Genomic DNA, 131,701 nt, shown 5'->3' on the forward strand with positions numbered 1-131,701 from the left:
GGGGGGTGTGGCTGCTGCTTGGCTGGGGGGTTACATAAACGCCGGTCTCTTTCTGGCCATTACAGCTACATGGGGGAGTCGTTGCTGCTGAGAGAAGCTTGGAATGTGAAGCAGAGTTGTCACAGACATTAGAGGGAACAGCCAGTCTGTGCTGGCAAGCTCCTGAGCTAAGTCTCATTTCACACCGATGGGAATTTCAGATCTGATTATCTCCTTTCTCCCTCATCCCCAAACCTGCTGCTGTGCCTAATCCCCCAACGGGCACTCTGAGAGGCTGCTCTCCAAGGCTTCAGCTCCTTGCCTATTCTGCTTGTTTGTGGCCAGGCAGAGGATTTGGGGAGCCCTGCTGGGGGCAGGGTGATTGGTCCCCCCCAGCCTACTTGAAAATCAGGCCTCGTTTCCCTCCCCTTCCCCAAACCCTCTCTGCTCCACCAGGCACTGGCAGATGATCTCTCTGCCGGGCTCAGGTTGCTTTGCAGATGGTCCTTGGTCTAAGTTTGTGCCACATCCAGTGGGGAGTTACCCAGGGGGCTCCCAGTGATGCCAGGCCAGGTGGTCAGGTGGCAGTGAGCAGGACCTTGCCAGGGCAGTGAGGATGAGGGCAGCGGAAGGTCTCTGAGGGAGCTGGGGAAGAGCAGCCCGAGGGCTGTGGTGTGCGGGGGGCTCGCCTCCTGGCCCTGCCTGTCTTCCCCCCAGCACCACCTTGTGACTCCCTCTGCCTGCTCTGCAGAGCCCCCAGGCTGGTTCCCCTCTTGCTGTGCAGGGCTGCTTGCTGCTCAGCTCCAAGCTGTGCTTGCTCCCAGCTGCTCTTTGCAGCCGGCAGAGCTGCAGTCGGAGGCCAATCCTCGCCTGCCTCCCCTGCACTGCTCCTCAGCACCTGGGAGCAGAGGCTCTCTCCTCCATTATCCCAATCTTGCTCTGCCAACCCAGTATTAAAACTGGTCGATAGGCTGAGCTTTGTGCAGAGGGTTTCTGCACTGGCAGCTCTGCTTTGGAGCAGCCCAGCTGAGCCTGCAGCTAGCGCAGGGCTGGGATCCCCGAGCAGGAGCAGGGCCCCGGGGGAGCGGTCGATGGCTGCCTGAGAACAGACCTGAGAGCACCACAGCTTCCCTCCCCTCCCTCCAGCCTTGCTCAGAGCAGCTGGGATCCAAGAGGCAAATATGCCAGCTGGGGGGTCCTCCCTTCACTGGCCATGCTTGCTCCCCAGTGCCCCAAGGGTGCTTGCAGAGGTCACTGCTAGGGGCTGGGGCAGTGCAGCAGGCAGGGTGAGAGCTGCTTGTGGAGGGAGCGAGGTGCTGGATCAGCACTGCCCTTGGACCCTGCTCCCCGGGGGGAAGTCAGAGGAAAAGGAGGCTGAGGGGAGACCTTCTGGCTCTCTGAGGGGCTGGAGCTGGGTGGGAGTTGATCTCTTCTCCCAAGGACCAAGTGACAGGATCAAAGGGGACAGCCTCAAGTTGCCCAAGGGGGGTTTACGTTGGACATCAGAAGAAACTTATTCCCTGAAAGGCTTCTCAGACACTGGCCCAGGCTGCCCGGGGGGGTGGCTGAGTCCCCATCCCTGGAGGGGTTTCCAAGAGGTGCTGAGGGCCATGGGGTAGCCCCAGCCTTGGCAGGGTTAGAGAATGGTTGGACTGGAGGATCTCACAGGGCCTTTCCCAAAGGGTTCTTTGGTTCTGTGAATGCTGCAGAAGATGCCAGCTGTGGCTGAGGATCTTGAGGAATGTAGGAGTGGTGAGCTCTGCTTCCAGGGCTTTTGTCATGCTCAGCAAAGCTTTGCTGGGCTGGTGCAGGGCTGGGGAGCAGGCTGGGGCTTCAGCAGTGCCTCTGTAAGCATTTTGGGAGAGGGCAAATGAGGAATGCTGGCAGTGGCCGGCTGGAGGTGGGGCAGGCGAGGGGGAGAGAGCTGCAGGGCAAAGCTGAGCTGTTGGGATGGTTTGGCTCTTAGTCACTGCTGTCATAACAGGGCTTGGAGCCTTCTGAGTCAAGCTGTGACTTGGAGGCTGCAGGAGATGCTTGCTGTGAGCAGGTAGGAAGCTTCTGATTGACCTGGGAGAGCAAAATCCTCTGTTGCCAGAAGAGAAGGCCTTCCCTCTTGTTTCGAGGGGGAGGGGTGAAGTGTGGTGCTTGGGTGGCTGAGCCGAGGGCCGGGGCTGCAGCAGCCCTTGTGCCGCTGCCCCGTGAGAGGCTTCCCCTTGCCCTGCCTGCCCGAGGCTGTCCCGGCAGCAGGGATCACTTCCCCGCTCACAGCTCCCCCTCTGCTCCAGCCTGCTGCCTCTTTCTGTTCCCACATTCGTCAAGAGTCTCTTGTAGGCAGTGTCCTTTCAGCACTCCCCCTCCCGCCGTTCCTCTGGGGCTTGGGGCTGCCCTCTGTGCCCACGTCCCTGCCCTCCAGCTCCTTCCACCCGGCAGGTGCCCCCCGAGCTCCACCGCTGAGGCAAACCTGATCTGCAGCTTGGGCAGGTGGAAATGCTGCTCCCTGCCCAAACGAGAAGGATGTTTTGGGGCCTCACAATTCACTGAACTCGGTTCTGAGCAGCAGGATTTAGTCCTAACGTCTGCTGTGTGGTGCTTACGTGACAGTGACTAATGCCTGGAGCCCGGCCCGGCTGGCTGGGGTGGAAAGCTGCTGTGCTGCCGTGCCCCGAGCACCGAGAGCAAAGCAGCTCTGGATGGCCCTGGCTGGTAGCACGCTGTCAATCGGCTCCTTAATGACTCTCTTAAAGAATAAAAGAGCTTCCTGGAAAGGTTTCTTAGGTCTTGTCCCTTCCTCGACTCCTTTCTTGCCTCTTCGCCCTGCCCCCAGCTCTGTGCCTTGTGCTGCCGCCCAGGTTTCTGTTCCTCCTCCCCTCGCTCTCACACCCTGTCCCTTCCCCGGCTCGATGGTCTGCCCCTCCTGCCTGCTGCTTCCCAAAGACACCACTGATTTTCCAACCCAGACTATCAATCTTTGTCCCACCCCCTCCCGAGGCACGGGGGCTTTGCAGGAGCCCATTAGCTGTTATCTCTGAAGCCACCCTCGGCAGCCTCCCTGGCACAGCAAGCCCCAGCAGCCAGGCCAGGCCCTCCACTGCCCTTTCGTTGCTAACGCTGGCACTGGGCTCTTGTGGCTCCGGATTGCCTAGCTCCCTGCCTCCACCCTTCAAAAACATCAGGAGCCTCGAAGCTCCTTGTGCTTCTGCTCAGAGGAGAGGAAATTTCCCTTCAAAAGCCCTCCTGCCCCAGAGGCTGCTGGCAGAGAGGCTGCCCACAGCCCATCCTGTGCTCCCCTCCTTGCTCTGCAGGGTCAATGCCTCCTTGCAGCTGGGCTGCTGCTGCTGCTGCTGGCTCTGAGGAGCAGCCTGGGGCAGGAGCAGAGCCTGAGGAGGGTCAAGGGGGGCCGGGGGCTGTCCTAGCCATCAGGAGGGTGAAACTCTTGGATCTGCAGTGGAGTGTGGCTGTGCTGGCAGGGAGGGGGTGGCTGCTGGAATGAGCCAGGCTGTGGAGGGAGTGTTTTGCTTTGCCCTTATCTGCTGCCTTGCACCAGTGCAGCTCCACACTGGAGGGCTGCTGGACCACTGCTCTGTTTCTGCCAAAACAAAGGCAACTTTCCCCACTGCTGCTTGCTTTTGTCTCCCTTCGTGTTTAGAAAGCACTGTAGGGAAGGGCTGTGCATGGCCAGCCCTGGGAGCCTTTGTTTGTCTGGGGGGGTGTGGGGCACTGCTCCCTTTTCTGCCTGCCTCTGCCCATGCTCGCAGAGGCTGCTGCCCCCTGCACCTCTCAGCCTGGCACACCCAGCACCTCTGGGACAAGCACACCGGCGTCTCCTGCCCCTCGCAGGCTTATTTGCCCTCGTGCTGCTTTCCTTCTGTCTGTCCTGCTCCTTGGGGGGTTCCCAGGCCGGCTGTGGCGGCTGGGCTGTGTCCACCCTGGCTCTGCAGACCCCTCCGAGCGCTCCCCGGCCGAGCCCTGGGGACGCCCGGGCGAGAGGCTGGATGCAGGCAGCCTGCAAATGCTGCCTTGTTTATGAGAGCTGCTCGGTGGTGGTGCAGACTGCAGTCTGGGGGGAGCTGGGGAAGTTGGTCTGGCATAAAGCACTGAAGCTGACAGAAGGTTGTGGGGCTGGGGCTGCAATCGATGCGGCACGGGGTGCTGAGAGCGAAGGTCAGAGTCCTGCCTCGGCTCACCCTGAGCAGCTCCCCGTGGCTGCTGCAGAGCCTGGGCACAGTGGAGAGCAGCACAGGCTCCAGCCCTTGGAGAGTGCCTGCCCCTGCCGGCTCCCTTCCAGGCCTCGCTGCCCTCTTGCAGGGCAGGGGCCGGGGGGGCTCTGTCCTTGCACGGGGACAGGCAGGTGGAATTCCTGGCACAGAGGCACTGCAAAATGGCAACCTGCAGCTGCTTGTCTGGGAGATCTCCTCTGGCCCTGGTGTGCCGCAGCTCTTGAACCCCTCTGCCTCGATGGGTCAGGTTTAGCAATTCAAAGCTCTGGCTGGTGAGGTAATTAGGAGGGATAATGCCCACTCCTTCCTCTGCACACCCTGACAGAAAAGCATCCAGGAAGGACTCCTGGACCTCGAAGATAAGCTGCCAGCTGCCACAGAGACTATCAAAGGGTGGCTCAAAGTCAAGAGCAAACAGCTGATTCTGGATGGCTGTGGGCTTTTGCTGGTGGTGACAGGAAGCCATCTTCCCTGAGCTGTTGGCTTCCTGGTTTATTTTTACCCCCTGCCCCAGCATGCCTCTCACACGGGAGCTGCCTGCCTCTCTGGGCTGTTCCTCAGCTGACCTAGAAAAGTGATTCTTTCCCCTTCTAAATTAATCAAGAAGTTGGGCTGTGTTTGCCTGCACTCAGCCTGAAACACTCCAGGCCTGTGTCGTGCTCCTGCCCCCTGCCTGGGTCTGCTTCTCTCCCCTGGAGCTGGGACGGAGCCCTGCGTGGCTCCAGGTCTCAGCCTGCTGGCAGGGCAGCTGCGGCAGCCGGAGGCCCTGGCCTGCGCTCGGGAGAGCTTTGTGGCCCCCTCGGGCCTGCTGCTGCTTTCTCTGTTACTTACTTTGTTTCAAGGGCTGGAAGTTTGTGCTGCCCGGTGCACAGTCAGTCCTGACTGCTCCCCCGGCACACTCTGCTCCTGCATCCTGACTGCAGCCCCCTCAGCCTCCCCACTGCTGCCGCAGGGAAACAATGGCCCAGTGTAAACCTGGCCCCGGGGGATTTCCCAAGGGAAGAGGGCTGCAGCCTGCAGGATAAGGAACAGTCACCAGAAAGTTTCCTGGTCAGCTGCAAGCCCTTCCTGTTGTTCAGCAGAGCCCTGCCCGCTGCTGCGGGAGGCCCCGGCCGCTGCGGGCTGCTGGGAGGGGGCTGCTGGGCTGCGCTCTCAGCACCTCCCCTGCCCACCCTTGCTCTGCAAGCTGCTGCCTGCAGGTGTGGAGCACTGCCGGGGAGGAGCTGTGAGGCTCAGCAAAGAGCTGTGCGGGAGGCAGGAGCCCGGTGGGCGGCAGGGGAAGCAGGGCCGCGGTGACCCTGCTCTGGCAGGGGGGGTTGGACCCCGGCGCTCGCTGGAGCTCCCTCCCAGCCCCTCATGTTCTGTGATTCGTGAGGCCAGCAGCACCTCTGCGTGGGGGACGATGTGGAGCTGCCCACCTGGGTGGCAGGGCCCCGCGGTCCCAGCACAGCAGGACCTCGTTTGTGGCGGGGAGGGGGCGAGGGGAGGCCGCGGGGGGCGAGGGGAGGCTGCGGGGGGCGGCCGCGGGGGGCAGGGAGCCCAGCGCGGCCCCGCCGTGCCCGGCCCCGCCCGAGTAATCCTTTCCTGTCTGTCCCGGGTTGTTTTCCATCGGCAGGGCAGAGCCTGCAGCGGGGCCACCATGCCGCTGGTGACGAGGAACATCGAGCCCAGGCACCTGTGCCGGCAGCCGCTGCCCAGCGTGCCCAGCGAGCTGGAATGCATGACCAACATCACCCTGGCAAATGTCATCCGACAGCTGGGCAGCCTGAGTGAGTGCTGCCCCTGGAGCCGCTCCTGCTCTTTATTTAGCTCCCTCCTTTACTCTCCTGTGCCTACTTCTCCCCCATCTGCCTTCCCTGGGTAATGCTAAAATGCTTTCCTGAAGAGAGCCGACGCTGGCTTCACAGCCCTGGTCCTGCTCGGAAGGGAGAGTGGGGAGGGGGCGTTGGGGGGGGATGTGCCTGTGCCTGTGTGAGAGGCTGCAGTGGAGCTGCAGATGGGGAAGGATGGAGCAGCACAGCTCAGGGTTGTAAAATGGGAGCAGGCAGGAGGTGGTGGCAGAGGCTGTGCTCGCTGAACGGAGCTGGGCTGGCTGGAGCCTGCCTGGGGGCTGCTCCCTGGTGAGAGGTAACTGAAGCACACACAGCAGCCTGCTGCTGCTGCTGGCACTGGGAGACCTCAGGTGCCCAGTGGGCGCTGGGGGGGTTGGAGCTGTGTGAGCTGTGCTGGTGCTGCCTGGCACAGCTCCCCCGTGGGCAGGGCACCTGCCTGGTGGTGGCTGGAGGGGAAGCAAGGGGCTGGGTGGTGTTGGGGAAACAAAGTTAATTGTGGTCATGGAGTCAGAGAATGGCTCAGGCTGGAACAGACCTCAGAGAGCATCTACTGCAACCCCCTGCCGTGGTGAGGGACACCTCTCAGCTAGACTTGGTTGCTTGAGGCCTCATCCAGCCTGGGGGGAGCCACAGCCTCCCTGGGCAGCCTGTGCCAGAGTCTCAGCCCCCTGGTTCTGAAGAACTTCTTCCTCAGCTCCAGTCTGACCCTGCTCTGCCTCAGGTTCAAACCATTCTCCCTTGGCCTGGCTCAGACACCTCATGACAAATCCCTCTGCAGCCTTCCTGCAGGTTCCCTTCAGGTCTGCCCAGGCTGCCTCCTCTCCCTGCTGAAATGCTCTGCATGCTGCTTAGCCACCTCTGCCCTTGAAGCCAGACTTTGATCATCAAATCAATGTATTGTTTAGCTTCTCTGTGGTGTCTGCAAGCTCTGCAAACCAAGGCCCTCATCTTCCACCAAGCCCTTCCTCCCTTTCCAAGGGCAAGTTTGGGTGCAGACCATGGCTGTGGCTGAGAGCTGGGCCTGTGTTTGCTGCCAGCTGCTGTCACATTCTGGTGGGCTGTAGAAATGTCACTGCACAGGCAAGAGCAGGCTCTCTGCTCACGTTCAGCTGGCCACCAGTGCTCATTTGTTAGGTCTTGTAGCCAAGATGGTTGTGGAGTGTGAGTGAAATCCACCTTGTGTGTGTGAAATGATGAGGAAGAAGGCAGCAAAGCTGCAAATCCCTGCTGCAGAGGAAGCTAATCCCAGGCCAAAGGCACACAGTGAGTTGCTGTGGCACAGCCCTGGTGAGAGCCTTCAGCTTTGCACCTCCTCTGCTCACCTCACATACTCCAAGCTCCTCTGCTCCTGCCTTGTTGCAGAGGGCAGCGTGCTGGAGGGCACACTGCAGCCTGGCACGGCGGTGGGCAGGGTGTCCTGGGAGCCTGGCTGGGCGATGCTGGAGGGCCCAGGGCCAGGCACCTGCAGCAGGCTGCTGCAGGGGAAGCTCAGGAGAGGTGGCTCCTGCTGACACTCAGGTGCTTGTCTGTGAGAGGGGAGCCAGGTGGGGAGGGAATGCTGAGCACCACCTCTCAGCCCCTTCCCTGGGGTCTGCAGCCCCGGTTAGACTTCACTGCTGCAGCTCCTCACACCCAGACCACCCAACTCCTGCCCCCCTTCCCTTCCTTCCTTCCTGGCTCGCCGAGCAGGGCCGGGCAGCAGGCTCAGTAGGCTGTGACAGCCCTGTCAGGTGAATAATCAGCCATGCCTGGTGCACCACAGCCTCCTTACAAGGATGCAAAGATAAATCTTGTCAAACTTGGAGGCTGCAGCGAGTTTCCCCTTGGTCAGGATCGCAGCTGGGAGCACTTGGGACGAGGCTCCTGCGCCTCTGGGTGTGCTGCGGAGGAGCCCCAGCTAAAGATGGAAAGAGTCCCTGAATCAGGGCTGCCTGTCCTCCTGCCAGCCCAGCACAAAGAGAATCCTGACTGGGAGCTGCACTTTGGCAGCCAGAGGAACTAAAGCAAAGAATGAATCTCTGCCTTACCCCATCGAGAAGCCTGCAGGGAACAGGAGGCTCTGGGAGGTGCTGGCTGCTAGCTCTGCAGGGGCAGTTGCACACAACCAGCCCTAACCTCCCAGGGCAGGACCTGGCATGGCCTGTGGCCTGAAATCTGCTGTGGTGCCTTCACCCCTCCTGCTGCATGAGGAGCAGCTGAAGGGACTGGGGTGTTCTAGTCTGGAGGAGAGGATGAGGGGAAACCTTCTGGCGCTTCACAACCTCCTGAGAGGAGGCTGGAGCCGGGTGGGGGTTGGGCTCTTCTCCCTCCTGTAGGTGATAAGACAAAAGGAAATGGCCTGGACTTGTGCCAGGGGAGGGTTAGGTTGGAGATTAGGAAAAATTTCCTTCCTGCCAGAGTGGTCAGGGCCTGGCACAGGCTGCCCAGGGAGGTGGTGGAGTCCCCATGCCTGGAGGTGTTCACTCGTGGCCATGGTTTGGTGGCCATGGTGGGGCTGGGCTGATGCTGGACTGGATGATCTCAGAGGGCTCTTCCAGCCAAACCCATGCCCTGGTTCTCCCAGACCAGTGTGTGCAATGCTCTTCAGGGATTATCTCATACCTGAAGCATCCTCCTCAGCACTGCACTCCCAGGGGCTGCTTTTCCCCTGGTGCTCGTGGCAGCTCCTGCTCAGATCCAGCAGCTCTTTCCAGTTCTCCTGGAAGCACAAACCAAACCCCAGCTTCTCTCTGTGGAACTGCTGCTGGGAGGTGTTTGTCTTGGGCTGGTGTGGAGCATGGGAAGTCCTTCCTGCAGCCTGGTTACAGCAAATGCCACTTGGCCCTGAATTCTCCAGGAGTAAAAATCCCTCCTGTGAGTTTGAGGAGAGCTCTGCCTGGGCTGGAGCCTGCATGGAATCTGCACTGTCTGGGGTGGAGGTCAGCTGAAGTTAAGGTCCAGCCTTTGCTTTCTACAAACACTTCAAGCTGGCAGTGCCCCCAGAGAGGTGGAGGAGGTTGATGTTTAACCTGGCTGCTTCCCCGTGCTCGGCAGTGCAAGGAGCAGAGCGCGGGGTGGGGGCAGGGAGCCGGGGGGGGGCTGCAGCTGGGCTGGGGGCTGCCTGCCGGAGGGGCTCCTGCTGTGACTCACTGCAGACAGCCCTGGTGGAGCTGGTTACCCTTCCCTGGATGTCAGAGCAGATCCTGAGGAGTAACAGATTCCAGAGCACGCTGCTGACCAGATGCTGCTGCTCCTCAAACCCGGAGGGCGCCCTGGGAGCAGCCCTGGCTGGGAATGCTTCCAGCGGGGGGCCCGGGGGGCTGGGGCTGCTCTCAGTGCCAGGTCTGCCCGGGTCGGGGCAGTGGTTTGGGCTCCCTGTCTGGGGCCGTGCCTGAGAGCAGGACTCATTGTGAGTTCTTGGGTTCCTTCCAGTTCTCCCCTCTCTGTGTGCCTGTGGCCACCTCTGGTTGCAGAGGGAGAGGGCAGAGCCCGGCTGGGCTGGCAGGAGGGGCAGAGCTCGGCTGGGCTGGCAGGAGGGGCAGAGCCCGGCTGGGCTGGCAGGAGGGGCAGAGCTCGGCTGGGCTGGCAGGAGGGGCAGAGCCCGGCTGGGCTGGCAGGAGGGGCAGAGCTCTGCTGGGCTTGCAGGAGGGGCAGAGCTCTGCTGGGCTGGCAGGAGGGGCAGAGCTCGGCTGGGCTGGCAGGAGGGGCAGAGCTCTGCTGGGCTTGCAGGAGGGGCAGAGCTCTGCTGGGCTGGCAGGAGGGGCAGAGCCCGGCTGGGCTGGCAGGAGGGGCAGAGCCCGGCTGGGCTGGCAGGAGGGGCAGAGCTCGGCTGGGCTGGCAGGAGGGGCAGAGCCCGGCTGGGCTGGCAGGAGGGGCAGAGCTCGGCAGGGCTTGCAGGAGGGGCAGAGCTCTGCTGGGCTGGCAGGAGGGGCAGAGCCCGGCTGGGCTGGCAGGAGGGGCAGAGCCCGGCTGGGCTGGCAGGAGGGGCAGAGCCCGGCTGGGCTGGCAGGAGGGGCAGAGCCCGGCTGGGCTTGCAGGAGGGGCAGAGCTCGGCAGGGCTTGCAGGAGGGGCAGAGCTCTGCTGGGCTGGCAGGAGGGGCAGAGCCCGGCTGGGCTGGCAGGAGGGGCAGAGCCCGGCTGGGCTGGCAGGAGGGGCAGAGCTCGGCTGGGCTGGCAGGAGGGGCAGAGCTCGGCTGGGCTGGCAGGAGGGGCAGAGCTCCTGCTCCAGGCCCCTGGGCTGCGCCGCGGCGGTGTTTGTCCGAGCAGCCCAAGCAGGCTCCCGCCTGAGGAGTTCCCGGCTGGATTTGAGTTGGAATCACCGGGAATGAGTCAATTTCTCAGACACTGCCACCTGAAGGAGCCGAAGGGTCACTGCCTGTGGCTGCGGGGACAGCTCAGGCTCCCGACCAGGGACTGGCTCTGCTCTCCGGTTCCAGAGCTTGTAAACATCTGCAGTTACCCTGGAGGCAGCCTGCTGGAGACTGCAGCCTTTGAGATTCTCCAGAGCAGCCCAGAGCTGACTGCATTTGCTTGTCTCATGAGCAGAGCAGATCTGAAAGGACCTCCAGAGCCAGCCAGCTCCAGAGCAGCACCATGCTGGCAGCCCTCTTTTGCTGCCTTGCTTTAACAATGACTTGAAAGGGGCTCAATGGCTTCTGATTGCATAGCGCTGCCTCGGGGCTGTCAGGTGTGGGTGGAACAGAGCCTTTCCCTCCTGGGTGTTCAACCCTGGCACTCTTGGTCTGTCCATTCCTCCTTTCTTCAGCAGAAGCAGCTGGGAGGCTCAGTCTGCTGCCAGCAGGGTAACTTGGCCACTCTGCCCTTGCAGGTAAATTTGCAGAGGACATCTTTGGAGGGCTGTTCACCCAGGCCAGCACCTTCGCCTCCCGGGTCAGCGTCCTGGTCGAGAGAGTCGACCGCCTGCAGGTCAAAGTCACTCAGCTGGACCCCAAAGAGGAGGAAGGTAATGGAGTGCAGCACAGACCCTCAGGGCAGGTTCTCATTTGAGTCAGAGTGGTTGGTTCCTGGCCAGGAGACAAGCCCAGCACTGTCCCTGCTGTTGGGACCTCATCCCCTGGGCTAGGAGGTGTGGACAGCACGAGCCCAGGCTGCTCCTTAGCCTCTCCCCCTGTGGAAATTCCCTCTGCAGCAGTTTGGTGGCTTGGGCCTCGGTCAGAGGGGCTCAGAAGCACATCAGCAGCTCTCAGAGGAGAGCCATGTCTGCAGCAGTGGATCTTGGCACAGCACCATTTGAGATCTGCTGGGCTTCCCAGGGGAGCTGTGGGAAAGGGAACCTGGCCTGAAGATGTGCTGAGCATGCCAAGAACTCCAACTGGAGTCAGATGTTCACTGCTTGATCCTCAGTGTCACTGGCCTGGGTCAGGCTGCTCTTCACTTGCTCTCTCCTCTTTCTTACAGTCTCCTTGCAAGGCATTAACACCAGGAAGGCCTTCAAAAGCTCCACTACTCAGGACCAGAAGCTCTTTGACAGAGATTCTCTCCCCGTGCCTGTTCTTGAAACCTACAGGACCTGCAACACTCCTCCACCCCTCAACATTCTCTCACCTTACAGGTATGGCTGCAGCACCTTCCTGGCCCCTTGTTGCCATGGGGAGGAGCAGCTCATCCTCCCAGCCTGCTGAGGAGGTCCCTTCCCATCCTGTGCTGTGTTGGAGTAGCCATTTGCTACCAGGAAGCCTCCAGGCCTGGATTCCCTGGAGCTTGGGCTGACAGATTTGGTTAACTGCTGCCACTTCTGGGCCTGCCCCGGGGCAGAGCTTGGCCAGCCCTGCAGGAAGGTGGTGGCTGTTGTGCAGATGATGCATTGCTGTTGAGCCTCTCTGCAGCCCTGTGGCTCCTCTGCAGAAAGGCTTAGCACAGCCTGCAGAGTGTGCAGCTGTAAGTGGCTGTCACCCAGGTGGCCACAGCAGGCTCCTGGAGATGCTTTCTGTGGCCTCCTCTGCCTGGTCTGAGACATCTGATGTGACCTCCTCTGGCTCTGCAGCCACTTCTCCTGAGCAGCCCTGCTCAGATTTCATCTCACAGGAGGTAGGAGTAAAGGGGGTCAGGATCCAGAGGCTGAGCCCACATCCATAAATATCTCCTGAGCAGGTAAAAGTAATTACAGATAGCTGGAGGCAGCTGGCTGCTGCCAGACGCAGCTGCACTGCAAAGCAGGAGCAGAGGCTGTGGCTCTGTGTGTGTCAGCTCGGGAGCTTCAAGGACACTGCTGCACTGATTTAGGGTTCCTGAGCTGGGGGGGGGGGGAAGCTTTTCACACCCCAAACACAGCACACAGGCAGGAGCTGAAGTGAGAGCCCTGCTGCTCCCTGGCCACGGCTCAGAGCAGCTGCAGGGTGAGGTGCTGAGTGGTGCTGAGTGTGTGAGGCCGAAGTGCTGGCAGGTGGAGAGCCAGGGGGAGTGAGGCTGTAGCTGCACTGCTGCTGGCCTGGGGGACAGAGGTGAGAGCAGCATCTGACCTTGCTGCAGACTTCAGACTGCCACCTGCTTGTGCTTTGTGTTTTCCTTCAGCTTCAAACCTGACTTGGGCCTTGCCTGTTGTTTTCTTCCTGTTCTAGGGACGATGGCAAAGAGGCTCTTAAATTCTACACAGATCCTTCATATTTCTTTGACCTTTGGAAGGAGAAAATGCTTCAGGACACCAAGGATATTATGAAGGAGAAGAGGAAGCACAGGGTGAGGGGCTGGGAGCTGTCTGCCTGCAGAGGCACCTGGGGAGGAGCAGAAGGGGGAAGTGGTAACGGATCCTGGGCTCCAAATTCAGGTTTGCTCTCTTAAACCCTTTGCAGCTTCACAGATTGCCCTGGGTTGGGAGGGACCCTGCAAGGTCATCTTGGCCAACCTCCTGCAGGCTTTCCCAGGGAGGTTAAAGCAAAGTCAAACCAGATTTGTGTTTGGTTTCTGCCTCCCCTAGAAAGAGAAGAAGGAGAACCCCAACCGGGGCAACGTCAACCCACGGAAGATCAAAACCCGCAAGGAGGAGTGGGAGAAGCTGAAAATGGGGCAGGAGTTTGTGGAGTCCAAGGACAAGCATGGCCCTGCTGGGTAAGCTGGGCCCTGGGCAGGGGGTGACTGGGGTGCAGCTCCCCCTGCTCCGTGCTCTGCTGCTCAGCTTCTGCAGAGGGAACCTGCTGCTGCTCCCAGAGCTGCCGAACACAGCAGGGAGCTGCGCAGCTCCGGCAGGGTGGCAGGAACAGCTTTGCCAGCAAGTCTGCTCTCAGCCTGCCTGGCTTGTGGGCACAGAAAGTGTTGAGAGCTTTGGCTCCCAACCTTGTGGTGATGCCCTCCCATGACAGGCAGCCTGGGTGCCTCCTGCTGCAGAGCAGGGTGGCACCTGGGTGGCACCTGGGTGCCATTGTGTGATTTGCTTCCTTCCAGCTCACAAATGGCTCTCCGCAGCCTGAGCTCGCAGCGGGGGCTGCCCCGTCCCAGTGCTCCAAGCTCCAGATCTGGCTGCAGAGCCTCTGGCTTGGGAATTCATTTAACTTCTGACACCAGGCAGGCTGGAGGCAGCCTGAGCTCCCCACAATGCCCCTGCTCAGCTGCTCTCCTCGCAGCTTCCTCTCACACAAGACAAATCTCTCTTCAAATCACACTCTCCAGCTAAAAATAACAGCTGCTTTGGGTTTGATAGGAGCAGGTTTGGTGCCTAGCAGAGGGATGGAGCAGCACAGCAGCACCAGGCTCCTGCTCCTCTCTTCTCTTGGAAGCAGCTTCATGCATTTGAATTTGTGAGGTCCAGAGCCCCCCCAGAATGGGGAGGTTGCAGCACCCCACAGTGAAGGAAGCTCATGGAAATGGTGTGAGGGTGATCCCCCCCCTGCAGTCCTGTGCCAGCTCTGGATCCTTGCTTGTCCTGGCATCGCTGTTGGCATTCTTGGGTTCTTTGTGCTTCTTCTGTAGCTTTGGGTTTGGGCATCTTGGAGCAGCTTTCTTTTCTGGCCACTGATGTGTGGGAGTCCTTCAGGTCCCATTGGTCAAAACACAACCTGCTAAAGGTCCTTTCTGTGCTGTTAATGTTAAGAAGCATTGCAGGGGTGCCCAGGGACAGGACAAGGGGCAATGGGCACAAACTGGAACCCGGCAGGTTCCACCTGAACAGGAGGAGAAACTTCTTTGGTGTGAGGCTGCTGGAGGCCTGTGAGCAGGCTGCCCAGAGAGGCTGTGGAGTCTCCTCCTCTGGAGACTTTCCAAACCCACCTGGCTGTGTTCCTGTGTGACCTGCCCTGGGTGCCCCTGCTCTGGCAGGGGCTTGGGCTGGGTGAGCTCTGAAGGTCCCTCCCAGCCCCTGGGATCCTGGGGGCTGATCCATGGCACCTGGCTGCCATCACAGCTGTTCGGTGGCTGTAGCCCTTCCAGCAGGCAAAGCTCTTGCAGGCAAAGGGGGAACTGCGCCTCAGGCACCGCCCTGCTGCGCCGGAGTGCAGCTGTGGCGCTGCTGTCCCGCAGGTACCCTCCTGCCATGGTCTATCAGAACGGCAGCATCGGCTCCAGCGAGAGCGTGGACGGGAGCTGCTACCCCCCCCCGCCGCAGGCTGACTCCATTGTGCCACCACCTCCCTCCTTCCCAGATGACAGCCTGCCTCCACCCCCGGTGGAATTTAGGTAAGCCTACAGCATCCCTTCTGTCACCCAGCAGTGGGAGGTGGTGTAAAAGGATGACAAGAGACAGGCTGGGACAGTTCAGCACAACTTCCTGCCGGGTGCTGGATGGGAAGCAGAACGCTGCTGTCTGGAGGGGAGGTGCAGCTGCAGACAGGGACCCCTGCCCCTGAAGCACTGCTCCCTAAATCCCAACCACTGCCAGCATTCCAGAGCTTAGGGACACAGTGGTCTTGGGTGGGGCAGGCCAGAAGAAATGGCTGGGAGGAAGCTCAGCCCGAGGCGTGAGGGCTGCTGGCAGCAGCAGTTAGAGCTGGGACTCTCTCTGGGCTGACACATGACCTGCAGTAGCACTGAGGTTCTGCAGCCTGCTCTGGCCTCCCAGCTAACAGCCTTCCCCCTCCCCTCTGCCTCCACAGCTATCCTGCAGACAACCAAAGAGGTTCTGGGTCCGGAGGGCCCAAGCGATCCAGCCTGGTCAGCCCCAGCCACCCTCCGCCGGCTCCCCCCATCGGCTCCCCCTCCGCAGCCAGGCCTGGCTTTGCTCCCCCTCCAGCACCGCCTCCACCACCACCACTGATGGGAAACATCCCTCCTCCACCACCTCCCGTGGGCTTCCCATCCCCAGCTACCCCCCCTCCCCCCTCCCCCCCTTCTTTCCCTCCTCACCCCGAGTTTGCTGCCCCCCCGCCGCCGCCACCCCCTCCAGCAGCCGAGTACAACAGTGTGCTGCCAGCTGTGCTGCCACAGCTGCCTGGGGGCACTGTGCCACCTCCCCCACCACCACCACCTCCCCCTGGGCCACCACCTCTGTCTTCTGGTGGCCTGGATGGTCCTCCACCTCCTCCTCCACCCTTGGACACCTCTGCCTCCAAGCCCAAGTCATCCCTGCCTGCGGTTAGCGATGCCAGGAGCGATCTGCTCTCAGCCATTCGCCAAGGTAAGCTTTGGCTTCTCTGCCAGCTTCTTCCTTGCTTCTGGAGGACCCCACAGTGTCCAAGTGTGAGCCCTTGGGAGCCACCTCGTGAGCAGTGCTGTCACTGCTTTGCTCTTGAGACCCACCCTGTGTGGTCCCTCCTTGTCTGCCCACTCTGATGGCAACCTCGGGAGGTTTTGTGCCTGCCCCTGCTCCTCAGGCCATGGCAGCGTTGGGGTTGGCATGCTCCAGCTCCGGGAGTGGATGGAAGGGCAGTGGAGGTAACCCCTCAGAGGAGCACAGAAACCATTCCCTCCCCATCCCACCTGCCCACCCAGCCTGTCTGGGCTGTCACTCAGCATCAGCATCAGCCCACGGCGTGTCCAGCGCCGGCTGGCAGCGCCCAGGCTGCCGAGCTCAGAGGCTCGCCTCCCAGGGGTGGCTGCCTGGGGGATCTCAGCCTGACCAAAGCTTTCTGCACGATGCCCTCCCTCCCCTTCTGCCCAACAGGCTTCCAGCTGCGCAAGGTGGAGGAGCAGAGGGAGCAGGAGAAGAGGGACGTTGTGGGCAACGACGTGGCCACCATCCTGTCGCGCCGCATCGCCGTGGAGTACAGCGACTCGGAGGACGACTCCTCGGAGTTCGATGAGGACGAGTGGTCGGATTAGCCAGGCTTCCACCCCCTGCTTCCCCTCCTCTCCTGCCTTAACACCTTAAAGAATCAGGTGGCCAAACCTTCCACCACTTCCTTTTTCCACCCCGTAACCAAAGATGTGCCAAGGGGGCTCAGACGACCAGCAGCAGATCTGCCCTCGGCCTCCCCCTCCGGCCTTGGCAGGACTCTGGGCGCTCCTCACGGACGCCGCGGGTGTGGGGCTGGGGGCTAGCTGGAGGGGCTGTAAGGGTCTGCTGTTGAAAAGAGAGCTCTAAGCCTCCAGGTCCTCGGTGCCAGCAGGCAGAGCACACAGCAGCCCTGCCCCCTGAGGGAGTCAAGATGGATGATGTGGTGGCGGCGCAGATGAAGGACACCTCCAGCTGCCTTGCTCCTCGCACCCGCAGCCAGCTGATCCCATGGCCCTCCCTTCCCAGTGCATACTGGGAGTGCTGCAAGAAAATGGCCTTTAAATGTCACTCCTCTGCTGCACCCCACTGGCACAGGAGCAGGTTTAGGCAGCAGTGCACAATTCCTGCCCCTTAGTATTATTTGCAGACCACGCTGCCTGGGCTGCGCCTCCTGGCCTGGGGGCTGCAGAGGGCATTGGGTGCAGTGTGGGGAGGGGCAGGGTTTGCTTCAAGAGCTGCCTTCACCTTCCCCAAATCCTCTCCCTGGGCTGCCTCACAGAAGGAGACTTGCACAAAGGGGGTGCAAAAGTTGGGGCACACAATTGCTTCCCACTTCTGGGACAGCAGAGCCATGACCCCACTGCGCTCCCTCTGTGTGCTGGAGCTCTGCTGTGCTGACTTCTGCCTGCTGGGAGAGTGCTTGAAGCAGGGCAGGGCACAAGTGCCTCAAGCGAGGAGGTGGTGTGAGGAGGGCTCCTCTGAACCCCAGGCTCTTGGGAGCTTCTCTGGCCTGTTCAGGGCAGTGCTGCAGTTGGTTTAGGAGGTGCTTTGTGCAGTGGGCTGACCACGCAGGGCCTTGAGGAGCAGAAAATGCTGGCAGGAGCTTTGCTGCCTTCCTCATGTGCCTAGGAGCACCTCGTGTGTGAGCTGAGTTGCCCATGGGTTACATCAGCCCTGCTCTACCTTGTTTCCCATCCTTTGCTCATTATCATTCATTAGTTAATTTGCAGAAGACATTTCTGCTTGTCACTCACCCTGGGAATTCCTGAGCTGCTCACTGCAGCCCTGGAGCAGCCATGGGGAGCAAGTGGTGACCTTGAACTGGCTGCCCTGGGCTTTGTGCCTGGCTTCTGTGCCCTTCCATAGGCCACAAGCACATCTGGGCAGTCTGCAAGCAAATGCCCTGCTCCAGCTGTGTGCTGGCATTTGAGCATGGCTCAGTCAGGGTCATGCCAGAAAGTGATTCCAGAGCCCTTGGGAGACCCTGGGTGCAGCAGCTGTGGAGTGGGACCAGCTGCACCTCTGCTTACAACCAACTCTGCAGCCCTTTTTGTTTTGCCTTGCCCATTGTGAGGTGTTGTGCCAGCCTGTGCCTGTTCCTTCTCCTCTGCCTTGCCTTGTTTAATGATGTTGCTGATACCTGGAGTGCCAGGCCCAGCCCCAGGCTGCCAGCTTGCTGAAAATCCTTCTTGGGTGTTGATTGATGGCTCCAGTGTGTGCCATGGAGCTCTCACGGGCTCCTTGCCTGCCTGCACATCTCTAATGCTGGGCAGGGCAGATGGTGGCTGGAGGATGGGGACGAGCTTTGCCGGGGTGCAGATCAAGCTGAGAGATTCACTGCCCTGCCACAGCATCAGACTTTGTCTGCAGATCCCCTGGATGCAAAGGGCACAGCCAGGGAGGCATCCCCACGGGCCAGGAGCATCTGAGCCGTGCCAGTCCCAGGCTGTGGAAGAGGGAGCGAACCCCTGGAGTGCCAGGCAGGCAGCGTGGGTGGAGGGACTTGGAAGTGCAAACTGATTATTGCTGCAAGCTGGGGAAGGGAGGCTGGGGAGAACCACTGCTGCTTGTTTTGCTGCTCTTCCTCTGAGCAGCATCCTCTGGCTTCCCTGGGACACAGCTTCCTGGGGAAGAGGGAGCTGGGGGCTAAGCTGTGCTGGCAGCGTGGGGCCAGGAGCTCCCCGTGCCAGACCTGGGCTCCTTTTAAACTGCCTTAGCGAGGCTGGGAGAGGAGAGCTGCAGTGGTGCTGTGTGTGAAGTGCAGCCAAGTGCCATACTGCCTGCTCCCGGGGGGCAGGGCTGTCGGGCAGGGCCCTGCGGGCAGCGGGGCCGAGCTCGCCCCACGCTCCTGCCTGTTGCACAAGGCCGCTGTGTGGGCGAGCTGGGCTGGCACGGCCACGGGTGGGGTCGGCTCCTCGGGCTGCCTCTCCAGCTCCAGAGGCGATGGGAGGGACGCTGCTTTGTCCCTGCAAGCCTGCTGGAACCACCCCCTGCTTCCAAACTCCCACCCCGAGGGGCGAATGGGAGCTCCTCGATCTTAAACAGCAGGGCTGGGCAGGTAGGGGAGGCCGTGTGGGGATTTGCCTTTGGCTTGAGCCTGGCGTGGAGATGGTCGAGGCACAGCTGGGCTAAGGCAGCCTCTGAGCAGCCTTGCAAGATCACAGAGCGCTGGGCCACCAAGTAAGCTCAGCAGGGGAAGAGGAGAGGTGCCAAAAACAACCTTTGCAAGGCAGCAGCTGCGCTGTAACTGCAGGGCTGCTGCCCCACGGAGCCCGGGGGCCTGCGCTGGGTTCCCTCTGCCGTCTTTGTCATCTCGCGTTAGCTTCCTCATGCTCTCCCTCCCTCACGCAGCTGGGCAGGCCAGCCAAAAGAGCAGGAGCCGGCATCTGGGGGCCAGCCCTGGGAGGAGCCCCCAGCTTTCCATGCCACCCCCAGCCGCTTCCCCCCTCCCGGCGGCGCAGGCTGGGGCAGGTCTCTCCTGCCTGCTCCCGGTAAGCATCGTCCTGGTGTCCTCCCCGCAGTGTTCGGCTGCTGCTCTGCCTCTCTGGCCCCCTCCCACGCCGTGCTCACAGGGGAAAAGCTTCGTCCCGACTCCCCGGGCTCCGCCTGGAGCCTCCATGCGCAGCCGGTGACCTTCACTGCCTTCTCCTCTCCTTATCAGACCCAGAGCAGCAGAGCAGATCGAGGGAAGGGGCTGCCGGAGGTCCCAGCTGGCTGGAAGCTCAGCTGAGCGGCGTCAGGGGCAGGAGCTGTTCCCGCCTGGGCGTTTGCAATCCATGAACTTGTTTGAGGTGCCTCTTCTGGAGGGAGCTGCCCTTGAGGGCTTCCAGCAGGGAGGAGCTGGCTGGGCCGGGCGTGGGGCAGCTGCAGGTTTCCTTGCTGGTGGATTTGGGGGGGGGGGCGGGGGGATGGTTTCTTCCTTTTGAAACAAAGCCTTGGAGTGGGAAGTGGATCTGATTGGTTTTATTCCTGTATTAACGCTCATTTTAATTCATTTCAGAAACTAACTCCTTTTCCTTCCTGATTCTAGACTCTCCTAGCCTTAGACGAGCTCTAACCCTCCTCAGTGCCTTATTTGCCTACACCATATAAATATATTTATAAGAGTAATTATTCCTCTCAGCTCTTCGGGGGGTTCTTGCTGAGCAGAAGAGAGGCTGGGAAGTGCCCTCCCAGGACCCCACCAGGCTGGGGTGGGATGGGAGATGTTTGATGGAAACTCTTGGAGCGGGGATTACCCCAGACCAAAGCAGTTTCAGCACTGAAACTCTACTTGGGGGGCAAAACCCCCAAACCCCAAGACCCAGACGCGACCAAGCACCGTCCTGAGCGGAACACTGTGGAGTTGTTTGGTCGCCTTGGCCCCGCAAAGCCAAACGCTGCCGGCCAGGCCCTGCTGCCCCGGGGGAAGCCGCTGCGGGGGGCGGCAGAGCCTGGGCCCTGCCGGGGCAGCGGCCGCGGTGCCTTCCCCTGCTGGCTGCCGCCTGCAGCCGGCCTTCCCTGCTGCTGTGTCTGTGTCAGGCTCAGCTCAGCAACCCCTGGGGGGAAATTCCCCATTGCAAACATTATTTTTTGTGTAATGTACATGTAAAAAGAGAAAAAAAAAGAAGACTTTTTGGGATCCTTTTGTAAAACTCGATAAAGCCTTTCTAGCCAGCTGCTGTCTGCCTCTTACTGGGGGTGGGGGCTGTGGTCCTTCCCCTGTGGAAACTTGGCTGCTCCGGCCACAGGGGCTGCTGGGGCTGCTCTGTGTCACTTCTCTGCCTGGGAGCACGGCCAGGTGCTGGCCACCCCTCCTGTCCTGCTGGGGGAGCCCAGGCTGGGTCCTGTCTGCAGAGGGGTGAGGAAAGCCAGCGGCAGCCTCCTCCAGTACCAACACAGCCACGCCAGGGTGGGTCGGGGGCCCTGGGTGGTGGTCGTCAGTGCTGCCTGTGGTGGGTGCCAGCACCATCTGGGAGGAGCTCGCAGCCTCCTGCTCGCTCCCTGCCATACAAAATGAGCCTGGGCTCCATTTTGCAGGAGCAGAACCGCCGCAGCTGGGCTGTGAGGGGGCTGCCGCTGCTCTGCTTGGCTTGGGTTGGGCTGCTTGGGTTTTTCGCCTCCATTTCAGCTGCTCAAGGTCCCTTCTGCAGTTAATCTGCCCAGCCGCCGCCGCGGTGGCTCCCGGCCCTGCTCTCAGGTGCTCTGCCGCCCGCCTGTCTGCTTTTGTCTCGCTGGTCGGTGGCGAGCAGCACAAAGCTCTGTCCCTGCTGCTTCCTCAGCCCTGCTTTTTACCACCAGCTTTGCTCTGCCAAATTCCCTTGGCTTGCAGGAGGCACCTCCGCAGCGCTCTGCCTTTCCTGGCTGACAATGGTCCCTGGCTGCAGAACCTCATTAGATTAATTGGCCTTGCCAGCTTCGGAACAAGCAAAGCCCTTTCGTCGTGCTGGGGCGCGCAGGGCAGGGGAAGGAGGGCTCTCTGGAGCTGCCATGCTCGCTGGTGCTGGGTGTCCTGGCTCCGTCGCGGGGCCGGGAGGAGCAGCTGAGCTTCCTGGCTGCCTTCTCAGGATGGGTGTGGCTGCGGCCAAGGCTAACTTGGTGCCTTCACTCTTCTGGGGCGGGGGGCACTCCAGCACACAGCCCTGTGCTTTTCGGGCGGCCAGGGCCGTTCAAAGTCATCCTGGGGCACCAGAGGTGGGGGGGGAGGGGGTAGTGCTGAGAGTGGTGCTGCTTTACAGCCCTAAATAGCAGCTGCCGCTCCCCAGCCTGGGAGCTTTGAGCTAGATGCAGGCAGGCGAAGCTCGGCGCCGGTGCTGCCGGAGCCTGAGCCCATTCTGGGGGCTGCGGCTGCCTGCGGGGGAGCTGCTGCAGCTGGGCAGAGTCTGCGGGGCTCGGCTGTGCCTGGGCGCTGGCCTTGGCCCCGGCCCCGGCTTTGATGCGTCTGTCTGTCTGTCCCCTCCGCGGGGCTCGGCACCGGATCACAGCTGGCCGAGCTCCGGCTTCACAGGACCCCCTGTCTGCAAAGACCTCTTTAATTCTCTCCTTCAAGGTGGTGTTAGCAACACCCAGAAGATGCTGCCGGCTGCCGTGGACGAGTGGGCTGCGTGTCCTTTCCACCACTGACGTCAGCTTCTCTCCCTTAATTCCCCCTCTGGGACCCGAGCGAGTGCAGGCGCTGCCAGCTCGGATCAGCGTTAACAGGCTGCTCTCCCAGTGTGTGGCACAGCTCTGCCGTGCCAATGTCACCCCCGACGCGCTGCTGCCTGCGCCAAGCAGCCAGGGCTGGTGGGAGAGCTCTCCCAGCTCCCCGGGAAGGGCCTGCTGCCAGCAGAGTCCCCGTTCCTTGCACGTAGGTGTGCTGAGATGGCAGCTCAGCCCCTCTAGAAATGGCTGACTCCTTCTTTCTCGCTCTCTGCCTTTTTTTCCCTCTCTCTTCCCCCCCCCCCCCCCCCTTTTTTCCCTCCCTTTTTTGCCTTCTCCTCCCTGCCTTTGCCGTTGCCTACGCGGCTGTGTGGGGAAGGCAATCGGCTCCCGTGCTGCGGATGGCTTTATCTGTAACTCTTCCATCTGCTCACAGCAGCTCACAAATAACCACAGGGTGCCAGAGGAATTATGTATTTGGAGCTCAAGTTTCTTCTGCAGGCTGGCAGGGCAGCAGCTCTGCGCTGGGCTCAGCCGCTCCGCAAAGGCCAGCGCCTGCCTGTGGAGGGCTTAGAGCAGCCAGTGCCGAGCTGGGGCTGCAGCCAGGGCCAAATTACTCTTCCCAGCACCATCTCCAGGCCAGGATGAGTTAGACAAAGCCCCAGCCCCAAGCCAACATCTGAGTCTCGTCCTCTGCGAGCCGCCAACGGGGAGCAGAGGGTGCTGGGTCCCTGCTCGTGGGGTCATGGTGTGAAGCCTGAAAGCCAAAAAAGGAGGTTGCAGGGTGCTGGAGACCAACCAGGTTCCCAGGCTGCTGCTTGCTGTATCCTACCCAGAGCAGCTTTTGGGCCAGGCTCTCCTTCCCTGGGAGGAGCTGGGTGATGCCTCCCAGTGCCACAGCTCCGTGGTGGCTGGGGATGGCTCTCCACAGCTGGAGACCCCCTGGGCAATGCCTCCCCCTGCCCTCGGCGTTTGCTGAACTGCTTCCGAGCGAGCAGGGCCACGTTTGCTTCATTTCCTGCCTGCTCTGCTTCCAAGGAAACAGAATCCCCCAAGCCAGGACTGAGGTTTCTCATTTAAATGGAACCCAGGCCACAGAGCAGAGCTGCTCAGCCCTCCCTGTGGCCCAGTGTTCCCAGCCTGGCTGCCTGCCATGGTGCAGGGGGTGTCGGGGCTCATGCTGGCACCCCAGGAAATGCTTGGGAGCAGAGCCCCACTCCTGGGATGTGGTGTGGGCAATGGGCAGCTCTCAGCTCTGCCTCAGGCAGGAGAGTTGGGGTCCAGGGTGCTGACAGGAGGATTTTGGGGTAGTGTTGGCCTCCCTCCATCCTCCAAGCTGGCAAAGCCTTCCCATTTTTGGCACCAGAGTGAGAGGAGGGAGAGCTCTCACCTGGCAGGGACCAGCCCTGGCTTTGCCATGGCAACTGCCAGTGCTCTTGTCCTGTGTCCCTGCTCCTGACAAGGTGGCAAAGAGCAGTATCTGGAGCCAAGCCCCACTACTGCCAGGGCCACAGCAGCTGCCCAGGGCAGAGAAGAGGACCAAAAGTTGCCTGGAACCCTGTGCCCTCAGCCCTATGCCCTTGCCACACCATGGCCAGGATTTGGAGGCAAGAGGCTGCCTGTGGCTTAAGGCATCTGCTGGAAGCCATGGGGCTGGACACAGGGTGTCTGGGGAGGGTTGAGCCTGCCAGATGTGTGGGCACAGCTGGGGCAATGGCATCCCCACTCCTTTATTCCTCTCACAGCCTCTCAGCTCATATTTTAAACCCAGATTTGGTCTTGGTCCCCCCCGAGCCTCTCCTGCACATGGCTGCTGTGGGGGTGGCTTTGGCACTCAGTGGCTTCTCAGCTGGATTTGACTATTTTTTATACCTCAGCTTTCTGCATCTTTCTCCACCCAAAAAGGGAGCAGGCTGGGCCCTGCCGGGGGCTGCTCATCTCCCCGCTCAGCACTGCCTGCTCTGAAGGCCTGGAGCAGCTGGAATGGTGCTGGATTCACTGCCAGGGAGGTGCCAGCACCAGGGCAGGGTTGGGGTCCCAGCTTCCTTCAGCCTCAGCTTTCCTCATCCATCCTGGCAGGAAGGAGCTGCACACAGGTAGGAGCCGAGGGGAAGGTTTCCCAGCTGGGAAGTGGCACATGGAGCAGCCACCACAGGGGCTGGTGGCAGTAGGACTCAGGGCTGCCAGGGGTGATGTCCTGGGGGGACCTGTGGTGGGTACCAGGGCTCCCTGAATCCCTAGCTTTGGGGGGAGGCAGACAGAGGTGGCCCCGTGGTCCAACGTGGCCGCGGTGACTTTCGATGCCAAGCTGCTGCTCTGAGCCCTATGAATGCCCCCAGATGCATGTTGGCATCTCCAGCACATCCCTCTGCCCACCCCACTGCCAGCTGTGGTGGGTGGGGAGCTCTGGGGGGGTTCAGCTGACCTAACACAGTGCTGCCTTTTCCCCACACGCTTGCAAACTACACAGTGTGTCCCCAGGGGAGCAGGAGGGACCCCAGGGAGCAGGGGATGCTGGCTGGGCTTGCCCACCATGGAGAAGCAGAGGGGCTGCACCTGCTCACTCTGAAGCCATCAGCAGGGGAAGCAGGAGGGAGAGAAAAGCTCTTCAGGACTGCTGTGTGGTGTTGCCAGAGGAACAACCAGGAACAAACTGCCTGTGGACAAAGCAGGGCTGGGAGCTAGAGGATTTCTCACTGCCGGGGGAGGTGGGGTTGGGATTTGCCTCCTGGCTGAGGGGTGGAGGGTCCTCAGCTCAGCCCCAGGGTACCACAGCTCTCTCCAAGCCCTGAGCTCTGCTCCTTTGCCCCTGGCTTGACTTCAGTGGGGACAAGAGGAGCCCCAAATTCTCCAACCCCATCCCAGCACTGAACCCAGCCCCTGGTGAGCAGGAGGTGTTGGTCTGTGGCTCCTTCAGCCTCTCCCCAGCCCTTTCTCCCCCTTTTGCCATCTCCCCTTTCCCAGTGCTCAGCTCAGCCGAGGAGCCGCAGAAAATCTTCGTTTCCTTTGCAACAAACAGCACCGACCCCGAGGGCTGCCACCATGTCCCCAAGCCCAAGGTGAAGACAAAGCCTCGGGGGACCGGCACGCACCCTGCACTGCGCAGCACCGCTGAGCTCCTGCTGCTCGTCAGCCCTGGGCTCTGCCACATCCTGGCGTCTGCGGATGCACAAATGCCTGTGAGAAACCTGCTGCTCCCTGACCGGCGTGGGCAGAGGGGCACGGGGGGCTCTCGGGGCACAGAGCTCAGCTACCGGAGGGGACGAGCTGCCCTAATTAGCTCTGGCATTGTTAACTCTGCCTGCTCCGTGCTGAGGGATGCAAACGGCGTGGCCAGCAGCGAAGGGCACCCCAGAGCCTAGCTGAGCTCTTGCAGCTCGGTGTAGGGGTCCCGACAGAGCCCCAGATCCTCCTGTGCCAGCAGGGGAGGGTCTAGAGTGCAAGCAGCTCTCTGTACCCCCACCGGGAGAAGGAGCAGGGAGCCTGTACCTTGCATCCTGCGTGGGAGAAGGATCAGGGTGCAGGCAGCTGCTTGTGATCTTGCTGGGATGGAGGCAGCCCTCTGCCAGCTGGATGAGCTATGGTGATGAGGATGATGAGGGTGAGGAGGAGGATGGCCAGGGCTGCCGTGCTGCTCCCCCGGGGCTGGCTCCTGCTAAGTGGATGTGAAGGGGGGGTTGGGGCAGTGCTGTCGCTTGGCATTTTGTACCGGGCGCAGGGAAACGCAGCAGGGAGGAGGTCCCTGCCTGGGCTCGGGGTGACGCTGTGGGGTCCTCCACCTGCTTCCCTCATCCCCAGGAGACCCCTCCCAACCCCTCCACTCCCCAGCACCAAACAGCTGCACCTCGTATCACAAATTACTTTTATTCTCTCTCCCCCGCCCCCTCTCCCCCCCCCCCCCAAGTCCTTCCCCATGGTTGTAAACAAGAAGCAGTCCCCCGCCCCTGGCCCCCCCCGCAGCACCCCACCAAGGGGTCCCCAGCCTGAGGAGCTTCTTCACATTCGTTTCCAACCCCCAATGTGCAAATCCCAGTGCAAAGAAAGGCTTTGGCAGGAGGAGCAGGGGGCACACCCGGGTGCCGTGGGGTGGAGGGGGGCAGCACCCGGGGGACCCCAAAGTTGGTGGGTTTGGGGGTGTGGAGCCTCCAGCAGCGCCTTGTGCCCGAAGGCAGCTGGCACTAGATGGCAGCAGGGCCCAGCGCCGGGGCGGCATTAAAATGATATTAAATAGTAATTAAACAATAATGAATTAATGGCTGGAGGACTGAGGGGGTAGGGAGTGAGCCCCTCCTCCTCCGGCAAGCGAGTCGTCCCCCGCCCCCTTCCCCAAATGTATTTGATATAGATTGAGCTATCTGAGGTAAATGATGAGGCACAGGAAGGGGGGGGGGGGGGGGGGGGGGGGGACCGCTGCCGGTATCGCCCCCCTCAAAACAACAAATTATCAGGAAGAGTTGTAAAGCAAATGTGAGAATCTCGAGGCCCCCCGTGCATAAATATAGATCATATTATGGGTAAAAAATAGCCTTTTCTTTCCTGTACATTCAAAAAGTGGAAAAATAGAGGAGGAGAAGGGTTGTGCCTGCAAGGATGAGGCTGGGAAGAGCTCCTGGAATCGGCTTGGTTGGAGCAGACCTTCCAGATCACCAGCCGCAGCTGCCAGGACTCGGAGAGCTCCCAGAACCTGTCGCTGGGAAGGCAAAGGGGCAAAAAGCAGCCCCCGGAGAACGCCGCAGCCCCGCTCGGTGAGTGCAAGGTGCAGAGGGGCTGGGGAAGAAGGGAGGGAGGGGGCTGGTGTCAGACGTCGCTGGGGGAGTGGGAGCGGAAGGGCAGTGTGGAGGAGAAGCAGCCGCAGCACACCGTCCAGAGCACCTTCTGGATCTCCTGGTTGCGGAAGGCGTAGATGAGAGGATTGAGCAGGGAGTTGGAGGTGGCGGGGAGCAGCGTGGCGTAGGTGTAGAGCGCGGGGGAGCTGTAGTCCCCCAGCAGGCAGCACAGGGCGAAGGGCAGCCAGCACGAGGCGAAGGTGCCCAGGATGACAGCCAGGGTGGCGATGCCCTTTCGGGTGGTGACGTAGTGGGAGCTGGCCAGGAAGTGTCTCTGGATGGCGATCTGGTGGGCGTGCCGGCACACGATCCTGCAGATCCGCGCGTAGAGCTGGAGCATCGCCGCGAACACCAGGAAGAAGGAGACGGAGAGGATGAGGAGGTGGTTCTTCGTCAGGGGCTTGACGATGCTGCAGGCGGAGGGCTCCTTCAGGCAGTTCCAGCCCATGATGGGCAGGAGCCCGTAGCAGATGGAGGCTCCCCAGGTGAGGAGCAGCATGATGTAAGTCCTGGTGACCGTCCTGGCCGAGTAGTAGGTCAGGGCGCTGCAGAGGGACAGGTAGCGGTCGATGGTGATGGCCAGCAGGCTGCTGACGCTGGCCGTGAAGGAGGTGACCAAAAGCCCCACGGTGAGCAGGCTGCCTGCCTCCGACGGCAGGAAGTAGACAAAGGCGAAGTGCAGGATCAGCCCCAGGCCGGCCAGCAGGTCGGCTGTGGCCAGGCTGCCGATCAGGAGGAACATGGGAGCCCGGAACGCCGGGCTGTAGAAGATGACCACCACCACGATGGCATTCTCGCAGGAGATGATGGTCCCAGAGACGCAGAGAACAACGTCCCAGGGGTTCAGGGCGAGAGGCTTCACCACAGAGTCCAGGTCCAAGGAGCTGTCGGTGCCGTTCCTGGCCAGGAAATGGCCTTGCTGGCCCTCGCTGGAGCTGGGGGCAGCTTCCTCCATCATGGTGGCAGAGGCTGACCTGGAAGAGCAGCTCCTTCAGCACCTACTGCCCGGGGTGGGGACCCCCCCGAGGGACGCAGCCGTGTCCCTGTGCCCAAGATGTGCCTATGCCCAGGATGTCCCTGTTGGCACTCACCTGAGCTGTCTGTTTGCCACCAGCCAGGGACAGTCCTGCCTCCCCCCAAATCAGGGGGGGCAGAGCAGGGCGGGGGGGGTCTCTGGACGTGGGAGTTTGGTTTGGATTCTTTGGCAAGCAAAGAAAAATAAATATGAAAATAAAGGGGGGGAGGGGAGGGCAGGGCACACGTGGCCATGGCCCCCCCCTCAGCCTGCCCCCTCCCCCCCCCGCTGCTGGGGTTGGTTCATGGCTGTAATTTTGGTGAACAAATCGGATAAACTGGGGGGGGGGCAGGAGGAATACGGGGGGCAGGGTTCTGGCTTGCCCCCCTCCCCCACAACCCCGAGGGACTTTGGGGACAAACTAACAGGATCCCAAGCAGCAGGTGAAGAGGGTGGCCCTAATCCCACCCACCCCCCAACCCGAGCCCGGCCCCCCAAAAGAGGGGATCCCCTTCTTTTGCATCGGGGGGGAGGGGGCACCCAAGCAGGCAGCAGAGCCCCGGGAAAAAGAGGCCCCACAGGGCTGCCCAAAGCCCCCTCCCAGTGCCCCCCGCGGCGTCTGTGTGGTACCCCCGATCCCACTGTCGGCGCCCCCCATGTCCGTGCCCCCCCCGGTGCCCGCACTCACCTGCCGGGATGCTCAGCGCGGGCTCGGTGCCCGCTGCCATGGGCGCAGCCGAGTTATAGTGACCGAGCCCGGTGAGGGGGGGATGGATGATGTGGGGGGTGCTGTGTATTGGGGGAGGGGGTGACTCACCACAGCCCCCCCCAACCAGCCCCCTTCTCCTCGCTGTGACGTCAATGGTGCGCCGGAGCCAATCAGCGCCCCGCCGGGCGCGCGCGCCGCATAGTAATCGCAGCGGGGCTGGAGCAACTCATTCATAAAACCAATTTCCCCCCCCCGGGCCCCCCTTCCCACGCCCCCAGGACCCCCCTCTGCCCAAGCCCGGGTAGCCCCACCCTGTCAGGGAGCGTTGCAGAGGACGGGGGGTGCCAGCTCCCCCCTCCCCACCCCTCGATTTCAGCGGGTTTGGGCGTGGGGTGTGGAAGGAGGGGGCGGCCCCGGGGCGGGGGGGTGTGCAGTTAGAGCGTCGGGGGAGGGGGTGTGAAGCTGGGTTGTGTGTGTGCCCCCTCTCCCGCCTCGGCACAGCCGGGGGTGCGCAGCCCCCCCACGTTTCCCCAGCGGGTCCCCGCGGACCAGGCTTCCCACGCGGGGCTGAATAATTCATCACCGGGAGAACCGGGAAGGCCCGGCCCGGGGGTGGGGGGTGGCTGGCGGGGAGCCTTCACCCTCGCGGGGAGGAGGAGGAGGGATAAGGCATGGGCACCCCAGGGACCCTGCCGGGACTCTCCCCCGCCCCCGTTCCTCGAAATCCCGATGTCTTCCCCGCCGGGTCCGGGGGTACCGGGATGTCCCAAGCCAGGATCCCGCGGGGGTCGGGATCCCGCGGTGCCGTCGGGCGCGACTGCTCCCGCGGAGCTCGGCTCGGTTCGGTTGGACTCAGCGAGCCCCGGCCCGGCCCGGCCCGGCGGGAGCTGTTCGCGGTGCTGAAGGTGACCCGGGGTCCTCAGGAGGGGGCGTGGGTGGGCTCGGGGAGTGGCAGAGGGACCCGCGGCAGCCCCCGGGAGGGGGAGTGGCGGTGGTCCGGGAACTGCAGCGTGTGCCGTGAGTGCAGTGAGGGCAAGTGCAGGGGTTGCAGTGAGTGCAGTGCGGGGTACACTGGGTGGGCAGTGCGCAGTGAAGTGTAGGCTGTGCAGTGGGTACAGTGCAGTGGGCACAGTGCAGGGGGTGCAGTGCGCTGTGCCCTGCAGCGCTGGGGTGCAGGTCCCGGCTCTCCAGACACCCCGCACCGAGGGCAGCTCCGCCTCTGCCCGGACAGAGCACCGAGGGGTGCAGGGAGTGCGGGGGGCTGGGATGCACCTCGGGAGCCACGGGCCGGGCCCCCCGGGGCGGGGCGGGGCGGGGCGGGGCGGGGCCGGGCCCCCCGGGGCGGGGCGGGGCAGGACGAGGCGGGGCCGCCCCTCCCCGTCGCTGTCTGTCCCCATCCCCCCCTCCCCCCCCCCCCCCAGCCGGGGCCGCCTCCCGCGGGCGCGCATGTCCCGCGGCTCCGCTTTCCCGGGAGCTTCGCACCGACACCTCCTGCTGGGACCTGGCCGAGCCGAGCCAAGCCGAGTCGAGCCTGGCTGAACCCAGCTTAAAGCGGGCCGGGCCATGGCCCCCTCGGGCGCAGGGACCTTGCGCTGCGCGCTGCTTTGTGCGTTGCTGTGTGCGCAGGGACCCGCACCCACCCGCGCAGGTACGGCTGGGGGGTAACGAAGGGAGTGGGGGGCAGGGGTCGAAGGGAGTTTGCAGCAGAACTTTTTCAGGGGATATTTTTTCGCTCAGGGTCTTCCTCGCCTGCAGGACTCCCTCACCCGGGATGGGGTTGAAGACCCCCTGCGCCCTCGGCTGGCCCTGCTTTTGGGGGAGTGAGAGGGCCTGAGGGTCCTGCTACGACCCCCAGGGCTTTGAGGGGTGCGGGACCAGCGGGGGCAGGGTCTGAAGAGCGGGGGGGGTGGATCTCGTAAGCTGGGGGCAGCGGAGCTGTCACCCTTCTGCCCCGGACGCCGGCAAGTCCGGGCATCAATTATGCAAAGCCCAAGCTTGCCGCTGCTCCTCTTCTCCCATCCCCCTGCCCTCGCCCCGTGCCACCCTGACCTGGCCCACCGCACCCAGAGCGCCCATGGAGGTGCCCCCGCCCCCACCTTTGATTTCCCTCTCCCCACATCTGTCGGGAGGGGCCGGAGCTGCCGGCGTTGGGCTCCAGCTCCGCGATAAAAATAACTGAGTGCTGCTCAACCTGCCTGCAGCCCCGGCGAGCGCAGCCCCGCTCCCCATTGGCTCCCGGCAGGCCTCCAAACGCTGGAGCTGGGGGGGGGGGCGGCGGTGTGCCCACCCCCCGTAGCCATGGCAATGGGTCCGCAGCATCCCACCTGCAGCCTTACGCCACCAGTTGCCCTCTTTGCTGTTTGCTCTGTGGGGAGTACTGGGAGAAGGAAAAGGTTCCTGGGTTTAGTCTCAGTGACCAGCAGGACTCTAGGAGATTAGGGGGGGGGGGCGGACTGAGTGGGGTGGAGCTGCCCACCCTAAAGGGAGGTGGGGTGGTGAGAAGCCCTCTCCAAGAAGCCAGGTGTAAAGCCCCTGCATGACCAAGCCCTTGCTGAGAAGCCAGCCCGGGGGGGTGCCAGCCTACAGCCCCCTCCTGCAAGCCCTGGGGTGGCAGGGTGGTAATTCTTCCCCTGGGAGCCTGGAAACGCATCCGGGATGGGAAGAGCTCCTGGTTGCTTCCCAGGATGGTGCAAAGGAGGGTGTGGGACACAGTGAGGTGCAGGCAGGGCCCGGGCCCTGCTCCCCTCCCTTGCTGGGAGCTGTGGCTATAAATTAATGATGAGTGTGAGTGTGTGTGGGGGGAGAGCAGCTCCACCTGCACCTGAGTGATTCACTGCTGCCGTGGGGTGAGCTCTGCCTTCCTGCCTGGCCGTGGGTACCAGCAGCTCTGTGCTGTCCCCACTGCTGGGGGTGCTACAAACCCACCTGCAGCTGCCCAGGATGGGTTTGGTGCCTTCATCCCTCCTGCTGCATGAGGAGCAGCTGAGGAAACTGAGCTTGTTCGGCCTGGGGAAAAGGAGCCTGAGGGGAGAACTTCTGGATCTCTGCAGCTCCCTGAAAGGAGGCTGGAGCCAGGTGGGGGTTGGGCTCTTCTGCCTACTATCAGCTGATAGAATGAGAAGAAATAGCCTCAAATTGCACCAGGAGAGGCCCAGGTTGGAGATGAGGAACAATTTATTTCCTGCAGGAGTGGTCAGGGGTTGGCACAGGCTGCCCAGGGAGGTGGTGGTGTCCCCATGCCTGGAGGTGTTCAGGAAACCTGTGGCCGTGGCACTGGGGCCAGGGTTTGGTGCCCACGGTGGTGCTGGCTGGGTGGTTGTGCTGGATGCTCTCAGAGAGCTTTGCCAACCCAAACCATTCTTCTATGATCACAAGAAAGCTTCCCCTGTGGGGCAGAGGGTCCAGCCCAGACCCCAGCTGTGGGTGGGTGATGGATGCTGGCCTGGAGCTCATCCCTTGTCCTGGTTTACAGCAGAATGTGGTGAGCTGAGGTCCTGCGGGGCATGCACGGCCAGCACCGCCTCACACAACGGCACTGGCTGCGTCTGGGTTGGCTGCAGGACCCCCGAGGAGGAACCAGGTGAGGGGGTCAGCCATGGAGGGGGCAGTGAGGGGCTCCCATACCTGCCCCCTGGCCTGCCCCAAGCCCTGCTGCTGGGCTGGGGCCATGGTGGGATGGTGCTGGCAACTCAGCCCCGTGGGCAAACCTTGCTCCCTCTGCCTGCAGAGTCCGGGGGCTGCGTGCAGAGCGGGGTGGCAGCGCGGGGGTCCTGTGTGCTCTACAACAGCAGCTCCCTGTGCCCAGGTAACCACAATGGCCCCCCCAACCCCCAGCAGCCCCCCAGACCCAGCACCCTTCGGGATGGAGGTGCTGCTGTGGGGATGAAATCCCACCCCTGGGGCTGGGACAGGGGGTGAGGGGTTCGCAGCGATGTCCCTTGGTAACCTTTCCCCCATCCCTTTGTCGCTGTCCCCAGCGGCACTGAGGTCTCCTACTGAAGAGCCTCCACAGTCCCACAGCAAGGAGCCAGCAACGCACTCCCCACGTGAGCAGAGCTGGGGGGGCAGGAGGTGGTGGGATGGGCGGGGGGGGGGGGGCAGGAGGTGGTGGGATGGGCTGGGGGGGGGGCAGACACCCCAAGGGACAGCATCCAGAGGGCCAGGACAAGCTGCTTGCCTCCACAGTTCATATCCCTGGCGAGGGATGAGCAGAACTGCCCTCAGGGTTGGCATCCATGGAGCTTCAACCATGGCTGTTTGCAGGGTCACAGCTCTGTCCCCCCCTGCCATGGGCTGCATCGATGCCAGCGTGGGGCGGGGGGGGGGGGCGTAACTCCCCACAACCCATCCCAGAACCATCCCTGCTGCTGCCTGTGCTGGGAAGTGCCATCTGCGGCCAGGCTGGAGCAGAGGCTGGCAGCGGAGCAGAGCAGAGCCTCTTCCAGGCAGAGGGAACTGGAGAGCCCTGGGCTGGTTCCAGCAGGTAACTGGAGCCCACAGCCCTCTGAATTATTGATCCCTCTGGGATCCTTTCACCGCTGGCTCCCCTGCTGCCTGCTGCTCCTGCACGGGAAGGAGCTGAGTCCCTCCCATCCGGGTGCCGCTGGGGACATCCCAGCCCTGGGCTCTGCGTGGACCCCCACATTCCCCTCCTTAGCGGAATCATCAAGGCCCAGGGATGCCAACAACGCCCCTAACCCCCCCAGCCTGCTGTCCCCTTGCCCTTAGGGACCAGCACCACCAGTGCCCCCCTGACAGGCAGCCCCGAGTTCCGCCCGCCCGGCTTCGACACTGCCAGCTTCATCGGCGGCATCGTGCTGGTGCTCAGCATCCAGGCCGTGGTCTTCTTCATCATCAAGTTCATCAAGTCAAAGGACAGCACCTACCAAACACTGTAAGGACCCCACAGCCCCGGCCGGGGTGGACCTGGGGAGGGGGTGTCCCATGCCGGGGTGGGCACAGGTCCAGGCTGCCCTTGGAGCCAGGCTGGTGGTGCCGGCCGCGGGTGCGGGGCTCTGTGCCCTGCCTGGCTCTGTCCTGTCTCGCAGCTGAGTGTCGTCCCCCGTGGCTATCTGTGCCTCACCCGGGGTGGGGAGGGTTTGGGTGATGGGGGAGGGTCACCATCCCCTGTCTGTCCCCTCGCTGGTGTCCGGCTGTCCTGCCCCCTCTGTCTGTTGCTGCCTGGCTCTGAGCCCCATGGGGACCCCAGATCCATCCCTTGGAAGCCAAGTGGGGCCCAGGCTCTTCTGGTGTCTAACATGGGGGGCTGTGCCCCATCTCTCTTTCCTTGCACGCTGCCAGAGAGGACAATCAGTAGGTTCTGGGTGCCTGTGGCAGTGGGGAGGGGGCTGCACCCCCCTGAGCCTCCAGAGCTTCTCCCTTCCCTTGCCCCTCCTCGGAGGGGGTCGGTGGTGTGGTGCCTCTCACCCGGGCTGCATGAAGGACACTTCCCAGCTGGTTTGCTCTTTTCCTGGGAGTTGCTAGCAGAGGAGAGGGAGTGGGGGTCCCCTTCACCACCCCCACCCCCCCTTCCATGCACAGAGCCCCTGGCACAATGCAGCCAATGCACAGCCCCATGGCAAATCTGTGCCCCTTCTGCCACCTGGGCAAGGTGTCCCCTGGCACCACAGTGGCAGGGGGCACCACCCCCTCCCCCTGAGTACCTTCAGCAGGATGGGAACTGCTGGGCCTGGTTTGGCCACACAGAGGGCACCCAACAGTCCCCCTGTCCACCCTGGGCACCTCTTGCCCACCCTGGGCACCCCCTACCATTTGCCTCCCCACAGCCTTTGGGCTTGCTGTGCAGGGGGGGCTAGGGGATGTCCCCTTTGCTCCCCAGCAGGCTCTCAGCTCTTTCCCCTCAGCAGTGTGGCTGCAGCCCCCAGACCCCTTCTCTGATCCCTCTTCAGCCCCTCCTCACCCTGTTCCCCCCCAGCCCCTTGCTGCCCACTGGAGGAGCAGAGCCAGGGCCTTGCTGTGTGCTTTTGCTGTGCCTTTGTGTTGCTGGAGGGGTCGTCCCCACCCCCACTCCCCCAACTTTCTGTGTGCTGTTTTGGGGAGGGGGGGCCGAGTGCTGTGTGCTGTGGGGTGAGACTTGTAGCTTGGGCTGCCCCAATTAAACTCTGCGAGGTGCTGTCTGTGTCATGTCCAGGGGGCATTTGTGCAGCTGGGGTCAGGGGCTGCCTCCCACCATCCCTGTGCCCCCCACCCCCGCTCTGCCATAGCTCCCACCCTCCCCCATGGCATTCCACCTGCCTGGCTGCAGTGGGGTGGGCACTGGGTCGCTCCCCCCACCCTGTATCCTACTTCCTCAGGGCTGCAAGGGGCTAGACCCTCCCGGGGACTAAGCCCCCCCCCGAGCCCTTTCTGCCATCTGCTCTTCTCTGTCCTCTGCACCAGGATCTGAGGCCACCAGGCTGGGGACCTGCTGCCCTCCTGCTCCCCTGGGCAGGCAGAGAAGAGGTCAGCACTGTGGCGTCCCTGCCCGGTGCCAGCGTCCCTGCCCGCTGCTGGACTGTCCCCCACCCCCCATGGCTGCAGGGTCCTGCAGGGCCCCCACCACCCAATGTCACAACTATGCAAAGTTGGCCCTGCCCCAGGCTGCCCTTGTGGGCCCCAGGGTGGGATATTGTCACCCAGGCCAGACCCCTGTCCCCCAGGGAGGCTCCAGGAAGCTGGGGGGTGTGTGGGTTGCACCCCTCAGCTCCTCCCAGGGTGGTACAGCTGGGCACAGGGATCTCATCCAGCCCTGAATCCCAGCCCTTGGAGTCTCCCCTTGCCCTGTGTGGGGCCAGGACCCTAGGGCACCCCAAAGGGTCAAGGGACATGTGGCCACAGCTGGGAGCAGGGTGGCACTGTGGCTTTGCCAGTCCCCTGCCAGCAGAGCCGAGGCAGCACACGGGGCACAGGAACTCAATAAAGGATTTTCCTCTTGTCCTGGTGTCTGTGTCATTGCCACCTGTACCCCCGGAGCCTGGGCACTACACCAGCAGCTTTGCATGACAAACCTCATGGGCATGTGGCTGCCAGAGGGGACCCAGCCAGCAGAGACCCAGGGCTGGCAGGATGGTGACAGAGGGCACAGCCCCACCCTGGAGGGATAAGTCAGGGTGCAGCTCCCACAGCAAGAAACAGTCAGCAGCTGTGCCCTCCGGTGCCCCTTCATTGCCGCCCAAAGGGTGCGGGGCACAGCCCCCCGCCCCACACAGTGATGCCACCCCGAGTGCCACAGTCCTGCTGGCAGCGGGGGTGGCTGTGGGGCTACGCCCGGGGGACGAGGTTGGTGCGGAGGGGCAGCAGTGCCTCCACCCAGAGCCCAGGCTGCTGCAGCAGGCGGCCCCACACCCTGCGCTCCTCCGCCGTGGAGTCCATCCAGCCCACGGGCAGCCCATAGCTGCTCCCTGCAGAGACGGCGCCGGCGTCACCCTGCGGCTGCGGCTGTGCCGCCCGGCAGCCACCCTGCGGCTGCGGCTGTGCCGCCCGGCAGCCACCCTGCGGCTGCGGCTGTGCCGCCCGGCAGCCACCCTGCTGCCGCGGGGCCACCGCACGGGTGCCCCAGCTCCCCCCCGCCCCTCACCTGTGCCCAGGCTGAGCCGGATGCCGCCCAGCTGGCGCTTGGAGAAGGCTTCGTGGTGCCAGAGGGTGAACTCCGCGCAGGCCTCGGCCAGGTCCTTGGCCTGGAAGCCGTCGTACACCATGGTGTGGTTGAAGAGGGGGTTCAGGCTCCTCCTCACCACCCGCGTCTTCTGCCGGCTGCCCTTGCTGTCATCGGGCAGCACGTAGCTGGGGGGACACTGGGGTGAGGCAGGGGCTGGGCACCAGTGGCTCTGGTGCCCCTCCCGGGTGCCCCCCTGCCTCTTACCACTGCACGAAGGCATCCACGGTGCCACCCTGCAGAGGGATGAGGCTCTGGGCGTCCTTCACCCAGATGTGCAGCTCCCCCGTGGGGGGCATCCCCCCGCCTGCAGCAAGAGGGGTCAGGAGCCCACCCTGTGCCCAGGGACCCCAGGGGCTGGAGCCAGGGCAGCAGGCTGGGGGCAGAAGGGTGCTCGGGGTGCCAGTTTCACCCTGCCCCCTGTGTGCCATCCCTGCCCAGGCTCTGCAGGGGTCTCCGTGCTGGATCTCCTCTCACCTTCTGAGCCAGCAGGGATGAACTTCAGTGCCAGGTTGAGGTTGCCCCGGCTGGGGAGGCCGTCTGAGGAGATTGGTGTCTGGGGCCGATGCAGAGGTTAGTGGGAGCTGTGGGAGGGGAGGGCACTGGGGCTGGGGGCAGTGGGCACTCACCCGAGGCTGGAGGCTGAACCATTCAGGGCTGGTATTGGCCCAGTCCCAGGCACCCAGCGCGATCTCCACCTCCCCCAGGAAGAGATTCCTGCCCAGGCTGTCGTGGTGCCACACCGAGAGGTTCAGGGTCCGGCCCTGCAGGTCTCTCTTCTCCAGCTTGTACTGGTGGGGAGGGAACACAGGGCAGGGTGAGGATGAAACCACTGGCACAGGCTGCCCGGGAAGGCCCTGGCTGCCTCCTCCCGGGAGGTGCTCAGGGCCAGGCTGAATGAGACCTTGAGCAGCCTGGGCTGATGGAGGTGGCCCTGCCCACGGCAGGGCGCTGGAGCTGGATGAGCTTTGAGGTCCCTTCCAACCCAACCCACTCCATGATTATCCACCTCCAGCAGGGCCTCCCCCAGCACCACCCCGGAGCAGGGTCAGCAACCTTGAGGGTCTCGTTGAAGATGGGGTCCAAGCTCCTCTTCCTCACCGCGGTCTTGCGCTTGCTGCGGTTGGACTTGTCCGGCAGCAGGTAGGTCTTGATGTACCTGGCACCAAACCACGAGGGGCACGCAATGGGTGCCAGCGGCCCGGGCACCGGCCGGGCACGGCTGGGCAGTGCTGGGGCACTCACGGGTCCGAGCGCTGCTTCTTGGCCTCGGCCAGCTCTCGGCAGCGCAGGACGTGGACCTGCAGCTCCTTCTGCGCCGGCTCATAGCGCAGCGAGAGCTGCACGCAGCCCCTGACGGCCACGGCGCCCAGCTCCGCCTCGCTGTACAGGCTGCGCAGGCTGCTGCTCAGCTGCGGGGCGGTGCCACAAGGTCAGGGGGCGCTGGGGAGGTGACCCCCACCCCCGAGCAGCCCCCCAGCCCTGTACCGTGGAGGAGCTGAGGCTGGAGACGGAGGAGCTGGTGGTGAGCAGGCTCGGGGGGACGTGGCCGTTCCGTGGGGACAGCTGCCCCGGGGAGCCCTCATCCACCTGGGGGGTCCCTGCCCCCTGGAAATGTGAAGGGAAAAGGGATCAGCACCGCCCCTGCTTGGACCCCAGTCCCATGCAGCTTCATACAGCCCCATGGAGCCCTCCCCCCATCCCCATACACACCCCACCACCCACCCCCGAGTCCCACCTGCCCAGCATCAGGGCCACTGTGTGCAGATCTGAGCTCATCCTCCTCTTCCTCAGCGCTGGACGTACCAAAGGGGTTCCCACCTGCAGGGGCAGCGTATGGGTGGGGGGGGTCCTGATGTAGCAGGGATGGAGGGGAGGGGTCCCTCTTTTTGACAAGAGGAAGCAGGATGGGGGCTCTGATGGGGGTTGGGGGGAGGTAGGAGGGTGGTAAGCAGTGCTGGGGGGCTCCAATCCCCCCTGGATCGCAGCAACACTGAGCCCCCCCCCGACAGTTACCTGCTTGGGCTGGGTCCTGCTCCCTCGCTGCGCTGCCAGCTTGTCGCAGGGGCTGTGACACCGACGGCTCCTCCAGAGCTGGGGCTGTGGGGCTGGGCTGTGAGGTGGCACATGGGGTAGCAATGGGCACCCTCCTGTCCCTCTCCAGCCCCTCGAGACCCTGGGACAGGGTGGGGACATGCCCTGCCTCCCTCCCCATGCTGCAGGGTTTGGGCCACGCAGGAGGCTGGTGCCAGTGGCAGCACCCTCCTGAGCTGGCACTGCAGCTCTGGGGACGTGCTTCAGGTTGCCCCAGGCTGCAGGCAGCTGCTGCCCGGCTGCCAGAGCCCATCACCGGGGTGCTGGGCACCAGCTGCAGGCTCAGCCCCTGCCCCAGACACCAACCTGGGGCTCTGCAGCCGCCGGCGCCTCCTCCTCCGGAGCAGGGCTGCCAGGAGAGACCAGGATTGGGTACCCTGCACAAGGCCCCAGGGTAACAGCACCCTGTGTGCCCAGGCCGCAGAGAGCTGGGGTCCAGTCGGGCCACAGAAACCTCCGGGGTGGTGGACAGACGGACACCAGAGGGGACAGACGGCAGGATGGTGGATAGATGCCAGGGCAGGGCAGCTCTGGCTGTGCCATAGCACTCCTGCTGGGCTCTGCTCTACCATCCCTACCTCCAGCTCCCCCTGGGCACCCCAGGGCTGTGCCACCCCCCCATAGGGTGCCCATAAGAGGTGCCCTGAGGCAAAACCGGGGTAAGAATTCCCCCCAGGCCCCCTCACCTCTCCTCTGGCTCCGTCACACCATCCTCATCCTCCTTCTCCTCTGCCAGCGGCTCACCCATGGCCTCCAGCTCGCCCAGGCTGTGCCCATCCACGTGCCCTGCTCCTGGGCACATCAGGGAGCTCAGCAGGCGGAGCTCCGGCCCGCGGCAGCCCTGCGCCCCTCTGCCCATCCCTTGCCCACCTCGGGGTCTCCTCCTGCGGCGCATGGAGGCTCGCACGAGGTCGGAGCCCAGGTGGTGCCGGTGGCGCTGGGCGCGGGCGTCGCAGAACCACTCCCCGGTGAGGGTCCTCAGCCGCGCCGGGTCCGACACCGACTTGCGGAGCTGGCTGGTGGCAGGAGGGTGGCATTGGGACCCCCGGCCCCGGCGCTGCCATCGGTCACTGCACCTCTGTCCCCATCACCGAGTGGCTGATGGAGCCGCCGCGGCTGGCCCTGGTGTCACCCACCCCAGGGCAGGGCTCCGGCAGGGCTCGGTGGCGTCCCCGTGCCCGGGGCAAAGGGGACCCCCGGGCTGGCTGCTCTGTTCCCAGAGGGTGACGCCCCCCAGGCTGGCTGCTCCCGGGGGGCTCAGGCTGCCCCCACAGGGTGGCCCTGGGCAGGGGACCCCCCGCTGACCTGATGCGCCCCTCCTCGCGCCGCCGCAGCTGCCAGTCTCGCCGCAGCACCTCCAGGATCGCTCTCCGCTCCTCCTCCGTCAGGAAGCTCAGGTCCAGCAGCGCCTCGGCCCCCAGCTCCAGCGCCATGGCAGGGCCGGGGGGCACTGCGGGGGCAGCCGCAGGTGCCGGCCGAGAAGCAGGGGGGTGCTGCCGGCGGGGTTCAGCGTGCCGGGCATGCACCAGCGATGCCAGCATCTGGAGAGAGACCTTGGGGCTGCTTTGAGGTGGGAATCATCCTGACCCTCTGCGAGGACAGGAAGAGGGAGCTCAGTGTGCTCACTGCCCCCCCCCCGCTGCCCCCCAGAACACCCCCAGGGCCCCCGACGGGGCCAAACCAAGGGGTGTAATGGTGCCAAGGGAAGGAGCGTGGGCAGGCTCAGGGAAGCCCTGGCACTCCTGCTGCCCAGCCCCACTGCCGGCCCTGTGCCAGGGCCAGCCCTGCCCCTGCCAGGATCCTGCCTGCAGCCCATGTTTGCAGAGGCTGTTTGCCCAGGGCAGGCCCTGCCCCTGCCAGCTTTCCCACGGCGCTCGTCAGGTGCCCCCACGCCAGGGAGGGTGGCAAAAGGCAGCCTGGCTGCCCCCATGAACGGCTGAGCCCAAAGCAGGCTGAGACCATGCTCAGCTCAGCACAGCTGCCAGGGCACAGGGTGCCACAGGGGCTCTTGCCCCACTTCCTGGCATTGCCTCATCAGTGCCCTTCCCGGCCCCAGCACTGGCAAAGTGCTGCCTGGCGTTGGGTGCTGAGGGCAGGAAATTGCAACAGCCGTGGGGCAGGATCAGTCCTGCCCCCCCTGCCCCCCAGCCACCCCACCAAGATGTGGGCACCAGCAGGGCCGTGGGGCTGGGGCACCAGGGGCCCTGTCCCCAGACCCAAGGGTGACTCTGACCCTGGCCCACAGGTGACTGTGTCCCAGCCTTGGGCGGGGGGCACCCAGACATCCCCAACTGGGGACCCCCACCCAGGACTCAGTGCAGGGTTCAAGCTGGTAGCTGGGCTGAGCTCCAACCCCCCCCCCCCCCCCCCCACTCCAAGCCGGCACCAGGGACCCCCCACATCACCCACTGGGCACTCCCCACACCACCTGTGTGCCCCCCTCCCAGCAGCCCACTCCAGGGGAGCCTGTGGCACCCAGCAGCACCCTGCCCCCAGCCAGGTCACCCCAGGGCTGGGTGGGGGGCTCCAGGCACACGTCCCGGCTGTGACCGGGGCTGGGGGGTCGGGGGGGTCACGTACCAGCTGCCGCCGGGGCTGGGGCGATGCTCTCGCTGCCTCCTCACCGCAGCCTGCTCGTATCCTGTTTACCGATGCCACAGGCCGGGGGGGGAGGTTGTGTTCGTGTCCCCCACCCCGGAGCGGAGCCAGCACCCAAAACGGACCCCCAGGTCTGGCCCGGACGCTGTCGCGGTTCCACGAGGACCCCACGGGGACCTGGGCGGGTGGGCACCGACAAGCACCCGGGCCCCGCGCCCGCCGGCGTGCAGAGGGGTGCTGGCTGCTGGCTCCCCCCCAAGCCTGTACAAGGGACCAGTCAAACCAGTTCAACCTCCCCAGCCAGCCGCAGCTGCAGGGGTGCCGCCCCCCCCCTGCGCCTGGGAGCAGCTGCGATGGGGCTGGGGAGGAGACGGACAGGACAGACTCCCCCCCCCCAACGCACCCAGGCTCAGCTCCCCCCAGGCTCCCTTCACGCAGACCCCTGGGGACTCCCAGCACAGCCCAGGGCTGCCCCCCCGGCACCCCCAGCCCTCCTGCCAGCACCGGGACCCTGCAGCCCACGGCCGTGGCCTCAGACCCCGGCAGGGTCAGGGCCCCGGCACAGCGTGGGGTCAATAAAAGCCACCAAAGAAACTGGGGGCCCGGAGCGCCCCCCCCGCGCCCCCCCCCGAGTAGGGAGCAGAGCTGGAGGGGGGGCTACAGTCCCCCAAGTAAAGCGAGAGGAGGCAGACCCCCAACCCCCCCCCCCCCCCCCCCCCCCATGGCGCTGGTGTCAGTAGCTGGGGGGCAGCCCCACGGCTGCCCTTACCTGCCCGGGACTGCGAGTGGGGGGTCCCAGTGGCTCCTCCCCCCCACACCCAGCACCCCACAGGGCCCCTGGTGGCGGTGGGTGGCTCCTGGACCCCACCCTGGGCTGGGTGCTGGAGCCTGGGGCTGAGCCGAGCGCAGGTGGCACGAAAGCAGCGACCGGAGCCGGCGGCGGCCGCCGGACGGGACGGCCCTGGGCTGAGCCGGGCTGAGCCGGGCTGAGCCGGGCTGAGCCGGGAGGTGCCAGCCGGCCTGGGAAGGGGGGGCGCAGAGGGAAAGCACCGCAGCTGGGGGGGGGACCCCCAAGCTTGTTGGAGTTCAAACCCAAGGGTGTGAGGGTGGGGATAGGGTGGGACCCCCGGGGTGGGTACCCCACCACAGCCCTCATGGGACACCCCCTCCCGTCCCCATGGGACCCCCCTCTCCATGCTGGGACCCCCCTCTCCATGCTGGGACCCCCCCCCGAGTTCTCACCCAGGTCCCTGGGGCAGGATGTGGCCTCAGAGTGCTTCATCCGGAGCAGCTCTGCAAGAGCTCCTGGGCTGCGCTGGGGGGGAGCAGGAAACCCGCAGCACCCTGCAGCCCCCACCCCAACCTCAGCGGCTCAGTGTGGGGCAGCCCCTGGGGCACCACACAGGGTACCCCCAGCCCCATGGCTCCCACCCCTTGGGGCAGCCCCAGCCTCATCCCATGGCTACCCTCAGCCCCTACCCCCCGGGTCTCCCCCAGCCCCACATTCCCTATCCCCCAGCACAGGCTGAGCACAGCACTGGGGCAGCCCCTGGGGAAGAGTTCTCCCTGCAGAGGCCCTGGAGGGAGCCAGGCAGCTGCGAGGAGCTGCAGTCCAGCCCCAGCCCCCTCTGGAAGTGGCATCCGAGGGACAATCCTTCCCCCTCTGTGCCCTGGGTGCTGGCAGCACCGCGTGGGTGCACAGAACTGGTTCTGCCTCGTTGTGCTGGCAGTGGGGAGGGAGTGGGGGCCAGGAGCAAGTCCTGTCCTGCTCCCCACCCCGGGACTGGTTCTGCAGGAGGTGCAGGCGAGCCTGGCTCTTCCTGCAGGGAACTGAGGCACAGCAGCAGCAGCAGCAGCAGCTCAGCCACCAGTGGGTTTGCTGCTCAGCCTGTGGCTGCCCCCTCCCTGGAGGTGTTCAAGGCTGCTTGAATGAGGCCTTGAGCAGCCTGGGCTGGGGCAGATGTCCCTGCCCGCGGCAGGGAGCTGGAACCGGCTGAGCTTTAAGGTCCCTTCCAGCCCAGCCCATTCCACGAATCCAAGGAGCAGGCAGAGGCTCTGTGATCAGCAAAGGGCAAGAGCAGACAGAGCTCCTTCCCCTCCCAAACCTCACAGAGACCCTTGGCAGGTCCCCAGCTTCACCACCCAGCACTGGAAGCCTGCAAACGCTTCCCAGGCTGTGGCACTTGGGTTCCTCCTGCCCCCCAGCCCCCCCGAGGGCTGCAAACAGGGCACGGCCCTGCAGCAGCGCAGGAACCACCAAGGAGCAGCTGCGGCAGCCAGACGCTGCCCCGGGGCTGGGAGAGGCTGGGGTGGGAAACGGCAACCCTGCCCCCGGCGGCGAGGAGGAAAGAGTCTGAGCTCCGAGCTGTGGCACTGGCAGACACCCACAGCGCTGCGTTTATTTCCCCTCCCGTCGGGAGCAGGGAACCACAGAAGCAGTTGAAATATTTACAGAGCAACCCAGCGCCCCGCGGGGAGGGAGGACAAAGGGTGAGGGGAGCCAGGGCTCGACCCCGCCGGGCCCCGGGGCCCTGCGGGACAGCCCGCGGCCGGCACCGGGGAGGACGGAGGAAACCTTCGGTGCGGCAGAGAGGGCACTGGGGAGCAGCCGGTGCCGAGAGGAAGGAAGCCGCAAGGGGAGGACGTCCCTCACCCCCCCGCCGCTGCCTCCCTCCCCAGCAGGAAGCTCCCCGCAGAGCCCTGCCCCGCTGGGGGCTCTCTGCACCCCCCAGCGCCGGGCTGCAGCCAGGGGAGGGCAGGAGGAGCAGGGGCGGCAGCAGCCCAGCCCCAGCCAGCCGCGGCAGCGGCACTCTCCTGTTGGCCACACGTGCTGTGGGCACCAGGGCCCTGCTGTCCCGCCCTGGGTGGGGGCTGGTGGGCTCAGCACCACCCCAGCAGCCATGCTCCAGCCCACCACGAGGCCATCTGGCTGCTCCAGCAGTGCCTTTGAAGCCCAGCTCTGGCAAGAAGTGTGAGGAGCTCTGCAGGTCCCCGGGGTGGGGAATGGCACTCAGCAGGTCCTCAGAGGTCCCAGGAGGAGGCCTGTGGCCAGCAGCTCCAAGTCTCTGCTTTGGCAACGTTGCTGGGAAAGCACTGAGCAGAGGGAGGAGACAGCCCCAGCAGTCTCCAGGTTATTGCTGCTGCCCACCACAGGCTGGCTGCAGCCCCAGGCCAGGGGCTCCCAGCACATCCTTGGCAGGTCACAGAGGCAGAGGAAATCAGGAGAGGCAGAAGGACCAAGCCCTGCTGCTAGCCACGGGCTGGGTGGAGGCAGCAGCTCAGAGAGACATCAACCTCTCAGCAGCAGCTTCTCTTTGATCAGGATCCTGGCTCCCTAACCAGTCCTGGGCCCAGCAGCCTCCAGCCTGCTCCACAGGCTTGAGAAGGCTGCAGAGAGCAGACACTGAGGAGTGGTTGGGCTCCAGGCAGACAGAAAGGGAGCTGAGCTCTGCACTCCTCCACCCAGCCCGGGAAGGGCAGCACCAGAGCAGGAAGTCAGCTGGGAGAGAGAGCCTGGAGGGGCTGCTGAAGAGGGACCAAGGAAAGGCAGAAACCGAGGGGCTCAGGAGGAGTCTCCAACCCCCTATTGCTAAAGGAGTCTGGGAGGTGGGAGAGGATGAGGAGGCACATGGCAGGCAGGCCTGAGGGCCAGGGGGGGCACTCAACGAGCCTGCCAGCCACAGGAAGCCACTGGGCCAGCAGGCAATGGGGAAGAGCTTTTGTGCTGGCCACAGGCACTGCCTGAGGCTGAAAGCCAGCAGGCAGCAGAGCCAGGAGCTGCTGCCCCCAGGCAGAAGTGGGAAGCTGCTCTCCCTCTGCAGTCAGAGGGGCCCTGCTCAGCTGCACTCATCCCTGCAGCCACAGGAGCTGTGAAAGCCAAGGACTCAGAGCCCCCCAGAGAGCAGCAGCTGCAGGCCAGAGCCTCAGCCAGCAGAGCCCTGGGCCCCTGGGTCCTGGCCAAAGCCACTTCCTGCCTGGCACTGGGGAACAACCCAGCCCCAGCTCCCAGCCCTGCCCTGCCCGGGGCTCAGGAGGGCCAGCAGCCCCCAGTGCTCCCAGCACAGCCCTCCTGCCATCAAAGCCACTCCTGCCAAGAGCTTCTCCCCCGGATGAGCTCTTCAAAGCACCTCGAGGAAGCAAGCAGCCCCCTGCAGGCAGCTGCCAAGCCAGGCAGAGCCCAACTGGGACACAGATACTTCCCAGTCCCTTCAGCTCTGCTGCCTACACCAAGCCCAAGGGCCAGGGGCTGCTCCCAAAGCCCCACACAAAGCCTCTCGCTCCAGAACCAGGGACCTGCTGCTGCCCCCAGCCCCCCAGCAGCACACACAGATCAAAGGCAGGCAGGAGGCTCCTGAGCAGCCAACCACAGCTTTAGAGACTCAGAAGCAGGGGGAGAAGCCTGGGAGCTGCCTTTTCTCTGGCACAAGCTAAAAGGGACTGAGCAGCAGACTCCCAGCTCCACAGCAGGCTCCTGCAAGCCTGCAGCCTGCCATGAGCCAGGCCCACAGCAGCTGAGGACTTTCCTGCCTCTCTGAGCTCCCCAGCAGGACCAAGTGGCTTTGCCCTGCCACAGAGCTGTTCCTCTACACATCTCCTCAAGGAGGGTCCTGCCATCAGCACCTTCCTGTCCCTCCCAGGGGGACCATCAGCAGCTGCTGCGGCACCCTGCACCCTCAGGAGCAACCTCACAGCTCCACTTGGAAACCTGTGGCAGGGAAACAGCAACTCCTGCCTGGAGAGCCGAGGCAGCAGCTGCTGGAGCCTGCCAGAAGGGAGCAGACATCAGAGAGAACCTCACCAAGTGTCTCTGCTCACCCCCTGAAGCAGGAGGCAGGGTTTGCCTGGTGGCTCTTCGCTCAGCACTGACAGCAGAGGCTCTCTCCCCTCCTCTCCTTGCCCCAGCCTGCAGGGAGGGCGAACGCTCAGGGAGCCAGCAGGAGGCTGCAGGAGCCCTGCCACGGGGAGACACCACAGGAACAGAAGGGAAAGAAGCCACTTCCAGGACACAAAGATGAGCTGCTACAATGGAGTGGAGTTGCCACCTCGCCCAGGCCCTGCCTGGCAGTGCCCTGTCTCCAGCTGCCTCAGCCCCGGGGGGCTCCGCGCTGCCATCACCGCAGGCGCAGCGTCAGGACCACCGTCAGGATCACCCCCAGGAGGAGCACAAAGGGCAGCCAGGTCTTCACAAACCCTCCTATGCTGCAAGACACAAGAGAGGGGAAGGCTCTGAACCTGAGAAATCAGCAAACTGTCACAGAGGCCTCCCCTGAGCAGGGAAGGCTCCAGGGAAGTGGAGCAGCTCAGGAGCTTCCCCCAGGGCAGCCCCAGGGGCATCTCCTCCCCACGCAGGGGCACAGAGGTGGGCACAGAGAGCCCCTCCTGGGGAGGACAGCCCAGGGGTCCCCTCCCCACTGAGGCTGCAGTCTGGCCAGCTCTGATGTGAGCAGGATCCAAGAGAAGGAAGAAAATGTGCAGGCCTTGGAGCCAGGCCAGCTCCTGACCTTGTGTTCTGACCTGCCCCAGGCAAGGGACAGCAAGAGAGGGACCTCTGCTTCAGCTCCCATGTCCCAGCAGCAGCTGCCAGGCACAGGAGCAGCATCTGCAACCCACTGAGGCCTCTCAGATCTTGTCCAGGAGCACTCAGCAGCCACAGGCACCCACAGCCTGGGGGCAAGATGTTCCCCAGCTCCTGGGATCCTTCTCAATGCTCAGCAAGAGCTAAAGGGTGGGGGGCAAGAGGCTGGGGCCAGGCTCTGCTCAGTGGTGCCCAGGGACAGGACAAGGGCCAAGGGGCACAAACTGCAGCCCAGGAGGTTCCACCTGAACAGGAGGAGAAGCCTCTTTGTTGTGAGGCTGCTGGAGGCCTGGAGCAGGCTGCCCAGAGAGGCTGTGGAGTCTCCTCTGGAGAGCTCCCAACCCCCCTGGGCACTGTGCCCCTGGGCAGGCTGCTGGGGGAGCCCTGCTGGAGCAGGGGGCTGGGCTGGGGGAGCCCCAGAGATCCCTTCCAGCCCCTCCCTGCTGGGACACTCCAGAGGACAGGCTGAAGCTCCAGAGGAGTAGGAAGAACAAAGGAAGCAGAAGCTGGGCTGCTCCTCAGCTCACCTTACATACTTCCCATAGAGCAGGGAGCAGAAGCAGAGCTTCACCATGTTCCAGGAGGTGCTGTTGTCATACCTCATCAGGTTCAAGGCCAGAGCCACGTGGGAGTGGCAGTTGTCACAGCAGAGGTTGTGCTGCAACACAGACAGGGGCACCAGGTCAGAACCCCTGCTCTGGAGGCTCCCTGGCTCTGCAGCCTGTGCAGCAGGGCCCCAAAGCCAGGGAGCAGCTGGTGCAGGCAGGGGCAGGAGCCCAGGCCCTACCATGCGGTGCTTGTACTCCTCGGAGGCGTCGTGCACCGCCGTGTCCCAGGCGTGGGCTCCAGGGCAGCCAACCTTGCTGGGATCCAGCTTCCAGTACCTGAGGGCAGAGCAGGCCCTGGCACCACTGCTGCCACCCACAGCCTCCTGCTCCTCCCAGCAGGAAGGCCTTCCAGGACTCAGAGAGCTGCACCACCTCTGGGGCCCAGAGCTGAGCTCTGGGACAGCTCCCTGCTGCTGAGGGCAGCAGGAGACTCTGCCCAGCACCCTGGGGCCCAGCACCCTGGGGCCCAGTACCTGCAGAGCTCAGGGGAGGGACAAAGCCCTGAGCTGCTCTCCTGTCATGTGAAACCTTCTGCCCATTCAAACTGTGAACCTGAGCTGACACACACAGCACCCAGGCACCCAGGCACCCTCCTCTTCCTCCCCCCAGCAAGTGGTTAAGAGGGCAGCAGCGGCGACAGCTCCTCAGCACGGCCCAGGCAGCGCTCACCTGGAGCTCTTCTTGTCCCTCCCCACCCCACCATGGGATTCCCTGCAGTGGTTTAAGCCTTTCCTTAACCAAGGCTGCCCACAGCTCTGCTTCTCAGCACCCTGACTGCTGCCCACAGCATCTGGGAAGATCCAACTGAACCTGGGCTGCTGAGCAGCAGGGACACAGGAGCCAGGCCCTGGAGCCAGAGCCTCTCCAAGCTGTGCACCCCCAGCAGTGCAGCCCCTTGCAGGGCAGGGGCTGGCAGGGCACTCACTTCACTGGCTTCCCAAAGGCCATGTTGTCTTCCTGCAAGAAAGGACAAACACCTCAGGAGGGTGACCCCAGGCAGCCCCCAGCACGAGCCTCTGCTGAAGGCCTCTCAGCCCCCCAGAGCTTCCTCAGAGCTGCCCCAGTGCCCCAGCAGCCCCCAGGCACCAATCAGGTTTCTGTGTCAGCATTCAGACTCCAAAGCTTTCACTGCCCTGCTGCAGGGGGGGCCAGGGTGAGACCTCCAGGGCTCGAGACCTCCCCCCCTTCACTCAAAGTTGGAGCTGTCTCAGTCTATGAAGAGCATTAATTACCCCAAATGAAAACTCCTTCACCTTCGAGTTCCACCAGGCCTGAGCAGTTCAGAGGCCTGGGATGTAGCTGGTGCTACAGGGCAGCTTCTGATACTTAGAATGCAGAGGATCCAGGCCCCAAATCCCAGCTGGCAGCCTGCACCACAAGAGCTCTTCCCCTCCCCACCAAACTGTCCCTCACAGCCCACAGCCAACCTCCCCTGCACAGCAGCCCAGGGGCCCTGAGCTTCAGGAACAGCTGCAGCAGAGCTCGGAGCTGCCAAAGGCAGAGGATGGCTCAGCAGGGAAGCTGCAAACCTGCCCCGGCTCGGCCCCGGCCCGGCCCCGGCCCCCGCCCCCGGCCCGCCCCCGGTCCCCGGCCCGCCCCCGGCCCGGCCCTACTCACCGAGACGAAGTAGGGCCCGGCGAAGTCGCGGATGACGCCGCTGGAGGTGCAGATGCCCATGTGGCCGATGATGGGGAACAGCCACCTGGCAGAGCACAGAGCCGCAGCCTGAGCCGCCCGCAGGCAGCGGCAGGGACCTGACAGCGGCGCCGGGGCAGGGACTGTGCTGGGCACCGCCGAGGCCACAGCTCCGGTCCTGGGCTCAGGTTTGGGCTCCTCACTCCCAGGACACTGAGGGGCAGGGAAGGGCCAGAGAAGGGCAAGGAAGCTGGGGAAGGGTCTGGAGAGCAGGGCTGGGGAGGAGCAGCTGAGGGGGCTGGGGGTGTGCAGCCTGGAGCAGAGGAGGCTGAGGGAGACCTCACTGCTCTCTGCAGCTCCCTGAGAGGAGGCTGGGGCCAGGTGGGGCTTGGGCTCTGCTCCCAAGGAACAAGGGACAGGAGGAGAGGGAATGGCCTCAGGATGCCCCAGGAGAGGTTTGGGTTGGCCATGAGGAACAATTTCTGCCCCAGCAGGGTTGTCCAGGCCTGGCCCAGGCTGCCCAGGGCAGTGGTGGAGTTCTCATCCCTGGAGGAGTTTCAGAGCCCTGGAGCTGTGGTGCTGGGCCGGGGGGGGTGGTGCCCTGGCAGTGCTGGGCTAAGGGCTGGGCTGGGTGAGCTTGGGAAGATCTTTTGCGACCCAAACAATTCCATGACTCAAAGCTGGAGCAGCTGGCTCAGATCCTGGAGCCTGACCCCCACCAGAGCAGTGACAGCTGACACAGGGCCAGACTGGTGGAAATTTTAAGCAATCAAAACAGAGAAGAGGCAAAAATCAAAGCTGTCTGCAGCTGTGAGACAGCAGCAGGGAACCTGCAGCTTCCCCTCGGTGCTGCTCCTGATCCTGGCCCTGACCACAGCACATCTTCTACCTGACCTTCAGCTCTGGCTTAGTAAACATCACCTGATGTGAACTGGGGAGGAAGAGGAAGGCACAAGACTGAGCCTCTGAGTCCCCAGGCTCACCCCTAAAGCCACATCTTGCAGCTTTTCGTTTTCCCACGACCAGCAAAACACTCCGAAGCTCCCCTTGAAGCCTGCTTACACCTGGCTGACAAGGCTGGGAGGGCAAATTGACTTCTAACTCATCCCAGGCGAAGCGCAGAGGCGCTGCTCGAGGCAGGAGGTGCTCCAAGATCCCCGCAGCCAAACCGTAGCTCCGAGCCACGAAAGGCTTCCCAGGTCTCCCTGGATCCCCTCCACGCCCGCTCCTGACAGAGACAAGCCCTGGCACCGCACAGCTCGCCCCACACCGGGGAGAGGAGAGCCCTGCCCCGGGGACGGAATCTCAGCGGGGCCCCGCAGCAGCCCCGGGCGCCGGAGCGGCCGGCTGCCCCGGTTCCCTGCCCCACAGGCAGCAGAGCAGCCCCCGGCCCCCCGCGAGAGGAGCGAGGAGCTCCCGGCCGGGCTCCGGCAGAGGCGAGAGCGGCCTCGGGCCGGGCCCCTCCCCAGCAGCGAGGCGCAGGCCGGGCCGGGCGCCGCCGGGGCCCGCACTCACGTCAGGACGGGGATCGGGGTCCACACCACGCAGTAGGGGAAGCGGCCGCGCTCAGCGTCCAGCCCGGCGCCGCCGCCGCCATTGAACTGCTTCATCTTGGCCTCCGCTTCCGCCATCGCCGGGCCCGCCCCCTGCGCGCGGCGCGCTGCGTCACTTCCTGGAGACCGCCCTCACTTCCGGCCGCGGCGGTAACCAGGAAGCGCGCGGCTGCCCCCGGGCTGCGGGGCCCGGCGCCCCCCCCCCCCCCGCCCCGCTTCCAGCCTGCTCCGGGAGGGCTCAGCCGCCCGCGGCCCCCCCGCGCTGGGCGCAGCTCCGCTGAGGCTGCCCCAGCTGAGCGCCTTCAGCCCTTGCACCTCCCTGCTGCACCTCCCTGCTGCAGCCAGCTGCCCCCTCCCGCCTTTCCCAGGAGTGACTTCCAGCTCCTCCCCCAGGCAGAGCCCCTCGGGGCAGGGCAAAAGCAAAGCAGCAAAGGCAGAACTGAGCATCGCCCTGAGCCTCCTGTGAGAGGGGGGCCCAGGAGCTGCAATGGAACCGCAGTTACAGAGGGAGCACCGGCTCAGAGAAATACCAAGTCAAAGTTCAAGTCAAAGCACCAGAAAGCTGAAGAAGGAATTAAGTTTATTCCACATTTCCACTCCCCACGACACACAGAGGGACAAGTGCCTGCACCGGTGGAGGACAGCTCCTGCCCCAGCCCAGCAGCCCCAGGCCAGGCTCTGCCCCGAGGGAGCTGAAGAGCTGCCAGGTGCCCAGCTGCCCCTCCCCCCGCTCCTGGCATCATCCTTCCACCCTGCCCTCACCAACTGCTCATTTCCTCCTCACACCCAGACCTCAGGGCCTGCAGCTAGCAGAGCTCTGCAGCACCCAGAGCAGGCTGCTGGGGGGTTGCTGATGAGAGCCTTGGCCTCCTCCCACCGGTGCCTCTGTTCCTCCTCCAGTGCAGCTCGGGTGCTGGAGCAGTGCAGATGGTGGCAGCCACATCCCAAGCACCAGCACAAACTTGCAGCTCCCACCCAGCAGCCCCATTTGTCACTGGCATTTCCCTCCTCCAGCAGAGCCTTCTCTCTGCTTCCTGCCTCCCAGTGCCTGACTCTGCTCAGCCAGTCCAGCCTCCCACCCTGCTCATCGCATTGCCTCTCCTGGGGCCAGCGCTTGCCCCCTCCCTGCACTGCACATGCACTGACCACTGCCTTCTGAGCCTCCAGAGCTCATCCAGCACCACCTCAGCTCCTGCAGCACGTTCTGGGACAGCCCCTCAGGGATGCTGCGAGGCCTGGGGGTGGAGGCAGAGCCCCCACAGGCTGCTGAGGCTGAGCAGCTCCACACTGAACAAGAGCCTGAGGCTGTGCTCCTGTGAGAGAATCCAGAGAGCAGCCCAAGAGAGGAGAGAAAGCCCTGGGGACAGGGAGAGCGGAGAGCAAAGCCCTGCCTGCTGCCTTGGCGCTTCCTGCTGTGGCCCTGGGGAGGGAAGCTGCCTGCAGAGCTCCTGTTTCACCTTCCCCTCTTTGCTCCACAAAGGAAAATCCTTGCATTGATCTGCTCCCGGCTCAGGCAGCTACCAGAGATGGTAAAGATCCATGGGCAGAGGCCAAGGCTCGCTCCAGCTCCTGTGCTCCCGGTGTGTGCTGTCGGATTAGGCAATGGATTTGCTCCTCCTGCCTGTGTCTCGCAGGCTGCTAAGCAGCAGCTCACCAGGGAGCAGCTCCCCTGGCCAAGCCCCACAGCAAGGTCACCAGCGAGGCCCTGCAGTGCTGCCTCCCCCTGCCCTCCCGCAGGGGCACTGCACGCAGCTCTGAGTGAGTGCAGGGAGGATGCTGCTGGAGCACAGCAGAACTCTGCTTTCCCCAGGCTGGATTGAAAAATAAAGGCTAAAATAACCCCAAAACCCTCAACAACAACAGCAACAAAAATCAATAGAGAGCTCCTGTTCTGCACAGCTCCTTTGTGCTTGGCAGGCAAGCAGGAGGCTCTCCAGCCCCAGCCCTGTGCTGGGTGAGCTGTAGCTGACAGCAGGGTCTTCCTAGTGACAACTGGAAAGCTGCTGCTGTTCTGCTGCTATTGATCTAAGCAGAATACAAAACACCTGAAGTCAGCAGGGAAAAATAGCTGCAGTTGGGAAAGGAACGGCAGGGGGGCAGGGGAGGAGGGGGAACAGGGAGGGGAGAGCAGGTAAGAAGTTCTCCATGCATAAAATGAAAGGCTGGGCTTCTGGTGGCAGCTCTGCCTCCAGCCCCGGATCGATGGGCAGAGCAGGAACCCTGCCAGCACCGGGGCTGCAGCCTCTCGTTTGTCAGGAGACAAAAGGTTCTGCTCCAGCTCCTGCCAGCCCCTCGCCGCCCAGGGCTCCTCTCTGCCAGCGCCAGGAGGAAGCCACAGCAGCTCCTGCTGGCCCCAGGGCAGCCTCGGGGCGATCTGTGCCTGCTCACCGCAGCGCCCAGCCTGGCCCCCTGCCGACACGGAGCCCTCCCAGGAGCAGAGCCCAGCAGCTCTGGGAAGGAGCAGCCCACAGCGGGCACTGCCTTGGGGTTGTCCAAGCACATCACCACGGCTCCCACCAGAGCTTGGCCTGGAAGCGATTTGGTTCCCTCCCCTTGCTAGCCAGGCTTAGCCCTGAGGCTGGAAGCAGCAGGCAGCGAGTGGCTTCCTCAGGAGCCTTCCCTGTTGTGACAGCTCCAACGTTCCAGGGACTGCCAGAACCGGAGCACTCAAGGAGAGGATCCCCTCCCCCTCCCGCCACTGGCAGCAGGAGCCAGCGCCGTGTGCAGGAGACAGCTGAAAATGTCACCGAGGCAGGGGCTGAGGAGGCCACTCCGGCGTCCCCCCCCCGCCCCGCAGGTGATGCTGTGCTGGGTGGCTCTGGGCTTCTGTTCTGCCTTTGGCCTGTGCCTGCTGCAGCCTCTGCCCAGCCTGAGCCACAAGCGCCGCTGCTGCCTGTCCTGCTGCTGCCTGTCCTGCTGCTGCCCACAGGAGCAGAGAGCTGGCAAGGCTCAGCCACCCCCACCAATGCCCCCAGAGCCACCTCACCCCCCCAGCCTTAACCCCTGGGGCTGTTCTGCTTCCCTGCCGCTGGGAAGCTGCATTCCCTTCCCTCTCCCCTGCCACAGCCACCCCGCAGGGCAGCTGCTGTGCTCCACGGCAAAGCCAGCAGCTCGCCAGGGGCAGTGGTGCCAGGGGCAGTGCCCCAGGAGCCAGGTGCAGGGCACAAAGCCTTCTTAGCTCTTTCAATCCACACAAATCCCAGCCCTGGAGGGGTCCTCATCAGCCTCAGCTCCTGCAGCAGCAGGCAGAGGACTCAGTTCTCAGCTGCTCACTGCAACAGCAGCAGGCAGCCTCCTGCCCTCCTGCTCCCATTTCACTGAGCCAGAAGCCATCTTGAGCCCTTTGCAGCCTCGCTCCTGGCACCGAGTCCACTGCCACCAGAGAGGAGGGAGCTCGGCAGCAGGGCTGTGATTACTGCTGTCCCCACATCCTCCAGCACAGCTCTCCTCTCCCTCAGCCCAGCTACAACCAAACCTCAGTGCTGTGCCCTTCCAGCCACTTCCACCCACGGTGCAGCCTCTCTGCCTCCCTTGCCCTGCTCCCTCTTTGTCCAACCACCCAGCCCAGCCCTGACCTAATTAGCTGATTGCCAATTGCAGCTATGGCTGCAGAGGCTTTGTCTGAGCAGAGCAAAGGCTGTGTCCAAGAGCCCTGGAGAGGGAGAGGCCTCCAAAGGCCTTCAGCTGAAAGGTGTCCAATGGGAATTTTTGCAGAGGAATTCAGATGGATTCTGAAAACACCAAAGTGGTTTTCCAGCTCTTAGTGAGGCAGCTTGGGAAGGAGCAGCTGGAATGCTGCAGCGCGGAGGGCAGGGAAGGAGTGGGGAGGGTGAGCGGCAGGAGCCCAGAGGAGGAAGGGAGTTTGTGATACCCTGGAGCAAGAGATCCTCTCTGGGTCTCTCTGTTGGTGCCCTGCACACCGTGCTGGCTGTGGGACCTGGGGGCAGTGAGCTCAGCAGCTCAGTCACTAAGTGGTGACCCTGGGTCTGCCCCACAGCCTGAGGCCCCACAGGCTGCTGAAGAGGGCAAGACAAGGACTGAGCCGTTTCCCACACTCAGCCTTCTGCCTGCCCCTTGCTCACCTCTAACTCTTGGCTTCAGCAGCATTTTATCAGCTCTGCCCCTGGCAGCCGACTCCATGGCAGCCCCCTTGATCCTGCTGCAAGGTGTGAGCATCGCTTCCGGCTGCCTGGCGAGCCCCAGGCCGCCATCCTCACCCTGACATCCTCATCCTGCTGCTGGCAGCTGCTGCAGGTGGACTCTGCTCCCCAGCCCTCGCTCCATGCCACCTCTGAGCTCCCACACCTGGATGAGCCAAGCCCAGCACCAGCTGGGTGCCCTCCACAGCTTACAACCCACACTTGGGGCTCCCCAGCCCCCTTCCCGCTCAGGGTGCCCGTGGCCTCTCCTCTCCATGCAGCAGCACTGTCGCACAGCCAGCACCCAGCCAGGCCTCCCTCCACCCTCCCTCAGCCACCTTCCTGCAGGAGAAAGGTGGAACACAGCCAGCACAATCCCCCCCACAAAATGACACCAAGAAGGAACTAGAACAAAGAATCCTTTAATTGCTTAACCCTTTCTCTTCCAGGGACCAGAGAAACAAGTTGCTGCTCCTTCTAAGGAGGGCAGTAAGGCTTGAGTGTTACCTCTACAACTGCAGGGCAAAGGTCAGGAGATGATGGTCTCTAGTAGCTGAGAGATGTGAGGAGCAATGCTCACTGCAACACTGGGGGAAGCCCAGGGCCTCCAGGGGAGAGCCTGGTGCTGGCATACAAAAATAAAGGAGGCATCCCTGCACATCCCAGGCTAGAAAGAGTTAACCAGAAAGAGCAGGAAGAAGCTTTCCCAAAGAGGGGGCTGAAGTAAACAGCAGAGGTCAATAAAGCAACATCTTCTCCCTACTCCCCAGCATGGTTTTTCCTCCACCAATAAATACAATTTCCTCATTAACAAGTGACAAAGCAGGTAATCTGCCCAGCACGGGGGGAGAAGGGGCTGGAGGCACAGAGCTCTCCTTCCCCTTCTCTCCCATGATTATTATTTATCTTTTTGAACCAAAGCAGCCATTAAACAGAGGGGGAAAGCCCAAAGAAAACAAAGAGGAGAAGCAATCCACTGCAGAGCAGAAGGGTGCAGCTCTCGGGCTGCAGCCAGCAGGTAGGAGAGCAGCACTGGCTCAGCAGGGTGAGGAACCGAGGAGAAATAGCTGCCACAGCAGAAGGGGAACGGGGAGGGAGAGGGCTGCTCTCTTCAGAGCTTTCCACCTCAGCCTCTCAGTTGAAAAAAGACAGAAATCAAAGTCTGCAGAAATTGTCTGCTGAAAGGGGAGAAAGAAAGTTGGGGTGGGAGGAGGAGAGGGAAGAAGAGGCTGTGTCGAGGAGAGCCTTGAGCCAGGGGAGGCCGAGACCACGGCCCAGAGCCACCCACGGGAGGAGAATTTTTCTGCTGCCTCTGGGCTTTAAAGAGCAGCAAGGGGCAGGGCAGCCGTGGGGCAGGGCAGCCGTGGGGCAGGGCAGCCGTGGGGCAGGGCAGGGAACTGAGCCCACGGGCACTGCGCTGGCACCGCCTGGGGCCCACCGAGAGGCACTGCCCCAGGAGGGCTCTGCCTCAGCAGATGGAAGACAAGGCTGCCCCCACAGCCTGGCAGGGCACAGGGGCAGGCAGGGCTGCCCCCACAGCCTGGCAGGGCACAGGGGCAGGCAGGGCTGCCCCCACAGCCTGGCAGGGCACAGGGGCAGGCAGGGCTGCCCCCACAGCCTGGCAGGGCACAGGGGCAGGCAGCAGGGCTGCCCCCACAGCCTGGCAGGGCACAGGGGCAGGCAGGGCTGCCCCCACAGCCTGGCAGGGCACAGGGGCAGGCAGGGCTGCCCCCACAGCCTGGCAGGGCACAGGGGCAGGCAGCAGGGCTGCCCCCACAGCCTGGCAGGGCACGAGGGCAGGCAGCAGGGCTGCCCCCACAGCCTGGCAGGGCACAGGGGCAGGCAGGGCTGCCCCCACAGCCTGGCAGGGCACAGGGGCAGGCAGGGCTGCCCCCACAGCCTGGCAGGGCACAGGGGCAGGCAGGGCTGCCCCCACAGCCTGGCAGGGCACAGGGGCAGGCAGGGCTGCCCCCACAGCCTGGCAGGGCACAGGGGCAGGCAGTGCTTGCTGGCTGCTGAGGGCCAGGCTGCACTGAGGCTCAGTTTCACCCACACGTGAGAGAGGAGCTGGATGTCCTTGAGGGGCAGAGATCAGCTCCCAGCGAGCTCCAGTGTGACTGAGAGCACCACAGGGGCTCTCTCTGTGCAGGGAACAGTGTCCTTGGAGAGATGCTGCCAGCCAGGAGCCTCTGTGACCTCCCTCCCTCGTCTCACAAAGACTGTTCTGGAAGGCAGAGGAAGCAGCTGCCTGGCTCAGCCAGCACTGCGCAGCCTCTCCTCGGCGCCTGGCAGCCAGCAGCAGCCAGAGGAGGAAGGGGAAAGGGAGGCCTCATCCCCCCAGCAGGAAAAGGAAGCCCAGGGATTGCACCACATGGAAGAGCAGCCCTGCTGCAGCACACACACAGCACACTGCCAGACACAGCCCTGGGCCCACGGCTGCCACGTTCAGACCTTCAGCACTGAGCGAGGAGGCAGCACAGAGCCCTTTGGATCTCCAGGGGCTCTTTGGTCTTAGTTGATAGTCCTGGAAAACCCAAGCTGTGGGGAGCTGGCTGCAGCACAGCTGTGCAGGCTCTGCCTGCTAGCTAGTGTTCAGCAAGTGCAGAGGAACTCCCAGGGCTGCACCTTACACCAGAGGGCAGAGCATGGGAGCCGAGTGCTGCATGTCCAGGCGCACCCCCGGCTGTGCAGCCAGAGTCAGTGTGTGCAGAGCAGGGAGAGCAAGGAAGGTTCCTGAGAGGACCTCTGCTCCATCAGGTGTTAGACCAACAAGGAGCTGCAGCAGGGTCACCCTGGCCAAGCCCAGAACCATGCTGCTGGCAGCCCCAAGCTCCAGCTGGCAGCACACCCCTGGTGGCACCATTCTCAGCTCCAGCATGGGGAGAAGCTGGAGACAGCTCCACAGGTCTGGGGCAGTGCAGAGAGCAGCTCTGGCAGAGTGCTGCTGCCAGCCCCTGTCCTCAGCAGCTTCAGCTCCCCAAGCCCTCAGCCTCTGGGCAAACCTGGGCCACTGCTGCCATCTTTCTCCAGGGGTTCCCAGACCACAGCAGAATGTGGTTTGCTGGGCAGGCACATCCTGCCCTGGCGAGCTGCAGAGGCTCAGTGCCTTCAGTTCACCAGCTCAGACGCCCAGGGACGAGGCAGGCGACGTCCAGCCCCTCACACAGCACACCTGCAGCTGGCAGCAGAGCTGCCCTGGGACAGACCTGGTGTTCCACAGCCAACAACCCTAAGGCAGGGGCCTCCAGACAGGCTGGCAGCACAAAAGCAGAGTCAAGCTTTCAGGACTAAGAGCACTGCAGTAAATTCATTCCATCAGCCCTGCCCTAGGCTCGTGTTTTATTCAGGAGCTGCACAGCCCCTCTGCAGGCAGCAGCCCCCTGCACCAGACCACACAGCAGCTCTGGGGGAAAATCATCACTGAAAGAAACAGAAAGGAGACTCACCAGCTCACACTGCTCACAGACAACTCAGAGACCCCCACGGGGACTAAACTCCACTACAGGCAAACCCTGCACTGCGCTGCTGCACGCCAGGAGCAGGAGGAGGAGGAGGCGGCGGCGAGGAGGGTCTGGAGCCAGCTGCTCCTGCCCCTGCCAGCTCGTCCTGCCCTGGGCACAGAGGGGGCAGTGCAGACAGTCCAGGGCCAAGGAAACTCAGTTCCCTTCCGGCCAAACACCGAGAGGAGGGAGAGGCAGCTCTGCCTTAGCTGGGCCGGCACTGGACTTGCCCCTCTGAGCTGTCCTCGTCGTCGGAGCCGCCGGCGCCGCCGCTGGTCAGCCCTGTGATCCTGTAGCCCATGTTGAGCAGCATCACCTCCAGGGGGTCTGCGTTCATCCGCCGCTGGTTGGCCTGCGACGCCCCCTCCATGTCCACCACCACGCGGCCGTTCAGGGTCTCGCTCTGCGGCAGGGGAGGGGAGGCTCAGACTGCGGCTGGGGAAGGGATCCTGCCCTGTGAGGCTGGGGAGAGCCTGGCACAGGCTGCCCGGGAAGGCTGTGGCTGCCCCCTCCCTGCAGGTGTCCAAGGCCAGGCTGGGTGAGGCCTGCAGCAGCCTGGGCTGGTGGAGGGGTCCCTGCCCACGGCAGGGGCTTGGAACTGGATGAGCTTTAAGATCCCTTCCCAAACCGTCCCCAAAACATGATTCTATGACTCAGGCAGTGCTGGACACAGAGGGGCTGCTGCTGCAGCTCTCAAGATGCCAGCAGGACAGAGGGGTGCTTGGCACAGCTCCCAGCCTCCCACTGCAGCTCTCACCTCCGGCCTGGGGTTCCACAGCCGCACCACTGGGTCGATGCCGCTGGTGGCCAGGAAGCAGTAGCTGGGATGAGGCTGGAGGCAGTTCACAATGGACTCATCTCCCTGCAGCACCCTGACCAGGTTGGTGGTTTCCTTCTCCCAGATGAAGAAGGAGCCATCGTCCGAGCCGCTGACTATGTACTGAGCGTTGCTGGGGCGAGAGGAGCAGGGGCTGGAGAGCTCCAGCAGCCAGGAGACGCCGGGCTGCCACCCCTCACACTGGTGGACCCAAAGCTCTCTCTGGGTGCCCTCCACCCCCAGGATTCGATCCCCAGCCCAGCTGGCTCTGTGGATCCGCCGCTGAGCCCCCGGGAGCAGGGCCGCTGCCGCCTTTCCCAACCCCGCAAGCCGGCGCCGGCGCCGCCCCCTGACAGCCGCCCGGGGCCTTGCCCACGGCAGAGGGCATCCTGCTGCCGCTCCCACTCCTGTCCTCGACCCCCACCGGCCTCTGCCGGCCTACCTGCCGAAGAAATTGGCCTCCTTGATGTCGGTGGTGGTGTTGCAGTGGCCACAGTAGCGGAACTTGTAGTCGTAGCTGCGCTCCCGCAGCACCATCTCGTCCTCGGAGATGGAGTCCTTGCGGCCGGCGGCTCGCAGCCGGATGGGGCCTCCCCCTTTCTTCTCTTCAGCTGGAAAGAAGCAGCATGGCCCTCATCACTCTGGCCAGGAAGGGGTTCTCGGCAAGAGGAGCCTCTGGGGACACCTTGGAGCAGCCTTCCAGTACCTGAAGGGGCTTCAGGAGAGCTGGGGAGGGGCTTGTACAAGGGCCTGTGGTGACAGGACAGGAGGCAACGGCCTGAAGCTGGAGCAGGGTGGATTTAGGTTGGACATCAGGGAGAAATTCTTGACAGTGAGGGTGGGGAGGCCCTGGAACAGGTTGCCTACAGAAGCTGTGGACCCCTCATCCCTGGAAGTGTTCAAAGCCAGGCTGGACGAGGCCTTGAGCAGCCTGGGCTAGAGGGAGGTGTCCCTGCCCGTGGCAGGGGGTGGAACTGGACAGTGTTTAAGGTCCCTTCCAACTTAGCCATTCTATGATTCCATGCAACAGCTCTGCAGGAGACCCCAGCAGCTTTGGGGAGGGGTTAAGGAGAGCTGCAGCAGGGAGCAGGGCTCAGAAGCACAAACCAGCACAAGGTTCCTTCCAGATGCCCTCCAGGGTACGTCAGACTCCTTCTGTCGCGCTCTGACTCGAGAGCGAACCAGGAGCAGGCGCAAGGAGAGAGCAGGCTCAGGCTGCTGCACGGAGCAACACTAACCTCTCCCAGCAGCTGGGGCTGCCCTGCAGAGGGGCAGGTCAAGGAGAGCAGTCCCTTGGGCAGCCCTTGGGGTTTGGGGCCAGCCTGCAGCAGCAGCCTGCAGGGCAGTGCTCACCATTGTCACTCTTGGAGAAGAGAGCTGCGTTGATGTCTCTGTCCAGGGCGTCGCAGGCACTGCTGTGGGCTTGCTCTGGAAACTTCCCCTTGAAGTCATCCAGGCACTCCAGGGCCTCTGCCACGTACTTGAGCTCAAAGAGGCAGCGTGCCAGGCGGAAGTGTGCCTTCAGGTGGCACGGGTTCAGGGAGATGGCCTTCAAGCAGTCTCTTAGAGCATCATAATGGTCCCCATCCCTGAGGGGCAGGCAGAGGAGGATTAGAGACCCGAGCAGACCCAGTGCACGTCCTCCACGCTGCTTCCCAGCCCCCATTTCACTCCACAGCTGCTTGTTTGCAGCTCTCCCTGTGCGAGCAGACACCCCGCAGGCACCAGCCGCCTCTGCTGTCTCTCAGGGGCACCATCTGACCAAGCCCAGCTCCCTGAAGGCAGCTCCCCGCGCACAGCCGGCCCTGGAACTCGAGCGGGCCCGGACCTGCCATTTTACAGGCGGCAGAGCAGAGCTCCCTGGCAGAGCACTCTTGGGGAAGTCCTTTGAAGATGGAGGATGCAGAAGCCCTCTGGCCAAGGCCTCTCCTGCGAGGCGCGCAGGGCCGCTCGGAGCACGGCGGCGGGCGGGCGCCCCCTGCCGGACGCGCAGCGTGGCGGCAGCTCCCCGCCGGCCCACGGCCACTCGCAGCCCGCGCCAAGCAGCCGCGGGAGCCCCACGCTGCACGGCCCCGGGGGGCCGAAACCTTCTCTCCCCTCTGTAGGGAAAACCTTGCTAGCGATCAGCGGTACAGCAGGCTGCTGGCAGGGAGGATTCTGAGATCCTTTAAGGAGCAAAGGCTGAGAGCCCTGGGGCTGAGAGCCTGGAGCAGAGCAGCCCCAGGGGGCAGCTGAGCAGTGCTCAGCAAGAGCTAAAGGAGCTGTGGGGGGCAAGAGGCGGGGGCCAGACTCTACTCAATGGTGCCCGGGGGCAAGGGGCACAAACTGGAATTCAGGAGGTTCAACCTGAACAGAAACTTCTTTGTTGTGAGGCTGCTGGAGGCCTGGAGCAGGCTGCCCAGAGAGGTGGTGGAGTCTCCTCTGGAGAGCTTCCAGCCCCCCCTGGCCACTGTGCTCCTGGGCTCCAGGGTTGTGGGAGCCCTGCTGGAGCAAGGGGGTTGGACTGGGTGAGCTCCAGAGGTCCCTTCCAGCCCCTCCCTGCTGGGATTCTGGGATCTAGAGTTACTGAGACTTGATTTCCCTGGGCCCCATGGCTGTGGGAGCAAGGATGCCTCCAGAGTGCTCTGGAAGCTGCAGCCCTGCCCAGCCTGGCACGCTGCAGTTCAGCTCAGACTGGCAGAGGCTGAGGAGCCAGGCAGGGCTGCCATGCCTGCTGCACCAGTACTGAGCCTGGACTGCTCAGGGGCACCACAATCTGTCCTGGGAGAGCGTGCCAAGCCTCTACATGATGGCCAGAGCAGCAGTAATGATGATGATGGTGATGCTGCTGCTGCTTCATACCTGTACCCTACCTGCACTGCACCTACCCAAGCCTGAAACAGTCCCAAGGGGCAGGGTGTGAGCTGCCCTTCCACAGGGCAACAATTCCAGCTCTGTGGAGCCTGTGTCAGGAGGGGGAGCTGCAGATCCTGGGGCTGGATGCTAAGCAGAGCTTATCCAGTGCCACAAGCATGTTCTGCAGGCCATGCAGCCCCTGCTCCCTCCCAGCTAGGTGGACACTGGCCATGGATTGCAGCCAGTGCAGTACTGAAGGCAGAAAGCCTTCCCCATGAGAGCTGCAGCTGAGCAGCAGAAACACAGTGTGAGGGCTGGTTTGTGTCTGTGCCCTGCCAGGCTGGGTGAGACTGCTCCTCTGCTCCACTCTGAGACCCCACCTGGGGCACCGTGGCCAAGAAGGAGCCCCCAGCACCAGAAGGGCAGGGAGCTGCTGGAGTGGCTACAAAGGGAGGCCACAAAGGTGACCAGAGGCTGGAGCACCTCTGCTATGGGGACAGGCTGAGAGCTGGGACTGCTCAGCCTGTAGAAGAGAAGGCTCCAGGGAGACCTCAGAGCAGCCTTCCAGTAGCTGAAGGGAGCGCCAAGGAGACATTTGACAAAGGCATGGAGTGACAGGATGAGAGCTGATGGCTTCAGACTGGAAGAAGCTGGATTCAGATGAGAGATTAGGAGGAAGTTCTTCCCCAGGAGGGTGGTGAGGCTCTGGAACAGGCTGCCCAGAGGATGGATGAGGCCTTGAGCAGCCTGGGCTGGTGGGAGGTGTCCCTGCCCATGGCAAGGGCTTGGAACTGGATGAGCTTTAAGGTCCCTTCCAACCCAACCCATTCCATGACTCTGATCAGGACACTTGCACTGAGAGGCAGAGGACTGAGTTCCCTGCTCTGGTGCCAGCTGAGAGTCTCTTGCTTTGGGAGCTGACTGAGCTGCCAGCTGCTTTGCCACCCTCAGAAACCCTTCACCCTCGACCACGGGCAGCCGACAGCCCCCAGAGGGCGGTGGAAGTGCAGACGAGCTGTGGAGCAGGCACCGACTCCTTCCTTTGTTACAGGTTTGCCTCAGCTCAGGCAGCAAGGCTCTAACTGGAATCAGCTAAGCACTGTCAACAGAGCCTGCCAGCAGCAATCTGGAGAGGGCTGCAGTTGGCTCTTTGGAGCATGTCTGCAAAGGACAGGCAGGCTGTGAAGTGCTGCAGAGCACCAGCAGCAGCTGAAGGGAGATGAGCAAGGGGAGGGCAGCAAACTGCAGCACTTCCTTTCTTCTGCCTCTCTGTTATTCAAAGAGAGGCCAAGGCAAACCTTGCAGCGTTCTGCAGGGTGGCCTTCAGCTGCTGGCAGGGTGAAGGGCACCTCAGGCACGTGGTGCTGGCAGGGGTCACCTTCCCCTCTGTGCCACCTCCTGCCACGCACCAGCGGCTCCCAGCGCTCCTGCACCTGAGGAGCCAGCTCAGTGCTGCTGAGCTGCTGCTCGCTGCCTGCCACAGGAACCCTCTGTGCCCAGATTTTCTCCTCTCCCTGCCACCCAGAGCTGTCACAAAGCTCTGTCCAACACGCAGGAAGGTCCAGATCTGCCAGCACCCCTGGGGAACGACAGCTCCTCTGAGACAAATGTCACTCACCAGCTCAGCCCTCGGCTTCTGCCTTCCAGCCCTTCATCTCAACCTATTGTTCTTCCCCCTCTGAACACTGAGGTCGTTTTTTGAGGCAGCTCCCAAATCTCTGCTGTTGCAAAACAGCCAGCAGGGCAGTCACCAACTGCTGGCTGCTCTTTATCTTGGCAGGAAGATAGGAGAATTCAGAGTGGGGATTTCAGCAGGGAGAGGAGGAGGATATCCTCACAAAGCAAATGGAGATGAAGGACCAGGGCTGGTTTAAATATGTTAATGGCAAGTCATGGTACTCAGCCTCATCCTGCTCCAGGGGACAGGCACTAAAATAACTCAGCTGTATCTTGCAGATGCAGCTCTGGCCACTGGTCAGAGAAGACATTACCACTGCAGAGGCTAACAGCTGCCTTGGAACAATCAAGAAAGAACCTCCCCCAGACTCTGAGGCACTGCTTGCCACCTCCCCAGACCTCTCAGAGAGGTTTGTTTCCAGTCCAGGAGAAGATGGCTCAGCTGGAGGAACACAGGGACCACCAGGTCACCCCTGCCTGCCTGCAGCAGTGGTTGCCTGGGTAAAGCAGCAAGCAGAGCAGCTCCAGCCAGCGCTGCAACAACCCTCCAGCAGCAGCTAGGAAGCTACAAAGCACAGCAACCATTCCCTCACCTGACAGCAGGGTTAGAGCCAAGCTCCAGTGCAGCCCCGAGCCACCCACTGCAGCCCCGAGCCAGCACCACCCTCGCAGGCACTCAGGATGCAGCTCCCCAGCTGGGTTCTTTTCACACAGGAAGGGCACAGAACATTGCTCAGCACAGCAGCAGGCAAAGTGCTGAGCCACAAGCAGCTGTGCTTGCCTGTGGCCCTCCCTGCTGCTCTGCAATCCCTTGCTCTGTGCCAGGGGTGACCCTTTCACAGCTGGATCCCAGAACCCCAACCCTGCCCCACATACAGGCAGCCCAGGGCTTCCCAGCGGGCACTGGGCACTGCCTGGCACATGGCCATAGTGCCCTCGGGCTGGCAGCTGGCCCGGAGGACCTCTGAGGGCTCTCCCAGGCAGGACAGCCCTAGGACTGCGGCAGGGACCCCCCCCGGCCGCAGCAGCACAGCCCTGGGCCTGCGGCAGGGGGACCCCCCGCACCCCCCCCCCCCCCGGGCCTGCAGCAGGGGGACCCCCCCCGCCCCCCCCACCGGGCCTGCGGCAGGGGGACCCCCCCCGCCCCCCGGGCCTGCAGCAGGGGGACCCCCCCCCCCCCCCCCCCCCCCCCCCCCGGGCCTGCGGCAGGGCCCCGCAGCTCCTTACCACTTGCGCTTCATGTAGGCCGCAGCCCTGTTGCCGTAGAGCATGGCGTTGTTGGGGGCCTGCTGCACGGCCTTGCTGTACAGCTGGATGGCCTGGGTCCAGAGCTGGCAGGCAAAGGCCTCGTTGGCCTGCTGCTTGAGCCTCTCCAGGTAGGGAGGCAGCTCCACCTGGGGGCTGCAGGGAAAGAAGAAAGGAGGCCAGGTGAGGGTCACCTCCTGCAGCTCTGAGGGCTCCTTGGCTGCAGGTTTGCTCCAGCTGAGGGAGTCCCAGCAAGCATCAGCTAGGCCCAGGGGGGGCAGGAAGAGGCAGGAGGCCCTGAAGGGGAACAAGCTGAGCTCGGGAGGAAGGGCTCCTCTGGACCACCACAGGGCCGTTTGTTTTTCCTTTAGACACAGCTCAGCACCGAGCTTTCACCAACCTACCCCTGAGGCTTCAGCAACACCCAGCACACAGAACCAGTTTGGCTGGAAGAGACCTTTAAGACTCTACCAAGGCTGCTGCTAACCCATGGCCCTCAGCACCACATCTCTGTCTCTCTTACACCCTCCGGGGATGGGGACTCAGCCTCCTCCCCGGGCAGCCTGGGCCAGGCTTTGAGAAGCCTTTCAGTGGAGAAGTTTCTTCTGATGTCCAACCTAACCCTCCCCCGGTGCCACTCGAGGCCATTTCCTCTCCTCCTGTCTCTGGTTACCAGGGAGAAGAGCCCAACCCCCACCTCCCTGCACCATCTTTACACAAACAGCATCCCCGAGCCTCTCTCAGCAGCGAGGAGCACAATGCAAACCCAGAAGGCAGCCAAGCAGCCGAGTTCCCAGGGCTGCACAAAGCCCACGCTCAGCAGCCCAGCGCCGCAGCCCAGCGCTGTGCCGGAGGAGCCATCTAGAGGAGCCGAGCTGAAAGCGCCGGGCCGGGGCCTGCTGCAACCCAGGCTACCCAAATAAGGGCTGCAGCAGCGGCGTCCTGCCTCCCATCCGCCCTCCTCACCGCAGGAGAGCAGGCAGCGAGACCTGCTTCCTGCGAGCCGGCTTCTGCCTCACCCCCATGGGCTCTGCTGCTACAGAAAGCAGCAGCAGGAGCAACAGGAGAGGGCTCTGCACCCACTCCTAGCTACCTGCAGGCTGCAGGAGTGGGCTCCAGGGGCAGCTCTGGCTGCTTCAGTTTTGTTGACAGCCCAAAAGAGAGCAAAGGGAAGCAAGGCTCTTTCAAGTCCTCAGTGGAAGAGAGACAAGGAGCTGCTGGGGGAGGGCACAGAGATGCTGAAGGGCCTGGAGCAGCTCTGTGAGGAGCAAAGGCTGAGAGCCCTGCAGCAGCTGAGCCAGGAGCAGAGCAGCCCCAGAGGGGATCTGAGCAATGCTCAGCGAGAGCTAAAGGACCTGGGTGGGGCAAGAGGCTGGGGCCAGGCTCTGCTCAGTGGTGCCCAGGGGCAAGGGCACAAACTGCAACCCAGGAGGTTCCATCTGAACAGGAGGAGAAGCCTCTTTGTTGTGAGGCTGCTGGAGGCCTGGAGCAGGCTGCCCAGAGAGGCTGTGGAGTCTCCTCTGGAGAGCTTCCAACCCTCCTGGGCACTGTGCCCCTGGGCAGGCTGCTGTGGGAGCCCTGCTGGAGCTCCTGGGACTGAGGCCAGCTGCCAGCCAAGCCAAGCCACCAAGGGGAACTGGGACTCCACACCTTGGCCAGCAGCAGCTCAGCTGGGCAGGAGGCAGGGGAGGAGAGGAAGGGGCAGCAGGGCTGTGCCTCACCTGCCGTGGGCCCTGCCCTCGGGCAGGCGGAAGCCGTTGCTGTGCAGGTGGATGCCGTTGGACACGCCGTTGGTGGAGGTCTTCCCGTTCTGCACCTCTGCAGGACAGACACAAAACCAGCCAAGCTCAGCCCTGCAGCCAGGCCAGGGAGCCATGCAGACCACCCAGACTGACACCTGAGGCCTCAGGAGGCTCTCTCAGGGCAGAGCCAGCACCACGGCCCCGGTGAACCTGCCATGACCTGACCTCCCCCCGCCCGGACGGGACCTGCCCCCTGCCCAGACCTCTGCAGCAGGACTGCAGAACAGAGCTGAGCACACACCCAGGCAGGGTGGCTTGAGCTGCACCACCTTCAGAACAAGCCCAGAGCTCCTCAGGGCCCTGCTTGTGGGGTGAGTCACTCAGGTAAGGACTCAGAGCTGGGCTGGGGGACAGGGAGGAGTGGAACCGCTGCAGGCTTCCAGGAAAGGAATTCCAGATGACAGAATCAGAACCCCTAAGGCTGGAGATCAAGCCCAGCTGCTAGGCCAGCACTGCCAAGCCACCACCAGGCCATGGCCCTCAGCACCTCGAAGCTTTCTTCCTTCCACTCCTTTCTCACCCTACAGCTCCTGGAGCTGCTGCAAGCTGAGGTGAGCCTCTGAAGGTCACACAGGCACTGTCTGCCACTTCTGCAGACAACACTCAGCTGAAATGGTGACAAACTGCATCTCTGCTGCAGCTGGCAGTGCTGCTGGGGCCCTGTCACAGCTTGGGAGAGCAGAGCCACTGCCCAGCCTGCGCAGCAAGCTCAGCCTCTGCACCCACACCACCCTCCCAGAATCTGCCTGACCTTTCTGTGCCCAACAGGGCGAAGGCTTTGCTGCAGCTGCAGCAGCAGGAGCCTGTCCAGCACTGCCCTGGCCATGTACAGCTTGGCCCCAGCACAGCTCAGCCTCCTGCAGTCAGCACTGCAGAGAAGAGCAGGCAGGGCAGGGCTCTGGTACCAGGATGGGAAGGGCTGGATTAAGGCTGAGGCACACTGAGCACACAGCAAAGCCTGCCAGGGAGCTGCAGGGCCAGGGAACACTCCCCTGATAAGAGGCAGCCTCTGCCCCAGCAGGGACACTACAGCTGCTGCCTGCAGGGCCTCTGCAAGAACAGGCCCTGGAAGGGGCAGGGCCAGCACTCAGTGTTTGGATTTACCTCTGCTCAAACAAAAGACTTCTTGACTCAACCACCTCATCCCAGGCCAGGCCCTGAGAGCAGGGAAGGGACTGCTCTGGCTCCCTCCTGATGGCTGTGAGGTGGTAGCAGATGCAGTCTGCACTTTACTAACAAGTTTGAAAGAGATAAACCCAGTCCAGCACTTCCATCCCCAGCCACAAAGCTCTCCTGCTCAGCTGAAGGCCTTCAGCCACCCTGCAAGCCCCTGGGCACAGCTTTGTGCCCCCTGCTCGGCTCACACAGGCAGACACCTCCCAGCACCTCCCCTCCAGCCACCCTGCAGCAGGGCTGCAGAGCTCAGGCTGTGATCTGTGCTGCAGAACAGCCCAGCAGCAGCCAGGTCTCACTTCAGTGTCCCTGAGGGAGAGCTGTGTGAGGTCCCTCTGCCTCCCCCAGTGCCCCAGCAGCTCTGTACTCACCCCCTGCAGCGTGGCACTTCTTGGGCAGCAGGAAGGTGTATGGGCGCTGCTTGTAGGTCAGGTCAAACAAATAGACCTAGGGAATGGAGAGAGAGTGAGAGCAGAGCCCCAGGCAGGGCAGCAATGCCCAGGGCACAGGAGCAGCACAGGGCCAGGCTGGGCTGAGGCTCCAAGGCCATTCCCAGGGTTCTAACTGGGATGCAGTTACAGCTGGGGGCACTCAGCTGCCGCTCCAGCACCGGGGGCAGGAAGCACTGCTGAGAAGTCCTACCCAAAGCTCTCCCCACACCTGCAGAGCATCAAAGATGACCTGACCAGAAACCAAGCTGCTCAGAAAGCTGCAGCCCCACACAGCCACTTAAACCTTTTCACCGACTCAGTGACCACGAAGAGGTCAAACCTCTCTTGGCAGAGAAGGTGGCAAAGGGAACCGAGGCAGAAGCTTCTCCAGGGCACCCCCAGGATTCCTGAGAAGCCTCAAGAGCAGCCCTGCAAAGCTCCAGCTCAACACTCTGCTGGCAGAGGAGCTGCAGCCCAGCCCAGCCCCATCCAGCTGACTCAGCACCTTCCCTGCAAGGCAAGGAGGGCAGGTGTGGAAAGCCATCTGTGGAGGACAAGCACAGAGCGACCTGCCCACAAGCAAAGGTCCTGCTTGATCCACACCGATTGGTGCTGTCAGGAGGATTTTCTCATCCCACTGATGAGCTTCACCAGAGACCCAGGAAGGTCTCCCAGGCCTGCAAACTCAAGCAATCAATATTCCAGGTGGAGGCCTTTGCCTCTCCACCTCCTCTATCCACTGGATTCTATTACAGAAGCACTATGAGGTTTCAAAGAGGAGGTAGGAAACCTTTGCTAGGTCAGCAAAGGTCAGTTCCAGAACTGCCTTCCCCCTCCCCTCTTCCCAAAGAGTGAAATGGGAGCTGGAAACTCGGAAGAGGCTGTGGCTGCCCCCCCGAGGTGCTCCAGGCCAGGCTGGATGAGGCCTGGAGCAGCCTGGGCTGGTGGGACCTGTCTCTGCCCAGTTCCAAGAACTGGATGATCTGCAAGGCCCCTTCCAGCCCAAGCCCTTCTCTGACTGCATCAATTCCGATTCAGCCTCTGCCCCGGGCAGCCTCCTCCAGTGCTCGGCAGCTCCCTGCAGCCCCCTGCAGCAGTGCAGCTGCCCTGGAGCCGCGGCTGAGCTCACCGGAGGTGGGAAGCTTGCTGCCAAGCTCCCTCTGCCTCCTCACCTGCTCCCCTCCCATGTTGACCAGCAGCTCGGTGCCGTCGGGGCTGAAGGTGACGTAGGTGGCGACCAGGACCCGCAGGCGGTTGTTGTAGTCTGGCAGCTTGACAGGCAGGTGCCCTGCGGGGAGAGGCCGCCCTGAGCGCCGCCCTGCTGCCCCCTGAGCGCCGCCCAGCTGCCCCCCGAGTGCTGCCCAGCTGCCCCCCAGCACCGCCCAGCTGCCCCCCAGCACCGCCCAGCTGCCCCCTGAGCGCCGCCCAGCTGCCCCCCAGCACCGCCCAGCTGCCCCCCGAGCGCCGCCCAGCTGCCCCCTGAGTGCTGCCCAGCTGCCCCCCTGCCAGGGGCCGCCCTGAGCGCCGCCCTGCTGCCCCCCGAGTGCCGCCCTGAGCGCCGCCCAGCTGCCCCCCAGCACCGCCCAGCTGCCCCCCGAGTGCCGCCCTGAGCGCCGCCCAGCTGCCCCCCAGCACCGCCCAGCTGCCCCCCTGCCAGGGGCCGCCCTGAGCGCCGCCCAGCTGCCCCCCGAGTGCCGCCCAGCTGACCCCTGCCAGGGGCCGCCCTGAGCACCGCCCAGCTGCCCCCCGAGTGCCGCCCAGCTGCCCCCTGAGCGCCGCCCAGCTGCCCCCCGAGTGCCGCCCAGCTGACCCCTGCCAGGGGCCGCCCTGAGCGCCGCCCTGCTGCCCCCTGAGCGCCGCCCAGCTGCCCCCCGAGTGCCGCCCTGAACGCCACCCAGCTGCCCCCTGAGCGCCGCCCAGCTGCCCCCCTGCCAGGGGCCGCCCCGAGCGCCGCCCAGCTGCCCCCCGAGCGCCGCCCAGCTGCCCCCCGAGCGCCGCCCAGCTGCCCCCCTGCCAGGGGCCGCCCCACACGCCGCCCAGCTGCCCCCCGAGCGCCGCCCAGCTGCCCCCCGCCAGGGGGCGCCCGCAGGGCAAGGCCAGGCAGCGCAGGCAGTGCTGCTCTCCCTGCACCCAAGCACTGCGCTGTGCCCTCAGGGCCTCGGCACCAGTCCTGCGGGGCTGCCCCCTCGGGAGGGCAGGGCTGGAGCCCAGCGAGCCCTGGCCTGAGGGATTCACCTGGGTTTGGCTGCTCTGGTTTGTGGCCATCTGCAACCAAGCACCTCCATCCCCAGCCCTCCCATCAGAGCTCCCTAATGAAGTCCCAGGCACAACCAAACCAAGGCTCCTAAATATTCAGCTCACACACAGGTTCTGCTGCCTCAGACAGCAGATGTGGTGCATGACCAATTCAAGGGACCCAAGAAACCCTCCAGTGGGACTCATCAGAAGCCAAACTGTCAAAGCTGGTCTGCTGAATGTGCTGGGCTAAGATCCCCTTCAAAACCCAAACATTTGGAAGGGGGAAAACCAAAGAAGGTAGTAACTGCTGAGCAGGGCAGTAGGAATCATCCAGGCTGCCCAGACCCTGCAGCACCCATTCCTCATCTGCAGCATGAGGGCAGGCTGCTGCCCTGCCAGAGGGAGCAGCCCTGCTGGGATCAGCTCCTGCAGCACCCAGCAGCTCTAGTCCCTGACTCCCCAGTAGAGGTGACAGAGACATTTCCAGCTGGCAGGCAGCAGCTCAGCACCACAGCACTGCCAAAGCAGGGCAAGTGGGCAGGCAGCCTGGGCAGCAACTCAGAGCCTCACAGCCGGCACTGGGTTGGAAAGGACTCTCAAAGGGCATCTTGGCCAACCCCCTGCAGCCAGCAGGGACACCTCCAGCTACAGCAGGCTGCCCAGGGCCACATCTTACAAGTTCCAGGGAACATCCCTGGGTGAGAGAAGCTTCTCAGCAGTGGGTTTGTGTGTGGTGAGCAGAACTCTGCTCCTTCAGGCATTACCAAGCTCCACCAGCCAGCCCCAGCACAGCCCCCAGCCAGTACCTGCCACGTAGTACTGGGCTGCCCCATCGGGGAGAGGTTTCTGCCGGTCACAGAAGGTGTGCACCCCAGCTGAGGGGCTCTGCTTCATGCTTTTCCTGGCCAGAAAGAAGAAGAGCATCAGTCACAGCCTCACCTTTGCTGACACTTGCTGCTCACAGCCCAGGGCAGGGCCTCCTGCCTGCCCCGGTGCAGCCCAGGAGCTCACACAGCTCGGGGCAGCTGGGGCTGTGCTGGAGACCCAGAGAAACCTCATGGTGAGGCTGCTGAGTGCCAGGGTGCTCACAGCATCCCACACAGCTTTGGGCTGGGAGGGACCTTCACAGCTCATCCTGCAGCCAGCAGGGACCTCCCCAGCCAGAGCAGAGCGCTCAGAGCCCCAAACAACCTGACCTGGGGTGGTGCCAGCCAGGAGGCAGCTCCCCACTCTCTGGGCAGCCCGGGCCAGGCTCTCCCCAGCCTCGGCCACTCCTCCCTTCCCTCCAGTCTCAATCTCTCTCTCGGAGCTCAGCCCATCCCCCGGCCCTGCCCCCCGGCGCAGTCACCTGTGGTTGTGGATCATGCGGATGTCGTAGAGCCGCACGAAGGGGCCGCTGGCCCCCACGGCCAGGTAGTTGTTGTCCTGGGGGTTCACTGTCAGGCACTTGGCCTCCACCAGCTGCCCGCAGTACTCGGTGAGGTCGATCAGCACCTCGGAGCGCTTGCTGCTCTCCCGCAGGTCGTACTGCCTGCGAGGCAAGGGGCAGGAGCTGAGAGCAGGGCAGCCGCGGGGGAGGGGGAGCGGAGCCCACCCGAAGCAGCGCAGCCACAGCGCGCAGCACGCAGCTGGGCACCTGGCCTGGGCCTGCAGAGGGGACAGCAGTGCCACTGACCACCACCAACGGTGCCACTGAGTGTCTCAGCCGAGTACCTCGGGGCCGGGGCCAGCCCTGTGCCAGGCACACCTTCATCCGAGCCCCAGACCAGCCCCCAGGCCCTGCCCTCACAGGCAGCAGCTAAGGTGGAACAGCCTCTCCTAGCGACACTGCCTTAGAGCCTCAGTGACCCTGGAGGGAAGCACCACCGCAGTTCCACCTCCCTCCCACCTGCCGCGGCTCCTCCTCTCTTTTGCACAGGGAACAGAGGAGCTGGGCAGAGCCCTCCTCAGCAGCCCACACTGGAAGGCGAATCCTTGCAGCACCAGAAGGGATGGGCTCGGGGCCCGCACACCGCCCCGGCTCCAGCCCGGCCCTGGCGCCGCCCCGCCGGGGGCAGGGCCGAGCGCTGTACCTTATGAGGCCATCCTCGGCCGCGCTCCAGAAGGTGTTGGGCCAGAGCGGGGCCGTGGCGATCCGCTTCACCCTGTTGGTGTGATCCCCGAACATGTGGATGGTCTCCTTCACCGTCAGGTCGTGCACGTGCACCTTGGAGTCCGCAGCCCCGGTGATCAGGATCCGGTCCCCCGAGTGCGGCAGGAACTGGGGGAGACGGGGGCGGGGTGAAGCTCCCCGCAGGAGGGAGCCCCCCGGCAAGGAGCCACCCTGCCGCAGCCCACTCCTCCCGGGCAGCTACCTTGACGGAGAAGATGTTTGCGGTGTGCCCGGTGTGCATGGAGAGCAGCTTCTTGTGGTGCAGGGGATCCCAGACGATGGTGTGCTGGTCATCGGAGCCGGAGGCCAGCAGGCTGCGAGCGACAGACAGGAGCTGCACTCCGCAGGCCCTGCCCCACGCTGGGGGCAGCCCCCCAGAGGGCTCTGCCCGCGGCCAGCCCTAAGCAGCTCACTCGCTCCTCCCCCAGCCGCGCTCCCCTCGGCCCCGGGCGCCAAGCAGCCCCGGAGCAGCTCCGGAGGAGCAGCCAGAGGGCTCTGCCGGCTCAGCTCGGGGAGCCGGCTCAGCTCGGGGAGCCGGCTCAGCCCTGCCTCACCGCTCCCCAGCATCCCCAAACTCAATCTGAGGCACTCCTGGGCTCTGCATGTGCCAAACAGCCCCCAGCCAGGGCTCTTTCTGTGACCCACAGGCTGTGGCAGGGGCACTGCCAGGCCCCATTTGCCTCCTGCACCCTCTGAAGCAGAAGAATTTGCTGTCTGCAGCTCTCAGCTGCTCTCTCTGCTTTCCCTGCAGCCAGATCTCTTTCAAGCACATGAAATCCTCCCTGGTAAATATTTCTGGGCAGTATCAGGCAGCAGACTTTGGATCCTGTAAGAGGCAAGTCAGAAACATGTCAAGAAGCTCTTCCTTCCAGCCAGGCACTTCTCAGGCAGGAACTCTTTATTCCACTTGGCTGAAGGAAATTTAGGTTTAGTTTCTCTCTGAGACTGCACAGAGGTGAGCTCTCTCCCTCTTTCTCCCCTCCCTCATGTATTTGGCCCCCAGCAGAAGCTTTCATCAGCAGGAAGGGGGTGGGGAAATGCCACTACCAGCTGGGCAAATCCCCAAGATCCATCATAATCCATAATGCCACTTAAGAGAAGAGAAGCAGCCCTCAAGCTGCACCTCTTCTGCTGACCATTTGCCTCCTGGACTCACCAAAGCAGCATTTCTACCAGCACCCAGATACAGTGGACACAACTCAAGCTGCTGTTGGAGCCTGAGCTCTGCTAGACCTCAAAACTCAGAGCCTGAGCTCCACTCCCCCAGGCACAGGAGGCAGCTGCTTATGGGAACATGGCCTACATCCAGCCCCTGGGAGAACCTGGGGTTACCAGGCTGTGGGTCCCCTGAATCAAGCCACACTTACTCTCCTTTTTCATTCCATTCTAGACAGTTGACACACCCAGAGTGACCCTGAGAAGAGAAAGAGAGGCAAGATGACATGACACAAACTCCAGGCTCAGCCAGGAGAGCTGCTGTGAGCCAAGGGCACAGTGGGCTCCACACACACCCCAGCTCGGTCTGGCACAAGCAGGGTTTGTACTCCAGCCCTGAAAACCCCCCAGGCCCAACCCCAAACACCCAGGAGGCAGAGAAGCACCTCCAGGAAAGGCAGGCAGGCTGCAGCAGAAAGGGAACACCAAAACTCAACCCCAGGAGTGCTGAGGAAGGTGGCAGCTTAGGCTCAGAGGCTGCAGCTGCAACCCTGCCCCACAGCTGCAGAGAGGACTTTGTCTCCGCAGCCCCGGGCCGGGCTGAGAGATTCCATGCAGGGAACACTTCTGATGCCTCTCTCAGAAGCACCTTGCTGCTGGCTGGCCACAGCAGAGAACTCTTCAGGCTGGAAAAGGCCTCTAAGGTCCTCCAGCCCCACATCAGCCCAGCACACAGCCCTCCCCCCACGTACCTGCAGCTCTGCCTCCAGCCCCAGGCGGCGGATGAAGGGATCCGTGACGTGGTAGTGCCGCTCGAAGCCCAGCGCTCCCCTCTCCTGCAGCAGGCAAACAGACACTGCAGCGCTGCCCGGCCCTGCCCGGCCCTGCCCGACCCTGCCCTGCCCGGCCCTGCCCTGCCCAGCCCAGCTCAGCCCGGCCCTGCCCTGCCCAGCCCTGCCCAGCCCGGCCCTGCCCAGCACGGCTCTGCCCTGCCCTGCCCGACCCTGCCCTGCCCAGCTCAGCCCGGCCCGGCCCTGCCCAGCCCTGCCCAGCCCAGCCCAGCACGGCTCTGCCCTGCCCGGCCCTGCCTGACCCTGCCCTGCCCAGCTCGGCCCAGCCCGGCCCTGCCCTGCCCAGCACAGCTCTGCCCAGCCCTGCCCAGCCCTGCCCTGCCCAGCTTGGCCCAGCCCGGCCCTGGCCCTTGCCAGCTCTTGGGGGGTGCAGAGCACCAGGGTCCTGCCCCGCAGTGGGCAGACTCGAGGTGTGTGCAATCCTTGGCCCTGAATTGGGCACAGAAAGCTTTGGCTTGGAAGGGACCTTAAAGACCATCCAGCTCCAAGCCCCTGCCATGGGCAGGGACACCTCCCACCAGCCCAGGCTGCTCGAGGCCTCATCCAGCCTGGCCTTCAACACTTTCAGGTTTGGAGGCTCCACAACTCTTCAGGGCAGCCTGTTCCAGAGCCTCAGCACCCTCCTGGGGAAGAATTTCTTCCCCATGTCTCATCTCAATCCAGCTTCTCCAGCTCTGAAGCCATCTCCCCCTGCCCTATCACTCCAGACCCTTGCAGAAGTCCTCCTGCAGCTCCCCTGTGGCCCTGCAGGAGATGAGGTTTAGCTAACTGCCAGACCCCAGCTGGGTAGCCAAGACCAGGTCTGAGAGGCCCAGACTAGGAACTAAGCTGCCTGTTTAGGGCCAGAAACAGAAGCTGGAGGAGAGCTTGGGAGCAGCCATCCCCAGCCCTTGGCAGGGACTTTGGAGCACTGCTGCTCTGCCATGACACCAGATCTGCCCTGAAGCACCAGCATGGGGCAGGGCAGTGGGGAAGGTAACTGGAGAAGATGCTTTGGAGCTGGTGTCTTTCATCAGGAGAGGAGCAGGAGCAGGCAGCTGCAGCAGCACAGCACAGCCTGTTCCACAGGGAAGGGAGCAGCTGCCACAGAGCTGCAGCAGTACAAGTGAAGGTGAAGGAAAGCAGGACAGTTGTTTGCTCTGATCTCCTGGGGCTCACAGATGCATCAGCAGATGGCTTCCAGGAAAGAAGGCCAACTGCAGAGGCAAGCCTGGAGAGAAGGGGCTGCAGGTCAGCTTTAGGATGGAACACCTGAGGCCCAAGGAGATTCCTTCCTAGGAGCTGACCCAACCTGGGTCCTCTCCCATGCCAGGCTACAGTCAGCAGAAGACAACAGAGACGGTCCTGAGCACCAGAGATGAGCACAGCACCGTGAGGAGTGGCACTGATGGTACCAGGAACACATCAGCAGCCCCAGAGCAGACACAAAGAGCCTCAGCACAGCTCAGTCACGACCTCCACACAACAAAAGCCACTTGAAAACAAAAGGGAGACAGACAGAAGGGGACTGGAGGAGAACCAACCCCCAGCAGGCTCTGTGCAGCAGCCTCCACTCCCAACTTCAACCCCCTCGAGAGGGTTCTATGGCTTGCAGCCCCCAGAGCCTGCCAGGCCCAGTGCAAGGTGCTGCAGCTCTAATTGCCTTGCTCCTGCAGCCCCTGAGAGCTCTGTGCAGCAGGGCACTGCTCTGCCTACCAGGAGCTGTCAGAGGAAGCAACCTTCTCAAGGTCACACATGAAAGCCTGAGGGAGCAGACAGTGTGAACCAGTCCCAGGCTGAGGCTCCAACCACAGAACCATCCCCTCCTTGTTAGAGCAGCAAGAGGAATCTCTGCAGATGGCTCCAATTACCAGCTTAAAACACCAAGTTTGGTACCAAACTGCAGCCTCAAGTGAGCATTCAGGCTCCTGGTTGCTCATTCTGGCCACCACCAGACCACTTCTGTGCATGCTGATTACCAGCAAAGCTGCAAGTGATTGAAAGCCTCCCGTGGCAGCAATAATTGCCCATTGTGTCTGCCCCAGCCGGGCCTTTCACGTTGATATTTCACAAGCAGCCACGGAGTGACTGATCCCGACCACCGCTGAAGTTTGCCCTACACAAAGGAAGCAACACATCACTCTTGAAAGAGAAGGAGACAGGCAGAGACCGAGACAGAGATCATTAGCTCCACTACAGTCAGAAAATACCTTTGATGGCAAGATCACACGGAGAGAGCCGAGAAAGCAGCAGACAGAGCTCCTGGGGGAGGCTGGCTAAGGGGCGAGCAGGAGCCCTGCTCCTCTCCTCAGCTGCGCCGAGAGGCACCGAGCCGCCGGGCAGGGAGCCGCGGCGCTGCCGCCCCGGCCCTCGGCACAGGGCCCTGCCCGTGTGCCCACGGCTCGGCGGCTCCCAGGCGGCACAGAGCTTCGCAGAACCCGAGGCAGCAACCTGAGGATTCCCCGGGCCGGCCCCTAGGAGGCTTCCCCATCTGCTGGGCAGCCAGCAGGAGCTCTGCCACCCACCTTGATCTGCCTGTGGATGAGGTCTCTGGTGATGTTTGCTTTTGCCATCTTCCTGCAGCCAGGCGGACGAAGAGAAGCTACTGGAGGAGCTGCTGTGCATCCAAGCATGCCAGCAGAGCAGGGAGCCACACCGAGGGCATTTAGTTACCTGCAGGGCAGAAGGGGGAGCAGAGGCAGGATGGACATCAGCCCAGCCCGGGCAGCTCTCCAAACACCCGCGGGGGCTAAGCCACCGGCAGAAGCTGAGGCAGGGCAGGGGTAAGGCTGAGGAGCAGCTGACCTAGGAGGCCATTCCCAGTGAGCAGATCAAATGCAGCAGGAGCAGAGCTGCTGCTGGCATCAGCCTGGAGAGACCACCCAGGACACCAGCAAAGCCTCTGCACGCCCTGAGCAGCAGCACCCCCACAGCCTGCCCCACACAACCCTTTGGGTGGCAGAGTCCTCTCAGATCCAAGCACTGACCCAGTGCTGCCATGGCAACTGCCAGCCCATGGCCCTCAGCACCACAGCCCCAGGGATGGAGACTCCAGCACTGCCCTGGGCAGCCTGGGCCAGGCCTGGACAACCCTGCTGGGGCAGAAGTTGTTCCTCATGGCCAACCCAAAGCTGCCCTGGGGCAGCCTGAGGCCATTTCCTCTCCTCCTGTCACCTGCTACTTGGCAGAAGAGTCCAACCCCCAGCTGGCCCCAGCCTCCTCTCAGGGAGCTGCAGAGAGCAGCGAGGTCTCCCTGAGCCTCCTCTTCTCCAGGCTGAACACCCCCAGCCCCCTCAACCACTCCTCACAAACACTCCAGAGCCCTCCCCAGCTGCATTGCCCCTCTCTGGTCCCAGCCCCTTCCCCAGGCTCTCCAGCCAGGACTCTACAAGGGAACAAACAAGGCCCTGATTTCTGGCCACCTCTTCTCCCTCATTTACTACATTGGCCTCCAAAACACTGACCACGAGGTGTTAAGAGCTCCCCAAGCAGCAGGGGCACCACAGACATCTCAAAATGCTTTAGGTGGGAAGGGACCTTCCAAGGTCATCCAGTCCACCCCCACAGCCAGCAGGGACATCCCCAACCAGAGCAGCTTGCTCAGAGCCCCAGACCACCTCACCTGGCTCCAGGCAAGTTCCATCTCCCACCAACCTGAGCAGCCTGGGGCAGGGTCTCACCACCTCCCCCCTGGGCCTGGGCCTGGCCCAGCAGGCCCTGCTCCAAGGCTGTCCCTGCTGCAATGATGTCTCTCACCTCAGCCACCTCCCTCAGGCCCTGTCTGTCCCTCCTGGAGCCTGCTCCAGCTCTCCTGACAAGGGAAGGAGCCTGGCTTTGGCCTGTGCCACCAGTCACTGCAGCTTCTCCTCAGAGCAGTCACCAGCAGAACAAGCCACAGTTTCCACTCTGTCCTCTGCTGGAGGAGGAGGTGGTGATTCCCTGAGGCACAGAACCCAGCTGGGGGCAGGCAGGGCTCTGCCAAACGCTGCCTCAGCCTCTACTGCTTCATCTGCCAAGAGCCTCCACCACCAGCGACTCCAAGGCCATGCAGCCACACTGCAGAGCAAAACCAGCAGGCTGCTGCACCCCAGGGGCCCCAAAGGCCTGGGCTTCACCCCCCAGAAGCCATCAGGCAGTGTACACAGCCAGCTCCCCAGGAGGAGCAGTTCCAAGTCCTCCAAGCTCACCCAGCCCAACCACCACCACAGCCCCAGAGGCCATGGCCACACCTTTCCTGAGCACCTCCAGGCATGGGGACTCCACCACCTCCCTGGGCAGCCTCTGCCACTGCCTGACCACTCTGGCAGCAAAGAAACTTTTCCCCATGTCCAACCTAAGCCTCCCCTGGGTCAATTTCAGGCCCTCAGTTATCACAGAATCAGGAAATCCCAAACCCTCAGTCCAGGACACTTTGTCCACCAGCCACAGCCCCAGGCTCCTGCTCACCAGGAGGGTGACACTTGCCTGGCTCAAGTGGAGTGCAGAGCTCCCACTCTGAAAGAGGATCCAAGCTCTCCCAAGGCTGAGCACTGCTGCCCACAGCACTGCACAGGCAGAGCCAAGGGCTCCAGGCAGGAGCTGACCCTGGCACAAAGCCTCCTCAGATTTGCAGAGGGTCACCCAAGGAGCCAGAGAAGCAGAAGCTGCACCTCTGCTCCCAGGCAGCTGAAGCTTCTCAGGCATGAGGCTCCCCACAGCCTGGCACTGGGACAGGACCTTCCTCTTTCAGCAGAAGCTCTGCACAGGCTCTCTCCACCTTTAGCTGTGCTGTTCCCTAAACCACTCACAAAGGTCTCTGGCTGTTAGCTAAGCCTGGGCAAGCAGCTCCTGAGCAGAGGACCGAGTGCCAAGGAGCAGCTGAGGCTGAATCTGCATTATCACCACCAGAGATGGCCCCACAGGCAGCTCCACTTTGGCTACCTGAGGAGACCCTCACCACCACCTCTGCTCCTTCACCAGATGGCAATGGGAGATGTTTCCCCACCAGCCTTCAAGAGCATCTCCACGCTCAGCCCCAGGCAGGGACAACCTTCCCTCAGCCCTCACTGTCCCAGACGCCTCTGGAACACCCCAGGCAGGACTGAAAGCTGGGCTCTGGCTGAAGCTCTCACAGCAGCAGCCTCTTCTCAGCCTGCACCCTGATGCCTGAGGAGGCCCAGGCCCACCTGCAGCCAGCTGCAGCTCCCTCCTGGGCTCTCCTGCCCTGCACAGAGGGAACTTTCGCAACTCTTGGCCTTCAAAGCTGCAGTCAAAAATTAACAAGCCCCAGGCCCCTGCAGGCTGTGGGCTCCAGCTCTGCCAGGCTGCACTGACAGCCACTGGAGACCTCCTGCAGAAGCACACTGGGAAATGGTGCTTCAGGGCACAGGGAGGAAGGGGACTGACAAGATTCTCTGACTCTCCCCAGCTGGCACTTCCAGCTGCCCTGGCACCCCTGCTGCAGGGCTGCAAACAGAGCCCAAACAGTGCAGTGGGTTTAAAAATGCAGCTGGGATCTGGGGGACTGCTCCTCTGCTTGGATGCATTTTCCCCTCACTGAGCCACCTGCACCCCCAGCACCCCCTCAGCTATGCACACAGCCAGGCACTGAGCCAGAGAAGTGCCCCACGGCCCTGGGCTTCAGGGCTCCGGGGTGGGGACCACTGCCCTGCAGCAAAGCTCCATCAGTGCTGAGGAACCCCACAAAGCAGCAGGACCCCCCCTCAAACCAGCAGCCTTCAACAAGCAGTGCAGCTCCTTGCTGCTGTGCTGCACCCAAGTTTCTCCACCTCAAGGTCACTGGGAGCAGCAGCACCGAGCGCTGCCAGCCCTGCGGATCCTGCGCTCGCCCCACAGGGAGGGCCCTGGGACCCCTCCCCTCCGCGCCTGGGAACTGCTTCACCCCTCCAAACACCACCTGGCACCCAACTCTGCAGGCTCCTTTTCCTCTTTACCTTGACTTCCCAAGAGGTCATGGCCCAAATTCAAACACAGTGCACTGACAAGCCTGGAGAGTGCGGAGGGAATTCCCTGGGCAGCAGCAAACAGCCAGGCAAAGGTTGGCTGCAGCTGGAGGAGCTGCCAGGAGCAGCAGCGGCTCCCCAGGACAGATGGCTCAGAGCACAGAGCCAGCCAGCAACAGGAAAGAGTTGCTCACAAGAGAGGTGGACAGGAGAAGAGGCAGGACCAGAGGCCTGACTGCCCCAGCAGGAGAGGACAGCAGCGCCAGGGACACTCTGATCTGCCCAGACAGGGCACGCAGCTCGGGCAGCACCCCCTGGAGCTGCCATCCCACCTCCACCCTCCACCCTCCAGCTGCCATCCTCAGGAAGAAAGGGAAGATGCAAGGCCACAGCTCAGCCTGGCACAAGGAAGAGCTCAACACCAAGACCCAGTAATTGCAGGAAGGACTTTAGCCAGCAGATGCTGGCAGAGGAGGAAAGGTTGATCTTGATCACCCCTCCGAGGCAAGGGCTGCAGGACACCCACCCAGCCAGGGGGAAGTTGCATGAGAAGGCTTCAGCCAGGGAAGGGAGCAGGGCAGAGTCAGCCCTTAGGAAAAGGGAGAAGAAAGTGAGGACAGGGCAGTGCCAGCCGAGGGAAGGAGAAGTCAAAAGGCTCAACCTGGGAGGGGGGAAGGTACCAGCCAGAGGATGCAGGGTGTGGAGAAGGCTGAAGGGAAAGAGAAGGCAGGCAGAAAGGATAGGGAAAGTGAGGGATGAGAGGCTGAGTAGGGGGAGGGATGGAAGAGGGCTTCTTCAGAGGGAGGAGGTCAGGCTGCTGGCGGGGGGGGGGGGCGTGCCGGGCCGGGACGTGCGGGGGGCACCTGGCAGGGCCTGAAGGTGCAGACCGACAGCACAGAGGGGGCTGGCAGGGGGGGTGGGGGCGAACTGTCAGGAAAGGGAGCTAAGAGGTGCGGGGTAGCTGGCAGGGAAGGGGCTGCCGGGGGAAAAGCTGTCAGGAATGGGGGTGTGGAGGTAGAACTGACAGGGAAGGGAGCGCGGGGGGCGTTCGGCTGGCAGGGGAGGAGGTGGGGGGGATACAGCTGCCAGGGAGGAGGGCAAGAGGGGCGACAGGCGGCAAGGAGAGGGGCAGGGGGGTAGGCGGCAGGGAGGAGGGGCTGCGGGCGGGGCCCGGCCGGGGCGCTACCTGTCAGGCCTGCCGGGTGCGGGCTCAGCGGGCGCTGGAAGTTGTGAGGCTCCATCCATGCAGGGTCGGGGCGGGGAGAGCGGGACCGAGGAGAGCGGTAGGTGCCGGGGGAGACCCCGCAGGCGCCGGGCACCGTCCCCGGGGAGCGGGCAGGGCCCTGAGGCGCGGCCTGGCCTAGGCCCCGGCCGTGCCCCCCGCCCCCTCCCCTGTTTACCCCTCCAGCTGTCCGGGGCTCAGCAGCACCCCCCGCGCCGCGCTCCCCGCGCACCTCTACGCATGCGCCACGCCAACTGCGCCACCACCCGCCCCGTACCGGCAGCCACCCCGGCCCCGCGCAAACGGCTTAAGTGGCTTTCGAGAATACGGCCCCGTCCGGCTCTCCCGGCCGCCGTCACGCCGTGATTGGCAGCTCCCCCAGCCAACCGGAAAGCGGAAAAGCGCTTCGCGAGGAGCCCGACCAATCGGCGCAGAAGGGGGGCGGCGGAGCGGTGCGCGAGGAGGCTGCTGGGAGCTGTAGTACGAGGAGGAGAGAGGAGGAGCTGCCTGAGGGCCTCCGCCCGCGCCGCTGGGGCTTCGGCGTCCGCCGCATCCCTCTGCGCCTCCCGCCAGCCCTCGCTGCGGCTCCCCTTGCTCCATCCCCTGCCACCAAACCCGGGGTCCCTTCGGCTCGCAGGCCGCAGCGGAGCCCGAGCCGCCGCTGCCTCACACTCTCGCCCCAGAGGGCCCCAAGCAAGGCCTCGGGGAGGGGCTTGGGCTCCACCGCCTCTTCCCCACGGGCCTGGGATCCGGCCCTGGCTGCGGCCGGGAGCTACCGCAGCCGGATCGCCCGGCAGGCCGCTGGCTGCCCGCGCAGCTGCCCAGCAGGCAGCGAGCTGTGACCGAGTCCCCGCAGGGAAAGGCAGCCCGGCCCGCGGCCAGCAGCAGCTCGCACGGAGAAGCGCAGCGCTCCCCCGGCAGCGCCGAGTTAGCTTTGTCGGGAGTTAGCAAACCCCAAACCTGTTAGAAAGAGCCAGGGGGTGGCAGTGTTTGAAAAGCCTTCGCTTCGCCTCCTGCCTCCAGCGCGGCCGGCGCGGGGCAGCGCTGCCACCAGACCTCGGGGCAAAGGCACGGCTGGCACCCGGCTGCTCTGCTGCCCCAATTATCTGAACGCACCCTCCCGAAACAGCAGGTACGTGTGTGCAGAACACATCAGCAGTTATGAGTTCACCTCCCTGTAATTCATTTCCACAATTAAACAACCCACAGTCTATTAATAAAGTGTAATGAATAGTTTAAAAGTTCATTTAGAACTTCATTCCCTGGCTCCCGGATAATGCCAGCTGCACGGCAGAGGGAAATTGCTGCTTGCTTGCTCTGCATTGGCAGAAGGAGCGGGAAAAAGCCCTTCAAGCAGTGCTCAGAGGGAAGTGTGAGGGCTGTGCCCACACCTCCAGGCTCAGAAACGCCAGCCCCAGCCTCAGGGTAACGATTCGTCCCCATCTCAGAAGCCATTCACTTCTTCAGCCTTTGTCCCAGTTCTTTGCTGCCGATAATTGTTAATTGTTGACTCAGAATCTGCCCAGGCTCTTTTAATTAGACAAATAAGAAGGGGATCCATCACCCTCAGCCTTACCACAGGGCTTTATCTGCTTTTCTCAGATGTTGGTGTCCTCATGGGGATCTAAAGCTCTACACAGAAAATGAGGCAGGCTCCAGATGCCCTTGACATGGAAGTTTTCCTTGCTGACAGAGAAAATTGGGGCACAGGAGCTTGAAGGTTTTTTTCCATGCTGGTGACAGAGACAGAACTCTGCTGAAACCAAGGAGTGTGGACACTTCCTGGTGCTGATCCTCAGCATGAAGAAAAACCTCTTTACTGTGAGAGTGTCGGAGCAGGCTGCCCAGAGAGGTTGTGGAATCTCCTCTAGAGACTTTGAAGCCTCATCTGGATGTGTTCTGTGTGACCTGCCCTGGGTGACCCTGCTCTGGCAGGGGGTTGGGCTGGACGATCTCCAGAGGTCCCTTCCAACCTCTACCATTCTGTGACTCTATGAATATGAACCAAGTGAAACCCTTGGCAGAGGTCAGCAAGTTGCAAGGTCCTTGCCCAGCCAGCAGCCCTCAGCCAAGCCAGCTGGGAAGGCAGGCCAGCAGCGTGGCAAGAAGTTCATCTGCTGCTGGTAATTAATGCAAGGAGCTCTTTTGCCCCCCTGGCAGATGCACAACAGCCAGGCACTGAACGCTTCAGACCCACCTTCCACAGCTGCTGCCTGATCCAGGCATGAGGGGGTGGGAAAATCTGACCCACTTATTTCCTGGGAACACTGCACCAGCCCCAGCCCCTCGGAACCGTTCCCGAGGCACAGCAGCCCTGGGGCTCGCTCCTGCGCCTGGCTCCGGCGGCCTGGGTGCTGTGGGTGCGTGCTGCTGCCTCGAGCACACCGAGCTGCTGTTGTCTAGGATCAGGCTTCTCACCCAGCTATGACTAAGCCCTTCCCAAGCGAGGCTGGCTCAGGGTTTCTTGCCTAATTGCTGCAGCAGATTAATTTGATTATCCAGAACATAACGAAGCGGAAGAGAGGAATTGCCACACCCAGCTGGTTCCTGCTGGGGCTGATGATTCACTTTAACTGATGGCTCACCTTTGGGGATGGCTTCCACCAAGGGGCTGCAGGAAGGCCACTGTGCTCTGCTCCTTCCTAGGGAAGGTGAAGGGCCACATTCCCTATAGCTTTCCAGGAATGAGTCCAACCTGCAGTGCCCTGGGAGCTGATGCCACCTTAGCCAGTGCAACCCAGCACAGCTAACCCTCAGAGCTTGAGTTCCAGCCACGTGCCACAGACTCACAGAATTGTCTGGGGTGAAGAACACTTCCAAGATCTTCAACCATTGACCCAGCACCACCATGGCCACCAAACCCTCGCCCCAGGTGCCACAGCCACCCCTTTCCTGAACACTTCCAGGGATGGGGACTCCACCACCTCCCTGGGCAGCCTGTGCCAATCCCTGACCACTCCTGCAGCAAGGAAATCACAGTATCACAGTATCACCAAGGCTGGAAGAGACCCCAAGGATCATCAAGTCCAACCTGTCACCACAGACCTCATGACCAGACCATGGCACCAAGTGCCACGTCCAATCCCCTCCTGAACACCTCCAGGGACGGTGACTCCACCACCCCCCTGGGCAGCACATCCCAGTGACGAACAACTCGCTCAGTGAAGCACTTTCTCCTCACCTCGAGTCTAAACCTCCCCTGGCACAGCTTGAGACTGTGTCCCCTTGTTCTCTCACCAGTGCCAAGAGCCCACACCTTCCTCATACCAAGTGTCCCCAAGGTGTGGGGGCTGCCCCTCAGCAGAAGGCTCCTTTGCCGCTCAGGCTAGCCCCAGGTCAGCTGCGTGCCCCTGGCCGGCTCTGCTCGCTCACTGACGCTCGGGAAGTCGGCAGCAGAGCCAAGAAATCAGAGCGGCTGAGCCCAGCTGCCCGGTGCCAAGCAACCCCCCAGCACCACTCCAGCGGCTTTATCAGAGCCTTATCAGATTTCCTGGTGACTCACACGGCAGTGCTGACCGGGCCGAAGGGCACAGGCTGCCGACAGCCACGGAGCCAGCTCCAGCAGCACGGGAAGGGACTTTCCACGAGGGAGTGACAGGCCAAGGGGGAACGGGTTGAACTGGGGGGCTGGAGAGTAGGAAGGAATTGCTGCCAGTGAGGATGGGGAGGCACTGGAACAGGTTGCACAGGGAGGTCCTGAATGCCCTCTCCCTGGAGGTGTTCAAGGCCAGGCTGGATGAGGCCTGGAGCAACCTGGGCTGGTGGAGATGCTGCAGGGGGAACTGGGACCAGATGATCTTTAAGGTCCCTTCCAACCCAAACCATTCTATGAATATGTGAATAGCAGGCAAAGCTCTGGAAGTCACTGAGGTTATTGTCCCCCTAGAAGTCACTGTCCCCCTGCAAGGCATCACTCTGCAAACCCTGCTGCCCCAGAGCTCTCCCCATAGCCCCAGAGCTCTCCCCACTGCCCCAGAGCTCTTCCCACTGCCCCAGAGCTCTCCCCATAGCCCCAGAGCTCTTCCCACTGCCCCAGAGCTCTCCCCATAGCCCCAGAGCTCTCCTCACTGCCCCAGAGCTCTCCCCATAGCCCCAGAGCTCTCCTCACTGCCCCAGAGCACTCCCCATAGCCCCAGAGCTCTTCCCACTGCCCCAGAGCTCTCCCCACTGCCCCAGAGCTCTCCCCACAGCACTGCCTCCATGCTGAGCACGACCATGGCTGTCCCTCTCCAAGCAGCAGGCAAGGAGGAGCAGGGAGGTTGCTCCTCTGCTCTCCCCAGCGTCCCGGGGTGCTCTGCCAGCCCTGTGAGCCTCAGCTGCTGCTCTGCACCCCCAGCCCCCCTGCCACCCCCAGGTTGCTGTCACCCCCCCCAGCAGCGGGCAGGCAGCAGGCCAGGCCACAGACCCCATTGCCCTCCCTTCTTTCGCTCTCTGCCGTTGCACTGCGACTCCTTGCGCACCCCCTCCCTGTACCTCCTGCACCCCACCTTGCACTGCAGCCCCCCGAGGCGCGCACGCCCCCTTTGCACCGCAGCCCTCCAGGCGCCCCCTCTGCCCGGCCCCCAGCCCCCGTGCGGGACTCCCCCGTAGCGCCAGCTGCGCCCCTCGCCCCCCGCCCCGCCCCGCCGCCGTCCCCCCCCCGGCTCCCCCCATCCCCTCCTGTCCCCTCCCCGCCCCGCCCCGCCCCGCCGCCGTCCCCCCCCGGCTCCCCCCATCCCCTCCTGTCCCCTCCCCGCTCCGCCGCGGCCGCGCCGCCCCCGCCGCCGCCGCCCCTCCCCGGGGCCGCCCCGGCCGCTCTCTCGCTGGGCCGTGCCCCGGCTCCGCGCCCGCCCCGAGCTGCGCTCCGGCTACCGGCGGGGCGGCTGCAGCCCCACACCGCCGGCGGGCCCCGGCCGCCGCCCGCCCGAGCGCCGCCGCCAGCCGCCCGCCCGAGCGCCGCCATGGGCCCCGCGGCCCTGCGCCTCCTGCCCTGGGCCCTGCTGCTGCTGGCGCTGCCGCCGCCCGCTCGGGGCTTGCAGGCCAACCGCATGCTGGCCTCCGGGCCGCTGCAGGGCCAGCCGGCGAGAGAGCTCGGGGGGTTCACCCCCGCGCCCCCCGCGTCCTCGCAGGAGATCCATCCGCTGAGCAAGCACCCGGCCAACGGCAGCGGCGAGGGGCACGCCAAGCCCCGCAAAGCCTTCCCGGTGCTGGGCATCGACTACAACCACATCCGCATCCCCTTCGAGATCTCCCTCTGGATCCTGCTGGCCTGCCTCATGAAGCTGGGTAGGTCGGTGGCCGTGCGGGGGGGGGGCGGCGGGAAGGGGCACCGGGGAGAGACACAGGCACCCCCGCACCTCCCCCCCCAGCACCCCGGGGGGTGTCCCCCGGCTTCATGGGGCAGGAGTCCTGAGGAGCACAGAGAGGGACCCCCGACTGAATGGGACAGGCACCCCCAGAGCATCCCAAGGTGCATCCCAGAGTGGACCCCCCCCCGAGCATCCTAAGGAGGGATCCTCTTGAGCATCTCATGCAAGGATCCCCCCAAGCATCCCAAGGAAGGATCCCCCCCGAACATCTCAGGGGGACGCCCTGCAGCATCCCAAGGAGGAGCCCCCTTGAGCATCTCGGTGAACCCTCCTCGGACATCCCAAGGACAGATCCCTGCGAGCATCCCGGGGGAATCCCCTGCAGCATCCCAGTGCAGGTTCTCCTCCACAGACACCCCGGGCAGGGTGGGCACTGCTCTCCCCGTGACCTTGGGTCCCTGCGGAGGCCTGGCAGGCAGGGCAGGGGCACTCGGCCCCTCTGCTGGTGCCACTGCCCAGCAGTGGGGCTGTGGATGCTCCCTGACCCCTGCCCATCCCTGCCTGGGACCAGGTTTCCTTTCCTCCCTTTGACACTTGGGCAGCAGCAGTGAGGATGTGCCTGGTTTGGTTGGTTGGTTCCCTTCTCACCCACGGATGCCTTTTGTAACCTTGGAGGAGTCACTTTAACATCTCCCAGGGCTTCAGCCTCCCCTCGCTGCCCCTCGGCAGCAGCCCGGGGCGGGCAGCTTGGGCAGCCGTGCTGCAGGGCGCCCGGAGGCTTCTGGCCCTGAGGATGAGCCAGCATCAGGGACCCGGGGCCTGGGAAAAGTCACCCCGGTGCCATCCCCTGCCCTGGGAGGCGGCGCGGTGCCAGGGTGGGGTTGTTGACAAAGTGTTTGCCAAACTTCTGCGGCTGGATCACTACCAGGGGAATTGCCCCCAGAGCCTCTGACCTGCGGTAACCTCTCCGTGCTCCTGCCGGCCCCGGGCCCAGGCCGGGTGACAAAGCCAAGAGGGCAGCTGCCAGCTTGCTGCCGTGGAGCAGGTGAAGGGCTGGGGGCTGAGGGGAGAGCTCTGTGCTCCTTCGTTGTGCTGCTCAGTGGCCATCAGTGAGTTCGTGCCGCTCACGGCAGCCTTCCCTTGGAGCGCTGCTGCTTGCTGATGACAACCTTGCTTTGGGAGCTTTGGGAAGCTGGTGCCAGGCAAAACCCTGCCCTGCCCTGGCCTGGAGGGGTCTGAGAAGCTCTACCCCAGCGGCTCAGATCCTCCCTGCCTTTCCCAGGCTGCTGCCGGCGGGGGCAGGGGCAGCCCCACTGCCACCTCCCCTCCTCGGGGGCTTGTTTGCATCCAGCAGCAGAGACTTCAGACCTGGAGGCTTCCTGGTCTGGGCAGAGAGGAAGCGGGTGGGATCCATGGGGCTCCTGCCTTCCCAGCCTTGCCCGGCAGGGTTTGTGGCACCTTCAGCTGGAAGGGTCCTCCGCGGGGGAAAGGCAGCCTGAGGGCCCCTGGTCCCGGGGCTGGCCCGGCGCTCCTTAAGCGACCTCTGCTCACTGCCCCGGGGCCATCGCTGCCCTGCCGCCGTTGCTGCCCTGCCATTTGCTGCCCTGCCGCCGTTGCTGCCCTGCTGCCCCGCAGAGCAGAGTGATGAAAGCAGAAGTGTCTGCGGAAGCTGGTGGAGAAAAGGAGGAGCTAAGGGGCGCTGGCCTGCAGCCCTGCAGCCCTACAGCCCTACAGCCCTGCAGCCCTGCAACCCTGCAACCCTACAGCCCTGCAGCCCTGCAGCCCTGCAGCCCTGCAACCCTACAGCCCTGCAACCCTGCAGCCCTGCAACCCTACAGCCCTGCAGCCCTGCAGCCCTGCAACCCTGCAGCCCTGCAACCCTACAGCCCTGCAACCCTACAGCCCTGCAGCCCTGCAGCCCTGCAGCCCTGCAGCCCTGCTTTGGGAAAGCGCCGCTGGAAAGCACCAGTACGGCCAGTGGGAAGCAGCTCCCTGGGGACAGACGGGGGGGGGGCAAGGGGATGTCGCTGCCCGCTGGCTGCCCCCCTGCTGGCACCCTCTGTCTGCTGGGGTGCTGCTGGAGGCTGGTCCTGGCCCCCCTTGCCTGTGGCTGGGGCTGGTTTGTGCTGCAGGAGAAGTTATTTCTGGCGGTGAGCTGAGCCTGGGCTCCGGTGCCGGGCAGGGATTATGCAAGGCTGCAGGGGGGCTTCGGAAGAGCTGCCTGGGGAGTTTGGCAAAATCCTCTGGAGGTGGCAGGTGCTCTGCAGAGCCCCAGGGATGCCCAGATCCACACCTTGGGTTCCACTCTGCTCTGTGATTCTTCACCCCTGCCAGGGGCTGCGGCTGCAGAGTGCTCCTGGGGCAGCCCTTCCCGTGGCCTCCTCTGCAGGGTGCTGGAGGGGGCAGCACTGCCTGGGCACGGAGCCTTGGCAGGTGGTTCCCAGGCTGCTGGCACAGCTGAGCCTGCAGGCTGCCTCTGCTCATGACCTGCACAAACAGCTCACTGCTCAGTGCCTAAATCCCAGCCCCTGGATCAGGGACCTTGCTCAGGAGCAGCTTTTCTTCCCCACCCAGGGATAGCTCCTCCACAGCTGGGCACCACTGCCTCAGTGCTTCCCCTCAGCACCCCCTGGGGTGGCAGGATCAGGATCTCAAAACTGGGCAGGGTTTGGGGCATGCTGTGGCTGTGTGTGACAGGTTGGCATCTTCTGATTTCCCTTGCCCAGCTTCTCCTCCAGCTCTGAGTGCCCCTGCACTGGCTCGGGGCTGCTGAGCTGAGAGCCTTCAGCCCTGTGAGCGGTGTCTGGGTGTTGAGTGCTGGCACAGTGCACAGGGACCATGCAGAGCAGCTCAGCAGTGCTGACAGGGCTCACCTCTGGGCCAGGAGAGGCAGCCTGACCCTTGTCCTGTTGCTCAGTGTTCCTTTAGGCAGCCCTGCAGGCTTTAGTGAGTGCTGGGTGGGCCCTTCCAGGTGACTCTCTGGGAGGTTTCTCAGCACAAGAGCCTGGCTCTGAGGCCTGACCTTTTGTCTCACATGGCTCCAGGAGATTCAGGGGAATTCAGGTTCAGCTGGAAATATTTCTCCCTTTCAGGGGAAAGGGAAAGAGTGAGTCAGGAATGCAAACAACAGATTGTGGTTACCAGGCCCTGTGCTGGGGCTGTGGCCGTGGGCTAGGGCCTGGGGTCAGAGCTTGATAGCAAGCCAGCAGCTCCTCCCCACCCTGGAGAGCACTTGGGCTAAGCTGTGTCTCCAAAGCACACCTCAGGCCCTGCCTTCCCAAGCAGGAAAGCAGAGCAGTCCCATTTCCAGCCTGCCCTCAGCAGGGCATGGGCTGCTCTCTGGCCACTGCACCTCCCAGCTCAGCACTCTGCTGGGCTCTCGGTTCCTTGCGTGGCCACTCTGGAGGCTGCTGCTGGGCTCCTCACAGGGCCCTGCTGCATGGCTGGGCCCCTGTCCTGCTTCTCACACAATGGGCTGGCTTGGAAGGGACCTCAAAGCCCATCCAGTTCCAAGCCCTGCCATGGACAGGGACACCTCCACCAGTCCAGGCTGCTCAGAACCTGATCCAGCCTGGCTGCAGCCTGTAGCCATCCCTGAGTCCCTGCTCTGCCTCCTCTTCCTTCCCTGCGGCTCTGGGTCGGGGCTGCTGCCAGGGGTGTCCCCCTGCCCCCTCCAGACCGTCTGGTGGCAGCCAGTGCCAAGTGGGCACTGGCAGAGCAGCACCCTGGGGTAGCTGTTGGGTGGAAAGTGAGCTGGGGAGAGCCTGTGCCAGGCCAGCAGAAAGCAAGCCCAGAGCTGTGGGCAGTGCTGTTAGGTGCTTTGGGGGTGGTTTGGTGACACCCCAGTGTCAGGCTCCAGTGCCCAGGGCTGCTCCTGGGGCTGCCCTTGGCCAGGCCAGCCCCACTGCTGCTGCTGTCTGGGGAGGAGCAAGATGAAGTTCTGGTGCCTGTGTGCTGAAGATAGGAGCTGGGAGAGAGCAAAAGCTGGTGTGGTGCATGGGGGGTTGTGGGGCTCGTGGAGGCTCTGGGCATGGCTGGGTGGCTCCTGCACACCAGGGAGCAGAGACAGCTTCAGAATTGCCAGAGGGATGTTCCAGAGGCTGGCAGCTGCTGGTTGGCAGCAGGGCTTGGGTGCTGAATCCCTTGGGTGCTTTTCAAAGGCTTTTAGCAGCCCACATCCTCCCCTGGAGCTGGGGCATTTGGAGAGGCCACCCCAGGGGCGTGAGAGAGCTGAGAGGCAGGGACTCGAGGATCTGCTTGGGCAGGGGGTGGTGAGGAGGGATGGAAACCTGTTGGAGAGGGGGCACAGGGTGCAGGGGCTGGACTCTGAGAGGGCAGAAACACCCTGGAGCAAAGCCCAGCTGGGCACACTGGTGCCACCTGTGAGGCTTGGAAAGGGACAGCAAAGAAGCACTCAGAGATGTGTCCTGCCCCAGCCCTCATCATGGGATGTGTGCTGGAGGTTAGCCCTGCTCCCCTCTGCCAGCCCAGGGATGGCTCCTCCTGGGTGCCAGGCAGGGCTGTGGCAGGCAGGCTTTGCTGGGGGCAGGGTGCCAGAGGCTCCCTGAGCTCTCTCAGCTGGGTGGTGAGGGGGAAATGTTTGTCCTAAACCCTGCCCTCCAGCAGCTTCTTGCCTGGTGGGGCCCAGAGCTGCTGCTGAAGGGTTGGTCCCAGCCTTGGTGCTCCAAACTCAGGGCTGCCCAGCTGCAGAGGGAGAGCAGAGGAGCAGGGAGGGGGTGGGGGTGGTTTGGCCTGGAGCCAGCGCCGGTGCTTGGTCTTCTTGCTCGATGGCCTTGGCCAGCACCGCGGTGACCGCAGGCCAGGGCTGTGCCTCCTCTCCTGCCTGTGGCTGAGCTCCTGCTCGCCTCAGGTTTGCCATCCTGTGCCAGCTGTGTGCTGGCTGAGGGCTGCTGCCTTGCCATGGTTTGCTCTGCTCCTCCTGGGGCAGAGGAACAGTGTGGGAGGCACTGCAAGGAGAAGCTCTCCGGGCGGGCGTGCAGGCACAGGCTGCTGCGTGCCTGGCAGAGGCTGGGAGAGCAGGGAGGGATTGCTGCAGGGAGAGCAGACTGCTGCTGAGGCAGCTGTGGTGATGTGTCCTCTCTGGGGGGCTGTTGGGTTTGGGGTGGTGGCACCTTTGGTGGCACACCACTCTGTGGGTTAGGGACCTTCCCAGGTTGTGTGATGGGGCTGAGAGGGGCAGGGCTGCCCAGGGCTTGCTGGAAGCTGAGGAGATGTTTTTGAGGTCCCTGAATGGCAAGCTGGAGAGTTCAAAGTGCTCTCTGCAGTGGGAAGAACAAAGCAGAGCTGCCTTGGGTTGCCCAGGAGACTCTCAGACACCAGCACATCCATGGCCTTGGTCCCCAGCAGTCAGCCTCAGGGGACAGCTCTTCACTTCCTCCCTAGGGAAATCATCTCCTCGGTCTCTCCCAAGCCTGGGAGAGGCCTTCTGCAGCAGGTTCATCCCAGGGCCTGCAGCTGTCCTGTGTTTCCTGGTCACAATGTGATGAAGCTCGTGGTGAGGGACCTGGTGTTCAGCCTGGAGGAGAGGAGGGTGAGGGAGACCTCATTGCTCCCTACAGCTCCCTGAGAGGTTGGAGCTAGGTGAGGATTGGGCTCTGCTCCCTAGGGTCAGGTGATAGGATGAGAGGAAATGGCCTGGGGTTGTGCCAGGGGAGGCTTAGGTTGGAGATGAGGAAAAGTTTCTTTGCTGGCAGAGTGGTCAGGGCCTGGCACAGGCTGCCCAGGGAGGTGGTGGAGTCTCCATCCCTGGAGGTGTTCCAGAAACCTGTGGCCATGGCACCTGGGGCCAGGGTTTGTGCCATGGTGGTGCTGGGTGGATGTTGGACTGGATGCCCTTGGAGGTCTTCTCCAGCCCAAACCATTCTATGAATCTGTGACTTGAGAGAAGGGAGCTTCCCACCCAGTGCTGGAGGCTTCTGGCAGCACAAATGTGCCAAGGGAAGGCCTCTAAAGAGGAGAGCTGCTGCAGCCAGCCCTGCCAGTGCCTCAGTTTCCCTTGGGAGCACTTCTCCCACGGCAGCCTCGGTCCCTGGGGGGTGATTTGCACCCAAGGAGCTCCTCTGCAGCCTGCCAAGCGCCAGGGAGAGGCTGAGAGCAGCTGCTGCAGGGAGGCTTCTGCGGCTCAGCTGGGAGTGAGCCAGCATCACAGGGAGCTGGGCTGCAGGAGACCTCTGGAGATCATCCAGCCCAGCCCCCTGCCAGAGCAGGTTGCACAGGATGGCACCAAGCAGGTTTTGAATGACTCTGGAGGAGGAGCCTGCAGCACCTCCCCGGGCAGCCTGCTGCAGGGCTCTGCCACCCTCCCGGCAAAGAAGTTCCTCCTGGTGGTTGGGTGGAACCCCCTGGGTTCCAGCTTGTGCCCATGGCCCCTTGGCCTGTCCCTGGGCACCACTGAGGAGAGACCTCCCTGGCCTGCATCCCAGCAGGTGGAGTGGTGCCTGATGGGGGCAAGTCTGCAGCCCCTGGGCCTCAGCAGCCTGGTGGTTAGCTGTGGGGGCTGCAGGCTCTGGGCTGGAGTGGTGCTGCTGTGCCTGCAGAGCTGATTGCAGCCCCCCCCTGCCCTCCCCAGGCAGTGATCAGAGCTGATTGCAGCCCCCACTGCCCTCCCCAGGCAGTGATCAGAGCTGATTGCAGCCCCCCCTGCCCAACAGGTTGTTTCCTGAAGAGCTTTTGTTTGTCTTCCCCTCGGAAATTGCCCTTCCTGGGAAGGGCCCTGGCACTGCTCTGCTGGGCAGTTTGTCTGTGCTCACCGCGGCCTGGCTCAGCTTTAACTCTTCCCAAGGCTTTGGGGGCCAGCAGGAGCCTTGTGCTGGGTGATGTGATTGAGGACATGGAGCTGGAGAGCAACTGGAGCCTTGCTCTGGGTGCCAGATGCTCTCCACATCACCTCCAGTGCCTCCTGCTCCAGTGTCTGGGCAAGGAAGCTGGGGAAGGGTCTGGAGAGCAGGGCTGGGGAGGAGCAGCTGAGGGGGCTGGGGGTGTGCAGCCTGGAGCAGAGGAGGCTGAGGGAGACCTCACTGCTCTCTGCAGCTCCCTGGGAGGAGGCTGGGGCCAGGTGGGAGCTGCTGCCCTGTGGAGGACTCAGTTTCCAGGGTAAACAACCTGTGCCAGGGAGAGCCCAGCCTTGGCAGCCTGCTGCCCCCCTCCAGAGATGGTGGAGAAGAGTCGGAGCGAGCCCTGGCGCAGCGGCAGCAGGCACCGGAGTGGCATCTGTCCCCGGGTGGCTCTGCACCTGCCTGCCCTGGGCACAGGCTGCTGAGGATTGCTCTGGCCCTGCCTGGCAGACACCCTGTGAGGAGCACACCCCAGGGCTTCAAACAGCTTTGCCCTGGCTTGGGAGTGGCCTGGTGGAGGAATGTGGTCACCAGGTCCGGGACTGGGGTTCCTGGAGCCACACCTGGCCTGCGGCACCCAGCCTGGCACCCAGCCTGGCACCCGGCCCCCAGCCCTTGGCTCAGCTCCTGGGGGGCTTGAGCACCTCCTCAGGGGGCAGCTCTGGGGCTGGAGGCAGCTGCTCTGCTCACAGCTGTGCACAGCTGGCTCTGGAAGAAGTTTCTTCTCCCTGTGCCGGCACCAAGCTCGGTGCCTCCCAGGCCTTGGCTGCTTGCTGCAGCAGCTGTGCTGGGCTCCAGGCTGTGCTCCCTGTGCAGTGCTGCAGCTGAGTGCTGCAGCTGAGTGCTGCCAGGCCGGGCCCTGGGCTCCTCAGGCCAGCACTGAGCTCTCTCTTCCTCCCTGCTCTGCTTTGCCTCTGCCGTGGAGGAGCAGCGGCCTGGGAACGCAGGGCTGGCTGTGGGGAGCTGCTGGCTCCAGCTCTCACTCCAGGCACTTGGGGACTTGGGGAAGTCCATTTAATGTCTTTTGTCTCTCATTTCCTTCTGGCAGCTGGGAGGAAATTAAAGCAGCTCTGTGAAGGGCTCCCAGTTGATCTGTTAATTTCTGGTGAGTGCTTTGGAGATGGAGGGAGGCTGCAGGGGCCGCGGCCTGGCTGCTGCTGCAGGAAGCTGCAGGCTCTGCTCTCCCCAGGCCTGCTGGTGCCTCATGGACACCTTCACCTCTCCTCCCTGTCCTGCCCTGTTCATCAGCCCCCCCGGCCCAGCCACGCTGCTGCCCCATCCCAGCCTGCTCAGAGCAGCATGTTGGGCCCAGACGGTGCTCCTGTGGTGGTCACCTCCCCGGGGTGAGCCCTGGGGGACAGGTGGATGAAGAGCGCTGCTGAGACCTCCCTGCAGTGCTGGGGCAGCTCTGGAGCCCTCAGCACAGCCAGGGACCTGCTGCAGCAGGGCCAGAGGAGGCCACAGCAGTGCTGGCAGGGCTGGAAGCCCTCTGCTGGGAGGCCAGGCTGGGAGAGTTGGCCTTGGGCAGCCTGGAGGAGAGAAGGCTCCTGGTGGCCTCTCAGGACTTCAAGGGACAGTCAGAAAGTTGGGGACAGACTTTGGAGCAGGGCCTGCAGGGACAGAGCCTGCTGGGGCCCTGGGGAAGGGATCTCTGTTACTGAGGCTGTGCTGTGGAAGCAGCCTGCTGGTCCCTGTGTGCAGGGGGCTCCTGGGGGCACCCATCCTGGCAGCCTGGTACCCAGGGAGCCTGCAGGTGATGCACAGCAACCCTGCAAGCCCAGGATCCCTCTGTCCTGCTCCTGCTCTGCAGCACTGCAGCCATCGAGGTCCCACAGCAGCTGCCTGCTGCTTGGCTGCAGTTCATCCTCCTCCTCCTCTGCGACCTTCCAGCAGGGCTCTGGGCACAGCAGATGAGATTTGCCCTGCCAAGGGCAGGGTTTTGCTTCTGGGGGCTGTGAGGGCAGGGAGGGAGCTGCATACAGCTGCTGGAGGGACATGGTGGTGCCTTTGGTTGTGTTCCCCAGGCCCTGCTCATCTCTTGGGGACCTTTCTGTGCCTCCACATCCAGCCCTGCAGGAGGGGAGCGGCCTGGTGGGTCCCTGGTAGTGCCAGCATCGTCCTGGGCTGTTTGCCCATGTCTGGGAGGGGGCTGCACTGGTGGGGTGTGATGCTGGGCACCCCTGCATCCCTTTGGAGCCAGGCAATGCCTGGTGCCTCCTTGGCAGAGCCGACAGCCCCACAGGGCTCTCTGCTCCTCCTCTGTGGGGTGTGGGCCCTGCTGCCTGCAGGGCACAGTGAGAGCTGGCAAAGCAGGCAGGTGCCAGCTCCCCAGCTGCCTCCCCTGCAGCTGCTGGTGGGCACTGGCTGCAGGCTGCTGCTGCAGGATGGTGCAGCTGGGACGTGGTCAGGGCAAACCCTGCGGTGGCAGAGATGTGGAGAAGCCCTTTCCGGGGGGGCTGAAGGGCTCTTCCCTGGTGCTGCGGTGCCAGGCCCTGCTCCTGCTGCCAGGGCTCCCCCAGGGCAGTCTGCAGGGGGCTGTGGAGCTGCAGCGGTGCTGGTGCCCCTGGTGCCTGGCAGGCTCTGCTTCCTGCCGGTGCCTGGCAGCTCTGCCTCGCCCCTGGTGCTATCAGCTGTTCTTATCTGCTGCCGGGCCGGCAGGGGATGGAGCCGGCAGGGGATGGAGCCGGCAGGGGATGGAGCCGGCTGGGGATGGAGCCGGCAGGGGATGGAGCCGGCAGGGGATGGAGCCGGCTGGGGATGGAGCCGGCAGGGGATGGAGCCGGCTGGGGATGGAGCCGGCAGGGGATGGAGCCGGCAGGGGATGGAGCCGGCTGGGGATGGAGCCGGCAGGGGATGGAGCTGGCTGGGGATGGAGCCGGCTGGGGATGGAGCCGGCAGGGGATGGAGCCGGCAGGGGATGGAGCCGGCAGGGGATGGAGGAGCCGGCTGGGGATGGAGCCGGCAGGGGATGGAGCCGGCTGGGGATGGAGCCGGCTGGGGATGGAGCCGGCAGGGGATGGAGCCGGCAGGGGATGGAGCCGGCAGGGGATGGAGCCGGCTGGGGATGGAGCCGGCAGGGGATGGAGCCGGCAGGGGATGGAGCCGGCAGGGGATGGAGGAGCCGGCAGGGGATGGAGCCGGCAGGGGATGGAGCCGGCTGGGGATGGAGCCGGCTGGGGATGGAGCCGGCAGGGGATGGAGCCGGCAGGGGATGGAGCCGGCTGGGGATGGAGCCGGCAGGGGATGGAGGAGCCGGCAGGGGATGGAGCCGGCTGGGGATGGAGCCGGCTGGGGATGGAGCCGGCTGGGGATGGAGCCGGCAGGGGATGGAGCCGGCTGGGGATGGAGCCGGCAGGGGATGGAGGAGCCGGCAGGGGATGGAGCCGGCTGGGGATGGAGCCGGCTGGGGATGGAGCCGGCTGGGGGCTGCCCCCGGGCACCGCTCCCCTGCCCCTCCCCCCCCGCCCCAGCTGTGCTTGCAGGGTGGGGGAAGGGAGGGAGAGCAGAGGGGGCTCAGGGGCTGCCAGGTGGGACCCGGCCGTCGGAGCAAGGGCTGTGGGCAGCGGCACGGCAGGAGAGCACAGCCTCTGTCCTGGGCAGCTGGCAGCAGGCCTGGGGCTGGTGGTGCTGCCACTGCAGGGACGCTGCAGCCCAGCTGGGAGCTGAGCTCTGGGGCGTGGGGCAGTCACAGCTGGGCAGTGCTGGGCACCTTGCTTTGTGGAGTCACCCCCTGGGTGGACAGGAGGTCTCGTGGGGACCTGGGCACGGCTCAGGGCTTTGCCTCCCTCCCTGCCTGTATCCCATGGGATGTGCCCTGCTCAGAGCAGGCAGAGTGGCTCTGCTTGGCCCTTGCTTCCCTCAGCCCACACCTGGCTGGAGGCTGCTGCACAGTGCTGGGTGCTTGTGGGGTCTAACCTGGGTGCTTCACATGGGGCTGGGCACAGCCTCCTGCCCAGCAGTGCCCGGGGGCAGAGCCCAGGCTGGGGGCAGCCTCCTGCCCAGCAGTGCCCGGGGGCAGAGCCCAGGCTGGGCACAGCCTCCTGCCCAGCAGTGGCCGGGGGCAGAGCCCAGGCTGGGGGCAGAGCCCAGGCCGGGGTCCTCCTTTGGCCGTCTCCCTCCCTGTGCTGCTGTGGCACTCCCAGCCCAGGCTGAGCTTTCCTGCCCCCCGGTGGATCTGCAGCAGCCTCATGAGTCACAGAGCAGTGCAAATTAATTAACTTCCTGCTTCTTGGCTTTTCTTTGTAATTAGCAACAGGAACATAATGAGGCTGGGGAGAAAAACAACATTTGGTCTGATGTGGGGAAATTGTTCTGCTGAGGAGCTCCCTCTGTAGCTGCGGTGTGACCAAGCCAGGCCAGCTCCTGAGCAGGAGATGTGGCTCTGGGCTGGGAGGGCAAAGTTCCTCCCTTCTGGGCACGGAGGCCACTGGATGCTTCTCTTCAAGGTTGCCCCAGCCCAGCCCAGAGGGCTGCAGGAGAGCACTCAGGAGGCCTGGACCTGCATGGGGAAGCGGAGGAGGGTTTGGCCAAGCTGCTGGAGCTGTGCTGGTCCCTGGTGTGAGGCTGGAGGTTCAGGGCAGGCCTTGGTGCTGGAGCTGGGAGGTGCAGTGGATGTAATCTGAGCAGCAGGGGTTGGCCTCCTCCCCTTGCAGGGTGACCCCAGCTGTGACTTCCCTCTATTTTTAGGTGTAAATCCTCAGCTGTTCAGCTCCTTTCTAGCAAGTTCAGTTCTCAGCCCCCTCCCTGGAGACCTCCCCATGGGCAGCCCTGCCAGTGCCAGCTGTGGGCAGCTCTCTCCATGCCCTTCCCAGGCTCCTCGCTCCCTGCTCTTGCAGGCAGCTCCGTGGCCCCAGCTCCATTTGACAGGGAGGGTGCAGAGCAGGGCTGGGACGAGCTCCCAGCCTGAGCCATCCCTCGTGGGCTGTGCTGGAGGCCAGCAGCAGGCAGCAGAGCTTGGCTGATCTTTGGACAGCCACACAGCAGCCAGGGCTTGGGTGGGGGCAGAGGGAAATCCAGTCCTGCTCTGGGGTAAAGGAGATAAAGGGAGAGAATTTGGGGTAAAGTCTTGGAGCTTCTGATGGGCTTTCCCCCGGGCCCTGACTGCAAAACACTGTCCCTGTGTCACATCCTGCCCTCAACTTCTGCTGCCCCGAAGCACAGAGCATGGGAGCCAGGGCAGGGTGGGCTTGGTGCTCTGCAGACCCTGGAGCCCAGTCCCAAGCCCTCCTCCCTGCTCAGCCCGTGTCCCAGTGGGGTGTCTGCACCTTGCTGCGTCCCTCACTGCTGGGTTTGCTGCTACCTCTCAGTGTGGCACACCCAGCCCCTGCCAGCCTGGTGTCCTAAAGGGTTAAAGTGGCCTTTGGAGGGCCCCGGAGCTGCTGAGCAGTGTCTGCTCCAGGGCTCTGCAGTGTCCTTCTGAAGGGCAGCACTTCTGAGCATGCCTGCTCCCCTCAGCACCTCTTGCCTGGACCCTCTGCCTTCTCCTGGGGCTTCTCCAGCACTGCAGCACACTCCACACCCCAGCCATGGGTCCTCATGGCCCCCCCGCGGCCCCAACCGGCACCTGTGGGTCCTTGGGGCTGCAGCAAGCATCCCCCAGGAGGCTTCACCACCTCCTCACCACCCCCTGCCCTGCCTCCTGGCAGAGCTGCTGAGCCCTGGTCAGCAGCTGTGTGATTCCTGTGCCCCCTGTGCCTGCAGCCCCCCGTGGGGCTGTGGAGCCTGGCAGGGTGCTGCTGCTGCAGCCATGCTCATGTCTTGTGCTCTCCCCTGAGGATGCCCTGTGGGGGTGCTCAGAAGCTGGGGTGCAGCTGCAGGAGCCTCCTGCTTGACTCTGAGCCTGCTGAGCCCTTCGTGCTCCCTCCCCCCCTCCCTGCTCACCCAGCTCCAGCAGCAGCCAGGAGGCTTTTGCTTCCCTCCTCCTCCATCTTCCTTCTCCTGTGACAGGAGGGGACATCCATCACAGGATGCTCTGGCTCGGAAGGGACCCTTCAAGGTCACCTTGCCCAGCCCCCCTTGCAGGGAGCAGGGACACCTCCAGCTGGAGCAGCTTGCTCAGGTTTGACCTTGACAGTCTCTGGGGCTGGGGCCTCCAGCAGGCTCTGGGCAACCCCAGCCTGCAGCTCTGGGAGGAAGGGCAGCTGAGGACGTTCCCAGCTGGGGGGCTCCAGGGCGTTTAAACCCCTCTAGGGACAAGGACTTCACCACCACCCTGGGCAGCCTGTTCCAGGCCTTGGCAGCCCTTTTGGGGAACAGATTGTTCCTCATGTCCAACCTAAACCTCCCCTGGCACAGGCTGAGGCCATTTCCTCCTGTCCTAATGATTGTCCCCTGGGGGTAGAGCCCAACCCCAGCCTCACTCCAGCCTCCCTCTGCAGTAGATTCACGTCACCAGAGGCGCCTCAAGAGCTGCTGTTGGCTTGAGAGGTGCAAACCTTCCCCTCCTGGCCCTGGCAGAGGGCTTCCAGGTTGCCTGGGGCATGGAGCTCACCTCTGCCTCAGCTGCAGAGCAGGAAGCATCTCCTCAGGAACGGGGCTGGGCTTGGCAGCAGCAGTGCCCAGGACAAGGCTCCTGGGGCTGGGCTGGGTGCCCACCACCCTCCCCTCCCTGTCCCAGCTCTCTGCAGCCCTTCAGACTCCTCCTGCCAGGCTGAGGATGGAAGCAGATGAGGCATGGTAGGGTCTGGAGTCATTAGGCAGGGAAGGAGCAGATGCTGCTGGATGGAGCTTACATAATGCCAGGCACAGCATCCAGCCTAACCCAGATACAGCCCAGGGAGGAGACAGCCACACGTGGGGCAGAGCCTCTCCCAGGCTGCTGGGGTGGGAGTAAATATTTACATGAGACTGCAGCCAGGGCCCTGGGAAGGGCAGCCCAGAACCTTCTGGGTGGGATGGACCTTAGGTTTCGAGGCCCTCAATCCCGGAAGGACATCGAGGGCTGGAGCAGGGCAGGAAAGCTGGGGAAGGGTCTGGAGAGCAGGGCTGGGCAGGAGCAGCTGGGGGAGCTGGCCTCATTCTCCCAGCGTCTGTGGGTGCCCGGGGGGGCTGTGGATGGCAGAAGCCTCTTGCAGCCCGGGGGGCTGGGCTGGACTGGACTGCCCTCCTGGTGGGCTTTAAGGAAACCGGGCAGAGCCCCCTGGGGAAAGCTGCTGCCTGTGCTGCCTGTGCTGCCTGTGCTGCCTCTGCTGCCTGTGCTGCCTGTGCTGCCTCTGCTGCCTCTGCTGCCTGTGCTGCCTGTGCTGCCTCTGCTGCCTGTGCTGCCTCTGCTGCCTGTGCTGCCTCTGCTGCCTCTGCTGCCTGTGCTGCCTGTGCTGCCTGTGCTGCCTGTGCTGCCTCTGCTGCCTGTGCTGCCTGTGCTGCCTCTGCTGCCTGTGCTGCCTCTGCTGCCTGTGCTGCCTCTGCTGCCTCTGCTGCCTGTGCTGCCTCTGCTGCCTCTGCTGCCTGTGCTGCCTCTGCAGCCTCTGCTGCCTCTGCTGCCTGTGCTGCCTCTGCTGCCTCTGCTGCCTCTGCTGCCTGTGCTGCCTGTGCTGCCTGTGCTGCCTGTGCTGCCTCTGCTGCCTGTGCTGCCTCTGCTGCCTCTGCTGCCTGTGCTGCCTCTGCTGCCTCTGCTGCCTCTGCTGCCTCTGCTGCCTCTGCATCGCTGCTCCTGGTTCCCTGGGGAAGTGCTTCCCAGGCAGCCTGAGCTCCCAGGGGCACCTCTCAGATCCCAGCTCCTGGCACGAAGCTGTTGCTGCTTCCCAGAGGAAAGTGAAGCAGCATTTGGGGTCTTGCTGTTCCCTGGCCCCTGCCAGAGCCCTGTGGCCCTGGCGCCCGGGGCCGTGGCCTGGTGGCCGTGGTGGGGCTGTGGTGGGACTGGATGAGCCTAGAGGCCTTTCCCACTCCACAGGATTCTCTGAGTCTGTGGTTAATCCATTCTGTGGCTCTGGGTTGAGGTCCTGCTCCTGGGGGCCTTGCACATGGCCGTGGCCAGCGGCTGCCTCACTCCCACCCCCGGGGAGGGCTCCTGGCCGCTGGTCCCTGCAGAGCTGCATCCGTGCAGCACCTTCCCCGCAGGGCTGGGCCGGCACCCAGGCACAGCCCTGGGCCCTGTGGGACCCGTGGGGGTGCTGAGCAGCTCTGGACCATCAGCAGGGTGCTGGCTCCTCAGGGGGGGCCGGGGGGCTTAATCTGTTGTGCAATGCTGTGCAGATGGCAGAGCTGGCGGCCGGAAGGAGCAGGGGAGGCCAGGCAGGGCTCCTGGTTTGGAAGCTTCTCCCTTGCCAGGGAACAAATCTGCTGCTGCCAAGCAGGGATTGGCAATCCAGGGAGAGGAGCCAGGGAGCCCCAGATCCCCCAGTGCTGCCTGGGCTGGCATCCTGCTGCCTGCCCAGCCCAGCTGGCAGCTGCCCACCTTGCCCAGGCTGTGGGGGGCTTGGGGAGGGGGTGGGTGCCAGCAGGTCAGCAGAGCCCTGTGACTGGTGTTGTGCTGGGGTGGAAAAGGGAGAAGGAGTCCCCTGGTACCTTGCACCCCAAGGCAGCTGGAGCAGGGCCAGAGAGGGGCAGTGGACAATTTCTGCCCCTGAAGGGTGCCAAGGCTTGGCACAGGCTGCCCAGGGGGGTGGTGGAGTCCCCATGGAGGTGTTGCAGAGCCCTGTGGCCGTGGCACCCCTGGCCAGGGTTTGGTGGCCATGGTGGGGCTGGGTTGATGCTTGTGCTGGATGCTCTCAGGTGTTCTGCAGCTGCAGTGGTGCCATGGTCAGCCCTGCACACTGGGCACATTCCCTGCCCTGCTCCATGCCCGGGAGCAGCCCTGCCTGCAGCCTCCATGCTTGCTCCTGAAGCTGCAGGAGAGGGGATTAGGGACCCCCTCCAGTTCCATCCTCACCCCCCCAGGCAGCAGCTCTCCTCCCTGCCCCCTGCATCAAGGACACCCAGGCACAGGCACTGTGCTGCTGGCTCCTGCCAGCCCCTGGCACATTGGCTGAGCTGGCACCTGAGTGGGCAGGCTGCTGTCTGACAGCAGGGAAGTGCCAGTGCCCACGTGTTGTGATGGGAAGAGCTGGAGCCAGGAGCAGCCTGGCAGGACTGCCTGTGCTGCAGACAGCTGGCCTGGGGGCCTGGGTGGGGGGTCCCTGAGAGACCCTGGGTGCCCAGAGGGTGCCTGCTGCCCCCTGAGCTGGGCCTCGCTGTTACTTCTGCCCTGAGGCCAGGCAGTGCCAGGCTGTGTGGGTCTGGCACCGTGGGGAATAGAGGGGCTGGCACGTGCCCTGGGGCAGCATCTCTAGGCAGGCCCTGGCACAGGCTGCCCAGGGAGCTGGTGCAGGCCTCATCCCTGGAGGTGAGCAGGAAACCGCATGGTCCTAGGGAGGGCTGGGAGCTGGTGTCCTGCCGAGAGCATCCTGCAGCCTCTGAGCCAGCCTGTGCCCTGCTCTCTCCCTGCAGGCTTCCACGTGATCCCCTCCGTGTCCAGCATCGTGCCCGAGAGCTGCCTGCTGATCGTGGTGGGGCTGCTGGTGGGGGGGCTGATCAAAGGGGTGGGCGAGGAGCCCCCCATCCTCAAGTCCAACATCTTCTTCCTCTTCCTGCTGCCCCCCATCATCCTGGACGCCGGCTACTTCCTGCCCCTGCGCCAGTTCACCGAGAACCTGGGCACCATCCTCATCTTCGCCGTGGTGGGCACGCTCTGGAACGCCTTCTTCCTGGGGGGGCTGATGTACGCCGTGTGCCAGCTGAGCGGCCCCAGCCTCAACCACATCGGCCTGCTGGCCAACCTGCTCTTCGGCAGCATCATCTCTGCCGTGGACCCGGTGGCCGTGCTGGCCGTCTTCGAGGAGATCCACATCAACGAGCTGCTGCACATCCTGGTCTTCGGCGAGTCGCTGCTCAACGACGCGGTCACAGTCGTGAGTGCCGCGGCGGCGGGCAGCCTGCAGGCCCGCGGGAGCCCTGTGGCTGTGGCGCCTGGGCACTGGGTTTGGTGGCTGTGGGTGGTTGTGCTGGATGCTCTCGGAGGCCTTCTCCAGCCTCAGTGATTCTGTGTCCTGTCCTTGGCCATCCCTGAGCGGAGCCTGGCTCCTGCCCTGCACCTCTTCGTCCCCGGGGCTGAGGGCAGCCCTCAGGCTGCTCTGCTCCTAGCCCCAGCAGCTGCCTCAGCCTGGCCTCACAGGAGAGGTTCCACTGCCTGCAGCGGCTCCGTGGCTCTGGGATGGACTCTCTCAAGCAGTTCCCTGAGGTCCTTCTTGAGCCCAGGGCCCAGAACTGGGCACAAGATTCCAGATGTGGCCTCAGCAGGGCGCAGGAGAGGGGCAGGAGAACCTCCCTGACCCGCTAACCACAGCCCCTCTGAGGCACCCCAGGACACAGGGCCGAGGTCACCCTCGGGCGCCCCCAGGCGGAGGAGCCCCAGCCCAGCCCCCCCAGCCTGCGGCACAGCCTGAGCCCTGCTCTGCCTTCTCCCCCCCAGGTCCTCTACCACCTCTTTGAGGAGTTTGCCAACTTCGAGCAGGTGACCATCATCGACATCATCCTGGGCTTCCTCAGCTTCTTCGTGGTGTCCCTGGGGGGGGTCTTCGTGGGGGTCATCTACGGCGTGATCGCAGCCTTCACCTCGCGCTTCACCTCGCACATCCGCGTCATCGAGCCGCTCTTCGTCTTCCTCTACAGCTACATGGCCTACCTGTCGGCGGAGCTCTTCCACCTCTCGGGCATCATGGCGTGAGTGCTGCCCCTGCCCGGGCCGGGGCCTGGGGCCGGCCCCTGGCCCCGTGGCCGCTGAGCCCCGGACCTTGTGCCTTAGGCTCATTGCCTCCGGCGTGGTCATGAGGCCCTACGTGGAGGCCAACATCTCCCACAAGTCCCACACCACCATCAAGTACTTCCTGAAGATGTGGAGCAGCGTGAGCGAGACCCTCATCTTCATCTTCCTGGGGGTCTCCACCGTGGCTGGCCACCACTACTGGAACTGGACCTTCGTCATCAGCACTCTGCTCTTCTGCCTCATCGCCAGGGTTCTGGGTGAGTGGTGGCAGAGCCCTGGGGCGCAGCGACTCTCAGAGCCGGGAGGCCCAGGTTTGGCTGCTGGGGAGCCTGGGGCTGGCCGGGCGGCGCTGCTGCACCGCGGCGGCTGCTGGGCTCCGCGGAGCCGGGGCCGGAGGAGCGTTGGGGCGAGTGGGACGGCAGCCCCCTGCCCCCACGGCCAGGAGGGGTCGAGCTGGGCTGTGGGGAGAGGTCTCTCTGGGGCTGCAGGGGGTCCTTCACCACGCACCACCCTGCCCCGCTGCCCCAGGCGTCCTGGTGCTCACCTGGTTCATCAACAAGTTCCGGATCGTGAAGCTGACGCCCAAGGACCAGTTCATCATCGCCTACGGCGGCCTGCGCGGGGCCATCGCCTTCTCCCTGGGCTACCTGCTGGACTACAAACACTTTGGCATGAGGGACATGTTCCTCACAGCCATCATCACCGTCATCTTCTTCACCGTCTTCGTGCAGGTGGGTGCCGGCAGGAGGCCTGGGGGTCCCCGGCCCTGCCCCCCTCGGAGCTGTGCTGAGCCCCCCCGGGGCTAACCCGGCCCCTCCGCTCCCCAGGGCATGACCATCCGGCCCCTGGTGGACCTGCTGGCTGTCAAGAAGAAGCAGGAGACCAAGCGCTCCATCAACGAGGAGATCCACACGCAGGTAACCCCCTGCGCCCCCCGGCCCCGCGCCGCCCTGCCTCTGCCGCCTCCGCGCTGCACACAGGGGGCCCTGCCCGGCAGGAGCTGCCCCTAAAGGTGCCCAAGGTAAGGGGGGACGGAGCGAGGGCTCTCCCCCGTCTGTGTCGTCCGGTGCCCAGCTGACCTCGACCTTCCTCCCTGTGCCTGGTAGCTCAGCAGCCTGCCTGTGTAGGACCCTTTGCCCTCCCGAGGGCCTCAGCCCTGCTTCCACACCTCCTGCGTGCCCCCTCCCCTGTCTCAGCCTGGGTGTCGGGGGGGGAGAGGGTGGGTGACAGCCCTGTGAGCTGCCAACCCCTTGGACTTTCTCTTCCAGTTCCTGGATCACCTTCTGACAGGGATTGAGGATATCTGTGGTCACTATGGGCACCACCACTGGAAGGACAAGTGAGTCTGGGGGCTTGGGGACACCTGTGGGGGAGATGGGGAAGGGTCTGGGTCAGCACCCAGCAGGTTTCTCAGCCCTGTGCTGGATTTCTCCCCAGACTTGTGGCACCCACCCAGGTTCCTTTGGTGAGTTATGGCCCCGGGTTGGGTGCCAGGGGCTGCACCCCTTCCCCACCCCACCCATGGCACAGAATCATAGAACTGTTTCAGCTGGCAAAGCCCTCCAGGGTCATCCAGTCCAGCCATCAACCCAACACCCCCCTGGCCACTGAGCCATCCTGGTGTCATCTCTACACCTTTTCTGAGCACCTCCAGGGATGGGGACTCCACCACCTCCCTGGGCAGCCTGTTCCAACCCCTGACCACCCTTCCAACAAAGAAATGTTTCCTAATCTCAACCTAAACCTCCCCTGACACAGCTCAAGGCCATTTCCTCTCCTCCTATCCCTTGTGGGGAGCTGGTGGCCAGACCCTGCAGGAGCTGAGGACCATCCCCTGTGGGCACAAGCAGCTTCTGGGGGGTTTGGAGGCAGCCTGGCTCAGGAGGGAGTCAGGGGAGCCCTGCCTGAGCTGTGCTGGTGGGAACCGAACCATCTGCTGCTGGCCTGGGCAGGGGATGGATGGGGGTGCCTGGGGCAAGGCTCCTGATGCCTCCCTGCTCCTGTCCCCACGGCCTCGGGCAGGCTGAATCGCTTCAACAAGAAATACGTCAAGAAGTGCCTGATCGCGGGGGAGAGGTCCAAGGAGCCCCAGCTCATCGCCTTCTACCACAAGATGGAGATGAAGCAGGCGATCGAGCTGGTGGAGAGCGGCGGCATCGGCAAGATCCCCTCGGCCGTCTCCACGGTCTCCATCCAGTGAGTGCCCAGCCCTGGGCTGCCGCCGCGGGGCAGGGCGCCCCCTGCCGGCGGCGCCGGGGCCAGCAGCCAGCCGCGGCCGGCGCGGCGCCGCTGAACCCTCGCTGCCTGTCCGCGCAGGAACATCAACCCCAAGAGCCTCCCCGTGGAGCGCGTCCTGCCAGCCCTGTCCAAGGACAAGGAGGAGGAGATCCGGAAAATCCTGCGCAACAACCTGCAGAAAACCAGGCAGAGGGTGAGCTGTGCCCGGGCCGGGCCCCCTTCTGCCCTCGGGCTGCCCAGGACCCCTTCCCACCAGAAGCCCTTGGGGCCAGCTGCCACCTTCACCCCCACATCGTCCCTGCTCTCCTACCCATCGTGTTCCTGCCCTGGATCTCTCTCCCCAGGAGGCTTTTCCTCATGGAAAGGGGTTGGGATGGTGCTGAGGGGAGGCCAGCCTGGGCTGAGCCCAGCTTTAAACCTTTGCTGGACCCAGGTGGGTCAGGATCAGTCTGGCAGCACATAAGGGATGAGCCAGCAGCTTGCCTGGACGTGCCCTGCCCACTGGTGGCTGTTTCACCCAGCTCCACGAGAAGTGGATTCCTGGGGGGGTTCCTAACCTCTCTGCTCTCTCTGGGCCTTTCCTGGGGGGGTTCCTAACCTCTCTGCTCTCTCTGGGCCTTTCCTGGGGGGGTTCCTAACCTCTCTGCTCTCTCTGGGCCTTTCCTGGGGGGTTCCTAACCTCTCTGCTCTCTCTGGGGCCTTCTCCCAGCTGCGGTCCTACAACCGGCACACGCTGGTGGCCGACCCCTACGAGGAGGCCTGGAACCAGATGCTCCTGCGGAGGCAGAAGGCTCGGCAGCTGGAGCAGAAGGTGCCAAGGGGGTGCTGGAGCAGGCTGGGGAGGACAGGGTGGCCGAGGGGGGCTTCCCAGCCTGGGAACAATGTCCTGCATGGGGAGGGGGCTGAGGTTCAGATGACAGAGGGTGACTGCACTCCATGGGGGTCCTCTGATCGCCCCAGGCTCTGAGCAGGTCCTTGCAGCACAGCTGGGAGGGTGTCTGTGTGCATCCTCTGCATCCTGCTGCTGCATCCTGCTCATCCCCATGGCCTGGGGTCAGTCCCCTGCCTGCCCTTCCCCCCTGGTGCCAGTGGCTCCCATGGAGATGTTCTCTGTGCTGCCCTTGCAGATGAACAACTACCTGACGGTGCCTGCCCACAAGCTGGACTCCCCCACCATGTCCCGGGCTCGCATCGGCTCAGGTAGGTGGCACTGGGCCGGGGCAGCGTTGCTGCTGGCACCTCTCTGGGCATCAGCAGCACTTTGGTGTTCCAGCACTCGGCCCCTGCGTTGTCCTGCACCCCCCAGCTGTCCCTGTCCTGCTCCCCTGCCGCAGCGCAGGCAAGCCCAGGGCTCTGCCTGAGCAGAAGCCCCCAGCCCAGTCCCCGTGGGATGTGAGCTTGGCCAGTCATGGATCTGCCCAGAGCTCAGCTCTCTCCAGCCACGCTCCTGGCCATGCCTCCAGCAGGTCCCTGCAGGGCTCAGGACCAGGAGTTCTCAGCCCCAAGGAGCCCTTGGGCTCCCAGCTTCTCCGTCGTGCATTTAGCTTTGCCCTCTTCGGTTCCTCCTGTCCTGCATGTCCTCTCCTGCTCTGGGGAGGGTGTGACAGGGTGTGACAGGGTGTGACAGAGCTGCTGGACTGTGCTGAGCCAGCAGCTCATCAGCAGAGGGCAGCTTTGCCCTTCTGGACTGGCAGAGGCCTGGAGCAGCTCCAGCAGGCATGTGGAGATCAAAAGAATTAAACAGGAGGCTTGGAAATGGGAGAGACTGAGCCCAGGCCTCCGGCCCCAAACATCTGGGGTGCATTAGCTGGGGGTCCCCCTGCCCTTCCCCAGGTGATCCTGACCCAGTTTGTTCATGATGACAGAATCACAGAGGGCACTGGGTGCGGAGGGACCCCCAGAGGGGTCCCCACCCCCCCTGCAGCAAGCAGGGACAGCAGCTGGAGCAGGCTGCTCAGGGCCTCATCAGCTTTCACCTTGAATGCCTCCAGGGGTGGGGCCTCCACCACCTCCCTGTGCAACCTGTTCAGTGTCCCTCACTGCAGAGCTTCCTCCTGTGCAGCCTCAACCTGCCCTGCCCCAGTTCCAAAGCACTGCGCCTTGCCCTGTCACCCCCAGCCCTGCGAGCAGCCCCTGCCCAGCTTCCTGGCAGCCCCCCTCGGATACTGCAGTGCTGCAGCTGACAGCACGAGGGGGGCCCTGCCTGAGCCCCTGTTCCCTCCCCAGACCCCCTGGCCTACGAACCCAAGGCCGACTCGGAGAACCTGCCGATCATCACCATCGACCCCGCCTCCCCCCAGTCCCCGGACTCTGTGGACCTGATGAACGAGGAGCCCAAGGGCTGCGGCGGCCTCCCGCCCTCGCCCGAGGAGGATGAGGAGGGGCTGGTGATGCGGGTGAAGGAGCCTTCCTCTCCCGGTACCGACGACGTCTTCACCCCGGAGACCGGCGACAGCCCCAGCAACCAGCGGATGCTGCGGTGCCTGAGCGACCCGGGGCCGCGGCCGGAGCCCGAGGAGGGGGAACCCTTCATCCCCAAGGGCCAATAGCAGCCGGAGCCTCCCCCCGGAGCCCTTCATCCCCAAGGGCCAATAGCAGCCGGAGCCTCCCCCCGGAGCCCTTCATCCCCAAGGGCCAATAGCAGCCGGAGCCTCCCCCCGGAGCCCTTCATCCCCAAGGGCCAATAGCAGCCGGCGGCCGGAGCCTCCCTGCTCCGCGGCTTCTCTCTCTCCATTCGGTCTCCCTTTGCTCTCCTCTTCGGTTTCCTCTGTCACTCCACTCCGGGCTGGGGCAGGGGAGACCGGGTTGGGACCTCCAGGACAGCCCTGCCCAGCAAGGCCTGGGCTGGCCCCGAGGAGGGGGAAAGAGCCCCCCAGGACTCCCCAGGCTCCGTGGCCTGGGGGTGATGGACGATTGAGCTCCAGGGCCTGGGGTCCGCAGGTGCCTCCTATCCCCGGGGAGGCTTTCCCAGAGGCTGCTCACCCGCTCAGGACCCGCGAGTGGCATCCCGGGGTGGCTTTGGCTGGCACAGGGTGGGCTGTGGCCGGGGGGCTGGGGCTGGCCGGGGAGGCTGCCCCACAGCTTCGCCTCTCCCCGGCTTGCCTCTTCCCACCCCCTCGCCTCGCTCCGGAGCAGGGAGCTGGGGCGATGGGAGCCGAGGCTCTGCCCGGGGCTGTTGCACCACCACCTCACCTGGCACCTTCCTGGGCACCTCGGACTCGTGCCGCTGCTCCCTGCCTTGACTGCTTGCCCACGGAGCCGGCTGCGGCCCGGGAGCCTCTCCTGCATTTCATGCCAGGTCTTGTTCAATAAATATCCTAGAGCCATGCAAGGGGGAGCTGGGTCCCCCCTCGCTTCCAGAGGCCTCACAAGCTCAGGCCTCTCATCCCTCCTGGAACCGCTGCCCCCTGGGGACCTTCTGCCAGCCTTGACCCTCGCCCCGTGCCGGCAGCGCCCACTGCTCCTTAACCAAAGATGGGATCTGAGCTCCCCAGGGGTGAGGAGGGGGCTTGGGCAGGGGGGTTGCATCTGCTACCTGGGGGGGGGGCAGATTATTTTTGTCTCTGCAGCCAAGAGGAGCTGGGGAAGAGCTGGGGACCAGCTCCCCCAGTGCGGGGCCTCGCTGGGGCTGGCAGGGTGGCAGGAGGGCGACCATCTCCCCCCCCAGAGAGGATGGCTGGGGAGTGCTGGGGGTCCTGAGATTGCAAGGGCACATCTGCCCCCCAGGATTTGGCTGAGAGGGGACACTGGGTGTGCAGATCCCTGGGCTCAGGGGTCCTGCATCCTACTCGAGCATGGCATTCGTCCCCCACGTGCCACCCAGCTCCCCCTCCCCGCCCCGTGCCAGCCTTCTCCCTGGGTGCTGCCTCTCCCACACCACGGGGGTGCTCACCCCCTCCCTGGGGAGCCCAGGCCGCCTCCCCCTCCCCGTGCCTTGCCAGGCGTCGTTCGTGCCCCGCTGCCTTGGTGGGCACCCGCCCCGTGCGCCCACCCACTCCGCGCCCCCCCGGGGGGCCGACACCAGTGTGGCTTCGTCACAGCGGGGCCGAGCCCCTGCCGCTGCCTGCGCCTGCTCCCCGCCCTGCTCCGTCTCCAGGAGGCGAACCAAGCAAGCAATGAAATTCCTCTTGTCTGAAAAGGAAGCAATCCCCAACCCCACAGAGGCTGTAAAGAGAATCTTGGTTTTTATCATGAATATTCTAATAAATTAATGTTAATTTTTCGTGGGAGTTCTTCCAGCCCTTGGGCTGCAGCCCCTGCCGCAGGCTCCCTGCGTGGAGGAGGTGGCTCTGAGTCCTTGTCCCCAGCGCTCCCACCACGAGGGTTTGCCTCTTGCCTTCCCGCTGTGGCTTGGCCAGACGAGGAGCCCAGGCCAGGAGGAACTTCTTAAGCTCTTCCCAGCTTTGGTTGAAGACAAAAACTCAGCAGATCCCAGGCTCCTGCATCCCTCCTCGGGGCTCAGCACATCCGAGACTCCTGCATCCCTCCTCGGGGCTCAGCACATCCCGGGCTCCTGCATCCCTCCTCGGGGCTCAGCACATCCCAGGCTCCTGCATCCCTCCTCGGGGCTCAGCAGATCCCAGGCTCCTGCATCCCTCCTCGGGGCTCAGCAGATCCCAGGCTCCTGCATCCCTCCTCGGGGCTCAGCAGATCCCAGGCTCCTGCATCCCTCCTCGGGGCTCAGCACATCCCAGGCTCCTGCATCCCTCCTCGGGGCTCAGCACATCCCAGGCTCCTGCATCCCTCCTCGGGGCTCAGCACATCCCAGGCTCCTGCGTCCCTCCTCGGGGCTCAGCACATCCCAGGCTCCTGCATCCCTCCTCGGGGCTCAGCACATCCCAGGCTCCTGCATCCCTCCTCGGGGCTCAGCACATCCCAGGCTCCTGCGTCCCTCCTCGGGGCTCAGCACATCCCAGGCTCCTGCATCCCTCCTCGGGGCATGAGGCTGTGCTGAGAGGGGCAGAAAACAGAATCAGGTCCTTCACAGAGACATGGATGGCTCCATCACGTCCCCAGGGTGTCCCCTGGATGTCCTAGCACAGCTCTGCCTGCCCTAAGCCTGTCCCAGGTCCCTGCTTGCACTGCAGTGGGGTTCAGGGGGGTTGATGGTTCTGTCCCCAGGGAAGGGGTTCAAGGACAGTTGGGATCTGTGTTTTTTTCCCCCTGGGATTCCCCAGGAGCCCTCAGAGAGGAGCCAGCTGCCACCAACATCCACAACCAGCGAGGGAAGATGCTCAAAGTGGTGCCTGGGGAGGGGGCTGCACACCAGCACCAACATAACCCCAGAAAAGACCTTCCCAGCTCCAGCAGCGCTTGCAGCTCCTCCCCTCACCCCAGCAAGAGCCTCACCCGAGGTGGGGGTGCCCTGGGGCCACAGAGGTCCTTGCTGCTGGCCAGGTGCCCCAGGAGTGTTCCATGGCTGCAAATTACAGCTGGGATCCAAGGGGGCTGTGAGTCACCCCCCGGGCATGCAGCAGGAGCATCACAGCTGCTGTTGCTCATGTGCCTAAAATACCTGAGGCCCGGGGTGCCCCCAGGCTGGCACCTGCTCACCATGCCGCAGGGCTTCCCCCCCCACGCAGGGCTGCCCAGGCGGGACGAGGTTGGCTGAGGATGTGGGGCGGGGGACACCACGGGGCCCGTGGCAGTGCTGGGGTTCGGGGGGGCTCATGCCCGGGGCAGTGCTGGTGGCAGGGGAAGCCCAAAGCAGGAGGCTTCGGCTGTGGCTCTCGGCTCTGTGCCTGCTGCAGGGCGGCAGCTGGGCTGGCCCAGCCCACGGGGTGGGAGCACCCAGAGGTGCCGGTCGCCCATCCCGGGCATGGAGGGCAAAGCAGGAGCCTGGGGCACCCCCGAGCAGCTCCCCTGCCCCCCCGTTTGTCAGCAGGTGTCACGTGCGGCCACCCCCTTGGCTTTGGTCACCCCTTTAATGGCAGAGCCCCGACCCGAGGCATTTCCAGGATATTCTGGGCTCTGTCTCAAGGCTGAGTAACTTCCATAATGAGGGAGGACTTAATGATGCCTCCAGGGCTGGGCTGGCAGCGCTGAGCAACTGCCAAAGCAGTGCCAAGGCTGGGGGGTGGGAGCAGTGGGGTGGATGGGCCCCGGTGCCTGCCCCCAGCCTCCCACCGTCCTCCAGCGATGCCTTTTGCCTATGGGCAGCCCCTCCGTGCCCTGTACCCCCCGCAGCTCCCTCCCGGAACACAAAGGGTCCGTGGTGGTGGCACTAAGGACAGGGAGAAGGGAGGGACCCGGGGTGGGATGAGCTTGCCCCTTGTTTGACCCACTTCCCACAGCCTCATCCGTGGGGCTTAAGGAGCTGCTGCAGCAGCTGAAGGAATCTGCCCCGGGGACAGTGAGGGGCAGGGGGAGAGCGAACGGCCCCACGGCTCCTCACCACTGCAGGAGCAGCAGGGAACAAGACCCCTGCGGAAAGCCCCAGAAATGCCCTCTGGTGTCACCAGCTCCGGGCTCAGCAGCCTCCCAAAGCGGAGCTCCCAGGCAGCTCCCAGCGGGACAGATGTGCTGGAGCTGCCACCACCCCTGCCGTGCCCGGGTGCCCCCCGGGACCCAAAAACCCAAGGCAAAGCGACCGACTGAGGTCCTGCCAGGCTCAGATTGGTGACATTTGGGGGACTTGTCCCTCCTCACAGCTTTAAAAGCGCAAACCAGGCCAAGCAGAACAGCACTGGTGTCAGCAGGAAGCCACCGAGCCTGGCACACAGCTCACGGGGGGGCCTCCCCCAGGCACTGACACTCTGGGCAGCTTCGAGGGGGCAGCCCTGTCCCTGCCACGCTCTGGGGACAGGTCGGTGCCACGTCCCACTCCCGGTGCCCCGGCAGTGCCGTGTCCCCTCCGCGCTCCCCGGGCAGCATTTCGCAGCAGCCAGGGGAGGTGACAGGAGCCATTCCCCAGCGCTGTGTCACCGCAGTAATGACATCCTGCGCCCCCTTTCATCTCAGGGCTCCCCGGTGGCCCTCGCTGCGGCAGAGGCTTCCTGGTGTCATCGCTTCCAGGAGACAGCCGCGGATGTGGGGGCAGCCTGGGGGTCCCAGCTGGTGACACGAGGACCCCGGGCTGAGAGCAGGGTGCCAGCCCTCGTGCCAGGCTCACCACGCAGCCGTGCCAAATGCAGCCGTGCCAAATGCAGCCTTGCCACGGCCAGCACGGGGAAAACCGCCTCGCTGGGCACCTGGGGGCACCTGGGGCCACGGAGGCAGCTGCTGGCACAGTGCCAGGCATCGGTGCCCTGGCAGCCAGCGGCGGTGGCATCCCTGGGCTGGGAGCGAGCAGGGCTGGATGGGGATGCGGCAACCGGGAAGTGTCTGGGAGTGGTGTTTGCCGAGGGAGGCTTTGGGCACAGCAGGGCAGGAGGGCTCCACCTCCTAAACCCACAGCGGGCACGGGGAGGCAGCACGTGCGTGGGCACAGCGGCACAGGGGTGGGCATGGGGGCATGGGAGTGGGGACAGTGGGCATCTGCATGGGGATAGGTGGCATCAGCACGGAGATGGGTGGCAGCTGCATGGGGACAGCTGATCCCTGCACGGGAACAGCTGGTGCCGGTGCATGGCACCCTGCATGGCACGGAGGTGGTTGGTGCATGCGAGGGACAGCCAGTGCCTGCACGGGGACAGCTGCCATGGCACAGAGGCAGCTGCCATGGGCACAGGGACAGGCGCTGAGTGCTGAGGGACAGCCTGGGACACGGCTGACGTGCGCAGGGTGGCAATGCCGGGGGTGGCTGCCGTGAGAGAGGGGCAGGACGAACGCCCCCGCCCTGGCACGGAGCATGGCTGCTCCCCCCGGGCGACGCTGGGTGACGTTGGTGGCTCCAGGAGAAGGGCTTGGTCCCTGCTGCTTGCTGAGGGAGCTGGCACACACCCTGCTTAATGGCGGGTGGGACAGAGCCGGGCCCACGCCAGTCCCCAAGACCTCCCTTCTCCTGCAGGTTGGCTTCTTGCTCCCTGCCCACTCCCGCAGCTCCTCCAGCCCTCTGCCCCCAACTCCCGCCCCTAGCAGCCCACACCGTGCCCCTGCCCCTCTCCATGCCCCTGGCAGTTGGGTGCCCCGCTGCTGCTGGGAGCATGCCAGGGCACATCCCAGCTCCTCCCTGGGTGATTTCCCGGTGGGGCGAAGCCAAAGTCACCCAGGCAGGACTGGGATCCATGGGACGAGCAGTACCATGACATCCCCAAGCCCCCGTCCCCCTGCCCACCCCCCCCCGGTCCAAGGGGGCTTCGCAACCCTGCAGCCAGGGGCAGGACCCCACCCGCCTGTCACCCCAGACGCTGATTATTCCTTAATTGCCGTCAAAACAAACGAAGGAAGCTCGGGCTGGCCCCGGCTGAGCTGGAAGGCAGCGGCCTGGCTGCCATTCCCAAGCCCGGGGTCGCTGCCGGCGGCTCCCTGGGATAATGGCTGGGGATGGATGCGGAGGAGCAGCTCAGCCAGTCCGGCCGGAGCGCAGCAGCTCCTTGAGCGGCCCCGATGCGATCCAGAGCCATCCACAGCCTCGTCCCCCCCGGTCGCTCCCGGCCCCGGCGACACCGGTGTCCATCTCCCAGCTGGGCACCAGGCCCCTAGCTTCATCCTTCCAGGATCCCAGCGCCTCTATGGCCACATCCTGCCCCCACCCCCGGGGGTGGCCCCCAAACGGCCCTGCTCTGAGCCAAGCCCTTCCTCCTGCACCCCAGTCCCCCCTGCTGCACCTCTGGGACGAGCCAGTGGGGTGGATGCTGATCCCCAAAGCCATTTGTCCCCTCTCGGGGTCCTGGGAAACTCTTCCTGATGCAGCTCCTTGGCCGATAGGATCAAAGGCGTTTTGCAACCCGAGGCAGCCGCCTGGCGTTTTGTCGTCTTCCTTGGAAACCGCTTCCCTGCAGGGCTCTTCCCACACCCCGATTCGGACCCTCCTGGGGGCTGTCCTGCAGCAGCGTTTGATCCCCAGGGAGATGCCTGAGGGAGTCACATAATGATCCCAGGGTGAGAGGCTGCAGCACATGGAGTGTCCCCAGGCAGGGACCCCAGCAGAGAGGACTGCAGCTACATCTCAGGGGCACCAGGACTTGGGTGCCCCCTTGCACCTCCTCCCCTCCGACCCCAGCTGTGGGTGCACCCCCTTGCCCCAGACCCTCCCATCACTCAGTTACTCTTTCCAGAGCCAGCTCCAGCCCCCAGCAGCAGACCCTTGGCACACGGGAGAGGGCAAGGAGCCACTGCGAAGCCCCAGCTGTGGAGATGGACCTTGCAGCTTGGACGAGCTCTGGAGTGGGCTCCCCAGAGCGAACCCGTGGGTCTGGGGGCTCTCAGGGGTGCTCTGGCCACAGATCCTTGCAGAGGTATCAAAATCAATCAGTGCTGGCTCCCTGCCCAGCAGGGCTCGAGGCTTTCAAGGATGGATCCCAGCTCCCAGCAGCAGGAGCTGCGGAAATGGGAGGGGTGGCTGCAGATGCGGAGCCTGGAGCGGTGCCCATCCGCCCGCGGGACTGCAGGGCACCGGGCACCAGCTGGGCAGGAAGCTGCTTCCTGGAAACGTCTGCAGGGTTAAACGCTGTGGAGAAATGAACTCTTCAAAGGGATGGGAAGGGTTGGGATGAAAGGAAATGGGTGGCCAGCGGCTGGGGACAAGGCTGCCCTGAGGAGGAGGAGGCTTGGCCAGCAGTGAGGCCACGTGGTCGGTTCTAGGGGCTGGGAGTGCCCAACACCAGGACCCTGCGCTGGTGGCTCCATCACCCCAGTGCCACTCTGTGCCTCCTGGGTGCCACAGCTCCCTGCAGTCGGCTGCTGTGGCCAGGGAGCGAGAGAGGGTCCTGGCGTTAGGCTGGGGGTCATTGGGCTGTGAAGTGTCAGTGGAGTGTCAGACCTTGGGGCACCAATGGAGCACCAAGTCACTGGGCATCAGTGGGGTATTGACCTCGGGGTGTCGCTGGGGCACCTGGGCATGGGGTGTCAATGGGGCGTCACGACGTGGGCCACCAGTGAGGTGCCAGGTTGCTGGGCATCCATGGGGATGGAAGAGGATCTGTGGGGATCTGTGAGTACCAACGGGCGCCGATGGGTACCGGTGAAAGTCAGCGGGAGTCGCCGGCCATCAACTGCGACCAATGAGGATCGATGGGGATCGGTAGGGACCAATGGGGTGTCTCTGTGAGCGCCGTCCGGCCCAATCAACTCCGGGATTCCCGCACGCCGCACGCCGCGAGGAGGGGCGGGGCTCCACCGGCCGGACCCGCCCCCACTCCTACCCATTGGTGCCTGAACCAAGCCCATCCTTCACCCTGGGCCTATGAGAGCGGCGGAGCGGCGGAGCGGCGGAGCAGGGATTGGCTGCGGGGCCAGGCCAATGGGGGCGCGGCCGCCCCGGCACATATAAGGCAGCGGCGAGGCGCGGGCAGCGCAGTGCTGAGCGCAGCCGGGGCGGGTGGGGAGCGGCGGGGCCGGTTCGCAACAGCCTCCCCTCAGGCACCGACCGCGCCTCGCCGCCGCCCCCCGCGGGACGCAGCCTCGCCGCCGCCCGCCGCTGCTGCTCGCCTCCCCCTCCCGGGGTTGGCTTTTTTTTTTCTCCCCCTGCTGTTGTCGCTGATTTTTCCTCCCCGCCCGGCGCTTCCGGCTGCTTTCCGCGCCGTTTCCGCGCCGTTTCCGCGTGACTCGCGCTCCTCTTCCGGCGGCGCCTCGGCCGGGGGGGCGATGCTGGCGGCGGCGGCAGGGCCCGCGCTGGGCGGCTCGGAGCAGCGCTTCAGCGTCCTGAGCTGGGAGCAGGTGCAGCGGCTGGACCAGATCCTGGGCGAGGCTGTGCCCATCCACGGCAGAGGCAACTTCCCCACGCTCTCCGTCAGGCCCCGCACCATCGTCCAGGTGAGACCCGCGGGGAGGGCCGGGGCGGTGTCGCTGAGGCCTGGGAGGGCCCCGGTGCCCGCCGGGGGTCGGCTCGGCAGGCCCTGGTAGGCCGCGGTGGGCCGGGGGAGGGGGTGGCGCACACCGGGCCCCGCCGCCGCTTTGGACTCTGCCCTGCTCCCGCGGGGGTCAGGGAGAAAATAAAACCGCTGAGGCAGCGGGAACCGTGCGGCCGGGCCCCGCGCCAGCCCGCCCGGGCACCCTCTGCCGCCCCCTCCCCGCGCTGCCCCGCAGGGCTCCGCGCACAGCTCCCGGCGGAGCCGGCCGGCTGCGAGTCCCGGGGGGACCGAGGATGCTCCGGGGGAAGGTTTGCAAGCCGGGGAGGCGGCACTGGGGGTGCTGGAGGGTGGGCTGCGGAGGGTCTCGGCGGGGCTGGCTACTGACCCCGGGGGGCGCCTGCTGCGTGGTCCTGCAGAGCAGCGATGTGAGCCCCGCAGGACCCTCCCGCACAGAGGCTTCTCTGCAAAATCCCCCGTTTCAAATTCCTGCCTGCGACCGCTGCAGCTTGCAGCTTGCAGCCTGCTTTGCTCCCTCCCCTCCTGTGTTCCTCCCCTCCTTTTCGGGGTGATTCGGTGCCCAAGGAGCTGCCAGCCGCAGGTGGCAGAGGGGCTCAGAGCTGCTGCCGGGCAGAGGCTGGGCGCTGCTGGACGTGTGGGGCTCGTGTGGAGCAGCAGGCAATTCAAAAGCAGATCCAATCTCAGTGTCCTTTGATTCCTGACACCCTGACTGTGTGCTCCAGAGCAGGCCCAAGACTTGATCTTGCTAAAGAGCTGCTCTTAGCTTAACCGTGGAGTAATAACCCTGCTTAATATTAACCCAACAATGCAGCTAGAATAAGCTGCTGCATATTCATGTTTGGGAGGCAACTTCATTCCTCAGTAGTGACTCATCAAATGCAAAATCAGGCATCTTAGCTTCTAATTAAAAAGGCTCTTCAGAGAGCTAGAACTGAGCTGCCTTTTACAACAAACTACTCCCCAGGACCTCTGCAGCCTGGGCTGCTTGGGAAATATTTTGACTTAAGCCTGGAAACCAGGAAGGTGCAGTCGGGAAGCCTCTGCTCTACGAAAGCCTCGGCTGGCTGCAGATTCCTCGAGTTCCTGCTGCACCTACTGGGGGCAGGAGTGCTGGATTTTGGCTGCTAAGCTTTTAGAGTGAGTGGCAGAGGAGAGCTCCCAGCAGGGCATTGCCCTTGGGTTGTGCAAGGCCAGTGAGGCTCGGCCTTGGTTGAAGCCCAGCCTGGTGAGGTGTCAGATGCTCCACCAGGGACTGCTGCTGGGCTCCCTGAGCAACCTGGGCCAGTGGGAGGTGTCCCTGCCGGTGGCAGGGGGTTGGAGCTGGGTGAGCTTTCAGCTGCCCTCCAAGCCAAACCAGTCTGATGCCCCCCGTGGCTGGGGGTCAGAGCCGGCGGAGAGGATGCTGCCACCAGCAGCACGGAGCGGCGGGGGGCTGGGCCCCTGGCGGGGGGGCTGGGCCCCTGCTCCCGCGGTGCCGGCAGCCCCTGGCGGGGGGGCTGGGCCCCTGCTCCCGCGGTGCCGGCAGCCCCTGGCGGGGGGGCTGGGCCCCTGCTCCCGCGGTGCCGGCAGCCCCTGGCGGGGGGGCTGGGCCCCTGCTCCCGCGGTGCCGGCAGCCCCTGGCGGGGGGGCTGGGCCCCTGCTCCCGCGGTGCCGGCAGCCCCTGGCGGGGGGGCTGGGCCCCTGCTCCCGCGGTGCCGGCAGCCCCTGGCGGGGGGCTGGGCCCCTGCCCCCGCGGTGCCGGCAGCCCCTGGCGGGGGGCTGACGAATGTGGAACAAGTAAGGCAGAAGGCAGGCAGCTGAGTGCAGGCTGCTGCTGCTGGGGGAGGTTTGCTGCTGCCTGTCAGACTCAATTAGCTGAACCACACGGAACGTGAGCTGCTGTTTTGGGAAGCAGGTCAGCAGCTGCCTAACCCTGGAAATATCCAACCCGGGGGGGGTGGGAAAAGCCCAAATACCTGAGGCCAGAGAGGTGTGCTTTGGGTTGAGACAGGTTGGCTGGAGCCTGCTGTCCTCAGGGAAGCAGCAGCAGGGCTCTCTGCTCCTGGTGCTCTGCCAGCTGGAGTGGTTTGGGCGCTCTGGCGCTGGCCTGGCTTCGGCAGCCGGAGATCCTTTTTCCTTCCCCTTCCCTGCATGCAGCTCACATGGGAGCTGTAACCCAGGCAGCTCCAGTAAGCTTCTGGGTCCGAAATGGGTCCTGAGCTGTGCCCAGAAGGTCCTTAAGCAGATGTTCTTTGGGGCTAGGAAATTAATCTGGCATGAGATCTTCTCTGAGAGCTGGGCCTAGCTCTGCATCTGACGCCTCTGTGACCTACATCTTCTCTCTCTAAGCCTCGTGGCACAGAACCCTTAGCTCCACAAGTGGTGCTGGAGCTGTGCCTCGGGTGAGTGACTCTGGTGGCTGCCCAGCTGGCAGCAAATCCTCACTGGGAGCTCCACAGGATCCAGTGGGTGCTGCTTGTTCTCTCTGGGGGTATAACCCTGGGGCCCTTCTAGGAGCGAATTCACTTTCAGGCTATCAGCCTTGGGGAACAGCTGGGCTGGAAGTGCTGGGGGGCACTTGGGGCTCACTGGTGAACTGTTGCCTGCTGTGACTGCCACCATTCAGCTGGCAGGGAGCCTGGGCACATTTCTGGGCTGAGCAGTAGTGCCTCATGTCAGGGAGCAGGAGGGAAAACACCAGCTGAGAGGCTGCAGCCTGAGCTCTGACAACCTCCAGGCTCAAACACGTTCAGCAGTTTGTACCCAGGGGTCCTCTGGTCCTGAGGGCACCTTGGGGCAGCAGAGCCTCACTGCTGAGGCCTTCAGCTTGGTCACCAAGAGGCCTGTGACGTGCTGAGGGTTGTGTACTGCAGCCCTTCCCCTCTTGGGTGGTTTCTTCTGAGCCAGGCCTGTGCAGGGGCAGCTTTGTGGCTGCTGAGACTCGTGGAGCTGCAATGCTCTGAGCTCACCCAGAGCTGTCAGCTCGGGACCGTGCCAGCCGAGCAGGGCTTGGCCCCCCTGAGGTCCTGAGTCTTGGTGAGGCCTCCCAAGCTGGGACAGCCTTGCAGGGCTGAGCAGCCTGCTCAGGCTGCCTTGCTGTGGTGCCATTCATCCGTTTCACCCTGAGCTTTGGCTCTCTCGAGCTGTAGCTCCAAGCACTGCCTGAGCTGGGGCTCAGGACACCAGGTAATTGCTGGAGAGGAACATGAAAGCAGGATGGGAGAGAGGAAGAGCCTCTGGTGGAAGGTGTGAGCTTCATCTGCTGGGGATCTTGGGGCTCAGTTAAACTCAAATTGTAAGCTGGTGCCCAGCTGGTTTGTTCCATGGTCTGGAGGTTGTTTCAGCCTCCTGCCTGTTAAGTAATCAGCAAATGATTCAGCTCCGCTCGGCTGAGCAAAGCTTTGGAGGTGCTGGTGGGTGTGCCAGGCCTGAGCAGGCAGCCCTGAAATCTCGGGAGTTAACACCCTGAAGATGAAAGCTGCCTCCTGTGCTTGATAGCCTGCCAAGGGCAGCACCAAGCTCTGACACACTGGAAATTGTTAGGATACACTTACGAGTCAGGACAGGACCTGGCCGGGCTGGGGCTGCCGAGCGCCTCTGACGTCTTGATCTGCCTCTAATGCATCCTGACAGGCAGGGACGGCCGAGGGGAGTGAGCAGCCCTGATGAAATCGGCAGGGACTGGTACTTGGAGTCCTCCGTACTCTGGCTGGAAGGGCTGGGGCGGGGGCTGGAGGGGGGCAGAGACCACCCCGAGCGGTTTCAGAGAAGCCTTCCGCTTCGGTGGGGGGGAAGGGCAGAGCAAACAGCCGTGCTGGCAGCAGGAGCTGCTGTGCAGAGAGCCCTCTGGTGCAAGGCAAGGGCCGCCCCGGCCGCCGGCAGGGCTCTGGATGCCTTCCCGAGCGCCCCGCGCCCTCGGGAGCGGCTTTGCCTTTCCCCGTCCCGCACGGCCCGGGCGCGGGGAGCGGCTGCCGCCGGGGCCGGGCCGGCAGCGCCTTCTCGCCTCTGACCGCTTGTCTCCGCCGCAGGTGGTGCGCAGCCGTCTGGAGCAGAAGGGAGTTGCAGTGCACGACGTGAGGCTGAACGGCTCCGCCGCCAGCCACGTCCTGCACCAGGACAGCGGCCTGGGCTACAAGGACCTGGACCTCATCTTCGGCGTCGACCTGAAGAGCGAGGACGTCTTCCAGCTGGTCAAGGATGTGGTCATGGATTGCCTGCTGGACTTCCTGCCCGAGGGGGTCAACAAGGACAAGATCACCCCCATGACCCTGAAGGAGGCCTACGTGCAGAAGCTGGTGAAGGTCTGCAACGAGAGCGACCGCTGGAGCCTCATCTCCCTCTCCAACAACAGCGGCAAGAACGTGGAGCTCAAGTTCGTGGACTCCCTGCGGCGGCAGTTCGAGTTCAGCGTGGACTCCTTCCAGATCATCCTGGACTCCCTGCTGCTCTTCGGGGAGTGCTCGGAGACCCCCATGGCCGAGAGCTTCCACCCCACGGTCACCGGGGAGAGCATGTACGGCGACTTCCGGGAGGCCATGGAGCACCTGCGCGGCAGGGTCATCGCCACCCGCAGCCCCGAGGAGATCCGGGGCGGGGGGCTGCTCAAGTACTGCAACCTGCTGGTGAGGGGCTTCAAGCCCCGCTCGGAGGTGGAGATGAAGGCCCTGCAGCGCTACATGTGCTCCCGCTTCTTCATCGACTTCCCGGACATCGGCGAGCAGCAGCGGAAGCTGGAGTGCTACCTGCAGAGCCACTTCGTGGGCATGGAGAGCCGGCGCTACGACTACCTGATGACCCTGCACAGGGTGGTCAACGAGAGCACCGTCTGCCTGATGGGACACGAGAGGCGGCAGACGCTCAACCTGATCGCCATGCTGGCCGTCAGGGTGCTGGCCGAGCAGAACATCATCCCCACCGTCACCAACGTCACCTGCTTCTACCAGCCGGCTCCCTACGTCAGCGAGCTCAACTTCAACTACTACGTCACCCACGTGCAGCCCCTCCTGCCCTGCAGCCAGCCCTACCCCACGTGGCTGCCCTGTAACTGAGCCAGGGCTCTGCTCCCCAGAGGCATTTCCTTGCCCTGGGGAGTGGGGGGGGGACAAAGAGAGACAACAGAAACCTTCCTGGAACTGCACCGAGGAAGCTTCCTGGACTCCTGCTCTGGCTCCTGGGGCGCCTGGAGCCAGAGCCATCTGCTGCGGCCCCGGGGGGAGGTGCGGCCTGGGGCAGGCTGGGGGCACCTGGACCTTCGTGGGAAGGTTCCATCGTGTGTGGAGTCCTGGAGGGGTGGGGGAGGGAGGGAGGGAGGGGTGTGAGAGGGGAGGCTGTAGAATTACACTGAGGGAGAGCTGCACTGCCCTGGAAGGGACCTGACCTGGTTGGGATTTTAGTGTGGGAGGTGTTGGAGCTGTGCAGACTTGGTGGCTTCTGGAGAGAGAAGCCAGGGTGGCTCAATTCCTTTGAAGGACCAAAGAATCCTCTGAAGTGCCTGTAACAAACACAACTGTACTGTAACCCTCAGCACTTGCTGTGCAGGGGCTAACATCCCAGCAGCTCCGGTGGCGAGTGGCCCGGGAGGAGAACGTGTTTCTGTTGGGGTTTTGGGGGGGTGGGCTGGGGACAGGGAGAGTCTTAAGATCATTTCTGGTGACCTGGCTGAAGCAGGAGTGGGCTGGCAGGCTCTGCCCGAGGTGTTCAGGGCATGGCTTTTGCTGCCTGGGAAGGAGCAGCTGCGGCAAGGGGCGGTCAGAGCAGCAGGGCCGGGCGGGGTGGGGGTGGAGTGCTTGGTGGGGGAGGCTCCGGAGGAGCAGCAGCAGGGACACCACAGCTGAGGGGAGGCCAGCTCCCGAGGCTGCAGGGCCCAAGTGTGGCTGTGCACAGCAGGGAGGAGGCAGAGGATCTGCCCAGGAGCCTGCCCCAGGCTGCTGAGCCCAGGCCTGTGTTTTCTAGGGGAATTTGAACTGCTGCCCCTCTGGGGCTGGTGGTTGTTGTTGTTGTTGTTTTCTTTGGCATGCAGTGTGGTTTGTGATGCACAAAGCCAGAGGCCAGCTGGGATACCTGGGAGGAGGAGGAGGAGGCTTGAGGTGCAAAGCAGCTGGTTCCCAGTCAGGTCTCTCCAGCTGCCTCTGTGCTGAGGGCTCATGGCCCTCATCTCTTTCGTGGAGATAGGCAGAGCCCCTCCAGCCTCCCTGGCTGGGGGTCTTGCCCCTGCCCTCAGGCAGGTCCTATCTTCATGAGCAGCCTTGCTGCAGCTGTGAGCCACCTGTGAGCCACAGGGCATTTGGAATCCCTCCTCTAGCCAGAAGTGGAGCTTGGGGGGGTGGGGAGGGCAGGTTCTGCAGAAGTCAGTTTGCCTTAGGAGAAGGTTTTGTGTCCTTGACAAACCCTCTGGTGTCCTGAGGGCTTTGGCTTAGGCCAGGGTGGCTCTGGAGTCCTTGGTGGTGCCTGGAGCTCAGTGTTTTGCTGAGGTGCCAGGGTTGCTGTGCCCCTTCTGCCCAAGCACCTGACCTGTGCATGGGGCAGGGGTGGGCAGGCAGGCAGAAAGCCCCCAGAGGTGCTGCTGCTGTGGGGGCTGTGCTTGAGCACCTTGACCTTGGGGGCTTTGTGGGGGTGGTTCTGTGACTCCTGTACCAGCTGGGCAGTTGGAATGCTCTAATAAAGACCTAGATCCTTGGAATGTGCAGAGCCAGCTCTGGAACCTTCTTTGGGGCAGGGGCACTGTGGAGCTGGGAGTCAGGCTGTGGGGTGGGAGTGATGTGGGGCTCTTGCACTTAACAGGAACTAACCAGGTTAGCATTGCTCCAGCTTTGCTTCCAGCCCAGCCAGAGCTGCAGCAGTGGCACTAACCAGGTAGTTGAGCCAGGTCTAATTTGTGCCAGGTCTAACTCTCCCTTGGAGAGCAGCTTTGCCTTCATGGGCAGGGCTGGTGTGGAGGCTCAGCCACAGCCCAGTAACTCCTCTCTGCCCAGAGCCTAAATCCCTGGGGGGGGAGCTTGCTTTCATTCTTTTTTCCCAGTGCAAGGTGAAGGTGGCCAAAGGCTGCTTTGGGAGACCCTCAGTGCCACCTCTGTGGCTTCAAGGGAAGATTAACTCAGTCCTTGCATTTGAAAGCTCAGCTGAACACAGGTGGTGTGGAGCTGTCCTGACAGGCTGCTGACCCTCTGCCCACAGCTCCAGACCCAAACAGCTTCCCTCCTGCCTTTGGAGATGCCCAGAGGCTTCCCTCCAGCAGCTCAGCAGGGGCACTTTTGGAGGTGGCACTTTTGCCCCGTGGAGTGTGTGTGCTGGGAGCTGTGTGTGGGGTGACCGTTTCTCGCCCTTGCAGTGATGCTGTGCTGCCTCCTGGCAGGGGCAGTGGGACGATTCCAGTAGCTAGCACTTGAGTTGTGTTTTAAATGTCCTGTTTTCCTACACCTGTACCACTTTGTCATGCATTGGGCTTGACATAACTCACTAGATTCTTTAGAATCTGTTTCAAATAAATACAGTGTATTGACCCTGCTGCCTCCTGCCTCCCTGCTGCTGCGCTGCTGGGCCCCTCCGGCCCTGCCCCCCGCCGAGGGGCCTGCTGCCGTCCTGCTGCCCGTCCTGGCTGCTCCCTGGGAGCAGCCCCGGGAGCCTGGGGGCGGTGTGGCTGCGGGCAGGCTGCTCCTGCAGCCCCGGAGGTTTCTGTTGATAGTGCTGGGCAGCTCCCCCGGCGGCTCCTCGGGTTGCTGGTGGGGGAGGGTAGCCCTGTGGCGGTGGTGAGGAGAGGCCCCGCTCGTGGGGGTGGTGTTGGGAGGCCTTGCTGATGGCTGTGAACAGCAGAGAGCTGCTGCGGTGGTGGAGTTCTGCCTGACCCCTGCGGCTGCCCAGCTGCACTTGGCAGGAGGAGGCTGAGGGGCTCTGAATGGCTTCTCTCCCATGGAAGCCTGGATCTGCTGCTGCTTAGGCCAGGATCCTGAGTGCCTGGGAGCTGCCTGTAGCTGGCTGCAGGCTGCTCCAGCTCTGGCTGCCCTCCAGCCTAAGATGAAGCTTCAGTTGCCCTTATCCAGGCTGCAGGCAGCTCTGGTTCCGCTGTGACAATGAAGCTGCCCAGGTGCCAGTCCCTCTGGGACTAACTCCCTGGCTCTGCATCTCCAAATTCCCACAGCCTGGAGCCAAACCTGCCCCTGACAACTGCTCTGGGTGGTTCTTGCTGGCCCCTCAGGAGAGGGTGTCCCTGTCAGCTGCCTGAGCAGGGCTCTGCTCTTGCAGAGCTGATTTCTCAGCCCCTCGGCAGGGTGGATGCTTGGCTGCTGCTGGCAGTCAAGCTTCTGCCTCCCCTGAGCGAGTCTCATGCCTGGGAGCTGCTCTGAAAGATCTGCCTGGGTCATCAGCTGCCTCCTCAGTGCCAGGGCTTGGTGCTGCCATGGCTGCTGATGCCCTGAATAAGCTGCCTCTGGATTTGTGACCCTGAGCAGAGCAGCAAAAGCCCTGACAGAGGCTGCTGGGCATTGTTGGAGCGGATCAGGCGGCACAAAGGGATGGTGGTGGAAAGTACTGGTGGTGGTCAGAAAGGAGCTCTCAGTGTTTACAGCTTGGGTTTGGATCCCTCTTTTGTTCATTGTCAAACCAAACTCTCCCTTTCTGACAGCCTGGAGTCTCCTCTTTCTTACTTGGGTCATTCTGAGCAGAGGCTGATGGACAGGGCAGGATGTGCCCAAGGTGCTGGTGGATGAGGTCTGGAGCTGAGTGCTTGTCTCAGCTCTGGCTCTGGAGCTTTGCCCCGAGGCAGAGCACAGCAGGGTGGCTCTGGCTCTGCCCCAGCACTCTATATTTAGAGCCCTGCCCTGGGTGCTGCTGGCAGTGCCCAGCTCGGGTGACTGCAGTCAGGAGCCCATGCTGCAGTCTGTGTCTGGGCACAGCAAGGAGCTGGGAGGGGAGCAGTGCCCCCAGAGGTGCCCAAGCCCACTCAGGGTCCCATCAGAGCACGTCCAGGTTGTGCAGTGCAGCCCTGCCCTTGGCAGCTGCTCTCCTGGAGGGACACCTGGCTGAGCTCCAGCATCACTGCCAGGGCAGGAACTGCTCTGAGCCTCCAGCACGCAAGCAGCATCTTGCTGCAAGCTCCCTGCTCTCAGCTGCCCTTCAGCTGCCAGCTCAGTGCGAGGCTGGCACCATCTGCATGCGGGCAGCTAGACCCAGCCTGGCGCTCAGAGCCTGGCTCAGCCTCTCTGGGGAGGGTGGCAGCGTCTCCCCCCGCCTTGCCCCCTGCTGCCTGCCTTGCCCCCCGCCCGCCCCTCCTGCTGCTCCTCCCGGCGGCTGCCGGTGGTAGCTGTGCTACTTGAGCTCGCAGGGGAGGAGAGCAGCCTGGCCCCGAGCTCCCCCTTGCCATTTATAGCTGTGTCTGGGCTCTGCAGCACTCGGACCTGGGCTCTGCTGCTGCCAAGCACGACACAAATGCTCCATTGACAGGGATGTGCCAGAGGGCAGCTGGCTCCTGCTGGGGGCCTGGGATGGAGCTGAGCTGCTGGAGGATGGCACAGACTTGGTTCCTTTTGCCGTGGGCCTGAGCCTGGGAAGCAGCTGAGCCCTGGTGGGGTGAAGGCTGAGGGTGAGGAGCTGCAGTGTGCAGCTGGCACTGAACCCTTCCTGTCTGAGCTCCAGGCCCTGGCTGCTGCCTGCTGGAGGTTTTGGTTCAGGCTTTTTAATGCCAGGTAGGATTTCAGCTCAGGTTAGAGCTGATTTGGAGGCAGAGAAGTCTGCACCTGGAGCTCCAGCTGCTCTCTGCCTGCAGCCTCCAGCTGCTGCACAACTGATCCTCAGCTGGGCCAGGGCTGAGCTGTCCTTGCACCACCCTGTACATCCCTCCAGCCATGCCACGGGGAGCTATTGGCATTTCCAGGAGGGAAGAGGGCTGGTGGGTGGCAGTGGGAGGCAGGTGCTGGGCTGGGCACGGGGCCCTGTGTCACCTCTCGTGTGCCCTGCAAGCTTCAGGAGCTCACCTCCTGCTTCCAGGCTGCTGGAGCCCTTCTCCCCTCTCCTGACCTGGGCTCTCTGGTGCCTGATGGAGCCCCCCCAGAAGCAGAGCATGGCAGGGTGGAAGGGCCCCCAAGGGTCATCTGCTCCAAGCCTTCCAGGGGCTGATGGAGCTGCAGTGAGCTGCCCCAGCAGCCTGTCCAGCTGAGCCTTCAGCTGCCTGCTGCAGGGCACTCCACTGCTTCCCTTGGGAGATGATTCCCCTGCCAGCTGTGCTCATGGGGAAACATTTTCTTCTGGGTTCCAAGAGGAATCTCCCCAGCAGTCCCTTGCCCCCATCCCCCTTTGTCTTCTCCGTGGGACTCCTTGTCCAAAGGGAGTCTCCATCCTCCCAGGCACCCCTTCTGCCCTGGCCACAGTGACAAGGTCAGCCCTGAGCCTTCTCTTCAGAGCAGCTCTGTGCAGAGCCAGCTGCCAGCAGCAGGGTGTTTGCTCCTCGCCCTCTCCTGCCCCCACAGCCTCTTTGCCCTCCTTATCTCCCTGCTATCAGCCCCCAGGCCCGGCAGTGTCACTCTGCCTGCAGCGAGAAGCCAGGGAGCAGCTCCTTCCCCAGGCTGTTTGCTGGCCTACATTTCTGCCCTGTAATGCAAGGAGGGGCTGGGTGCAGGCCCCCCCTGCAGCCCTGCTCCGCAGCCGGCAGCCTGGCACGGCTGGAACCGGTGATTACCTTAAGCATCCCTCTGCTGGGGGGCAATTAGAGGCTGCTTGGGCTTGAATCCCGCGTGGCCAGGGCCTGACTCAGGCGGCTGCTGCCGCCCCGGGCAGTGCTGCCTGCGTTCCTCCCAGACCGGACACCCTCTTGCCCTGCCACTGACTAACCCCCACCCTGCTTCCTCTGCCACCGGTGCAGCCAGTCGGGCCAGTCCCTGCTGCTCCTCCTCCCCTAGACCCTCCCTGCCTGCTCCTGAGCCCAAAGGCTGAGCACCCAGGGTGTAAGCCCCCAACCCCCCCCGAGCTGAATCCCTGAGCATCCTGGCCCCAGCCTCTGGCCTTTAGCTCTTGCTGAGCAGTGCTCAGCTCCCCTCTGGGGCTGCACTTCCCCAGGCTCTCAGGCCCGGGGCTCTCAGCCTCTGCTGCTCACATCTTCCATGGAAGGATTAATCCACAGAACCATCGAATAGGTTGGGTTGGGAGGGACCTTAAAGCTCATCCAGTTCCAACCCCCTGCCATGGGCAGGGTCACCTCTACCAGCCCAGGTTGCTCAAGGCCTCGTCCAGCCTGGCCCTGAACACCTCCAGGGAGGGGACAGCCACAGCCTCCTGGGCAACCTGTTCCAGTGTCTCCCCACCCTCACTCTAAAGAATTTCTTCCTCATCTCCAGTCTCAATCTGCCCTCCTCCAGCTTCAATCCACCAGCATCCTGCCATGGTTCAGCTTTCATCCAGGTCCCAGCTGCCATCCTGGGCTGGCTGAACCCCCCTGAGCTGTGGGCAGGCAGGAGGGTTGTAGCCCTTGCCCACGGTTACAGCCGCCTGTGGGGACCTGCAGGGCAGGTGTGGCCTTCTCTGGCGTGGAGCTGGCTGGCCCGGGGCAGCCGTGGGCTCTGTGCCCTGCCCCCTGCAGCAGGCAGCCTTTGGAGCCGAGCTGCTGGCCCGGGGCTGGGAGCTGCACTCCCGGCTCCGCTCGGCGCCGCCGGCGGAGGGCTCAGGGCACTGTGGCTGAGCCACATCCTCACCCCCGGCCCACGTCAGGGGTGACCTAAGCCTGGGAGGAGCTGGGTGCCCTCCACCTCCCATTAATGCCCAGGGAGCTGGAGCTGCAGTAATTGCCTGATCGCTGATGAGCTGATGAGCTGTTCTCCCCTGGCAGGCTGCCTCACGTCCAGCCCCCTGGGGCCATCCCGGGCTGCGCAGGGGAGCCAGGAGAGACCCCAGGGACGAGCTCTGTTCTCCAGAATGTGGCTTCTCCAGTGCCAAACCCCAAGCCCATCCCTCTGCCGCCCCTCTGGTGCCTTCTCCCCTGGCAGCTCACTCTCTGCTTCCCAGGACGGTGAAAGCTGTTCACAGAACCACCTGGCTGGGAAAGTGCTTCAGGGCCTCCGGAGGTGGCCTCGGGGCCATGGTCTGGTGGCCATGGTGGTGCTGGGCTGAACTCAGAGATCCTGACCAACACAAACGGTTCTGAGTCCTCACAACCCCAGGTAAGGCCAAATCCAGCAGCAGCTGGGAAGAGGCAGCTCCTGCCCCTGGGAAAGGTGCTGGCAAACGCTGCCAGCTCCAGCGTGTGGGCAGCCAGGAGGTGCCACCAGGGCTGGGCTGGAGAGTCCATCTGTCCTGGGGCAGCTGGTGGGGGTCAGCCCATGCCAGGGCAGCCTTTGGCAGGTGAGGGGGCTGCAAGAGGGGTGTTGGGGGGCTGCAGGGTGTTGGGGGGCTGGGGCCTGTGTCTGTGGGAGCCCAGGAGATGCTCTGCTCCCCAGTTCAGGGCACAGCAAAGGCTCTGCTGGGCTCCTTGGGCACTGCATGGGTGGGAAGAAGGAAGGAAGGAAGGAGGGAGGAGGGAGGGAGGCAGGCAGGCTCATCCCACAGCAGTTGTCACTGCCCTAAACCTTCGAAAGCCAGGATTAGAGCCTGATCCTATAACTGAGGAAATCCACCCTCTCATTAGCTCCATTGCTGCCTGCTGCCTCCTTCCCTCTCCTGTGCTCTTCCAGGGGGTACCCACTGCTCCCCCCAACCCTCAGCAAAGGCCCCAGCAGCCCTGCTTGGGTCTGGGGAGCCTGGCAAGCTGCTGGGGTGGCCAAAGGGCTTCCCCCAGCCACCAGCCTGTGCTGCCAAGGGCTGTGGGATCCAAGGTGTTGGGCTGGGTGGTTTTGTTCTCTCTGCTCCAACTGCGGGCTGGCAGCTGCCTGCCTTTGCCTCCAGGCTGCTTTAGGATGAAGCTTAATCACCTGCACCAGGTTTGCTCCTCGGTGGAGCTGCCAGCAGGAGCCTGCTGCTCCCTGCAGCCCCCTGCAGCCCCCTCCCCGTGGAGCATGGTCGCTGCTGAACCCAGCCCTCTGCACAGCAGCTCCTGCATCCCGTGCCAGGACATCCCTCAGGAGCAGGGAACAGGCTGTGCCCTGGCACCGACTGTGCCAGGGGCTGAGCTTGTCTGTAACAGATCCAAGCCCAGCTCCACCCCTGAGTCCCAGATGTGGCACATCTGCCTACAAGGAAAGCTGTGCTGGGCTCTCCTGGAATCTTCACCCTCCTCCTGACCCTTCCTGCTCGTTTCATGGCAGGAGAAAGAGCCCTGCCAGCCCCCAGCTCTGCCAGCCCCCAGCTCTGCCAGCCCCCAGCTCTGCCAGCCCCCAGCTCTGCCAGTCTGTGCTTTCCACCCAGGCATGGTGGTGGTGGTGGATGTGCTGCCCCTGCCCATGCAGAGAGAGCACCCAGGGTGCAGGGGTGCAGAGGGAGGGTGCAGAGCAGGGGATGATCTTCCAGCCCTGGGCAGAGCCTGCCCCTGGCCGATCTTGGCTGGGTGCTGGGAGCTGGGCCAGCTCCATAAGCCCTGAGGCTGGGCTAGGCCAGGGCTCTAGGGGCCACTTCCAGGGAAACCTTGGCTGTGGGACCAGGCAGCAGGGAAGAGCAGGGGGTGGCCTCCCCTGGCCCAGCAGGACACTCCCTGGGGTCTCCCCAAGCCAGCCATGCCCTTGGCCAGGCTCTGCAGGCTGGGCAGAGCCATCAGGAAGGGTGAGCAGAGGCCTTGTGTGAGCGCTGGGCAAGGATCCCAAGCTGCAGCATGGAGGGAGGGGCTCATGGCAGGGGGAGGTCCCAGGGGCTGCACCGAGCCATGGCTCTGGGTCACACTGCAGCCTGTGGGGAGCTTGAAATGCCAGGGGTGGACCAGGCAGCTGCATGCCCTGGTGTAAAGGTGCCATGTGGCAGAGCCTCAGTGCCGGCACAAGGTGTTCACAGAGTCACCATGGAATGGTTTGGGTGGGAAGGGACTTGGAAAGCTCATCCAGGGCCAGCCTCCCAGCCATGGGCAGGGACACCTCCACCAGCCCAGGCTGCTCAAAGCCTCTTCCAGCCAGGCCTGGAACACCTCCAGGGAGGAGGCTTCCAGAACTTCTCTGGGCAAGTTCTGCTGGGCACTGGGCAGGGACACTGAGCATGGCTGAGCCCAGCACACCCCTGAGCTGCACCCCACCTGCCCCCCTGGCACCGCCTGGACAGAGCTGCTGCCCACACCTTGTCCTCCAGTGCCTGAGGCTTGCATCATCCCAGTGGGAACTGCTTCCTCCAGCCATGCCAGAGGGGCTGAGGCACACAGCTGCCACCAACCTGCTGTGCCAGCAGGACCACCCATGAAGCAGGACAGCCTGGAGCAGGGTGCTGGCAGGGGTGCCAAGGGAACCTCATGCTCCCAAACCGGCCAGGGTGGCTCTGGGAGTCCCCACGCCGTGTGTCACACCCAGGGAACACCTTTTAATTGTCCCCTCACAGGCCATGGGCTGGCAAGAGGAGGTGATGAGGAGAGTGAGCTCCGTGGTGCCCACTGCCCAGTGCCTGCTCTCCGGCCGGTGCCACTGGGGCTGCCAGGGCCGTGCAGGGTCAGCG

At 63.9% G+C, this 131,701-nt stretch overlaps 8 protein-coding genes across 11 annotated transcripts; 4 read left to right on the top strand and 4 right to left on the bottom strand.

Annotated features, from left to right (window-relative positions):
• The first annotated feature begins 5,812 nt into the window (after positions 1 to 5,812).
• Positions 5,813 to 19,046, top strand: WASF2 (WASP family member 2). The gene is made up of 8 exons (XM_054170847.1): positions 5,813 to 5,965; positions 10,836 to 10,970; positions 11,426 to 11,579; positions 12,586 to 12,703; positions 12,942 to 13,072; positions 14,477 to 14,632; positions 15,049 to 15,569; positions 16,056 to 19,046. Exons 1-8 carry the CDS (start codon positions 5,836 to 5,838, stop codon positions 16,211 to 16,213), a joined length of 1,503 nt encoding a protein of 500 aa, XP_054026822.1. The 5' UTR covers positions 5,813 to 5,835; the 3' UTR covers positions 16,214 to 19,046.
• A 7,087-nt stretch (positions 19,047 to 26,133) lies between these two features.
• On the bottom strand, positions 26,134 to 28,295 carry GPR3 (G protein-coupled receptor 3). Its single transcript, XM_054170953.1, has 2 exons — positions 28,258 to 28,295; positions 26,134 to 27,528 (listed from the first exon to the last, which is right to left on the bottom strand). Exon 2 carries the CDS (start codon positions 27,510 to 27,512, stop codon positions 26,526 to 26,528), a length of 987 nt encoding a protein of 328 aa, XP_054026928.1. The 5' UTR covers positions 27,513 to 27,528; positions 28,258 to 28,295; the 3' UTR covers positions 26,134 to 26,525.
• A 1,414-nt stretch (positions 28,296 to 29,709) lies between these two features.
• On the top strand, positions 29,710 to 34,954 carry CD164L2 (CD164 molecule like 2). Of its 3 annotated transcripts, none has more exons than XM_054171062.1 (6): positions 29,710 to 29,926; positions 31,751 to 31,858; positions 32,006 to 32,083; positions 32,256 to 32,324; positions 33,007 to 33,172; positions 34,678 to 34,954. In XM_054171062.1, exons 1-6 carry the CDS (start codon positions 29,842 to 29,844, stop codon positions 34,682 to 34,684), a joined length of 513 nt encoding a protein of 170 aa, XP_054027037.1. In that variant the 5' UTR covers positions 29,710 to 29,841; the 3' UTR covers positions 34,685 to 34,954. The 3 variants fall into 3 exon arrangements, with proteins under 3 accessions (XP_054027037.1, XP_054027035.1, XP_054027036.1); XM_054171060.1 differs by lacking the exon at positions 34,678 to 34,954 and adding an exon at positions 33,580 to 34,671; XM_054171061.1 differs by lacking the exon at positions 34,678 to 34,954 and adding an exon at positions 33,580 to 34,671 and having other exon boundaries at positions 31,754 to 31,858.
• Positions 34,955 to 35,422: 468 nt separating this feature from the next.
• SYTL1 (synaptotagmin like 1) lies at positions 35,423 to 40,934 on the bottom strand. The gene is made up of 15 exons (XM_054170882.1): positions 40,607 to 40,934; positions 39,332 to 39,616; positions 38,897 to 39,042; positions 38,713 to 38,818; positions 38,333 to 38,375; positions 37,953 to 38,045; positions 37,671 to 37,784; positions 37,421 to 37,540; positions 37,178 to 37,344; positions 36,989 to 37,091; positions 36,562 to 36,723; positions 36,410 to 36,488; positions 36,140 to 36,239; positions 35,855 to 36,060; positions 35,423 to 35,678 (listed from the first exon to the last, which is right to left on the bottom strand). Exons 2-15 carry the CDS (start codon positions 39,565 to 39,567, stop codon positions 35,539 to 35,541), a joined length of 1,815 nt encoding a protein of 604 aa, XP_054026857.1. The 5' UTR covers positions 39,568 to 39,616; positions 40,607 to 40,934; the 3' UTR covers positions 35,423 to 35,538.
• Positions 40,935 to 44,271: 3,337 nt separating this feature from the next.
• TMEM222 (transmembrane protein 222) lies at positions 44,272 to 50,081 on the bottom strand. The gene is made up of 6 exons (XM_054171025.1): positions 49,958 to 50,081; positions 48,425 to 48,509; positions 47,733 to 47,764; positions 46,987 to 47,083; positions 46,727 to 46,857; positions 44,272 to 45,823 (listed from the first exon to the last, which is right to left on the bottom strand). The coding sequence occupies exons 1-6, from the start codon at positions 50,071 to 50,073 to the stop codon at positions 45,736 to 45,738; spliced, it is 549 nt and encodes a 182-aa protein (XP_054027000.1). The 5' UTR covers positions 50,074 to 50,081; the 3' UTR covers positions 44,272 to 45,735.
• A 7,599-nt stretch (positions 50,082 to 57,680) lies between these two features.
• Positions 57,681 to 81,413, bottom strand: WDTC1 (WD and tetratricopeptide repeats 1). The gene is made up of 16 exons (XM_054170536.1): positions 81,118 to 81,413; positions 76,515 to 76,662; positions 73,912 to 73,995; positions 73,372 to 73,418; positions 72,207 to 72,318; positions 71,925 to 72,112; positions 71,201 to 71,383; positions 70,659 to 70,753; positions 68,787 to 68,902; positions 67,555 to 67,630; positions 65,930 to 66,026; positions 64,191 to 64,364; positions 59,805 to 60,040; positions 58,894 to 59,062; positions 58,392 to 58,584; positions 57,681 to 58,037 (listed from the first exon to the last, which is right to left on the bottom strand). The coding sequence occupies exons 2-16, from the start codon at positions 76,620 to 76,622 to the stop codon at positions 57,840 to 57,842; spliced, it is 2,076 nt and encodes a 691-aa protein (XP_054026511.1). The 5' UTR covers positions 76,623 to 76,662; positions 81,118 to 81,413; the 3' UTR covers positions 57,681 to 57,839.
• Positions 81,414 to 86,049: 4,636 nt separating this feature from the next.
• Positions 86,050 to 109,927, top strand: SLC9A1 (solute carrier family 9 member A1). Of its 2 annotated transcripts, XM_054170781.1 has the most exons (13): positions 86,050 to 86,418; positions 102,719 to 102,777; positions 102,910 to 103,179; positions 103,740 to 103,990; positions 104,073 to 104,290; positions 104,562 to 104,764; positions 104,861 to 104,950; positions 105,302 to 105,372; positions 106,056 to 106,229; positions 106,350 to 106,464; positions 106,981 to 107,082; positions 107,399 to 107,471; positions 108,498 to 109,927. In XM_054170781.1, exons 1-13 carry the CDS (start codon positions 86,094 to 86,096, stop codon positions 108,818 to 108,820), a joined length of 2,274 nt encoding a protein of 757 aa, XP_054026756.1. In that variant the 5' UTR covers positions 86,050 to 86,093; the 3' UTR covers positions 108,821 to 109,927. The 2 variants fall into 2 exon arrangements, with proteins under 2 accessions (XP_054026756.1, XP_054026755.1); XM_054170780.1 differs by having other exon boundaries at positions 102,719 to 103,179.
• Positions 109,928 to 116,874: 6,947 nt separating this feature from the next.
• On the top strand, positions 116,875 to 122,231 carry TENT5B (terminal nucleotidyltransferase 5B). The gene is made up of 2 exons (XM_054170623.1): positions 116,875 to 117,125; positions 121,189 to 122,231. The coding sequence occupies exons 1-2, from the start codon at positions 116,958 to 116,960 to the stop codon at positions 122,206 to 122,208; spliced, it is 1,188 nt and encodes a 395-aa protein (XP_054026598.1). The 5' UTR covers positions 116,875 to 116,957; the 3' UTR covers positions 122,209 to 122,231.
• The last annotated feature ends 9,470 nt before the right edge of the window (positions 122,232 to 131,701 follow it).

Source organism: Dryobates pubescens, chromosome 20 (genome assembly GCF_014839835.1).
Source record: "Dryobates pubescens isolate bDryPub1 chromosome 20, bDryPub1.pri, whole genome shotgun sequence".
In the NCBI taxonomy this organism is placed as follows: domain Eukaryota; kingdom Metazoa; phylum Chordata; class Aves; order Piciformes; family Picidae; genus Dryobates; species Dryobates pubescens.

Bases quoted from the DNA above. Each gene is read 5' to 3' on its own strand.
- WASF2 (XM_054170847.1), top strand. From the start codon at position 5,836: ATGCCGCTGGTGACGAGGAACATCGAGCCCAGGCACCTGTGCCGGCAG. The intron at 11,580-12,585 runs GTATGGCTGCAG...TTCCTGTTCTAG, and splicing joins AACATTCTCTCACCTTACAG to GGACGATGGCAAAGAGGCTC. The intron at 13,073-14,476 runs GTAAGCTGGGCC...GCTGTCCCGCAG, and splicing joins GACAAGCATGGCCCTGCTGG to GTACCCTCCTGCCATGGTCT.
- GPR3 (XM_054170953.1), bottom strand. From the start codon at position 27,512: ATGATGGAGGAAGCTGCCCCCAGCTCCAGCGAGGGCCAGCAAGGCCAT.
- CD164L2 (XM_054171060.1), top strand. From the start codon at position 29,842: ATGGCCCCCTCGGGCGCAGGGACCTTGCGCTGCGCGCTGCTTTGTGCG. The intron at 29,927-31,750 runs GTACGGCTGGGG...CCTGGTTTACAG, and splicing joins ACCCGCACCCACCCGCGCAG to CAGAATGTGGTGAGCTGAGG. The intron at 31,859-32,005 runs GTGAGGGGGTCA...CTCTGCCTGCAG, and splicing joins GACCCCCGAGGAGGAACCAG to AGTCCGGGGGCTGCGTGCAG.
- SYTL1 (XM_054170882.1), bottom strand. From the start codon at position 39,567: ATGCTGGCATCGCTGGTGCATGCCCGGCACGCTGAACCCCGCCGGCAG. The intron at 38,376-38,712 runs GTGAGGGGGCCT...CTCTCCTGGCAG, and splicing joins GTGACGGAGCCAGAGGAGAG to CCCTGCTCCGGAGGAGGAGG. The intron at 36,489-36,561 runs GTGAGTGCCCAC...CATCGGCCCCAG, and splicing joins GGTTCAGCCTCCAGCCTCGG to ACACCAATCTCCTCAGACGG.
- TMEM222 (XM_054171025.1), bottom strand. From the start codon at position 50,073: ATGGCGGAAGCGGAGGCCAAGATGAAGCAGTTCAATGGCGGCGGCGGC. The intron at 47,084-47,732 runs GTGAGTGCCCTG...CTCTGCCCTCAG, and splicing joins GCCTTTGGGAAGCCAGTGAA to GTACTGGAAGCTGGATCCCA. The intron at 46,858-46,986 runs GTAGGGCCTGGG...TCTGTGTTGCAG, and splicing joins AGGAGTACAAGCACCGCATG to CACAACCTCTGCTGTGACAA.
- WDTC1 (XM_054170536.1), bottom strand. From the start codon at position 76,622: ATGCTTGGATGCACAGCAGCTCCTCCAGTAGCTTCTCTTCGTCCGCCT. The intron at 73,419-73,911 runs GTACGTGGGGGG...TTCTCTTCTCAG, and splicing joins GGCTGGAGGCAGAGCTGCAG to GGTCACTCTGGGTGTGTCAA. The intron at 58,038-58,391 runs GTGAGAGCTGCA...CCCCTGCCGCAG, and splicing joins TGTGGAACCCCAGGCCGGAG to AGCGAGACCCTGAACGGCCG.
- SLC9A1 (XM_054170780.1), top strand. From the start codon at position 86,094: ATGGGCCCCGCGGCCCTGCGCCTCCTGCCCTGGGCCCTGCTGCTGCTG. The intron at 105,373-106,055 runs GTGAGTCTGGGG...GGCCTCGGGCAG, and splicing joins CACCACCACTGGAAGGACAA to GCTGAATCGCTTCAACAAGA. The intron at 107,472-108,497 runs GTAGGTGGCACT...TTCCCTCCCCAG, and splicing joins CCGGGCTCGCATCGGCTCAG to ACCCCCTGGCCTACGAACCC.
- TENT5B (XM_054170623.1), top strand. From the start codon at position 116,958: ATGCTGGCGGCGGCGGCAGGGCCCGCGCTGGGCGGCTCGGAGCAGCGC. The intron at 117,126-121,188 runs GTGAGACCCGCG...TCTCCGCCGCAG, and splicing joins GGCCCCGCACCATCGTCCAG to GTGGTGCGCAGCCGTCTGGA.